A 114,484-nucleotide genomic window follows, 5' to 3' on the forward strand; every position below is an offset into this window, starting at 1 on the left:
TTTTTTCCGTTACTATTGGTTGAGTGGGACTGAATATTTCTTGGATATACAGTCAAACCTTTGTTAGCGGCCACTTTTCTATAGCGGACACCTGCTTATAGTGGCCACTGGAAAATCCCCCGCATGAAATTGCTGTTTTATAGACCCTTATACAGCCGTCACCTGCCTAACGGCAACTCATTTTGTATCCCGTGGTGAATATCTACCTGCGTTGTTGTTTTTGTTTTAAAGGTTAACATGCGGTATTTTCTGCTATTATAAAATGCAAGTATTGACATTCAAAATGGCCACCAACCTGTCATAGCGACCACCTGTCTATAGCAGTCACTTTGTTGTTTGCCTTGGGTGGCCGCTATAGATAGGTTTGACTGTAATTACTGATATAGTTGAGGGCTGAGCTGAGGAAAGTAGCCAGCATGGCCAGTCCGTGGTGTCAACAACGAGAATGATCGACAATGTCAAAATGGAAATATGTATCGAAATGACTCAAGTCTGTGTACAGATTGCGGTATCATTATGCATGACTCAATAGCGCTCTCATGTATAACAAACGCTTGTTGTGTGATCAGGAGACAGAATGATAGTCCATATAGTTAAAATGTTAAAATGATTCTAGTTGCTCTATGTCAGAGACAATATTGTTAGATGTATATTCACAGGTGGTTAAAGTATCAACTGCAGTTCAAGGTAGGAACTCTCCCGCTTCCTGCTCGTGTGGATTCATTATCCTCTGCCTACTTGAATAGTGTGGGCAGGATGTATGTCACAACCAGCCCTATTTGACACCAAGGCTTGTGGACAGGATCCAAAAAGACATGTACCACTGATGGAGAAAAACAAATCTTGCCCGAAAGAGAGCTTGCTTTACCTCTTTTTTTTTTCATCAGCTTACATGGACAGACATTAGTTCCTTTCCTAGACACAAGACTCACAGAAATGTAATGGGTTGTGATTACTTGTCTGTTTGTTTGTTTGTTAGTTTGTTTGTTAGTTTTGTCCAAAAAATTCTCCCAAAATGAAATTTCCCTTGATAACGCAGTAAAATGTACTGAAAATACAAATCCGAACAAGATATTCAATTTCAGGTAATTCACTTTACAACCTTTACATTCTTTGTTTAGTTAAGTTTGTTCCTTTCAGTTCACTTCCGGGGGGGGGGGGACGGATTGTGTGTTACTTTATTAGTCTATGCTGCTTTAATTCGTTTAAAGGGACTGTACAGTACTGGTTGAGATGAGGATTTACCTTTTAACGTTTTGCGAGATATTGAGAAACCACTCTATATGTCTGTTAATATATAAAGTTTGGAGGACCATCATAAAGTCTGTTATCAAAATGTATAACGTTTTAGGGATCATTAACCCGAGCGTCTGGTACCGGACGTACACAACGTTTTGGGAACCATTAACATGAGTGTCTGGTATCGAATGTACAATATTCTGTTGGACTGGTAATTGAGGAGAGCACTTTCTGTTCATGACCGAAACGCCGTAGGTAATCTCAATTTTAACATTCGGTAGAGGGTTCAACTGAGAATAATTTGTCGATGAGGGTAAAATGTCAGCAAAGCCCTTTTTCCTTTCTGAGTGTGGAGGCATTTTATTCATAGAAAGTACTCCATGTTTTAGGACCTACTTGGTGTTTTATGATTTTTTGATACATATTTTTAAACAGGTGTCTTTGATGAAAATAAGACAGGTGTCTTTGGACTTGCATGACACATTTCATCTATTCGATAAAAATGCATTGTGAGTGGAATTAGAAAATAGGAAATGCTCATTTTGTAGTTATTACTAGTAGCTTCCTGAGAGTCACTTGAAATTTGTGTGAAAAAAAGAATAACCAAGAAGACGATTCAAACCCAAAACGATTAATCAGAAAAGAAGAAAGACAAAATTTCTAAGTGAATTAGATTTGTGTTCTAGATGTGTCACATTCAGTGTGGAGTACAAAGTTGAAGACGGAGTATGACATGTCGTGATGTCATGGGTGGTGAATATCTTGACGGGTGTATGTATTAACCGAAAAACCATATATATATATTATATATATATATATATATATACATATATTATATGAATATACCTGTATCGATCTGTCTACGGCAATCCTGTAAATAACTACACAATATATTGTACATAGGTTTAAATATAGCTAAAGCTGTGAAAATAAAAATGATTATTAAAGTGCGTGTAGTTTCGCTCTACAAAGAGGCTTGGGTAGACATATTCATATATTTTGTTTGTGTGCCCTTCCGATTGCTTTATGCTAGGTAAAGGGAAGGAAAAGATTTGAGTTTCGATGGATGTCACCACATATAACAGTATAAATGCAGGCAAGCGAACGTCATTATTCCATTATTTTCATCTCTGCTCTGCATGTTTTTTTTTCTTTCATTCTTCATTCCTTCATCGAACAATATCCCGGTGCAATGCAAGACCCCAATAAAAAAAAAAGCACATACAGACACACACACACACACACACACACACAACGACATCAACGTTAACCTTTAAGAAGCCTCCTGGCCGCATCCTTGTTGCTTCGTCTTGGGTTTTGGTTGTTGTTGTTCTTTTTCTTTTGGTTTTATTCAGTGTTATTTTATGTGCAGTATTTGTTTTATGGAATACAGCACCTGATACAGTGTAAGCCCTGGACAGGCTTCGATCGTTTGACGTCCGTCAAAACATCGGCAACTATGCTGACTAATTCGTACATGGTACTTTAACATAGGGGTAATTAGAGGATCTATTGATAGTATGCGCTTAAAGCATACAATAGGATATCAAACTCGAGGATCCAGCTGTACAATGTTCATCTAACCGCGGTTTGTATGTTTGCCAAATAACCGATAAAAACTGACGTTGGGAAACTGAAGCCTTGGGTATTTGCCCAAAGTGTATTTTCTGAAGGTTCTTGTTGTAACCAATGGTGACCATGTCCTTTTTGTATGGCTTACATTGTTAGCTGATTTGTTGGTTCAGTGGAATGATCGAGCGCGTGTAGGCCTATTTGTTTTCAGTCTGCATACTTGCAGGGTAAATTGGTCCGTTATTATTATTATCATCATTTTTATTATTATTATCATAATTATCATCAGCATTATCATTATTATTATCATCATCTTCATTACCGACTGTTTGGCATATTTGCAAGACAACAGTCAATTCAATCAAATACGGTGTAGAGTCAGTTCCATCGTCTTTTTTGCAGTCCATTCGATTGTTTGCTCTGTTTTGTCTTTTTACTCCTGTTTTTATTTGTTATTGCGAAGAAATCTTCGACATATCCACCCAGCAGAGTGAAAATGAAACATTCAAGCGTAGGCCGGCGAATCCCAGATTAGTGGCAGCGACTGTATTTCCCCCAATATTCGCACGTGCTCCTTTATGATCTTTTCCCCGTACCAACAACGTACTACCTATCACATTGTTAACCCGGTTAAGGAAGGGAGGGATTAAGGTAAATTTGTCAGTATTAGGTCGCCATCGCTCCGGGTAGTTCAGGTCGAGATTGATAATTTCCGCACCATTATCTACTCGTCGTTATTGCTGGTGTTTTTAGTTTCTCTGATTTTTGCTCTGCTACTGAGTGGGTGATGGGTGAAGTATAGCACATATAGTAAGGAAATGCAGTAAATTAGACCATAGATTACTTGTGTTTGGCATTTTCCCCTATTGTATACATTTCAAGACGTATCTGAGAGCCCATAGACATTCTTATGATACACTAGCGGTTGCCCGCTGGCCAGGGACCACTAAAATTATTGTCAGGCCACCTAATTTCTAAAAAAAAGGCTATCTTTTGGGTTGCCCGGCACTTGAATTCTGAAAATTAATGGGTTGTTATGTTTCCGTTTATTTCTGGCTATTCCATTTCTTGTTCAGCCACCAAAATTTTAGATTTAAAGATTTTAGTAGCCCGCGAACTGGGCACTATACAAAAGAGCCCTGATACACACACACACACACACACACACACACACACACACATTTATATATATATATATATATATATATATATATATATATATATGAATGATTAATTTCGTAATGTACAGTAATGCATTTTTTTTGCATTTCATTTGTTCTGATAAGTTATCGTATTTAAATATTGCATGGTTTTATTATGTACTGTTCATGCTGGTTATGGAAGAGCGCCATGAGCATCATTCTTGATAGACTTCAGCGCATTATAAGAGGCCACTATTATTATTATTATTATTATTATTATTATTATTATTATTATTATTGTTATCATTATTGTATAAATTCACAAACATACACACACATATATATTCATATATAAGAGGGCAATAGTGATATACATGTATGTACAATTGACCTTTGTCGTCTTTGGAGTGTATCGCAGGCGTGATATCCCCATGCACTTCAATCTATTTTTATGTCTTTCTTAGGTCCTGTCCCATAATAGAGCAGGTGTTTGAAAATACTAACTGCGCTACAGAGAATATAGCCACCAATAAAGTCATTTCGTTACATTGAAAAAGAAAGTTTAAAGAACGCATTAATCTTTGATTCGTCTGATTGTGCTTAAATAAATATAAACAATGATGGTTATACGGCAATATCTTAGGCTATATTGCAATTACGGCAATATCTCAGGCTATATTTTAGGCTATCAACTATACGGCAATATCTCTCAAGCGAACGCTGAATCTTTTGACAGTAACGAATCTATTAGGTTTAATAATTGTCAAAGAGTGTTACATTATATGGTTCGAAGATTTCTTTGTATTGTTATCTATTTTTCTCATTCATTCATTCATTTTTCACGCATTCTTTCATGCATTTTCCATTTCCAACAAAAACATAAAGATATATAAATCTTCACAGAAACAACTAACGAAGTTTGTAGGTTTGCAAATCATTGCAATTTTGAAATACTAATATGGGTAAAATGCTTTAAAAAAAGCAACACTTGTCGGTACATTTCCCAAGAACTAATGATACAAATTGCATGATTGATATAGGCCTACATGATTGATATATTTGGTATCTAAACCACTTTCAGCCACACAATCTTTCGAACTCCAAGTTTTAGTATTGAAATTATCTAACCAGATAATGCCATGATTGCACAGACAAAATAACCCTGAGGGAATCTCCACAAACTCTTGTCTCCTGCGATATCATTTGTCATCATTTATCACACCTGATTATGTATGTTTCCGTTTATTTCTGGCCATTCCGTTTCTTGTTCGGTCACAGAAAATTTAGATTTAAAGATTTTAGTGGCCTGCGCACTGGGCACCTGAGAATAAATATAAATATATAAATAAATAAATATATATATATATATATATATATATATATATATATATATATATATGTATATATAATCCAGGGAATGTGAATCACAGCTTCCATGTGAAAAGTCCTACGTTAGACAAGAGTATACATTGTGTTTCCAACATCAACCTGTGAAACACGGGACAAAGTTCTTTCCCCTTTCTCTCCTTTTATACTGATTCTCAAACTGATTCAGAAAAGTTTTAAAGACGCGAAGAAAGAGACACCAAAAATCATGCATACCACGATTTGTATCGTTTCATTGTCATTTAAATGAGGTATTACTTTCGTCAAAATTCTGCACTTTATACTTTGTAACTTACTTTGCTATACAACAATGCTGATGTGAGCAGGGTAATTTCTCTTTCAAAAATGTACGGCCAAAGGTTTACTCGGATCTATGGAAAAGGTTATGAAAAGATTATAACGGAAGCAAGGAACGTATGACCGGACTCTCCCTGGTTGTTAAATATGGACTTTAATGCAAGCACTACACACCTGCAAGGAGGGGTGATAGAACCAGCTCTGGATAGATCACATTAGGATGTTAAAAGGAGACCTTCGGAGGATTTTCAGACTTTTACATTTGAACAACTTTAAATTAGTATATATATATATATATATATATATATATATATATATATATTCATATATAAGAGGGCAATGGTGATATACATGTATGTACAATTGACCTTTGTCGTCTTTGGAGTGTATCGCAGGCGTGATATCCCCATGCACTTCAATTTATTTTTATGTCTTTCTTACTCCATCTGATTGCACAGACAAAATAACCCTGAGGGAATCTCCACAAACTCTTGTCTCCTGCGATATCATTTGTCATCATTAGATCACACCTGATTATATATGTTTCCGTTTATTTCTGGCCATTCAGTTTCTTGTTCGGTCACAGAAAATTTAGATTTAAAGATTTTAGTGGCCTGCGCACTGGGCACCTGAGAATATATATATATATATATATATATATATATATATATATATAATCCAGGGAATGTGAATCACAGCTTCCATGTGAAAAGTCCTACGTTAGACAAGAGTATACATTGTGTTTCCAACATCAACCTGTGAAACACGGGACAAAGTTCTTTCCCCTTTCTCTCCTTTTATACTGATTCTCAAACTGATTCAGAAAAGTTTTAAAGACGCGAAGAAAGAGACACCAAAAATCATGCATACCACGATTTGTATCGTTTCATTGTCATTTAAATGAGAAATTACTTTCGTCAAAATTCTGCACTTTATACTTTGTAACTTACTTTGCTATACAACAATGCTGATGTGAGCAGGGTAATTACTCTTTCAAAAATATACGGCCAAAGGTTTACTCGGATCTATGGAAAAGGTTATGAAAAGATTATAACGGAAGCAAGGAACGTATGACCGGACTCTCCCTGGTTGTTAAATATGGACTTCAATGCAAGCACTACACACCTGCAAGAAAGGGTGATAGAACCAGCTTTGGATAGATCACATTAGGATGTTAAAGGAGACCTTCGGAGGATTTTCAGACTTTTACATTTGAACAACTTTAAATTAGTAATACCGAGTACAGAGTTTCAAAATTTATAGTGATTGGGATGAGGAATAAGAATGTTTTCAAAATTTAAACAAATTGCAATGAACAAGGATGATGACATGGCAGCCTCATCATAAGAATGCATGGGTAGGGGCTCAAGGAAGTAGAACAAATGAAGAAGGCATGCATAGATTCTAACACAGGTGAACTTGTTAAGGAAGCAGTATATTGTAATGGAATTACACAGCTACATTTCTGAAATAATAAAATGTGAGGCTCCTATGTCATCAACACTGTTCAGTGTAATTTGCTTAAGATTTTTCGGAGTATTGGTTTCTCTGCTCAAGAATCACAATAAATTCCACAAATCTACACATGATGGAGCTGTCGATTTATGTACTATATACATGATGTGAGATTATGAAAATCGTCTGGAATGCCCCTTTAATTGTCGAGCTGTGATTGATAGATAGATGTCTTTTAGATGGTTAATCGCAGTTGTTGGATGAACAAATTCAAAAGTGCGTGAAGGCATATACAGACCAAATATAAGAACTAATATATCATTGAGCTTTACTAGCAAAAATCTGTAATTAGATTATAACAAATGAACTAATGAGTAACAAACTAAGATAAGAGAGCAAAGAGCACGAGAGAAATATTAAGAAAAAAAAGGTTATGGTTGAATATTTTGAGTTGTATCATGTTGATATATAGATAATAATATAGTCCATGGAGGGCTAAAAAGTTTGGAAAAGAAAGAGAGAGTATATCCAAATGAATTAACCGCAAGGAGTTGATAATAATCCTGCATAAACAAATTAGTTGCCTGTTCAGTTGAAAAGAATATTGATTACACGAAAAGAATTATACGCTGTGATTATACGGAGAATTGTGCAAGGAAGTAACAAAATATTACTGTTTAAGTAATAAATGAACAGTACGTAAATGTATTAATAAAGAACTGATAAATAAATAGATAAAATGCACAATAAATCAACATAGGGAATGGGTGGCCAATGGCAGGCTAGTACATTCGCAGGGTGACTGGATGCATGAAAGATGAAAAAGGAGAAAGGTATAAGAAATGTTGATGAGAAAACGAATAATTTATATAGAAACTAGTTTGAAAAAGTAGGGCCTACTAAGATTTATAAGACGAAGCATCTTTCCCCTATACAACGCATACGACAGATACAACACAGATTTGATTGTCGAAAGAATAGACAAACTTTACATGATAAGGTAGCTTGTCATTTGTCCCGTATAAATGGCCACTCGCTACTTCAAAGCTTGGATATTTTTTTTCATGAATATGCCCATGGATGCTTGTCACTTCAATCGTACTGTGCTATTGTTAGCTGAAGATAATGAGATTGGCCGACATAATTGAATCATTTCAACATCTGTTGTGCAGGAAAGTTTACATGATATAGGCCCAATGCTACGTTATCCATGCAGCTTATAGAATACAACGATTGAATACGTTCGGGCAACAGGTGGGAGAAAACAGAAGTCAGTGCGAATATGGGTATTTTCTCTCGTATTCACAAATAAGGCAGCACAAAATGTAAATAACAGTATGATCATTATTATATTAAAGGAACAAAATAAACGAACAAAAATGAATATGAGACCTCATAATGCAAGCAAAATGTATCACTTATTTACAATATTAAAATGAGAGTTTATACTAAATATGTATCTTACGAAATCCACGCACTGTTAGTAATCGTCATTGAGCACCTGAACAAATAAAAGAAAAGAAAAGAAAAGAAAGCAGAGTACTGCAAACAGGTGTACTGTGCTTTATTTTAAAGCAAATTGTATGATATTCAAATTTGAATTATTCATGTCGTTGGTTCTTACACCGTCTTAAACTGATTTGATCTGAATTATCAGTTATGAATTATTCAATAACATCTAATTATCAATCAATCTATTTATAATACACTAATAACCATTAAACTCAAATCAAGTCATAAAACTAAAATGATTTTTTAAAAGTCATCTTCGTTTTGGTTTGGGTTTTTTCCACTTCTTCTTGTTCTTCCCCTCTCGGTGAGACTTCTCTATAACATTCACCCATTTTGACGCGATGGCTGGCATGTTATAGAAATGTGCTGGCATAAAAGGGCAGTAACTAATGATTAGAGGGGGAAAAACAAATATCACGCACACCACAGAGTGAAACCATAGCAATCACGCACGTCGACTGCGCGAAGTTATGGCTTTGTTCATTCTAATATCACAACTATATCTGAACGTCACCATGTAAACGCAGTTGCTATTTTTTTTTTCATATGTCCGTCAAGTTAATTACGGTATTCGTCCATGAATTTTATTGGAGAATTCTCTCTTTTACATCCGTTGGAAACTTGGCAGTTCCTCAAAAAGACACACTAATACTTTTTTAAACTATGCCAGGAATGTATCCCTTCAAAGGATATAAAACATGGGAATGTAAGTATTGATGAAATTGATGATACTTTGCATTTATCTTATCCGAGACTATTTTTCAATGAGTTTATTGACAACAAAAATATATTTACATGAGTACATGAATACATAACGTGCATATTTTCATTGCATGAGTATATATATATATATATATATATATATATACTAAAAGAGAATAAAAAAGAATCAGAACATAGTATAAAACTGCAAATTTAGTTTATAATAAACTTATACGCTATCATCTACCTTTGATAAAGGTCCTGTTTACCTTTGGGAGAAGTGATTTAAAATTTTTTGAAGATATGACATTTAATGCATATGTGTAGGTCTGTTGTACCACAAAACATCCTATCATTTACAATTTTCGCGATAAAGCCTAAAATATAAGGAGATATCGGTATTTTTCTCAAGAAACCGTCACTGTAGACGGTTTAGTCTGGAAAAATTTTCATTATAACTATTGTTCACATTTTGTATATTTATCAATACTTAACATCGATTTTACCGATTCAAATTTTTACAGTGGTTGTCTCTATCCCTAACTCACATTTGGGAACTATTTTAAAGCACTAATGCCGGGTTTTTGTTTCATCTGCAAATGGTAAATTATGCCTTTAATAAATGAAATTTTAGATTTTCACGAAACAAAAACCTTATTCTTTCCTCTCGAGTACTCCAGGCCAAACAACTGCAAAACTTCGGCCCTGCAAAGGAAATAGCATGGATTGTTTTATATTTAGTAAGTCTTAGCATGGAATGCTCTTTACCACTGTTTCTTAAGTTACTACTGTTATCATATTATGTTATGTTATGTTATTATGTTGTAAACTTACTACCGTAATTATATACCGTATACCATTGTGTTTATTCTGTCCCTTTCATACGCCCGCTCTTCTGCATTCATGGCGGTATATGTACCCAGTTCTTCGCAATATCAATCCAGGGTGTGTCTTATCATTACTCTTACATCATGGAATCCAGTCTGCTTGTGTCCACGATGGCGCGTGTTGTAGTTTCATTTTTTTTCTTTCCTTCCTGATTTGATTTCATGTCAGTTGACATTGGTTTCTTTGATTTTGTTTCATATATCTGTTTGTAGTTTCATTAAGTCATTATTAGTTCTCTTATATATTTTCTGAGGGTCCCATATCGTACAAGCTTTGCTTTTAGTGGAACCCTCCATTTCCATTCCCATCCTTATTCAATCTGTACTATGCATATCTATTTACCTTAAAAAAAATGTATGTTGGTACTCATGATCACATGTATTTTGTTAATTTACGTTTTCTGAAATCATTACAAATATTTCAGCGATGTTCTGCTAATGCATTGTATATAATTTTCTCTGTTTATTTAACGGAAATGAAAATAAAGTTGAATTGAATTGAATTGAACTGAATAAAGCAATGATTCATCATACTGTATAATATTGCATTAAAGAATGTGGTAAATGCCCTTTTTGTTGATAGTATACGAATGTTTATGCTGCAAGTTTATGCAGATTATACCCGATATATCCATACAATACTCCTAGCCTGGTGAATAGACTAAAAGTGGCTTAGAACTTGTTCGAAGTGGAGAAAATGTATCTGGCATTATGTGGAGTTCACAAAATTATATATCGAGAACTTATACTTCTCCCAACGGGAGGCAACATACCCTGTCATAGAATGATGAATAAGATGGAAGGGGGTTGCACGTGTCGTTGTGGGGGAGGGGGCGGGGCTAAGCCTTGAAACAATAGACATGGCATTCGCGGTATGCGGTAAAGCGAACCTGGCGGGGTTCTCATCAAGTCTCATGAAACAGGGAGGCGTGCTCTTCACAAGACAGTACCGCGTGGCGTACACCTCATACGTTCCCGACACGCAATGTTGAGTTCTGAAATAAGCGGTATTTTTGCATTTCTTTCTGTTTGTTTTGTTTTGTTTTGTTGTTTTTTTTTTGGTGTGTGTTCATGTACTCATTTAATCCAGCAGTAAACATTTAATCCAATTCAATTTAATTCAATCTAATTCAATTCAATTCAATTTATTTCATACTTCTCATATCAGGTTACATTGAAAATAATGTGAGCATATAAATTTCCGTACTTTGTCAATAGTAAACAAACCAAGGAATACACACACAAACACATACAATATTAGATATGTGTTATGCACAGTAATTTCGATGATAACATGGTCATTATCGAAATTACAAAACAAATGTGCAAATATAAAAGGAGAACGCAGAATGGATGAGAAAATTCAGACCAGATCAAATAATGATACCAAAGAAAGGCAATGAGATATATCTACCAGGGATCTGGTGTAAACTAAAGATGAACCACGATTGTGAGTTAGTTTTTACTTGTTTTCAGAATAAAACGTGAGTATTTCATATTATTTACTTTGGCATGCACAAGACTGCTATTGCATGGGACCTATTACTTACTTACTTACTTACTTATCCCTCGACCTCTGCGATCGTTGGGGAGGCACGAGGAATAGTAAGAGGTCGACCGTTTCCATCCGGCTCTATCTTGGGCTGCTATGAGGAGGTCTGACAAGGGTAGAGCTGTCCATTCCTTCACATTGTCCAACCAGCTCTTTCTCTGTCGGCCGCGGCAGCGTCCACCGTCTACAGTGCCCTGCATCACAGTCTTGGGACCTATTGCAAGTATTCAAATTAAGTACACAGTAAAAAAAAAAGTCATACTGCTCTATCATCAATATATATAGAGAGAGCTTGCTTCCAAAAGGCGCTACATCCATCATTTTTCAATGGATTTAGCTCCTTTTTGGAATCAAGCTCTTCATATATATTATACTATATCTTTTTATCATAATTATGTGTGATGATGTGGATGTACGTGAATGTGTGAATAATCACTTAAGTAGCTATCCGCAACATCACGGGCTGTCCACTCTGTCACTGTCTGTGCGCAATTTTATTCATCAAAATCCATTTCTTGTAGGCTATATCAAAGGCTCAATTAAAGTATGACGACGCAGAAAGAACGACTATTTAGGAATTATAGTAGCCAAGAATAAGATTTACAGGGCAATTACCAGCTATATTCATATTTCGTGGGCACCTTAAAGGTCCTGTTTACCTTTGGGAGCAGAGATTTAAAAAATTTTCAAGATATCACTTTTTATGCATATGGGTAGGTCAGTTGTATCACAAAACATCCTACCATATAAATTTTTTGCAATAAAGCCCAAAATATAAGGATATATCACTACTTTTCTCATTAAACCATAACTGTCGACTATTTAGTCTGGAAACATTTTTATATCTACTGTTCACATTTTGTATATTAAAAAAAAAATGAACATTGATTATACAGGTCCAAATTTTTACATTGGTTGTTTCTATCCCTAACTCACATTTTAGAAATATTTTGAAGCACTAATGCTGGGTTTTTGTTTCATCTGCAAATGGTAAATTATGCCTTTAATAACCGGGGCTGTTCGCGACAGCCAGAAAGTTTGCGCCAAACTATCTCCGAAAAGGCAACATTGATTTATGCAAAATAAACTCCAGGTATCCAGGTAAGCAAGTACATTTGAAAGGAGCAAGTGAATAGAATACCTCGTCAGAAGGTCATTCAAGGAAAAACAGCTTCAATGATTCCAGCATATAGATTGGATAATACATGTATGTTAAAATGAAACGGAAGAACTGACTTCATAAAGAGAAGGAAAAATCAAGATTGTATTCTAGTTTAAGAACAGGTGTGAAGAAAAAAATTGATCCTGGTGGTGCGCACGCCGGTGGCTGTCAGTACGCACGCCTTTGGCCTCCTCGTCAAGCAGCGCGCTCGAAAATTAGATTTGCAACATCGAGCCATAACTTCCGCGGGAGAGCTAAAATTGCAAACACGGCCCAGGGGCGTTTGTTTTCTTTGGAAAGTAACTTTGAAAGGGAGAAAAGAGAGGGTAGCAGAGAGGGGGAAAAAGGGAAGACCAAGAGTTTGGCTTTGGCTTTCGCGTTGATATTCCAGCAAGCTGCCTGAATCGCTCGAGATTTTACTATCTGGGCTAAGGGATCTGGATTAAGAAGCCGAGGTTCTCGATTAACTCGCAACCTCACGAAGTTCTATACTCTATGACGGCATGCCCTCATTTTTGTGATTCCTATAGGTCTTATGACTTGCATTTATTTAATAAAGTGAAAAAGCCCCTTTTCACTGACGAAAATAACAGTGTCGGACACGGTCTTCTCAGGGCTACTGCAACATTTGCACATTTAAATCAGGGGATTCCACAAAGCAACCCGGAGTATTTCACGGGTAAAAAATAATCCCATATCAGGGAGATTTTGACTCTCTCTTATCAAGACATGAAGACATATTTTCATTTTCCTACATTCTACACATGATAATAATATTCTGCCAGTGAGATTGGACAGCGCGTGGAGACGCTAAGGCTCTTTGCATGAGGGGCTGCAGTTTATGTGTTTCAGAAAATATTCACTCACATAATCGTTTTGAAGATAATATTGTCTGTGCCAAAAAATATGTCAATTGAGGAAAGGTAGTCATAGTTTTCGTATTACTTACTTTGTTCTTTCGCTCAACCTTACGTTATTATTGTTGTTTTCGCTTCGAATTTTTCTCATAGCACAATATTCCTTTAAAGTCAACATGAGTTCCGGAATAGGAAGGAACGGTTGTTTTGTAACCATAATAGAGATTAGATTAGATCTGTTAGTTGACCTGTCGAAGATCTTACTTCAGATATGCGCGAAATAAGAAGGAAAAAGCATTAAAACACGTTTTGGTGACACAGTGTCATTTGGGAGTATATATCTAAAGCACACACACACAAATAAACAAAACCACCCTTCATCCCCCCCCCCCCAAAAAAAAAAAGAGAAAAAATGATAATAATGAATAAAAATCAAAAAATGTGCCGGACTAGTGACCTTTCTCACCAAGTGATCATCTCCTCTTTTCGCTAAGGTCTGTAAAGCCTATCGCCCAGTCAGGAGACCATATTTAGCATTCCCATGTGAGGTGCAGGAATATTAAAGCGCCAAGAATGGTATTATACGCTGATGGCAATCTTTGTTCAAAACAAACGGCTAATACAGAGTTGTGCTCTCTTGAATATACAAAGTTAAAATGGGTCTTCCTTTGTCCGTGGCATAGCTATGTTTTAGCTTAGCCACATATCATAACAGTTACCGATGACTGTCAATTAGCACCTTTCAAAATCCAAACAGTCAAGCAAGATGGCAAGAGATAAATGGTCATGGATACACACACGCCAGACGTGTTAATGCTCGGGAGACACGGTGGTTCCATTGGTGTAGACATCCATATCACGTGACCCGGAGTGTGTGTGTTACTTGCTGCTACTCCTGCCGCCGCTGCATAAATACCCTCGCACGCGCGAGCTCGGCGAGCAGTTGCGGGCGAGAATTGATTGTTGGCACGACGTCTTGGTTTTCATGCTACGCTATGAATCAGATGGGTGTGGACTTAACCTCGTCCTCAGTATAGATAGAATCATGCATCATGTTCCTTAGAATACTACCGTCATAACCTTTGGTGTCACTGTGGGATCTTGTTGTTTGGAAGTGCCCGCGATAAAACTGAAACATGGCGGCGGAGAGAGCAAGACAACTTTGCACTGTCGTCTGCTTCCTACAGCTCTGGATGTTTTTGAAGGTGGACGCTGTGAGAAACTCTGGAGACAAACATTATACAGCGGGAATATTCGGCCACACTGTGACTCTGATATGCGATATGAGAGGCCGTCTAAACAGAAATCCCGTGATGTGGTTTTCTGTAGATACACAGGCCTACATCAGCAGGAACGAACGATTGTTCCCAACTCTGGATGAGGATCGAATTAATCGATACTCAGCTGTGGTCGAGCCTGATCTTCATCAATACATGCTACGCATTGATGGGATTTCGATAAAAGATGGCGGAAAGTTTGTTTGTGGTTATAGCGACCATCAGAGTAAACAGTTCATACCACTTTGGCAAACTACTCTTGCCGTCTTCCATCCACCTGAAGATGCGACATTATCGTGTGAGTTATCCTACCTATCTATTAGTGGAACTAGTGATCGTGAAGTTGAAGTCGCTTGCAGTTGGAATATCGAATTGGTAAATGTTATGGTGGAGATTTTCCAGGGACGATCTCAACTCGCGACAGACCTTGAACTAGAGGGTCGTAAGATACACCGCATGAAGATGGATCGCTTTACGAGAAATAATAACTTTCGCTGCGTTATGATACACCCTGATCAGAGCCGCCAGATGACTTCATGCCGGGTTCCTCAGAGAGACCCAGCACCCTTAGTCCACATCACACCCCTTGTGAAGACCACATTTTCGGGCTCGGAAGCACACTTCTCATGTGCCACACATGGTCCGCAGAGGGGGCCCAACCTCATATGGACGCCAAACTGTGTAAGTGCACAAGGTCTGGATGTGTGTAAACGAATGAGTCTCGTCAATGGCGGATCTCATCTGAAAATATCTAATCCTAGACTGGAGGATGACGGGATGTTGATACAGTGCTCGGTTTTAACCAATAATGGGTTGATGTCGGCGGGAGTGGCTCAGCTGCGCGTTGAGGCTACGTCCACGACGGTTGGTGACGAGCGAGTTAGAGGAGGTACGCCAAAGAGCGAAACGAACAAAGGTGACACGGCGAAGGGTGACACGGCTAAGGGTGCGTCGGGTAACGGGGAGACGGCAGGGGGTAGCAACCCCACGGGAGGAGCAGCCGGAGGTGGAAGACCTAGAGGTGGAACGGGCAGGGGTGAACCTGGGAGAGGTGGGCAAGGTAGAGGTAGAGACAATAATAGGCCTTCTTGGGGTAGGAATAACCGTGGGAAAAGTGCAGTCGTTCCAACGGCCACACTTGAAGCGGAACCAATATATCCCTCAGCCACCAGTCATCCCGAGACAAGTTTTTCCAATCAGACAATGTACGCCACTATCATACCCGTTCTTGTAGTGGTCGTTCTCCTAATCCTGTTAGCCTACATGTGCATGTCGAGAATACGAGCCCTGATTGGAAGGAGTAAACAGCCCGAAGAGGCAGGGCGCAATCGCCTGTACGACCACGATAGTTCGAGCTCTTATCTGACAAAGAGAAAGATGATCGACGTCGTTCGCGCCATTCCTCGGTTCTTACAGAATGCTGGGAAGCCGCACTCCACAAGACGAAAGACCGCGGCCCAGACCCCTCCACTCCCTGTCGCGACGGCCTGGACTTCTCAGGGCTCCTTGTTCCATTCGATGTCACCCGACTCCATCTCCTCAGACTTCTTGCGAACTACGGCGCTCACGTCAGCATCCACTGCCTCTGTGCCGCTCTCCCCTCCACCGAAACCTCCTCCGAAACACTTTGCCAAGGGGAGAGAGGAAGTACAGTACCAGAATACCACTCACACACTCCAGGGCGAGGTGCCTCTTCTTGATCCTAAACTGATGCTGATCAGCCCCAGCAAGAGATACGACTTCGTACGTATCTCGAATGACATAACACGGGGATACACCAACCTCAGACCGGATGCAGTGCTGCCCATGAGGTCCTCCTATTCCGAAGACGACTATGGATACCTTGTGCGAGGCGCGAAAAAGAATAGAAGGTACTGAAGGGTCATGTTCTCTCGAATATAACACTTGGATCTATTCTTTGTAACGTTATCTTGGAGGTACGAATCATACGTTTGCGTCGTTTTGAATTCTACACCCCATAACTATTGTGTATTATTCATAAAAGCGACTTTTTCGGCACGGATTTCCGTTCACCTTGTTCGGCAGTGAAATGTGCACACTTACAGTTCTTACTTCTGAATTGATTGTTTGCATTTTTGATGGACATTTTCACCTTAATGAACAAAGGATGACGTTCTACTTTCACATATCTAAGTTCATGTGATTAATTCGAAATGCCTTGAAGCCTGGTAAACGTATGTATTCAGTGACGGAAAACAGTATCCCTGTTGAAAACGTTTCTGCATTGGCTACCTTTCATTGGAAAGAAATCGACGTAGACCATTTTTCAAGTGTAAGAGGATGTCTCCCAATTCGATGTATTATTTTCGCGGCGTACACCGACTCGTGTTGTTTGTTGTTCTCATCTTTAGCTTCCCCCATCGAGAAGATTATTCACATGCCATTCTAGTCATCTGAGAATATCAGCCCTTTATTCGTGTCTTCCTTTTCTGTATGCCCAATCTCTTTCTAATATTGCTGTTTAGCCAGAGCCTACGTTTAAAGACACCACAAAACCCTTAAGATGCATGCTTGGTCCATGAAAGCGTTTTGAAATTGACAATTACCTTCAATATATGCTTGAAATACCCCCACTGAATGACTTTTATTATCATCAATATGGACGCCGCGGCAATTATATTTAGCTAGTCACACACACTCGTTGACTTAGAGGGGATTAGAGAGGTACAATGCGCGGCTCGTCGGTAACCAGGCACACTCACGCGGGGTAATCTTGATGACAGCAGTGGTGGTGTACCAAGGAAATCTTGGCTTAGATTCTAATTCATCTTGCTGCCTGAGGGCGAGGTGGTAGGGAAATGCCTCAGGACAAAGAGCTGAAATGAAAAAAAAAAATTAAAACATCCATTTTCTCCCCCTCCCCCTCTCTCTAACGCTTTCTCTCCCTTTCTTTTTCTTTCGCTTGAATATATAAACATCTTCCCATTTCTCTTTTTTTTCTCGCTCTATCTTTCTCTTTCTTTTGTGCACATACCATCGCACATACATTTCCAAGGTCGGAATGATTATTTATTGTGATTTTGTATGTTCTCCGAAAGGAATTTCAAAAACACAATTATACCACTCTGTTTTGTCATGTGTAATTGCTGTTGGTATGTGAGTGTGGGTCCTTATATTGATAGCTTTGTGAACATTCCATGCAAGCCGTGTCACTCTAGTTGATTATATCCCGTATTGAATTAATGTTTGTGAAACCGGATCCATACCACAACCTTCTTGTTTCACACCTTAAAGTATATGATAAAAGCGTGACATCTTTGCCAATACCTTTGAAGAAGTGACTGAATTAAGTTACCATCCTACTTTTATTATTCGTTATTGGTCGGTATTATTTGTAGGTATTGACTAAGATAGCCTTGCTGAGGATATCAAGACCTAGGTGTTTACAACCTGTTGCTTTGTCACAAATTTTGCCCTGTGATTCAATTTCGACCAAAACAAAACGTCTAAAAAAAGGATTTTTAAAGATCACGAGAACTCTCCGAATCAATGTGCTGGTATGTCACCACGCCAAGTTGGCTACTCTCGTAATCCTTACAAATTGTACGGGTGACCTTCCCCGCCCCTCCCGGTCCAGCTAGGACCACTTGGTAGCAGTTCAGGTACGTACGGTGTTAACTCACTCCGGTGCCATGAAACATCAATGTATGAGGTGGCCACTAATCCTGGATTCAGGGTAGTCCGTCATGTGGTCTGTCGAGAAACATGAGGAAAGCGACTAATTAGTAAAGGCTGTTGACCGCTGGTGGATAGTTTCTGCACCGTTGCCAACGTTGACTTGCTGCGACTTAAAAAAGAAAGAAAAGGAAAGAAAGACAGGTCCGTGCTAATTTGAACAGTATATTTGAAACTGACCTACCACCGGCATCACACCATGGCTAGAAAATTGATGGAAAAATATAAATCTAGTCGGATTGTACACTCAAAGAAAATTTGGAAAGACTAAGACGTTCCTATTTCGAGAGTTGTTAATTTTGTTTTGTTTTGTTTGTTTTATTTTATTTTGTTCAGTTGTTTGCTCAACGTTGCTGGATACTCCATTTGTTTCTGTACCATTTGCCTGCTTTATGTTGTTTAAGTGTTGCTCTGCTCTCTTGCCTTGTGGCTAACAAATTTAAGAGTTTAAGGAGAACCGCCGCAGAATCACAGATGTTTTCAAATTTGAATAATCATGTTCTCACGAATATTGACTTTCTGTCTGCCAAGTCAAGTTAAATAAAGGGACTGAAATACAAGAAGCCACAGTATCTGAAGTATCTGTTTGCGTCTCGGCCAGAAACCAAACTTGATACTGCTTCAAGATTGTATTTTACGTAAATTGCTTATCTTATTTAATTTTCATCTAATTATTTTCTTTCGACTTTTATTACTGCTCTATGATATTTTCAACGTAAAACGTTAATACTTTGAGCTAAAAGGAGAACAACGAATAACAAAAAAAAAACAACAATAACAAATCCTGTTCTGACACTAAGTATTATTCTGAGATGCATGCGATGTAAATTCTCAGTACAATCTTAATTGAGTGCGTAATGACGAAATACAACTTTAATCATACTACTTTGATGCAGGAAACAGTATTGGTTGTCGAAAAAGAAAGTTTCAGAAGTCAATGAAGTTCCAGATTGTCAAGGGTTCATGAATCGTTATGATGTCGCAGAGAATTTTTTCCTGGCAACATTTTACGCTAGATTTTAGCCAAAGTACTAATTTTGTAAAAACAAAAATGATAACGTTGCTGTGATTAACTTGTATCAAAGCGAACTTCGACTGTTTCAACGTGTGCTATGGTATGATGAAAATATTATTGCTGCGTATAATGGAGAGCATCCGGCATGAGACTGCTCTCTATTTGAAGAGGAACGGATGTAATTACGTAACATGGTCTGCCTATTTGAACTTTGCTTTAACTTGTCTCATTTTCAGAAAGGTAAGTGTATTGCTGTCGTCTCTTGATTGATATCTTGTAATATGTCTAGAACAGAATTACACCTTTTTTTTTTGGAGTGAAGAATTATTATTGTGTGTTATACTTCAATGTTTGTGGTATAGTTGTAAGATGACATGGCCGAAATGAGACCGAGAGCTTCGTTTATAAAGATGTGTCGTGGTAATTTATGCAATTCTTGGTTTCTATAATGGGAAAATGATTTGATAGTGGCTTAAGGCAATATACTTTCCAAAATATCACGAGATAGTTAAATATTGTTCGATTCTCCATTTGTGCAGTTCAGGCTTAATACCACAAGAGAAATGAAGGTCGCAAATAGTCGCCATATATAAGAAAAAATGTTGAAGAAGGAAAGAAGGTTAAACAACTAAGATTAAACAAGAAATCCAGTGTTTGGTTTATTTTCCGATCTTTCTGATTCAAGTCAATCCACTTGTAACTCTCTCGTAACTTTGATCAAGTTATGTTTTGAGTGTGTTACCTTGAAATTCATCCAAATAATATTAAAATGTAAATAATGTACAAACAATAAAACTGGTCATTATAATATACATAGACACCCACGTGTCTTTGTCATCATTTATGTCTGTGGTTATACCTCCGGTAGATTAATAACCAACAAGTATTTCACCATGGGAGGAGAGGAAAACATTCAAAGTTCACGTGTGTTTCCGGAAATGCACCTCAGGCGACAGGCTGCGTGATCCCACCATAATGACCACATACTCACATTCGACTGCATGTGAAAACTAAAGACCAAGTCTTTCTAAATTATACACAACACATGCGCACGCACACACACACACACACACACACCCACACCACACACGCATACACGTGCACATACATATAACTATCTATATATACATCTATATACGAGAGAGAAAAAAACCCGATTTATTTTAAAGGCATAATTGTTTACCATTTGCAGATGAAACAAAAACCCAGCATTAGTGCTTTGAAATAGCTGTAAAATGTGAGTTAGGGATAGAAACAACCACTGTAAAAATTTGTATCCGTATAATCAATGTTAAGTATTGTTAAATATACAAAATGTGAACAATAGTTATAATAAACATGTTTCCAGACTAAACCGCCTACAGCTATGGTTCATTGAGAAAAATAATGATATCTCCTTATATTAAGGGCTTTATTGCAAACATTTTATATGGTAGGATGTTTTGTGACACAACAGACCTACACGTGTGCATCAAATGTGATATCTTGAACATTTTTTAAATCACTGTGCCAAACGGTAAATAATACCTTTAAGAGATTAATGTGTTTATCATACATGCCTGTATTTGCAGAGATAATTATGATAGGTGAAGCGGACATTGGTGATTATAGGAGAGTATGTGTGTCACTGGCCAACAAAATTTAGTTTTATCTGTTGGTGATTATCTGTCAAAAAATAGAAAATAGGGGTTGGTTTAAGGCTATCCCATCGTGCATCTGACATTTCCAGATCAGCATTGCTGAGACACAAATCGACCTTTTATATTTTCCGAAGTCGATTCGATATAAGCACCAAAATATAGGCAGAAGCAGAGAAGTCGTACGTTAAGTCGCCCTTGCCAGCTAGCTCTCAATGCAAAGATGTCCATTAATTTTCGGTAAGCAAAACTTCATGAACTTCACATTCAATGAAAACTTTGAAGGCTTTCGGCGGGTGGTAGAAGGCTTAACGGTGCACCATGTATTCTTTCTTGGGTCTGATATATGTGGCCCTGAAAAGGGAAGTCCCTAGAAAAGGTCGGCCCTTTTAGGCCCTTTTAAGGGCCACGTACATACCCAAGAAAGAATACGTGGTGCGCCGTTAAGCTTTCTGCCAACCAAATTCATATTCCATATCAAATTTATGTAGGTCCTACGCCCACGCTTTCCCAAGTTTTTACTTCAAGATAACATAATGGTAGTTGTGTAATGTGTCGACACTCTTCATTATATGTATACTATTAGAAAGATTCACTTTTCACCCTCTCCATTGTTGTATCAAATCATCAACTTTTTATTATTCGTTGATATTGAACTCGCTTGGAAAGACACGTCCTAAATCAGATAAATAACAAAAGATAAAAAGGTTCAATGATTGAACGTCGAGAAAAATCTACAGACGAAAATTGACCATCCTTCCCTCAAAAAAAAAAAAAAAGATAAAAATTGATGACGGGACTGCATGGATTGCGGTTGGCTAATTAGGCGTTTCACGGTCTGCGCATTTCTAAAGATACCCTTCTTCTACAAATCCTAACAGAGAAAATCTCAACATGTTAAACAAACATAACATTAACGGAAACCGAGTACTATAGTATTTGCCTGTGCAGCTCCCAAACTATTGTATGCACTAACTTACTATTATAAATCAAGAAATCCACAAACTCTGTACGGCATTTTTTTTTTCAAAATAAGCCTTTAAAAAGAACTCATATAACTGTTTACTTGTTAAACTCATTAGGAACTCCTGCAGTGCCGAGTATACGCACTTAGGTTTTACGTTTTTATTGATAGATTATTGTGATCATTTTCGCTGATCTCGCGCAGCGGTAGAAAATGTAAGTTGTATGCTGTCAGCTGATCATGTCTGGGTTCATCCAAAACATGCAAAATGACTGACACAAGTCAACAGTTATAATTGGTTAAAAGGCTAAATGAGGCTAGTGTAATCTATTTTTTCCGAAAGAATGAAAATTATTACAATTTCGAAAGGTTGATTAATTTTCTTGTGAACATTCATAAGCTAATCGTTCGACACACCACAGAGACAACATTCACAGATATTTGCGAAGCAAAACTGCTTGTGATGTCTTTGAAACTTTTACAACTGTCTATCAAGCTCGAAATGGGTTTCAGCCAGCGTTTTCGGTGTACTATGCATCACCCACATGTCCTTATTTTGATAATTATCATGAATGCCACACAGTTATGAATGACTAATGACACTGTGATATGACGTAGATGGTGGGATGTAGGACTCTTTAAAGGCTGCAAGCATGTGAAACTTTACTTAATCAAACCGTAGCCTTAATTACTATAGTTTATTTAGTGTCATGGATGGTAACAGTAATTAGTAAATCCAATCCATTTCGATCAAATCATTTACTTCCAACAGGGAACCCGCTTTTTAAGTGGAAATGGCTATTGCATCGCTCATAGGCACACAAAAAAAATCAAATATCTCACAAACAGACATGTTATCCATGTAATCGTAGTTCTATCAATAACTACCTTTTGTCACAATCGTGGAGAAGCAGTGTCATTAGGAGATATCTGATGGTCGATTCAGTTGATTTCCATCATACATGAGCCTGGAGAGAAGACTACGGGCTGATGACTTTGCAGGTCTAGGTGTGATCCAGGAGGATGCCCCCGGAAGGAATTGAGAATGTCAACGATGAAGGTAAAACGCCCGCTGCCGAATCAAGATAATCCAAAACAGAAATAACGGGGGACTCCTCGTGCCATCAAAACATTTCTGGCCTTCAGAAAACACGAAAGACGATGTCATAATCTTACCAGCCCAGAGAAAAGAGGGAAAAGAGGAATGTAGGAATATCTAGGTCAAGCTGGCATTAATATTAGATGACTTAGGTTTAGTACACAGCTGTGCCTCCTAAGGTGTTGAAAATCCAACCTGGATGGCCTTATTATATATTTTGGAATCCCACTTCTCCTTTAAGTCTTTTACCCTTATGTTTTATTTTCTCACAGCAAATTTCTATACAGTCATACTTCATGTAAGTGATACGCCAAATTAGCCTCACTCCCTTTCACTTTCTTTATTTTTTTACGTTGCTTTCTATTCTCTTTTCTTCGATATGATGAATTAATTTGTATCTTTATCTTAAAATGACTCAGCCCCTGTAATTTCAGCCATTGAATGCCACTGTTCCTCTATTTCGTATTTTCAGTGACATTCCATTATCATGTTGATATTGTCTATGAGTTTATATCTCTTTTTTTTTTCAGGATACTTTTAAAACAAATCCATTCGATTCCATACAAATGAAAGATATCCGCAGATTACAGTGACTATGCATCCAATTATTTGGCTACCACAGATCCCATCGCATTTGAATCCAACGTCCAATTTTGCCCGCTGCTTGGTCATTATGACTGTAGTCGCATGGACCGTCGAATCGAAATTGCATCGCGAGGTGTCGGATTGACTCAGACATACAGGGTCATTGGGTCAACATAATTCAAAATGGTAAGTCATCAACAACAGGCAAAATTTGGTCCGTGGTCAGACGTGACGAGTCATAGAAAAATGAATAAAAATTAGATAAAATAAAATGTTGGTGTGGGGGAAATTAGTGACTGGCAATCGTATGACGCACGACATGTCAGGAGGTTCAATTGTTGAATAAAAACAAATTTAAACACAGGAACCTACAGTGATGCTCCTGGAGATATCATGAAAATTATCTAGTCATCGTTGGCGTGACTGATTCGGGGTGTATACGACAATGTGGCTAACTGAATATAGTTATGAGGAGTCTTTTTTCCCTATTCTTCTCACTTCTTTCTCTCTTGTATTTATCTATTTATCTATTTGTTGATTAATAGTTGACTCAATTTAGGTTAACTTGACGTGATCTAAACCGAAATATTCACTTGATCTATGAGGACAAAATTAATGAATACATGTATAGCCACATTTACTACTGTTACTAGTAATTATACAGAGGATTTGTCAGAGAGATTTTGTGATTTATCATTTCTTACGCTGCTTATGAAAACGTGCACATTGTTGTATTCGAATAGACCCATAAATCAAAGGATAACGCAAAACTGCAAACATCTAACTGAAGATCATACTAGATAAGGTCGAGACAGTGATTTTGTTGAAAATGAAAATATATACATGTATATGTAAATGACTGCACAAATGAATACATGAATGAATGAATAAATAAGTAAAGTACTTAATCAATTAATTTAATGAACTAAGTAATGAAATACTGAATGAATGAATAAATATATTAATTAATTGAGTACGTGAATGAATTAATGAATGAGTAAATAAATGAATAAGTAAATAGATAAGTAATTGAATAAACAAATAAATAAATAAATAAATAAATAAATAAATAAATAAATAAATGGATGAACGATAATGACAACAAAGCCTTCTCTTCAAAGGGTAGCCTCTTGCATGTACCTGCCATTGTTACCACCTCTCCCCTCCTGACATTGCCACGAACCCACTCTCACACCCAGATCGAAAGTGACTAAGTGCATGGGTAAAGCATCTACTCCATAGAACGATGTGCGAGGACAGTATTTGATTCGAACTCTTGCTCTTTTGTGTTAACTAATTTTACTTAATTCATAAAGTTCCATAAACCACAAATCTGTGGTTTGGTACTGTATTTGTTTTCTTTTCTTTTTTGTTTTTGCTTTTTGTTTTTGTTTTTTGGTATGTGTGTGTGTTGTTTTGTAATAATTATCATTTTCACTTATCAGAAGCCACTAGATCACTAAATTTATGACTGATCTTTAATTGGCAACACTAGAAAGTTATAGTTGATATAATAATAGGAGCATATCTGTAGCATTTTAAACGGTTTCTATCTATCATTTTGTGCACATCAAATTGATTTAAACACTTCCATTTAGCCTTATGGCTTTCTCCAACATTTTATGAAGTGAAATTTGCGGTCGCCAGTTTGATGAGGTAAAGATGATAAAATTACCCCCTCGGACTCGATGGATTATGAACCATGAGCATCATCTTCTAAACCATAATGGTGCACTACAGAAGAAGATGAGGATAACATAAAACCCTGCCCTGCCCGAACTCCCCCCTGCATGATGAAGGTTGTGCCAAATATCTGTGAATAGCAACCATTTTCTTTGGTCCCGCGAGCGTTATCAGTGCCAAGAAGCGTCTTCATTGCCGATGTCCTCCTAACGTGACTAATCTACAACGCATCTCTCGGCAAAGGGTTCCACCCGCTGATTCCGGCCTCATCCTGGCAGCCATGCCCCCTTTTCTACCTATGAGGGAGGGAACGACGATATCCTTATCATCCTACTATCAGGTGGCTAGTGAGGCAAGAAATATTTATAGGAGACTTGGCTGACTTGAGAAAGCCATGCTCAGAATAGCATCGTTGTTACATCATTGATTCACATGAAATATAGCTTTCGTTGTATTCCCTCACAATGTGCGTCATAATACAAGATATACCTTTGATTTGTGTTGTGCACTCTATTGTATGTATCACGTCCCTGCTCATTTTCACCATAATCATTTATTGTTTCGAAACCTTTGAGGAAGTGGGTCGAGAAACTCTTCGAATAATTTTCTTTCTGCACCCAAAAGTAATCATAAGTTATGCTACAGGAGATTATTCGAGGAGACTAAAAATGTGACACATAGGCCCTAACAAATGAAATAAACCTACCTTGATATCAAAATATTCATCATCATCTCATTGTATGAGATTTCGCAGTTTTCTTGTAATGTCACTGTGAAAATTCACATTGCTACTGTAAAATCCCATAGATTGCATTGCTTTGTGTCCGAGCTTGCATTGTGTGAAATCAATTTTAAAGGGATAGCTTAGTTTTGGTTAAGACCTAATTTCGGGTTTCTAACATTTTTTGGTGAGATAATGAGAAACCTCCTATGAAGTATGAAAGAGCATGCTGTTATTCCATGAGGAATGCAACGTTTATTTCAAGATGAAAATTGGTTTTGAAATGGCTGAGATATCCAAAACAGAGCGATTCTCAAAAGTGTGGGGGCCACACTTTATTACGATCGCTTTGTTTTACTTTGTTTCTGGATGTTTCAGTCATTTCAAACCCGATTTTCATCAAATAAACTTTGAATTCCTCTTAAAATGGAATGCTCTGTACTATTTCATAAGTGTTTTCTTGGTATCTAGCAAAAAGTTACAAGCCGAATTCTCATCTCCACCAATACTGTACCATCCCTTTAAAGAAATCGCTATACATTCCGTGTATATTGTGGTGTTCTTTTAAGTTGGGAATTAAGAACAATTCGGAAAAAAAAAGTCATCAGTGATTCGGATCACATTCATCATGATGACGTGATTCACATGCAATACAATCTATACGTGTCCATTAATATGCTAAGCATTTTGCTGTTCCAATCGAAAACGAATGTTATCACCCCTGAGGAATTATCCTCGACAAAATACTTTTCATTTCATCAAGTAAGAAGCAGTCGTCATTCGAAGATAATTCACAGACACTTAGATCATTCTCTTCCATCTGCTTAATATACAGACAAAAAGATAAGTAATAATCTTTTTAATCTGACTTGGTCTACACATCTTAACTTACATCGGGTTCACCTTTCCTTTGTCCATCTTAGGTAAGAAGTCACCCACTTGCTCCCTGTATGGTTATGTAATGGCAGCATCACCAAGTGCTAAGACCGCTGTGATCACAGCGCACTGCAGAATCTAACCTTAACCCATTAAGAGCTGAACCGCCCGAAACCGCCCGTCAAATTTCTCCCCAAACTCCAGAAATTTGAAAGAGGTCAAAGGTCAACAAAAGTATGTCAGAATTATTTCTGTGACACACAAGTCTCTTGGTAAAATCTCAATAGGCTTTAAAAAAAAAAAACTTATAATAGACATGAATAAACATGCAGTGATCTATTTTGCATACTTAAGAATGTTGTCGAAATGAGAGTAATATTGCTGTACCTTCCAGGAAACAATAGGCCATTATGTACGGAATCTTTAATTTCTAAAGGGTTAAGTTTTTGTTTGTTTGTTTGTTTTTTGTTTGTTTTCGTAGGACCTAGGTAGTGGATGTCATGATTTACTGCTGTGATTCAATTGGTTGCGAGTATCATTTACTGCCTTGCTCAGGCGCCGACCGCAATTACAGACTCAAAATGACTAAATGTGAGAGTGGATTAACCTTACGAGAATAATGCGTAATGAAGGTGAAAGAGGTTTGTTATCCGGCGTGTGACCCAGAAGAGTCCATTATTTTAGTCCGCACGCACGGGGGTGGTTTGGGGCTGCCCGCTCAGGTCACCACGAATACATACGGTCCGGATATCCGCTTTTGTCACCAAAAACCCGATTTGTGTGCAAGAGTGCGGCAAAATAAACACTGCCACGGGTTTCCGACAGATGTTGATGATCTCGTCGAAAAGAGAGAGGGTTTTACTGTTGGTCAAACAGAGAAGAAATATGAAACGCTTCTGCAATTAGAACATCCTCAAGGAGAAGTTAATTACCATTATCCTGTCCACCCAGTGCCTAGCGGAGATCGCCTGGAACGCTAAAGAAACTCGTCGGATTTCCCCAGGTGAGTAAATACAGCGTGAGAAGTTTACACTTGTTGCAGGTGTAAATGGGTATGAAGGACGAAGAAGAAACGATACGTCGTGAAGAACTAGGTGAACTATCTACAATGCGTTATATTTGATAATTTATTCCTCGTGGAGGGATGTGATGAATAATAATGATGCAATTTTATGTGAGCAACAGTGACATATTTTGTAACAGAGAGAGAAAAAACACGAAATTACTAACAGTTAAAAATGCTGACGTTGCGTGACATCACTGATGTGATGAAGGCTGAAAGTCCTGCATAATATGTAAAACACGAGCCTTGTTCTCTTCGTATACAACGACACCTTCACCTTTCCTATTTTCAGCCACATCGTCAGATTTTGCCAGATCTTCATTTATGATCTATATTGCTTTCAATTCATGTTCACATTCTATTTATGAAATTCTCTTGGTGATTCCAGTGTCCCCCTTTTTATACTTGCGCCCTTTTCTTTTCTTTTCTTTTTTTTTTGGGGGGGGGGGCAAATTATTTCGACTCTCCTCTGCTCTCCTGATGAGATTCTGAAAGAGATAGCGGTAAGAACATGTCAACGATGACTTGTCTATCAAGTTGATGGCACCGAGCCACATATGTGTCATCATGTCTACAGGAAGCATGGCGAGTCTCCCAAAACTATAATGGAAGACATTAAGAAGCCATCCGCTAATGAAACTGCGAAAATCATAGCGCGCGTGTGAAGACACCGGGACAACAACGAAGAAGAGTCGCCGAGGGACCCGGTTGGTGAGAGTTGACGGGGAGACTCTCATTTCCCGGGCACGAAACTAGACAAAAAATTCGCACGAACTTGACCTAAGAAACTATCGAAGTTTATTTTTTGTCACATTCATTTCCTTCGAGTAAATTCCCACACGTAACATTGCCAGGTGTTTTTTCTGGTCTGTTCTTTTCTTTAATACTCTTCCCCCCCCCCATTTTCTTAACTTTCTCTCTTCTTCTTTTTTTACCCCCTACTCTTCTCCTTTTTTATAAAATGGTTCTTTTATTTCTTGTTTTATCTTGCCTTACTTTTTGTTTCCGGCCACAACGTTAACTACAATGACTACGAAGGTCAATCGTAAGAGAATTGTTTGATAGAAAAACAGAGACGGAGAAATTGCTCAAGTTCTTTGTTTTGTTGTGGTATAAGATGATATGATATCGCAGCTATTAATCTGTACTAATATTTTGCAAACGGCTAGACATGGCTTAAGTTACAAATGGTGATCAGCTTTTACTCTCCTGGCAGTGTCGCATGACCACTCGTGACTACTAACAGCTTTTATATTTCTTCCCTTTCAGAGCTCCTGAAACACTTTTACTTCAAGTTGTTGACATCATTATGTGATTTACTGGGTTTTGATTGGGTATTATAAGAAGAGTTTGATGGCAAAACGAGTTAAATCCATTCTGGTCATTTTGCGACTTTTGCGATTAAACCTGCTTAAAAATAAAGAAAGTAAGGACAAAAGTGGAATATTTTGTTAAAGTTCAAGCATAAGCCCTATTTTGTTATTGATGTATCATAGAAGAGGTTTTATTTTGCACTATCTGATGATGGACTTACTTTTAGAATGTAATGTTTAAAAATGGCACTTAGCACGTTATGCGACTAAACTCCTCACATTATATAACCCTCTGTGTGCCATATTCATTCCCTGTCCATAGCTGTGTGTGTGAAATCTGTGCACATATTGACTCACTGGCACATAATGGGTGAAGGAGCTGAGGTGTGGCTCAGTGGAAAAGACCACGGGCTCTCAATCTTCGGGTCCCGGGTACGGAGCGAGTTCGCTGGCAGCAGCGGTTATATTGCCTATACGAAAGCTTGTTGCCTTGTGTTGTTATATCCTGATCATCACCTATGCAGTGAAAAGAACATAATAAATGTGTCCCATATATTGCATATTATTATAATTATTCTGCGATTTTGCCTCATATTACTTAGAACTGCCCCACACACCTTGTGGAAGAACAGTCGTATTTTGCAAATACGGCTGAATGGACAATATCACCCGTTTCTTCGTACTATGTATTTAGAGATTTTTCATGTAGACTGTAATAGTAATATATTTCATCTGAATATATGAATATAAAAACAACAAAACAACAACAACAACACACACAAAATAAAAGATATCTTGCTCAGCAAGATTCTGTCGATTACATCATTGATCAATCACTGTCATACATTGATAAATTTGATTAACAAAATACATTGGAATGCACCCTCCCCTGAAATGAACATAACTTTCCTGTTTCCACGATACACGTATATACTGCTCAACAATGTAAACCTGCAAGTTATGCTCACTTAAGGGAAAGGTACATTCCAATGTCTTTTATTAATCAAATTAGTGACGTCGCAATGGTTGATAGATGATGTCATAGACAATATTGGTTAGGATATTCTGTCTGTGTGTGTGTGGGTGGGTCAGTTACTATCCAAATAATCTGAAGGGAAAGAAGCAGGAAAATATAAAAATCAATGTCTGGCACTTATTTAGACATTATCGGTGTTATTTTGGATGCATAAGCGTCCAACGTTCGGTGTGGGTTAGAAATGAAAACTTCGAGCCCACGGACAAAAGGTCACGGATTAACGAATTACGTTTCTCAAATTTGCGAGTTTCCCCCTCGAGGAACGGGTGTCAGATAACTGTCCGTGACAAGCGTCTCCTTGTAGAAGACGGCCCCATTATCTCACCTATCGCCCTGGCACTTGAACTACTTATCCGCGTACGCGTTAATGAATGATGACGCACCAGCAAAAGAACAGTGTGTGAAAGGCCACACCGGCTCATTCACACAATGTATTTTGTTTTCGACTCAGTGTTCCCTGTCTGTACAGTAGCTTTCAAAATGAAGGACCCGACTCATCTTCTGCCCGGTTTTCATGTCCCTTGACATCTTATCAGTTGAGACTGCATTGAACTCGGGGGAAGTACGAGAGAACGCGAAGTGAATTGCTCGTAATTGGGTAACTATGTCGTCATTTCATCAAGGATTTACATATTATTATATCTCCCCTGCTCGGAACTGATAGACGCTTTCCAACCCACCCTTCCTCTCATTATATAACACACATTATATACCCCTATACCCCTTCACAACTGTCAATCTATCAGCGCGCTCATGAATATTTGTTGATTACCTACCGTGCATAAAAGCATTATGACTGTTAGTGGAACTATTGTGGCCTGAGGTTTGAGGCTCCTGACTCAAGTCCTCTAACAAGCTGTCAGCATTACACTCTCCACTTTATATGCATGGAAAGCTGTCCTCACTGTCTTTCCTTTCGAATTGCCTTAATTCAAAATCATCGGTACTATTTGGTTGGTTTTTTTTTTTCTGATTCAAGCTTTCAACTGTTCCTACTCATATCCACGTGAAACCTCCATATTCAAATCAGATTCATCATTACCTTATAGTCATCAAACATTGTCCAAATTCTACTGACCCTCTGGGTCACTTGGATCAAACGAATCAACGTCAATGTCTGTGTATAGCAGGTGTTTACTTAATCAATTCTACCGCTTCTTCCAACCACACCCGATATGATGGTCAAAGCAAGGTCCAATTGCCAGTGAGTACAAGACGAGTCAGCACACTACGATAAAAACAGTCATGCCATGACGTGTCAACGGAGGGCGCTTTTTAATTTGGTCAAGAGAAGGACATTACAATCATCATGACGAAGCTGTTGCTCCACCGCCGCGTCAGTAGCATCGGACAAGATGAAATTTTTTTTATAGTGTCAAGGACTCCGATGTATGTGTCATCAGTCTTAGATGGTGACTTATTGTTGCAATATTCTCTCTGTATTTGGCTGTTTCTTTTGTTGCTGTTATTGTCTAGTTGATTTGGTTATTTGTCTTAGGCAAGCTTGAATACAACTCGGATTTATCTGGCCATCACACGATGGGAAACGTTCAATGAAAAAAATTGCTCATGTCGTATTTTTGTCACATGACCTTCGGTAACATTACGCTATGAGTAACGCACTGCAATACAGAGGGGGCAAACATCCATTCGTTTGTTTGTTTGTTTGTTTTTGTTTGTTCGTTTTTTGTAGTAGATCCTTCCTCTTCTCATCTGTCATCCAGACATGTTGATGATAACAAGGGCATGTCGCAATTCATTCTGACATTCTGACTATTTCTTCTTGATCACTGAGCGATTCAAGTAGACAATATACTCAATATATTCAAGTAGATAATGATATCTAAAATAGGTCGAATACTTACTGCATCGCGCACATAAAATAAAACAATAAACACACACGAGGAGTACAAACGGGTCACATATATGAATATAAGGTAGATAATGATACAATTATGTCGAATTCATGAAAAGAGCGGTCGTCATGAATAGCTCACACTACCAAGTACCAACCCTACCCCATCCCTCACCAAAATAATGATAATAATAATAACATTAATGATAATGATAATACTACTACTACTACTACTACTACTACTACTACTACTAATAATAATAATAATAATAATAATAATAATAATAATAATATAATAATAATAATTAATTAATCAATTAATTATAATAATAATGATAATAATAATAATAATAATGATGATAATAATGATAATGATAATAATAACAAAAGTACTAGAACTTTCGTCGGATCATTATTGTGCAAATATTAATACACACATAAGTAAATCTTTGGTGTACTAGTATAAGCAGCATAGACAAATCGTGAATTCTGTCATACGTTGAATTTAGATACTGCGATACCACACATCGATCTGTTTTGTTGTTGTTTTTTGTGCCCGACAGTTGTTTATCTGTCATTTCACCGCGAACCTGAAAATCACGTCATTCGAGGCCATCCGCTTCTGAAACAACAGTAAAAACAACAACAACAACAACAAAATTGATATTATGATATTTACAAGGATGTAGACTTTGTAACTTTAAGAAGTCCCCCCCCCCCCAAAAAAAAAAAAAAAAAACGTCTAGGAGGATGCGAGGCGCGTCAAGTGATTCGGTACACGGGAAATTGTAATCATAGTGTACCCCGTTATTCAAGGGCAAGCTTGTTGGAATGCTTATAGCACCATGTTCGCTAATCCCGAATAGGCGTGACGCTTAATTCCCAGCAATGACTCCACTGATTAAGACGGGGTAGCGCGTGGCACTCAGATAATCCGTGAAAGTTGCTGGAGCAAGCATCGATTGGGGTGATCTGTCCTTCAAAGAAATACCAGCTCTTAAAGGTGCATAGGCCTATGGTGTGTATGTGTGTGCGGGGGGGGGGGGGGGGGGGAGGGTGGCTCTGACTGACTCTATACAACTGTGATTCTTGAAACATGTTTCTGGTGTGTCTTAACCTAAATAGCGAACGAAACTATTATGGAGTTACATAAAACTGTACATAATAAGTATTTTCTTTTTTGATTTGGGGTGATTTTTTATTGTTTTTATAATATTTTGTTTTGTTTTGTTTTGTTTCTCTCTCTCTCTCTCTCTCTCTCTCTCTCTTTCGTAACATCATCATAGTTCATTCCCATTCCTGTTCTTGGTATGTCGAGTGATTGGGATTGTGTACAAGCGTGTATAATCTGTACATGAACTATAGCAACCAACGCAATCATACACTTTATACATTAATTCAAATATCATCCCCTGGTATAAGTCATATGATTGTGTGAATGGCTGGATGTTAGGAGTACCCTTACTCTCTGCAGCCATATACAAGGTAAGAAACAACCTTTTATATTCTACAGATAAATAAATTAACAACTAACTGATTAGTACAACTATGGTTTACGAACTAGACAATAACAATATCCCTTTTATCCTACTACATCTACTCGGTGCATGGGTATGAGATTTATATTTTTTTAAATAAAATCGATATCATGAATTGGATGACGCGATAGTTGAAGGATTGTTCACGATCAAAGCCAACACATAGTTCTCAGAAGGGCTCAAAATTCATCTTTCACAATTGAATGGAATTTGCTTGCAATTGCATTGAAGGGTTTACCAAGAAACTTGTTTTGCTGACGCGATTTGCCAGGATAATAAATTGTCTTCGAGTGTTTTTTATATGAAAAGTGGGAAATAAATTCGATCGTATGCGTAAGTATGACTTTTGTTCCTGAGGCGTCCTCCCCATTTAATGGGTATAGGTAGGTAGGTGAGACCAAGGAGGTACTAGGCAAGCTTGCCTAGTACCTCCTTGGTGAGACGAAACGTCCCACCTCCCTGGTAGAGCGTTACTTCCTGACCGATCGTGCCCCAGCAATCATATTTTCTCCACTAGCTGCGTGCGATTCAATCTATCGCGGAAGATAGGCGGATACTGCTGTGGCCCGATTTGTCGATTATCGGTAATCGATTATTTGACCCCCCCCCCCCCCCAAAAAAAAAAAAAAAAAACAATAAAAAAAAAAAAAAGAAACGTAGGCAACCACGATCGGGTATGCTCTGAGACTGTAGGCCTATCAAGTACTTCCGGTGAGTTTTGGCTTTTCGCATTTTCGTCTTCACTCAACTGAATTGTGTAATTATAGCGTTTGTTCTTATATTTCTTATATGCATGTCATGTGGCATGTACATTAAATTAGAGCAAAAATCGACAGTTCTGCGGGCATTAGAAAACAACACGCGAGAATTGCGTTATGAGACTAATTGTGTGTGTGTGTGTGTGTGTGTGCGTGTATGTGTGTGTGCGTGTGTGCGTGTGCGTGTGCGTGTGTTTTCTTTAATATAGAACCCATCGATGCGACTGAATATCAGTGAAATCCCTCACGACACACATCTAAACCATACAACAGAAAAGGGTTTGTACTTTGTTGAAAAAAAAAGTATAAAAATGGTATACTTGGCAACGATTCTTCGGAAATAACCACAAAGAGGATGTAATAAACACTAATACACCAACCATTTTAGTTATACAGAACAGATGAATTGAAGGATCACATTTTGTTTCACAATACGTGAGGACATTCACAGGTTAGCCAAACTTTGATACCACTTTTTTTTTAATACTTTTATTGGCACAGAAATTATCTACGACAAATCAGGATCTTCACCACTAACCACGCAAACAATGTGCCCCCTCGAGTTTTTCACATTGAATAGACGGTGGTACGTCCTTGTCATACACATAGAGATGTATACTAATAATATACTAGAGCGCGGACTGCGTGTGGCGCGTACGCAGTGCTCGTGTGCCGAGATGAAGAGGCCGCGCGCCATCTTTGTCCGGGCAAAAACAAGCATCGGTCCGGGCAGCGCAGTAGTGATGGACACGTGAACACGTATACAACAAGCGCTCAAACACGTATTGCCTTTCAGCAAAAAGATGAGGCGGTCGGAGATGAGAGAAGGAAAAAACTCAAAAATTTTAAGTTGCTAGCAATCTCTTATTATGAGTGGTAAAGAAAATGAAAATTAAAAAAAATATTACTTTATTCTCAACGAGGTAATACTTTCAAGCCGACCAACACGACCATGGTCCATGCAATACAAAGGGTTCTCTTGGTCTCTAGACTGCCGGATGCCCCTTGTGATACAGTATACTGCGTCAATTTTTGTATTTTTTTTTTTTTTTGCAGTTATATTTTTTTTCCTGTATGAGGGGACTGCATTCTATAGTCCTAACTGTGTTTACGAGTGTTTCATTGTATTTCTTTTTTTTTTTCTGGTGGTGGTGGAAATGAAATAAATCATTTTTATAAGTACGTGTAGGCATATTGGTTCCATGACATATTGATGTTCAAGCTCGAAATGCTAATGTTGAAGCTTACATAAACCCTAACCCAAATCATAACACCCACGGTGACCCTAATCCTAATCCTCACCCTGCCTTTCTTACAAGAACCAAAAGCCCAATCAGACCCATGATGGTAATTCTACTTTCAGAAAGATATCAATGCCGGAGCATATGTCCTGTCATCGGGCATATATTACGTATTCTGAGCTTTTCTCACACTATCTTAGTGAAATTAACTGCTGGTATAGCAAAGGGTGGAGGAACGTTTTTTTTTTTTTTTGTTTTTTGTTTTTTTTTTTTGGGGGGGGGGGCTCAAGGGCCAAATAGGGCACTTAGAAATGAGCACTTTTTTAACTTAAAAAGGGGAGTTTTTGTTTTTGTTTTTGTTTTTTGAAATGGGGCAAATGCCCCCTCCCCCGTTCCGCCGACCTTGCATATAGTTATGTACTGTATTAGCTATCTATATTATAGTAGCAATAGATCGAGAATAGCTGAGGGAGGGTGGAGTGCCCCTGACGAATTTTGCAAGACCTTTTCTTTTCTTTTTCCTTCTTTTTTTTGTTGCCTTGAATCAATCTGTTTAACACACACTATAAATGTAATTTTAGTTACTTGTGAAAGGAATCTCCGCTCCCCTTCTTTTCTCCTGTTTCTACATCCAAAAGCAGCACATGAACCAGGCATTTTGCAACATAGATCTATGCTACTTTAAGTAGAATTTGCGAATTTAAGAACATTTTTCGATTTCCAAACTCCGATGGAGACCTTGGCATAGATGCCAGCCTACTGCCGTTGCATCCCGTCGTCGATCTCCCTGCATGCTCCGTAGCGCTACACGTTATCGGTACGGTCGCTAGTCGAAATTTGCCCGGACCAAAATGGCGAACGCCACCTTCTATCGGTCACAGGGATTTTACGGAGTCCGCCCTCTAGTGTTCTTAGTATACATCTCTATGGTCATACATGATTGTCATTGCACGTACGCATGTGCGTTCAGGATTGTCATTGCACGTACGCATGTGCGTTCAGGAAATGAAATCTGAAAGGGATGTTGAAGTTTTGATTGAGATGGGGATTCAGATTTACGCTTTTTGCAAGATAATTAGAAACCACTTTTATGAAATATCAAAGAGCATACAATTCTTAGAGGAACCAAAAAAAAAGTTTATTTGATCAAAATTGGTTTTGAAATTGCTGAAATATCCACACAAAAAAAGAAGAAAAAAAGAAAAGAAAAACCACGTGGTTTTACAAACACTGTAATGTGACACTTTTGTGAGTCCGGGTAACGTACATGTACGTTCACCACTAAGTTTAGAAATGGTACAAAACACATTGTTCAATAGAATATAAGGGCCAATATTTTCTTTTCAAATCAATATCAGGCGTGTATACATTAAAGTAAATATCGGTTTACATTTATATACTATACAATCTATTTCTATACATATATGTGTGCGTGTGTGTTTGTGCGTGCATGTGTTTGTAAATATACGATTTGCAGGCCCACAGGATGTGTGGTTATAATTCGTTATTCCGAAGGTTCGCTCATCCGCTCCGTCTTTACATTTTTGGATTAACTTTACTAATCTTTGGAATAGCGAACCTTATTTCATTTCTGGATTAGTGAATCTTCGGAATAAAGAACTTTCGGAAATGAAAAGTAGTTCGTTAAACAGAACATTAAACTTGTGGCGTTATTCCGAATCACAATAACGCTACAAGTTTAATGTTCAGGTTAACAAACCATTTTCATTTTCGGATTAAGAAACCTCTAGATAAATGGAATTTGTGTGTGTCCGGAATAACGAATCGTTGGAATAGCGAACATCATCCTGATCTTTGTGGGGTTTACAATTGGAAATAGCAGATCTTTCTGAGTGAGAGTTGCCATAGAGTGGAGCAGGTATATGAGAGGGGCATGGCTGCAAGCAGGATTTTTTATTTATTTTTATTTAATTTTACTTATTTTATTTATTTTATTTCATTTTATATACATATTTTTTTATTCTTTTATTTTTTATTTTTATTTATTTATTTATTTATTTATTTATTTATTTATTTATTCATCTTTATTTTTTATTTTATTTTTACTTTCATTTTTATTTATTTATTTATTTTTTTTGGGGGGGGGGGGGGGGATGCGCAAGCGAGCGATCGAAGCGACCGAAAAGAGGGGGGGGGGGGGGGTCATGAGGAGACAATTCTCCTCCCTCAAGAGATGTATATTTCAGTGACCGGGTATATACTCTAGGTGACATAGTTTCATAATTTTCAATTAACAAGTAAGACAATATGTTGGTTATTTCTTTTAATTGCCAAAAAATCATAAGCAAACTAATTTCTTTATTATTTTGTTGGGTTTTTTGTTTTCGCTTACTGATCGCATTATCTTGGAAATGTAAAATGTAAGACCGAGCAAGGGGGGGGGGGGGGGGTTGGGAGGGTGCAATCCCTTCCCATGCACACGAGGGAGGTTCTGGTCAATGTTTTGTTTTAGAATTTTTCAAATTCATCGAACTGGTACACACTTTGGGCAGAATATTTGGAAAGTTTTCGATCAAGAAATTGCGACGATACGTTGGTTATTGAAAAAACAAACAAACAAACAAGCAAACAAATCAAACAAAACCACACTAAATCATTTCAATGTTACGTGATGTGAGAAAAAAAAAATATTCAAGCCTGCTCATCAGAGGGTGACTGAGTCTTTCGAACTCCCGACCCTCATCAAATCTGAAAAGGAATAACGAACAAATCAAAAAAAAAGAATACATATAAGATATGAAACGGACAAATGAATAATAATAAGGCTATGAAACGAACAAAAAACTTTAAGACATAGCTTCAAAATAGACACATGATTGACATAAATAATATGCAATCTTCGACGGCCTTCTTCACCTAATGGGCGTGGATGGCAAGATTTACACAAACGATGAACAGCAACCACGAACAGGTGCAGAGGGTCACACTCACATCCACGATCCGCAAGCCTCGACCACAGTTCGGAGGCAGGGACCCTCCTCTCATTTACTCCCCGTATTCAAGTATCAGACCCTGATACAACGTCAGGAAAATTAAAAAGGGTTAAAAACTAAATTTAGAAACTTTCAGATAATAGAGGAATACGTCATGGTGTGGGGAGCTACAGCGTACTTACAGCTGTTTAAAAATAGAACAAAGACTAGTAGCACGAGAGAAGAAAAAAAAATCATCATGCGTATAGAGTAAATGTAAATAATATGTCGAAGAAAAATATGGCAAAATCGTGTTACTTGCGAGGCATGTTATTTGATCTTTATACAAACTGTAATAAATGCCCAACAACCTCCGTACTGGGGACGGCTAAAGACTCAAATAATCTGCAGGAAATTGATGAGCGTTGGGGATGATAAGGATGTTTGTTAAGGAGAAATATTCAAACCGAAATATATGATTATATGGATTGATGAGCAAATGTAGCAATATTAGCAGAACAAATCAATGAAGTGTGAAGAAAATCGGACGTTCTGTTTAATACTTATGAGTTTTTAGAGTTTCAGCGCCACCATTGCTGGATGAGAGTACAAAATTTTGTGACGTCACGCGTAGCCGATGTAAAGAAAATAAGAAGAAAATTCAGCATAGGCCCATTTTTCATTTTCTAGCATAATGAAACATTGTAATGCACTTACCTCTTTCAGAAAAAAAGGAGGAATTATGTATCATGAACATCGATGCCCCTATCGAGAAGAGGGAAAGTGTATTTTTCTCTTCTTTTTTTTTAATGAAATTGTGTGGAATCCTCCTTATCATATCTACATTATCTCTATATTATTGTGTATGTGTGAAGTCACGAAATGTTGTAGTCTTCTCATCCAGCGATGGTGGCACCGAAAAAAAAGAATTCATAAGTTTTGAACGGATTGTCCTATTTTTCTCCGACTTGCCTGATAGGGTCTTCTAAAATTGCCGCATTCGTTCTAGCCATTGTGTATACATGTAAATGTATATCATTTGAGTTTCGTTTACCTTTAATGGTGTCCTTTAACACACCTTTCTTTGCCAAGGCTACCGACATTCAAGTATAAAATTCAGGCAGGTTCTAAGGAGCAATCAGAAAGATACTTTCGTGTTTATGCATCACAATGGACAAAATAATACAAAACCAGCGAGACTTTCATAATAAGCCAGTTCATAATTAGCTCACGCACACATTGGTACAAAAGGTGACCTTTCTTTCTTCTCAGTTGGTTAGGCACTTCACTCGTTTTTAAAGCGGCATAATGCATAAGCTTGCCCGACGTAGCAATTTATGAAATTCATGTTCAAAGAATGGACTTGCGTTTAGATCAGGTGATCAGAATACTCCATCAGTTGACAATTTAGGAGGCATCCATTTCATTGTTTTGTGTTGAATGCAATAACAGCCTATTTCCTTATATATTGCGAAATGCCATTCTTGCTGTCAGGTGGATGTGCTGGCAAGCACCATTAGGCGTTTTCACATCAGCCCGATGTTTCGAAATAGCGCGCTATTTTCTGACTTGGGAAATTATCCCGATAGCGAAATAGCGCGCTACTTGATAATATGAAGACAAATTAGCGCGCTAATTGTATCGCTCTGATCGAGAAAATTTCTCGTGTCCAACTCGAGAAATTTCTGAAATAGCGAGATAGTAGCGCGCTTTTTGATAATGTGAAAACGACTCGAGAAATTAGCGCTATGCATCCCATCATGCCTAGCGTGTGTGACCCGATCGATCGAGGCAAACTGCACACAAATCATGAGGAATTTTTTAGAGGGCACACAAATTACTGATGTTGTTTGCACATACTCAGCTGTCGAAGTAGCTCGAAAAAAATTCGCGCTAATTCTCAGGCGTTTTCACATCAGCCCGATAAAAATCAAAGCTCGAGATATTTTCCTATTTCCCAAGTCAGAAAATAGCGCGCTATTTCCAAACATCGGGCTGATGTGAAAACGCCTTTCGGGCTGATGTAAATAAGAAATGAAATAGCGCGCTAATTCGCAATCGCGAAAAATATCTCGAGCTTGGATTTTTATCGGGCTGATGTGAAAACGCCTATTTAGATAAAGGATCACATGAAAAATCATTGCATCACAGATGCTTGAATTTACAAACCAAAATGCCTGTTGGTATAAATGACCCTTTTCTGCTCATGCGCAAAGTGGAATTATGAACTGGTCTATTCCCTGGTCAAGATAAGAAACGACCAGGTTTTCAAGGAGCCTCCTGCATAAAAGCACAGCTCTGCTTCTTTCTTTTTATGTCCCTACATCTACATCATGGAGGAATACCAAGCATTATTAAGCAGCGGTATTGTAATTGAAAATACTTTGCTACATTTCTGAAATACTGTATGTGAGCCTCCCATGTCATCCTTGTTCAGTGTAATTTGTTTTGGTGTTTTTTGTTTGTTTGTTTGTTTGTTTGTTTGTTTGTTTTTTTGGTGTAAAGTCCACAGCTCTATGTCCAAAGTACATAGAGCTGTCGATTGTGTACTACATGATGTGAAACTATGAAAACTGCCTGGACTTTCCCTTTAACCCTATTCCAAGGGGGGGTGGGGTCAAATTGACCCCCCCCCCCTCGATATTTCGCGCCACGATTCCGCAGCGCGCAAAGATTTTGCCGCGTCGTTTCATGACTTTTTTCATTGAAGTCTCCCGCATATTTAGAGACCAAATTTCCGACGTCCAGGTACACCGTTCTGAAGTTACGTAATGTTGTGTATATGCATGTCAACCCGAAAACAGCTCAAATTCATGATATCATGTGCAAATCCAATGCAAATTGTCTTTTTTGTGTGTTAAATTGATATAAATTAGATTATTTCAACTTTTAACCATTGAAATTAATCACTTCTTATATAGATAAGCTTGAAAAAGTGCCTGCAACAAATTTTGGCAAAAAACAATAGAAAACAAAAGGTCGAAAAAACAATAAAATACACAAGAAATTAACAAAACAATTAAAAAATAGTGATTTTGATTGTGCGATTTTTTTACAAGAAAATTGTTCGATGTGTCTTGAGGAAATCTGACACAAGAATTTAGCAATCCTTCTGTCTTTTTAATTGAGTTTTCGATGAAAATATGATTTCATGCGTTAACTTGCATAATCAATTTACTAAAAATAGAAAACCAATATTTTTTTATTGTATGACCATTATAATCTTGTAGTTGACATCCGGCTCTATCTTCAGGCAAAATTTTGCGGCAATCACGCGATCGGCGGCCGAGATCTGAAGGGGGGGGGGGGGGGGGGTCAAATTGACCCCCCCAGTAAAAACTTGGTGTTAAATAGCCCAATTAGAATAGGGTTAATATGGATTCGTTTTAATGTTAAACTTTTGATTTCAAGAGAGACCTCATAAAACTTCAGTTTTCATTTCCCAGACTTCTCGTCTTCATTTTCTCTTCTCTGTACAAAATGTCAAAACTGCTGTAAATGTTTGGAGGGAAAGAAAAAGAAAGGAATTGAAATTGAGTAGAAATACGCGAGACCAGTAGTACTCTGTATAGTGTGTTGATCATCAAGAAGCCTGTATTTATCTCATCTTGTTTACATATGAAGAGTTTTATTGCAAAATGAGCTAAGCGCCATTTTTAAACACTTCAAAGCAAGTCCATCATCAGATAGAGCAAAATTAACCCTTTCCAGTTATACCTCACTTGTGACATAAGGATAATTCTAGAAGGTATGATTACAAATATCTTGTATTTTCTTGTTTTCTTTGTTTTTTGCAGCTTTAATCACAAATATCTAAAATTATAAAGAAAGGAGTTACAAGTAGCTCGTTTTGTGATAAAACTCTTCATATAAAATTGTACCAACAGGTTGCTGCTGTACTAACGATGATGTTCCATTCAAACATGCCCAACATAAAACTTACCATAAAATTCTGTACATGAACATCGTACACAGAGTCCAAGATTTTGATGAAACCTCCACTTCTCTCCTTGTTCTATACTCTATTGAAAGTTTCCCATCATAAATTAAGAAAATGCAATGTATTTTCCACTTTTGTTTTCCAATATTCCCTCTCCTCAATACTCCATTCCCAGGCCACCAGCATTTAAAGTGATGGCTTACAAAATATGGTCTGCTGTATTTTTCCTTTCACTGATATTCTTCTATTTGACATTGATTAGTCTTTGACGATAAAAAAACTTGCATGTTTTTTTTTCTATCTTGTGTTCTGTTGTCAGTTTTGAAATAAGTATCCCTAATGTTATTTTGTCATTAAATGTTGAAAAATACAGGTACAGGGGAATCCCGTTATAATGAGATCGTTGGACAACTGGATTCCCCTGTATAAAGCCAACTTAAAGGTGCATGGTCCCGGTGTTTTAGTCAAATGCGTACGCGGGCGCACGGCGCAAGTTTCCTATAGAGACCTACGCTATCGACTCCTCTTTAGCGTTTACGCTTTGGCCCACTTCCCCGAGTCCGAAGAAGTCCAATTCACTGTAGTCAGTGGTCCGATTACAGTTCGGCTCATGATTCGGCTGAGGGGGATGACAGCTTTAGCAAACTTCTTTTGTGATGTCATAATAACAAGGAAAAGTAGAAATTACGCGGTGCGTAATATATGTCCCCGCCGGAAGTAGCATTTTCTAACAAAATGTGCAATATAGGTAAAAAATCAAGGTCAAAGGTCAAAGAAGTCAAAGGTCGAAATTCTGTGTAGAAGTTTTGAAGCCCTCACCTAGTGCCATCACATAAAGCAAATGGAATCGAAATTGGGTTAGAAATGGCGAAGGAGTAGCATTTTGTAGCCAATGTACAATATAGGTAGTAAAAAAATCAAGGTCAAAGGTCAAAGAAGACAAAGGTCAAAATTCTGTGTAGAAATTTTGAAGCCCTCACCTAGTGCTATCACATAAAGCAAACGGAATCGAAATCAGGTTAGAAATGGCGAAGGAGTAGTATTTTGTAGCAAAATGCACAATATAGGTTAAAAATCAAGGTCAAAGGTCAAAGAAGTCAAAGGTCAAAATTCTGTGTAGAAGTTTTGAAGCCCTCAACTAGTGCCATCACATAAAGCAAACGGAATCGAAATCGGGTTAGAAATGGCGAAGGAGTAGCATTTTGTAGCAAAATGTACAATATAGGTCAAAAATCAAGGTCAAAGGTCAAAATTCTGTGTAGAAGTTTTGAAGCCCTCACCTAGTGCCATCACATAAAGCAAACGGAATCGAAATCGGGTTAGAAATGGCGAAGGAGTAGCATTTTGTAGCAAAATGTACAATATAGGTCAAAGGTCAAGGTCAAAGGTCACAACTGAAATTCTGTGTAGAAGTTTTAAAGCTCCCATGTAGTGCTATCATATAAAGCAAAGAGAGTCAAAATTGGCTCATAAATGACAGAGAAGTAGCAAATTGAACATTTTGATCACACACGGACGCACACACGGACGGACGCACGGACGGACGGACGCACGCACGGACGCACGGACGCACACGTACGGAGCCCGTTTCATAGTCCCCTGCTCGAACTCGTTCGGCGGGGACAACAAGCACATATGCACGCACCCTAGCATTACTACAGACTGCGCTATGCGCAGAGAAGACAACGAAGGCAACGTTACTTAGCAACACCTATGCACTTTACTCTTGATGACAGCTCAACTTCGGTAATCTTCGTATCAATGCTAACGGTGATCGGCAATATCATCAACAGCGCCCTCTACACTACCGGGACTATGCCCCTTGAACACATATCGTACTGTAAACCAGACAATGCAATGGACAATCACATGCTCTCATACAGCAAGAGTCGTCAGAATAAAAGACAAACAAACAAACAATCAAACAAAGCAACGATCACACCCAGCGCTTAGCAGTAGATATCTTGATGTTTATTCTCTCTCAGCATCGGAGGTACACTGACCTGGAGGAATTTCCCTTTACATGTATGCTTCCGTCTGGGGCACAGAAAATAAAATAACATCTACATTCACCCTGATGGTCAGATGAAGATCTATTAAAGGCGACAGCAAACCGGTTTTACGTACACAAATGTGCTGTAATGGATTCCACATGAGGAAAACTGCAGGGGGGAGCATTTGGACATGAGATCTGTAAGTTCACGACAAGTTCATTAAAGCAATAATCTTTAGAGCATTACTACGGCCTTCGGAGAAGGTTCTTGCAATTTGTGCATCTTCTAAGATGCTTACTCCACACACATTATAATTTTTTTTTTCTCTAGACCTCGAAGTAAGACATGGAAATGAAAGGACAGTCCAACACTACTTTATATCCTACAATAAGTATTTTCATAACATACATTTCAAATCAGGCCAATGTAATGAAGACAGTTTAATGCTCACTTAAGTTGAAACTGTAAAAATAAATTAATATACTGTGTTGGATAACTGTAGGTACGTACTTCTGACATATTTGATAACAATTTATGTATCCAAGGGTACCTTTTACGTTGCAAAGCCTCAAGCCTTGTTTTCTTTCTCTCTTCTCATTGATTCAATAACTTCCAAATGATTGCATTTGTTGTGCTCATTAGAGCTTACCATTTATTTTTCTCATATGATGTGTAATATATGCTTCAACAATGCAACTATCAATCACAAAGTGATGTTGCATTCTTGGAGACGGAAAAAAAACAAGGAATCTAGGTGTCATGTGACCTGGAAATTAGTATTCCTGTCTTTGGCGCCAGGCTGCATTTCTGCACGAAACAAGTCCCAAATAAACATTTAAACAGCTTCATCATAAGATGTCAATAATACCCTGACCTTACATACAGTTTTAGCGATTGTCATGCTGCATAGTGATTTTTTAATGCAAACATAACAGCGATATACAAGATCATGTAACATAGATAATTGATTGTTGAAGATTACAGACAAACAAGACATAGGTTTTCAGATGAAAAAAAAAATCTGAAAATAAACTCAATTGGGATTTACTTGAAAATTATTCATATACAGTCACTAAAATTTTCCAATGAGGGTTTGTCGAAGATTTTTGTTGCTGATGAAGGGGAAAGGATATAACATCTACAATGAAGGTTTGATATCTGTTAATTTTGTTTGGGGGAGGGGGGAGATTTTGCACTTGCTCTCTAGTTTGTAGCTCTACATCTTGTCGAGGAACTTGTCCAGGGGAGGAATGCCTTCACTGAGGCCCTTGCGCTTTCTCGTGGCCGCAATAATGGCTCCCGACTTGGTGGAGGTGTCAGTGGGGTCGTCCGTGATGAGCTGCCAGTGGTCAAAGACGCACTGTGGGAAGGCCTGGCCACCGGTGTTGGAGCGGAGGTCAGCCGTGAAGCCTACATGCAAGGAGAAACAGAGTGACATGCACAGTGAGTACAAACTGCCAGCGGGAAGACACTAACAGAAGCTAACCCTTAGTGAGCCCATGTCCACAGCAAAGACATCCCTACATATTGGCAATCTCTATAAACATCTCCCCCAAAAAAATACAGCAAGAAGGTCACAACAATGTAACAAGCATGACCTAAATGTAACATTGACTAAACTATGAGTCTACTGAAAAAGTGGATATTTTCGCGCGACTGATAATCGCACAATCCTTGACATTCCATGTGGTGTGTCGCCATTGCAAAAAAGCCATGGCCACATTTCATGACTTTTTTCCCTTACACTCTCACGCATCTTTTGACATCAAATTTGTGACCCCTGGGCACGCAGTTCTGAAGTTACGCATAAATATGTACATGCATGTCGGACCAAAAACTGCTCAAAAACCTAAATTCTACAATTTCGATGCAAATTGTTGCTACAGTCAAATTTTAATATCAAATTTTACAGTCAAATCGACCATGGACTGAAGACGGACAGAGGGACAACCCTAAAATACAAACACAAAATACAAAATGCCTTTGGTTATACTTCATGGCCGAGGCATAAAAACCTATTGGATACTGTATACACCGAATATTTCGCGAGGTTTTTAGTATCACAAATTTCGCGAATGGGATGCTTTTCGCGAATTAAAAAATGTGTGAAAATATCAACTCTCATTCCAACATAAATGTGATGGGCATGCATACATTTCTTCTCTTGGAAATGTACTCCACCATTACAAATTTAACCACTCGCGAAATTGTCAGGGTGACCAGATTCGTGAAAAATTTGACTCAAGAAATATATAATGGCGTATACAGTATCTTGTTCCAGGAGAGGAAGAGTACTTACCAAATGATTCGTTGACAGGGAGGTATGCCTTCACGATGAACATGGGTGTGCCTGCTACCTGACCCTCCTCAAAGACATGGCCACGACGTCTGTTGAGTACGCCATAGATTCCTCCAATGGCAGCCTCTGGGCACTGCAAACGAAATGATCAAAAGATGATTCACATTCGTGAAATTCTTCCATCCAGATGTTATTTCATTGCAAGTGATTGACAAATTGCCCTTCATCGACTGAATAGATCAGTTTGTTGTTTTTTTTCTTTTATCGAGGCTATTAATAGAAAAATTATCAATTCAGTGCTTATTTACGCCAATGTAGGGCAATTCTTCAATTAGTTGCGATCAAAGATGAAGGGAATAGACCCGTTGGTTTGGCTACTGCTTTAGTTTTTAAATCTATTTCTTTCAGCCATAACTGGGGGGCTTCAGTATGCCTATCAATGGCTGATTTATGCACTGACATAGCAATGCACCTCACTCCTTACATAACCCACCAAAACATATTTTGCTATTTTGGCACCCCCAGTTATGCTGACGTAAATCAGTGTTCTAAAACAGAATAGGTGTAGTTACTGCTCAACCTGACCACAGTACAAGTGACATTTATATGATGTAATTTCCCTTTTCCTGGAATCGACAGGTTTGTGTAGTAATATGATTTGGGGGGAAAACAGTATTTTCCATTTTATTTTCCGTTTTTCAAACAAGAAACCGTAATTGACAGCGCCCAGATGTATTCATAACACGTGTGTATTCCCCAAAGTCAGGTATTTAGGTGGCATGGCTCGACTCAAGCCCCGATTGACCCCACACCTCAGGGACAGTCGAGATAGTAGTGTGGACAGTGAGTCATAAACAAAGATATTGACAGGTTTCTCGTGACTGTCTACGCAATGCAGGGCAAATGATACTGAATAATCGGGGAGGCTTTTGCACTTGTTACAAAATAAAAGAAATTTAAGTTTTCAGAGGGTTTCCAGTAAGATGAGGGAGAGACTCCAAACTCATACCTGAATCTCCACCAGGTAGACTGGCTCCATGATGCGGGGCTGCGCCGTGAGGAGGCAGGCCAGGAGGCAACGACGCGACGTCGGGATGATCTGGCCACCGCCGCGGTGGATGGCGTCGGCGTGGAGCGTCACATCGTGGATGTTGAATCGCACGCCTCTCACGTTCTCCTCTGCCAGGATACCCTAGAGTAAGAATGATGACAGTAACAGGACATGAAGAGCAGGGACAAATGCAGGCAGAGAAGAAATTGTTAAAACACACAAGAAACAACCAAACAAACAAACAGTGCAGTGATAGAGACCATCTCCACGTAGCTCAGTAGGCATGCCAATTCAATGTGATTCCAACCGTATCTGGGCACTTAATACCCCCTGGGCAACTACCATCTGGACAACTACCTTCCTTGCGCAATTACCCTCCACGGCAACTACCCCCCGGACACCGGATAACTACCCACTGGTTAACTAACCCCCCCCCCCCCCCCACCCCCCCCCCCCCCCCATAACTACCATCCAGATAATTACCCCCCCAGAAAATTACCCCCTAGATAACTACCTCCCGGATAACTACCACCCAGATAACTAACTACCGGAGAACTACCCCCTGGATAACTACCCCCTGGATAAACTGCCCCCCCCCCTCAAAAGAAAAAATGCAGTATCTGACATTTTTGTCGATTTTCACTTTTTTGCATAAATAGTCAGTGGGCAATCCTTGTTCATATGACATATTCATTTTGTTGAAAAAATGTTTGGAAAGCTACTTTTTACTTAGTAATCCAGGAGGTAGATATCTGGGGGTAGTTATCTGGGGGGTGGTTATCCTAGGGGTAGTTATCCCGGGGTAGTCATCCTGGGGGTGGTTATCCGTGGGGTAGTTGTCCTAAGGGGGAATTGCCCAGAAGGGTGATTGCCCTAGGAGGGTAGTTTGTAGTTGTCCAGCAGGTAGTTGCCCTAGGGGGGAATTGTCCTGGGGGGGTAATCATCCCAGTGGTAGTTATCCGGAGGGTGGTTTTCCAGGGGGTAGTGTTCCTAGACCCGATTCCAACAGCAATTTAAATCATCTACAGATAAATGTAGTGTGCATAATTCTGATGTCTTTATGCAAAAGTCTTGCATTTGCAATAATGTAGCTACTGCGGTTCCGGTTATCAAAAAGAAAAACAATCGTAAAATTTCTCGTACAATTTACATCAAAGCAAAGCTTGACATTTTGTCTACAACTTTGGTAATTACATGATTAAGGTAACAAAAATCTTCCCATCCCCCCCCCCCCCCCCAAAAAAAAAAACACAAGAGACCTGCGGGTCTAGCGCTCACCTGAGTATCGCAAGTTCACCTTTCACGCAGTCACTAATCTAAATTATTCACAGCTCTACTAGAATTTGACCAGGCATTCTCAAGTAGAAGATGAAAATGTACAATAAGAGTCCAATTCTTTTAAGATTCCATAAGTTGGGGGGATTGGGGCCCCCTGGGGCCCTCTGGGTGTGGCATGGTGCCCATTTTGATAAACTGAGATCCTGACCCCCTAAGGATGCTACCTGCCAAGTTCGACGAAAATCCATCATGAGGTTTTCAGGAAGAAGATGAAAATGTACAATTCAGGCCCCCATTTGGACCTTCCCACCCCCCGCCCCCTGCCCCCAAGAGGGGCACCCCTGGATCTGCTATGAACAAATTTGAAACTACAGTCATTAATGTACTCACTCATAGTATTATCTTAGCTCTATAACTTTTGATTCTAGAGAAGATTTTTAAAGATTCCTTCATTTTGGGGGGTTTGGGCCGCCCTGAGGGCCCCCTGGGTGGGGCATGGTGCCCATTTTAACAAATTGAGATCCTAACCCCCTAGGGATGCTACCTGCCAAGTTTGGTGAAAATGGGTCAAGGGGTTCTCAAGAAGAAGATGGAAATGTACAATTTAGGCCCAATTAGGACCCCTCCCCACCCCCCTCCCCTGGGTCCCAAGGGGGGCACCCCAGATTCTGCCATGAACATACTTGAAACTACAGTCATCAATGTACTAACTCATAGTATTAACTTAGCTCTATCACTTCTGGTTCTAGAGAAGAAGATTTTTACAGATTCCTTCATTTTGGGGGGTTTGGGCCCCCAGGGCCCCCTGGGTGGGGCATGGTGCCCATTTTAACAAATTGAGATCCTAACCCCCTAGGGATGCTACCTGCCAAGTTTGGTGAAAATGGGTCAAGGGGTTCTCAAGAAGAAGATGGAAATGTACAATTTAGGCCCCATTAGGACCCCTCCCCACCCCCCTCCCCTGGGTCCCAAGGGGGGCACCCCTGATTCTGCCATGAACAAACTTGAAACTACAGTCATCAATGTACTAACTCATAGTATTAACTTAGCTCTATCACTTCTGGTTCTAGAGAAGAAGATTTTTACAGATTCCTTAATTTTGGGGGGTTTGGGCCAACCTGGGGGCCCCCTGGGTGGGGCATGGTGCCCATTTTAACAAATTGAGATCCTAACCCCCTAGGGATGCTACCTGCCACGTCTGATGAAAATCGGTCTTGGGGTTTTCAAGAAAAAAAAGACGCCGGACGAAGGGCGATCGCAATAGCTCACTTGAGCCTTTGGCTCAGGTGAGCTTAAAAGTTACATAGATCTAAAGAACACAATGTTTTACAAAAGCATGGCAATGTCTCTGTCTCAGAATAATGTAGAACACACAAGGTTTACATCATGGCACATAAAGAGTAAGTAGCAGAGGCATGGAAGTATGTGAACATGTACATTTCCTGCGTTCAATCAAAATTCAACGTTTTCTATTTTTAGAGGAACAAAGGGGAGAAGGGAAGAAGTAAAAGTGACTATCATGAGAAATGCTTCTGATCTGTCACAGCAGGAGGGGCACTCACCTCTTTCGTGGCCCACTGAAAGCCGGCCACCACGCTGTCCTTGATCTCATTCAGGTACTGGACTCCCTTGGTGCAGTCTATGAGGAGGTTGGGGCCTGTGCCCTCTGGCCCAAAGCACCAGATCTTGCGAGCCTCGGTGGCATCATACTCGTACTTCTCCGTCAGATAGCGTGCACGGGCCTTGAACTCCTGCTTGGTACTTACTTTTCCCTGAAGGAAAAAGGGTAGAATTCTATTCAACAATAACATACCTACACAACAAACTCTGCATGTAACAATAACTGCACCATTCTGGCTTAGTTCTGTAGTGCCGAACACTTCTTTTATACAGTGCATATGTTAAGAAAGGTAATCCAACTTAGGAGGAATACTATGTCATAATTGTCAGCTATGGAGAGTGGAATGTTGGTTGTATGGAAAGGGGAACTCTTCCTCTATCCATTGACACCTAATTATGTTGATATATGCGATGCATGACTGAGCACATGAACTTTAAAGACAACAAAATATTGCACTTTTTCCAAGTTTGAGTGTTATTGTGAAGGAACAATGGATGCCTTACTATATGGATGAGATATGTCAACGAAAGTGGTCAAATTAACATGCCCATCCTGCAGGACTGCAGAAATGTGTTTTGGCTTTTTCCCACCTTTTACGGTCCATAACCTTCAACATGGTCACGTTGTAGATAACTTGGTCACTACCACAAAGGCTAACCTATTATCCATTTTTTCGCTTCACATTCAAGACATGGTTTGTTGCTGGGAGCTATGTGTTGAATATGAACAGAGGAAAATGGACTGTGTACAGAGGAAGAAGGAGCATTTCATTACAGATAGCACCCCTTACGTCGTCAATGTCTTCGGCTAAGCCGTCAGGGAATGGCGCTGCCGTCATGAAGAGACGGTTGTGCTTGTTGGGCGACTTGGACAGGCAGGTCTGGCTGGAGGGTTCACTCACAGACTCTCTGTACGACACCACCGGATCCGATTTCTGGAAGAATGAAATGGAAGCAAGATTCATTACTTCCATTTTCTTGTTATTCAACTAGTCAATTCATAACATTATGAATCGACCCATGGATAAGCGGCATGTGCTTCCTCCACACTCAGAAGCCTGTTTCAGTTTTACTGCCAGGTTTGGATTGCTTTGGTTTGCGGGGCAAGACAAGAGAAACTACTAATGGGCAAATTTCTGCAGCAATTTTATGTTCAAATCTGTCTCCCCCAACAGACTCTTGCAAAAGTCTACATTCTTTGTGAGAGGCAAACCTTCAGAAGCTACATTCCCCACGAGACCGTCGGCCGAGTCTAGCCATGACAATGCTGATGGCCTCCTGCTTTCTCATTGAATCAAACTGCCTTTTATGATTTATAGAACCATAAATTATGCTGCCATATTACATCAGATTGCTCTTTTGTTGTGCCCCTTTGCAATTTTAGTTGTTTTATGTAATTCGCTACAATGTAATTTTATTTTGGTTTGACTTGAAAAGCAGAATAAATCCAAAAACACATTTGCCTCATTATCCTGCAAATTGCCTATTTTGATATTTACTTTTTAGTTATTTTTGGCAAAGCTCAAGTCAATCTTTTCCATTTGGTGAACAATGAAATTTGGTGGCCCAAGGGGGCTACCAAAACATATCCTACAACATATCCTAAAATGTGGTGGCCAAACATCTATTTCAGGTAGCCCTGGGATACAAGGCCACTGCTAATGTTGATCCTTGCTTTCGGCATATGGTGAGGTAACAGTGACAAGAATAAAAGAAAACAAACAAACAAGAAAACACACACACACACACACACACACACACACACACACAAGGAGAGCAACAAGGTACCTTGAGAGGAATGCAGGCATGGTCCTCCTCCAGATCCTTGAGGCAGATTTCCAGGTGGAGCTCTCCTGCTCCTGCCACAATGTGCTCTCCAGACTCCTCGGTGGTGCACTGCACCATGGGGTCCGACTTGGCCAGTCGCTTGAGGCCCTCCACCAGCTTGGGTAGCTGGGAGGGGTCCTTCGCCTCCACAGCCACACGCACCACGGGGCTGACGGAGAACTTCATGACCTGCAGCAAAACATAAATCCGTAAAACACATATCACAAATTTCTGCAAAAGAGAAAAAGAAATGTGTTAAAAAAAAAACAACTAGAAATGTCGCTATGGCGACTGGTATGCCTCCGCCATAATGCATGATTCTCCTAATAGGTCTAGATAGTACATGTGGACAATGTGTGATTACATTTTCACAAAATTGGCAAAATATTAAAATGACAAGTTTGTCACAAATGTGTTGAATGTTCACCTTCCTTGACCTAGGTTTAATTGGATGAATAGGAGAGCATGTATTTGGATTTGAGGACTTTAACTTGACTTTGACCAATTCATACGTTTATGCATTGAGTAATTTTCAAGGTATGGAGAAAAAGTTTTGTCATCCATCTGAACATAATTAGACTGATCAGGAAGCTCAGTTTTAGAATCTTTTAAATCGATCAAACACAATGTTAATCAGTGGCTTTAAACTGAAGTTTATGGGTCTAACATCTGTAATATTATATAAATATTTTATTTTTGTTACATCATAAGGACCTTTGTGACCTTTGACCTTTACCCCAAAATACCAGTGAATATTTGTCTTGTCATACTCTACCCTCACACCAAGTTAAACATTCATGTCTCATAGTATATAAAATACTGTACCAAACATTTTTTTTTCACAAAATAACTTGTGACCTTTGACCCCGTGACCCTAAAATCCAAACAAAGTATTATCCCCCAGGATATACCCTCATACCATGTTTGATGTAAAACCACCACACGGTTCTTGAGATATCGACAAAAACAAAACGGGACGTACGGACGTACGACCCGAAAACATAATGCCTCCGGCCACTTCGTTGGCGGAGGCATAAAAATGTCAAGGGGGGTAATAAAACCGTCACCATTTCAGGCAAATCAACTAATGGCTTACCTCAATCCACCTACCATTAGATATTCCTTGCAAAATATAAATCTACTATATAACCACCAATGTTTGTGTGTATTTTCATTTTGCGATTTTTGCAAAAGCCATGATTTGCAAAATTAAATGTACACCAAAGTTCTTGTCTACATAATATGCAATGAATGCCAGCGGCAACTCGCAAAAATTTCATAACGCGAAAAATGCCTTTGGCCGCAATTCGCAAAAATGTCATGCCGAGAAAATATCTTGCATTTGCAGTACGGAAATTCACCATGTGTTTTACTGTGGGCATGCTCCAGAGGCAATTTAGAAAATCTGATTATTTCACAAGAGCTGACATTCTTATCTCAGAACCATCACACCCTTACCCTGAGGTTGTGCGCATTCTCATATGTTGTGATGGTTCCAGTCTTGACGAGGTACTGATCCACACCGACCAGCCCAACGATGTTTCCACAGGGAACGTCTTCAATGGCCTCAGTGTAGCGACCCATCATCAGGATGGTTCTATGCGAAAAGTAGGTGAACATGCGTATCTGTTACTGCAAGCACTCACGCTTACTTAAGTATGGATTCTAGAGCACTACACTGGCCTTACACATGACATTTGCAGCTAGAAACAACCAAAATAGTTTCTTGGCCCCTGAGAGCCGTTAGTAGTAAAGGGCCACACTAATTGACACATTTGAGAGACTTTTATTTTGTTGTTTTTTTTGCTTGTCAGCTAAAAAAAACATTGAAGTGGCACAGAAGTTACGCTGAAGGCCTTTATCTTTGATTTTACAATTTTTTGCTTGTTAGCTGATGAAACCTGAAAGTGCCCCCCCCCCCCCCCCATCTTGAAAATGTGGCGCCGGCCATGATATGGATGAGACGAGTCAAATCAAGAGTGAAGACTCCAGATTTACCAGGAGCAATGGCATACCTCTGGATGTTCTTCACATACAAGTCTTCCTTCTTGCCAGGGACGTAGTTTGGTCCCATGATGCGGCACTTCTGGCCGGTGGCGATGGTACCGGAGAAGACGCGACCGAAGGCGTAGAAGCGCCCTTTGTCACTGGTAGGCACCATCTTTGACACATACATGCAGAGAGGAGCCTTGGGGTCACAGGTCTTGATTCCTTAGGGAGTAACAACAGGAAAAACACACGATTTAACCCATCTGGACTTACAATGTTGATTTCTTCTCACTGAAAGAAGCCATTAATGTTTTATGGGGGCTGGAGTTACTGTAATACAATGTAAAGATAAAATTGATATAGTAGGGTAACACACAGATGATACACGGCAAACACCAAGCAATGTCTTGCATGCACATTTCAGTTTGTGTTTTTCAATGTTAACTCTTTGACTTAAGATTTCAGTAAAAAAAGACAAATATTCCAGTGGATTAGGGTATGGAATATTATACCAAGGGCTGCACACTAACCCATTTTTTTTTTTCTTCTACTAGACTAACCTGTCTTTAAGACCAGTAGGTAGCCATTTTTCCCCCCATTTTTTACCGGTCCATTCCTGAAAAATATACTGGTCTGATATATAGTGATATTTACTGGTCCTGGACCGTCTGTACAATTCCAGTGTGCAGCATTGCCATACCCTTAGACTCTGGGAAGCACCCAAGGGTTTGCAAATAAGTCTTTAATGATTTCTATGAAATCTGAAGGAAAAAAAAAAAAAGGAGGGGCCTATAAACACCCAGTGGGTCGTTTATACCAAGGCCTCACTCACTCCCCTCCCTCAACTCTTCCAGAACTTATCCTGCTGCATTGAAACATGTATGTCTTTTTACTGCCATCTCCTGCACAGACGACACCACATGTCGGGGTTGCCAGTAACAACATTGGAATTCCTGTTCTTCAAAAAGTGCATGTTAGGCATACACGTCTGTGCTACCCCCATGGCAGAGCAACACTCGTACGATCTACAAATCAATAACATTACGTAAATTATCATTTATATTGTCATGTGTTTAGTCTGTACGACAAAATTAAAGAACAAATATTGGAAATAGAGAAATACAGGAGGAAAAGAACAAAATGGCAAAGGAATTTTACAGGATTTTAAAAAAATCATTATTATCAAAAAGTTCCAATTTTCTTCCTGCAAGACATCCAGGTAATGGCAGTTTGGGACCGAGTGCCTTACCAAGAGCAACTGGGTCATCATGGGGTCCTTCGTAGAGCATTTCCATACGGTACTTCTGGGCTGTTTGGGGCGACGGCAGGTGGATGGTGATCATCTGAAGCATGGTTTCTCCGGCAGGAATCCATGAACGCATCACAGTCTACAGCAAGAGCAACGGAAAAACATGCCAAGTGGAAGTAACCCACAAAATGGACAAGATAATGCAAGAGACCGACTTTTGAAGGCATCACACATGGGACTTGAGAATGATTGTAGACTGGACAGGCTCTCACATAAGAAAAATTCTACTAAAACCTCAAGCAACATACCCGCCAAGCACAATCCCACAGGACTGCTACACATGGGTTAAAGTATAGCCCTTCATGTGCACGCTAATAAAGGTTAATTGGCCTTGATCTGTACGATATATCCTTCTTTAACCTCATCCCTATCCCTCTATCTCACTCCCACCCAAGTGTGACTCTGATTCACAATGCAAACTTTGAGCATGATAGGGGTGTGTTTGTGAAAATGGCATCTTGTGTATTCTTAATGTGCTGGCGTATGTTTTGTCTGTGTATGTATGTGTGTGTATGTGTGAGTGTGTGTATGTGTGAGTGTGTGTGTGTGCACAAACGTTTTTATCAGTTGTAGTTTATAGAAAGAAGAGACATAACGCTGTATTTACTTTTCCGGGGTTAGTTTTAAATAAGGCCCATTGCCTTCTCACTAACCCCTTCACTTAATATCTTTGCAGGCTGTCAAGCGGGATAATGTAAAAAAGTAGGAATAAAGTAGGAACAAAATCTCTAAAAAAGTAGGGAAAAAGTAGGACATAAGAGGGAAAAAGTAGGGCATTAAAGAAAAAAAAGTAGGAATAAGTCAGGACATGTGCAGGCTTTTTGGAGTAGTTTTCGTCGATACTCACCAGAACTCTTGATGTCACATGTAAATCTTAATTTGTACTCACAACCCTGCTGCCTCAGCCTCACTTTTGCTCCTGGGAGAGCCTGGTAATTTTGAGCGATGATGAGAGCTGGTTGAGCACTGCTCCAAGTCCTAGGCTGCAATATCAGTGGGATCAATCACATCTGCACAGGAGCAAAAGCTGAGGCTGGCAGCAGTCTTGTGGTTGATTGGTCTGTGTTATCCCTCTTTCATGCTGAAGAGGCTCTCCCCACCAGTAAGAATCTGCAACTAGAGTCTACTCATCATTTCTGAATATAAATTATTCAAGTAGCCTTGCACATTTTTTTTTTTGCGGGGTTTTTCACCAAAAAAGCAGGAAAAAGTAGGAAAAGCAGGATTTTGAGCAAAAAAGTAGGAAAAGTAGGGACAGCAGCAAAAAAGTAGGAAAAAGTAAGAAAAGTAGGGCCACTTGAAAGCCTGTCTTTGGTTGTCTGTTTGCTTTGTTTGTTTGTTTGTCACATTGTCATGTTATACTTGTCATACCATTGTCACATTTTATGTATGCATGTTTTATAAAGTGAAAATAAATGAAATGAATTAGAAAATTAATATTTATATTCCGTGGAAAAGCAGTACTTTCCATGAAACCTGAAGTATGTTTGGCAAAAAATAAGAAATAAAATAAAATAAAAAATAGCACAGAATACTGGTAACAAGCACCAGTTGGCGTCTCAGGACAGACACGAAATACATATTGACACAGAGCCTGTCATCACATGATAACCCCAAAACTTACCTTGACAAGTGGTTTGCCTTCCAGTTCTTTCTGCTCTTTGGTGAGTTTGATCTCAAGCTTCTCTAGAAGCTTTGCGGTCTCTTCCTTCTTGAAGTTCATGATGGCGTCGAAGACCTAAATAAAATGACAATTATATAAGTGCTTGGTTATGAATTTCAATTTCATCTGATTTATGTAGCAAGAAGAAGCAAATATACGCTTTTTTTAACACTGCCTATCATTCCTTAATATTTGTTGCAAGCTGTGCCTCTGACGATTCATTTTTTTTTTCAAATGAAGCACTAGGAGAGATGGTCTCAAATACAAAAACAGCAACTGCTATATTGTGTCTCCTCCATCCAGGATGCTTTTGAATGCACACCTTTAAAATACAAAAGAGAATGAATGGAATGAGACGGCAGGGAATAATTTTCCTGGTATCGCATCGCAATTTGCTATGCGTTTTTAGACCACTGCTGCGCAAACTATCTTTTGCGTAGCAGTTTTCTTCCAAAGAAGTGTTCAGGATATCATTTGAAATATTGTTCACCGGCTGAAATTGCTAATCAAATTTGAGTTGGAAAATTATTCCCTGAAAGGTACAAAGAATATGGAAAAAGTGTGAAAGGAATCAATCAGTGCTGTAGTGAATATCTGATCGAAGGCAAGGTGCCAATCATCATGCCAGTAGAAGATGTAGAGTAGCAATTTTTGCTACTTGTAATATCAGTGGGACGAAGACTTCCACCACAGAATAAAAAGTCGTCATGAACGTTCTGCCTAACCTTGTAGATGGGGTCCAGGACAAACTGGTTGAAGCCACGGACGTAGCCGTCGCCTCCCGTCTTGTTCCACTTCTTGGCTTTGGGGTTGAAGAACTGATCCCCCCACAGCCTCTTCATGAGCTTAGCAGGCTCGATCTTGAACTTGGAGGCGTAGACTTCAGCAAACTGCTTCAGGGTGAAAGCCCAGCCATGGAGGCCAGATCCAAATCCCACAGTCCCCTTGCATGGGTCGACCTGTGATCAGAACAGCCATATTTTTTTCCCCTCATTACATGGAGATAATGTCATACATTGACAATACTTGAAAGGGAGAAAAAGAAAGGCTGCAGAACGGGGGAAAATTTGGGGGTATTTGGCACGACGTGAGACAAGCATGAGAATAAAAGTATACAATTTTTTTCTTTTTTTTTTTAGCTTGATACATGTAAAACTACTTCACATTTCTATTCCACAGTATTAAACAAACACAAATTTTATCTTTATCAAGCTGGGTTCTACTACTACTTGTGAGAATATTTCTAGTTCTACAGCATAGGAGCCGAAAAAAGAAAAACAGAAAAATCCCCAAATTATGTTGATGGTACTTGATTTTATTTAAACCAAAAAATAGACTAGAAATGTCGCCATAATGCATGATTCTCCCAATAGGTGTATAGTATAACGTCTTCACAATGTGTGATGACAGTTTCACATAACAGTTGCAGCGGACGACTATAATTAACTCCCTCGAAACCCACGAAAACATTTTGAATTTTGAACCGTAATCGAGGCAGTGCGAATCGGGCATTCTCATTTTCACCAAAATTTCACCTTCTCATATCTCCACTATACATTGACCAAAATCGCTTTAACTTTCAGTATCAATGCAAAATGATGATTTCTATCCTCAGATGAATAATCACGAGAAGCAATTGAGTACTTTTTAAATTATTCAACATTTCATGTTTCGCTGTCTCGGAAAACTACCCTCTAATTATTTCCAGACACATGAGGTCGCACCACTAAATATTCATGAAACTTAACATACATATTCATAAGACATGGGCGGAGGTTAGCAGGGTGCTGTTCGCTTTGCCGAAGACCTAGTTGCACATACTAGAATATGAGGGAAATAATGAAATTCTGATGAGTTGGCCTTGACCTTTGATCCCGACTATTGACCATGACCCCTAAATTCCCTAGATAATCCCTCCCAGTCAGTACATGCGTATGTACCAAGTTCCACGCAGATACATTGAACCATTTGCAAGAAAAGTGAAATTGTAACAGTTTCACCTGACTTTTGACCTTTGACCTTATGACATTAAACTCACTCTGGAGAATCTTTATGGAGTAGTACATGTCTACACTGAGTTTCAAGAAATTACCTTCGGGCATTGCATAGATATGGGGGAAATAGCAATATTTAATACCATTTGACCTTAACCTTTTGACATTTGACCTCTTGCTAATTTCACTAAAAAAACTACTCAACTAATGGCCCCATCATGTCATCCTTGGACCAAGTTTGGTGAAAGTTGCTTCATCCAGTTATGAGTTATAACGTAAACAGATAAATTTTAGGATTTGTCCTAGATCCTTGACCTTTGACCTCTGTCTGATTTCACTCAAAAACTAATCAAGTAATTGTCCGATCCCCATCATACATCATCCTCAGACAAAGTTTAGTGAAATTTGCTTGATCCATTCTTGAGTTATCGCGTAAATAGATACAATTTCCAGATATGACCTTGACCTTTAGCTGATTTCACCCAAAATCTAATTATGTAATTGCCCCATCATACTTAATACTTGGACCAAGTTTGGTAAAATTCCAGTCAATATTACTCAAGTTATCGCGTAAACAAAAGCGGACGGACATGCCAACGGACGTACGTACGGATGCACGTACAGACGGACAACCCGAAAACATAATGCCTACTGCACCACTTTGTGGCGGAGGCATAAAAATTCATAAATCCCGGGATCCAGAAAATCTCATGCAATTATATCAAAATGAGCACTCAGTAACAAAGACAATCATAAAAGTCTCCAAATAAGACAATGTATTTTGTACAGCTGAAGCAAGTCAACCTCATTTGCATTCTCTTCTCGGACTAGCTGTTTGAATGTGAGGAGAAAAAACAACAACTTTCCATTAAAATTGTTAAAGGATTAATTTCAGTTCAACAACCCTATTGAGAATTCTAATCCATCCACCCAATAGATAATTCTTATCATATCAACCTACTTATCATCCTGCTGTAAGAAATTGTAAACCAAAACTCACAACTAAATAGGCCCCTACCCTCAACTTACCTGGATGTTTCCCATGGGTCCTTCATCGTCGGCGTATGTGGCGACAATAACGTTGACGCTCTCCACGATACGCTGGAAGGTCTGGTAGAGGTCTTCCTGTTCCAGCTGCAGCTCGAGCAGAGCACGGTCCATCTTGTTCATGAAGAGGACTGGCTTGATGCGCTCTGCAATGGCCTGCCTCAGCACGGTTTCCGTCTGAACGCACACACCTAGTTTGGTGAAAGACAATGACACACAGTAGGTAGAATTTTTCTGGCTTGTAAATCTGTCAGCCCCCTCTCCCCCCCCCCCCCCCCCTTTCCAAAAAAGAAGAACAAGGAAAAAAAATGAATGCTCCCTATTTTCCCAATGCCAAAGAATGTGGGTAGGCTTCCCCCAAGTTGAAGTAAAGTAATCCAGCACACCTAAGAATACATTGAGTTGAATAACAAAATCATAGAGGAATTCTGTCAAATTACACTGTTAACCATCTTTTATTTCTAATCTTGTTACATCTACATGTATCCAAGTAATTTCTATTTTCCTCCATGCAGCCACCTCCTCCTTTTTGAACAGATACAGCACTCACGCACTATTTGCAGATGAAACAAAAACCCGTGCAACTGCTTTAAAAGAGTTCTAAAATGTGAGTTTGGGATAGAAACAACCAATGTAAAAATATGAATCACCAAAACTAAAGTTACGTACCATGTACTGTTAAACATACAAAATGTGAGAAACAGACATTTCCAGACTAAACCGTCTATAGTTATGGTTTATTGGGGGAAAAATGTTATAACCCATACATTTTAGGCTTGACAGCAAAATCCTTATAGGGTAGGATGTTTTGTGATACAACTGACACTACATGTATATATTATACAATGTACATCAAGTGACATCTCGAACATTTTTTAAATCACTGCTCCCAATGGCAAACAGTACCTTTACTCAAATGCCTTCAGTAGGTACAAAACATTATACAGCTCACTCCTCGTAGATTCCACTTACCACTGACACAGTCAACCACCACGAGGGCGCCGTCCGTCACACGCAGGGCAGCTGTCACTTCTGAGGAGAAGTCAACGTGGCCCGGTGAGTCAATCAGATTGATCAAGAAGCCTCTGGTTTCATCCTTCTCCTGAGTAATGTACTGCATGTCATTTTCACTCAGCTCGTAAAAGAGAGAGATGGCCCTAAAATATAAAAAAATGATAATTAAAAAAAAATATTAAATACATAACAAGTGAGAGTTTACTCATCACCAATATTTTGTGTGTTTTTGTTTTTGTTTGTTGTTTGTTTTGTGAGGTTTTTTTTTGTTTCTTTTTTGGGGGGTTAAGGTTCTTTATTCTATTTTATTCAATTTCTATTCTATTTCATTTTATTTCACTTTATTTGCAAAGAGCAATCCATAATACCCTTAGATATCAGCTGGCATCTCTGCATAGCTTTCACAGATAAAAGTTGTAAAACTGATGACATTAGACTACTTAAGAGAGACCAAAGGCGTGTCTTCATCAGCCCGAAGTTTCAAAATAGCGCGCTATCTTGCGGTTACCAAACTAGTCCGATGTCAAAATAGCGCGCTATCTGTGTAGTGAAGACGCAAATAGCGCGCTATTTGATCGGGAAAATTTCCCCCAAAATCTTGGTCTAGTTCGTCAACTACAGCGCTAATTCATGAAATAGCGCGCTATTTTGGGTGCGTCTCCATCAGTCCGAAATTTTCTCGATCCCTCACCGCTTCTTGTTAGCCAGCTGGCAATGGAAAGCGCATGTACAAGCTAGTAATTGTGTATAGTACATTACATGCACGGTGTATTCAAAGATCACATGTGTGTACTATAGGCCTATACTGTTGTTGTCATCTTTAAAACCAGGGAGGTGATTTCTCTCACCTCCCTATTAAAACTCAGTGCTGTGCATGCTAGCTGTTTTTTTTTTTTTTGTTTTTTTTTTTTGGTAAACTTCTTCTTCTGGTCCACTCTACCTTAGCTGAAGATTCTTGCAGATTGTGTGCATTTTGGATTTGTTTAAACATTGCAATTCGTTAATTTCATATATAGATGCCTCACTGGACAGAAGAAAGAGTAGCGTTATCAATATCCCTTTGGAGAGGATTTGCTGTACTGTTCACCTCCCTGGTTGACGGTGATACAAATTGTATATAGGAGGTTTTGAGCGGGGAAATCCACTTTCGAACCGCGAGCCAGGCAGAGTAATATTGCAAAGTGCGCATGCATCAATTTTCAGACTAATTTCCCGAAGCAGGCTGTTCGAGCTGATGAAGATGCACATTCGCTGTATCGGGCTATTTTCTAAGACCGCAAAATGTCCCGCTAGTTTGAACTTCGGGCTGATGAAGACACGCCTCAAGAGACAGAAAGAAATGGAGTAGACAAATAAAGGAGGGAACATACATACAGTGCTTGTAGATGTAGAGATGGGGGGGGGGGGGGGGGAGAGGGGCACCCAACAACACAATTCCCTACTATCAATGATTTCAGATAATCTATGCAGCACCTAGATAAAACGCCCAAACTGTAATCCCTATGTCCTTGCAACATCGCTGCATAAATACAATAATCTGCTGACCTTTGATAGTTCAACATGTGTATGGAGGAAAATATTTAGTTTACACAACCCTTACGTCATTCCTTGCCAGTGTTTAACAGTATATCATGAGATGTCAGCAAAGTTAAATAAAGCACCACATTGAATGAATTCAACTTGGCACAAAGGAATGCAGCTTTCATGAATAATGCACAGATCCCATTTTGTTTCCATCATATAGCTTGGAAGAAAAAAAGAAAGAGTCAACACTCATCAGAGTTACGAGTACATATCACTACCTGCCCTTCAATCACACTTTAAAGTGGAAATTTTCGCGCAAGTTCTTTTTCATGCTCACTTGGGTGAAATGACTTTGGCATGTTTTTAATTCCACACAATCAAAGAGAGAAACTATTTGTACATATTACAAGCAAAAATATTAATGTGCTTTTATTTGTACACAGTTATATCAACAAAATGTGGGAAAATTTCTACTTTTACAGTACTTCAATGTTAAAATGCTATTATTCAGCAAAGTATTTCAACTTCAAGTGAGTCCTATTATTACTTGAAGTGGTCCACAGTTCACAATCACATATTCTATATAAAACATGCAAATGGCTATCAAAATAACACATCTACACACAACATAAAAAAACCTAAATGATTTTTTAAAAAAAAGGTCGTCCCTGCTAGATGTTGCTAGGGATAGGATGAGGGAAACTGGAACATATTTGTTACCTTCCATTCTTTCTATTGTTTGATACGACAGGACATAAGAGGGAATTCTTACGTAGACTTGATGGTAATGCATCGTTCCTGCTCGTCCTTGCGGGTGTCGGTGAAGCGCATCTCACCAGCTTTTGCCTGTGCGATGATCCCAGCTTTGCTCACCAGGGAATCGGTCAATGTTGACTTGCCGTGGTCCACATGGGCTATCACGGACATGTTCCTGATGTTCTTCTTTTTGTCCATGATCTCACGGATCTGCTCTATGGTAAAGTTCACCTGTTCAAAGAATAAAGCATCATCCCTTCCATATTAAATCAGGGTGCTATACACTGTATAAGCACTTGCCTAATTGCCCCGGGCAAGTAAAAAATCAAATTCGGGCAAGTGTTTTTGAACAATGAGAACAAATACTTGCCCGAATTGGGCAAGCAAAAAAGTTTTGAAGCCACCCTTTTTTCACTTATTCTCCTCAACAAACCCACAAACTCATCCAAACAGAAGCTCACAAATAATGGCTGTTTAGTGATGCAACATACTTGATAATATAATTTCAGCAACTTTCCAACACTTATACAGTATGTGAAGAAGCCCCACTGCAATTCAACAGCAACACTTGATCAGACCAAGTTTGTTACTCCATTGTGTTTAAGTGTGCGAATCAATGTGTGCTGTGTATTCAAATGAGAGTGTTTTTAATATTAAGCCCTTGACTTACACATGATTTTCTATATTATTTCCATATATTCTAGAGTTTCTTTTTGGGAAAGTAAAATTGGGCAAGTGTTAGGCAGCAAATTTGAAAATTTGCTTACCCAATCAGGCAAGTGGTAAAATAAAGTTATGTAGCACCCTGCTAAATGTGCAAGGAGGCCATGAATAGGCTATCGCAACATATTTGTTGTTGTTTTTCTTTATGTGAATACACTGCTCAGGGAAAGAGAACCACCAGCAGAATAGGAGCAAGGCAGGAAATCTATCTAGCAGTCTAACGGTTACAGCTTCTATTAGTTTCCTTTGGGGCACCGATTTTCCAGAGCATTGCAATGTTTAACCTTTACAAGGTCAAGATCTTAGGGTGCGTTCGAGCGCTCATAAGAGAACCAATGCGAACTGAACCAAAGCGTACCGTACCAAACTGTGCCAGTTTTGGAGCGTTCGAGTGCTCTGTTGAGAAAGCCTACCTCAAGAGTTATTTCTAGAAAAGGTCACACATTTTTGAAGCAAGAATGTCATCCACCTGGCGCTTGAGCGATTTACAGCTGTCCCGAACAATGAGAATGATGTTTTCGAATTGTGACCCAGGCCTCGAATTAACCGACAGCCACCGACGGCCATGGCCGTCGGTGCCCCTCTCGTTGGCCGCAATGCCTTTTTTTTCCTTGATCAAAGAAAAAAAAATATGCCCTTTTTCTTGTGGCCGTGGTGTCCTTTTAGAATGAAAGTTATTATTTATGACGTATAATATGCCCTTTCTCAAAGTCTACACTCCAATAAACTTGAACAACTTTCCTGATCTCAAATATCATACCTGCAGTTCACTCGCGTCCCAATATATCTGATTCAAACTCAAAGTATCTTTCCGAGATACGAGACGACGTGTATGTACCATGTACGCCCGACCGGCTTTTACCGTCCCAACTGCCTCCGCAGCGCAGCGGCCATAGAGTTACTAGCTAGGCAGCGGCGGGCCGGAGCAAGTGGTCGCAAGCCATGCCAAATAAATGCCAGGCCTGTCGGACGGCTGCGAGCATTGCCATCTCTCTCGCTCTGCATTATGCTCAAGCAAAATGGCGCCGGAAGTGCTCCAAAGCGAGCGCGGCGTATGCGTTGAGAACGTACTGTATTACAGTACCTACATCGTATTGTGTATGGCCTACTGCCTAACGTCGTCTGCTGCGGAGAATATGCGTGCGTGCGCTGCTGGAGTGTAGCAGCACGGTCGATAGCATACAGCTAGCTCTATGGGGCATTGACATCACGTATAAACACCCAACATGCCCTTTCCAATGTGGCCTTGGTGCCCCTCTGACTGACCCACGTGCCCTTTAATGGCGGGCCTCTTGGAAAAAGTGCCCTTTTCTAAATGGCCTTGCCCCTCCAAAATCCTATTTCGAGGCCTGGTGACGTATGCGCATGATACGCGCATGCTTTACAGCAAACTTTTGGTACCCTGGTACGCTTTTGGAGCACATCGGGAAGTGGTCCACTTTTGGCTCGGTACACTACGGTATGGTACACTTAAGGAGCGTTGGAGCGCTCCTCTGGCGCGGGTACAGTACGGTACGCTTTAGGAGAGCACTCGAACGCACCCTTTGAATGAGCATGACAAATATAAGCATGCATGTAAACTTCAAGGCCTGAATTCCCAAAGGCGGTACAATCTTTGTCCATGGTTTAAACTATGGACAAAGACCGCAGTTTTGTATGGGGCACTAAGTGTTGCATGGCCTTACATGTTTTCGTTACAAAATGTTCGTATTCATTACGAAATGGCTGATTTTGTAACGAAATAGGCCATGCAACACTTGGCGCCCCATAAAAAAACTACGGTCTTGTCCATGGTTTAAACCATGGACAAAGATTGTACCACCTCCATGAATTCAGGCCATAATGTTCTTTACCATACCTATTCCTCTCTACAAACTGTTATATTGCATCCAATACCGGCTATCGGTGAGACTAATTTCTCAACTTGGAAGTGAGAATCGCTACATCCATTAGAAACGATCACTTAAAGTCAGTAAAGTTTTGTCACACACATCCAGAGCACACAAATTTTCAATTGTACGTTTGTACCTGCATCACTGAGTGGTGTAGCATATTATCTCCCACTGCATAATCACCCTATCTTGCATTCTGGTCGTATAGCAAAACCCACAAATTGCACTGATCAGCTGTTAACTAGTTAGTGACTTGGCTTGATAAATGCCGAAAAATTATTCATCAAAGCAAATCTGCATGTGCATTGGCTTTCTATGCCCCTTGTGAACAAATGTTAGTTACTAGTCAGAAGAGGTTGAAGAACTTACTGAAGATGGCAGGTACATGTATAGTAGAGTAAAAGGTGGCCTTTTTTTTTTTCAATTTCTCTTTGCTTTTACAGAACTGTGTGACTTGAAGAGCAGAATCGTTAGGATGATAAAATGCAAGTCCTTATGCATACATGTGTGTGTATGTATGCGTGTGCATATATCTGCCTACATGTCTGTGTGCATGAAAGTGTGTGTGTCGTATAACAAAGAGAATATTTGACAGTAAAGGACAAACATTGTTTTTAAGGCCAACAATATTTAAAAGAAATTACATAAATGCTCAAGTTCCTCAACTGTTTGAAAGTTTTCAGCATGTAAGTTAATTGTTTACTGAAATGCTATGGTCTCAGATAGAAAAGCAATGAAATGGGGGAAAATTAGCGACAATTTCATCTTTTGACTCTGATAAAATTACTGAAAATTTATCAAAGAAGCAATATCATTAGACAAGACTTGAATGGGTTCACTAAAAACTGGCAAAAGTAAGTAGATCTAGACATGTCTAGACATGTCTACTGTAGTTGTGAATAAACAGGAGACAGAGAATCTGAAAAGTAGAGGTCTAAAGGGTAGGCCTATTCTATTTGTTCATTTACAGTAGATGTATGATCATCGAAGACAAAGGCCACATTACCCAGCCGCGATGATAATGCTGAATAAAAGTTTTAACGTCAATTACCGTATAGTCGCCACTTGTGTGTATTTCCTACGCACTCCCGGGTTGGCGAACTAACGATAGGCACTGAATTAATTCGCCGCCCATAGCACGCCATGTATTAGCGCGTGTGTTATACACACACTTCAATGTAGGATGCATTGTGTATCATCGCGTTTGAAAAACTTTGTTTATCTGCCACCTGAAATTCATTCGAAATAAAAAACATTCTCGAATTAAAAATGGTTTTGTCAACTGTTACACATGGTAATTGGATTACAATTACAGTGTATTTGGGCAAGTCCAAGATAAGGTCCCCTCAGAAGGCAAAATTTCATCTTGGCTCAATATTGACATGTTTGGTATCATTTTGAAGCTTATGAGTTAAAGTTTTGATTTCCGTGAAGGAAAAAATGATATTATGTAAATTTATGCAAATTTCAAGGGCTTCATTTGCATAAATGTGAAACACAGCGTTACGTATGGGACATGTATAAAAATTCATATTAATTCAAAGGAAAGCAAATGATATTTGATTAATATGTGGACATAAGAAGTTCATCACATAGTTTAACTTAGTATGAAAATTTAGGGATTATGCAAATTATTATGCAAATTAGCTCGTGTCCTATCATGAGATGTCCCATACGTAACAAAATTAGGTCATTTTTTAAGGTATTTTCTGAAATTGCTAAGGTTATTTTAATGCCCTTTTGGAAAGTTCTAATTTATTGTTTAGACAAATTAAATACCAGAGAAAAAAGAAAAAAAAGTAAAAGAAATATTTTTTATTAGGCATTGAAATAATGTTACGTATGGGACAAATGCGTTACGTATGGGACATCCTCATACATATTGCATGTGAATGCATGTAGCTAGCTGGGAAGGTCTCTCAGTACACAAATGGTCAATCATCCTGAAGAAAGCATCCCAGCATTGTAGCTACTTTTTGAGTTATAGACACTTGAAACAATACATGAACTTGACTGAACAATTTTCAGAAAGGGGGAGGGGAAAATGGCAAAATACACAATGAAAAATCAGCATTAAAGGGATGGTATAGTTTTTTGTAGAAATGGGGATTCAGTTTTCAACATTTAAAGAGATGATTGGAAACCAATTATATGAATTACTTAAGAGCATAAAATCCTAAGACTAGAGGAATTCAAAGTTTATGTGATGGAGATCCAATTTGAAATTGTTGTGATATATGTATAGAAGAAAAAAAAAGTAAAATGATTTTTTTTATTGCAAGTGATACATAAATTGTCCTTATTCAGTTTTCAGTAGTAGCCACAACAAAATTCATGGGTATACATACTGAGTTGTGACTCGAATCAATGACCTGTTCTACTCGATCACTGGGGTTCCACGCAGCAGGTATTGCTTATTTATTAAACTTAATATTTCTTGTGTCAAGTTGTTTTTTAATTGAAACTAAATGGCAAACTGCCCTTCATCAATGCAAGGTAACACTTTAAACTATTCAATTTTTCAGTAATAACTATCCTGATAAAAATAGGGCATACATACTCAGGTTGGTCATAAAAAATATAGAATATGATTGAATGTGATTATGATGGTAAATATCTGGGGAATATTGTTCCCTTGTCAATCTCGATCAGTATTTGAGTAATTAATTTCAACTGATTCCACCTCAATAATTATGCAAAAATTTGTTTAAATGGGTATTTTGCAAAATTATTTTGCAAAATACCCATAAACATGGTTCTCCACACACTAAACGAATGGGGGACTAAGGGCATGCATACCTAGGTTGGTCATAAAAATATAAAAATATGATTGAATATGATTATGATGGTGAATATTTGGGGAATATTGTTTCCTTGACAATCTGGATCAGTATTTGAGTAGTTTCAACTGATTTTACTTCAATAATTATGCAAAATACCCATAAACATGGTTCTTCACACACTAAATGAATGGGGGACAAACTGTCCCATACGTAACTGTCCCATACGTAACACGTCATGTCTGTCTTTATTTAGAACCTGTAATTAGAGCTTTTTGCCTAATGACATGAAACTTACCTGTGATAATCTTGAGTGTTGTGACTTTCATCACAGTGAGTTACAAGTTGTAGAATGATATACTTTCAGAGAGTTTTGAGGTTGAAAAAAATGTTCAAAAAAACAAAATTTTTCTGGTCCCATACGTAACAGCACATATTTTCTCTTCTAGAATATAATTGTCACGGTCATTTTTCTCAATTTTTTACATGATTATACTTCTTCTAGATATCAATCACCATGATGAAGTTCAATATGATCAAAGGCCATTAACACTATTTTTCAGGTCATAAAAGTCTCTGAATGTCCCATACGTAACGTGCGCGTTATCTTGGACTTGCCCATTTGTGTTTTCATGGAGGAAAAAGGTGAATTTGGAATGTCTTTTGAGAGCGATGAAAATCTGTCACCCCAGCTCATCTGCGATCACGGCGCGCGTTACATGCAATGTCGATGTCTGGCGACTTTAGGTAGTGGCGACTTAATGGTAATCGACGTTAAACAGAGACACTACCAGGCTCCATACCATGGTGATTCTTTTATTCTTCACGCTTCGTAATTCTGGCAAACTTGATTGTTCTCAGGTAGAGCTCTACAACTTACAAGGCAGGGGATGATATCTGATTATAACTAATATTTATAAGACCCACACGTCACAGTAAAGTTTAAAGCAAGCTGCCCATATTTTAACCATAACGCTGTTCAAAATTTGACAGCCGGTTTCATGTAACGGTTAGAAACCCACGCTTTTGGATAAGTCAAGTTTTGGCACAGGTAGTCAAAATCTTGGTGCACGTTTTTTAAAGTACAGCCATATTTTACCACTGTATACAAGTCAACAGACTTGTTGGTAGGGTGTCTGATCGCGCACTGCCAACCTTCGGACAAAACGCGCCCCTATCTTACAACACGCAAGCCCCATAGAACACAATGGAGTCACGCGCCTACGCTGTCTTGACCCCGCGTTTTGTGCTAAAAAATCGCATTTATTGCAAAATCCCCGGTCCATGCCGCTATCGAATCCTAACAAATTTGGTATCGTATGAAAGAGGAAGTTTTGCTCCATAATCTATCAAAGCGCTGGTACATGACTCCGACGATAAATTGGTGTAAATGTCGTTAGAATCACACCTATCTCGATATCTCGGCGTCTGCTTCGCTACTTGTACCAGCGTGTGGCATGCGAGTAGTTTAGGATGTGCTGAATCCGATGGTGAGGTCGGTTTTTCGCTAGCTCCACGTCTTGGACCGGGGATATTGCCTAGAAGATACCCCTTGCAATAACTTTTTGATCTCAGCGAACGTGTTAGGCGTGGCTTCGTATGCAACAACCATAGTAACGTCTGAGCAAATACGCTCATACATATGTAAATCTACACGCATTCGCCGCCACATGGCGCGCATGCTCAGCTAGCTCGCGCGCTGTGTCTGTGTGTGTAAGTGTGTGTGTGTGTGTGTGTGTGTATCTCACGGACCTACACGTGTAGGTCAGCAGTGTGTCTACCGTCGCAAGGTAGCTACGTAGCTACATACAATGTAGTTCGCTAGATCGCTGTGTGTGTGTCTACTTACAAGTACGTGCGCGCGCGCACACCCGTGCCACTGAAAACAGACTGAGCTAACTAGCTAGCTGTCACGTCGCTTCGCTTGCGATAGTTCTACAGCACTGAGTTCTATGGGGTTACGATTGCCCAGCATTCACAATGTGCATGTATGTAACACGCTCGTAAACCACCTGGCGCATCAGTTTTAACGTAGTCAAAGTACATGTACTATTACTGGATTGATAATGATCATAACAGGCCTACAATGTATGAGTTAGCAATCCAAACGAATGACCATGTAGAGTCATATTTATTTTTTTTAATACTTCAATAGAAAAGTGCACTAACGATGCACGAGCAACAGTCTTTCTCGCGATCTTATGCAGCACAACAGATAGGCCTAGGCTACACAACGCACCATATCAGGCAAGTCAATCGTGAAGCGGTACCGCGGTGGAAGGTAGGTACAAATACCGATTTTTACGACTGACCTTCCAATCGACAAAAAAGGGCAAGCAACGATTTTGGAAGCTATACTCTTCAGCCACGAATGGTGGTAAAGTGGCATTCATGGCTAAATAGCCATATAACATTTTCACATGAACTGCCATAGATCGCGACAGCATCGACGTGTTATGTAGTCATCGCATTCAGTAGCCAGCTGTGTACGTGTGTACACACGTACGTAGTGTAGCGCATATAGCGTGTGTGTACAGTGTGTAGGTAGTACAATAATACACTCAAATGCACGCTCGCTAGCTCGTCCGCCGATGTTGGCTGGGCCGGAATGCATGCGCTACGTATTCATTGATCACAACGCTGAGCGCTGTATATGTACGCACAACATGTATTATGACGACACGAGGGGGAGTGGCTTCTGCGCTGGTTACGCGTTTTAGCAATCCGCTGTACGCTCATTAACCGGTCGCTGGCGATCTGCACGCGAATGCTACTTACCGGCCTTGTTTGCAAACATGATTTGGACACATTTTCGTGCGTGCTCGTCAAAAAAAAGTTGTAATATTGCAGTGATTTGAAAGTTGAATTTCTCGAGATAGAATAATTATTTTGCCATGAAATTTGAAATATATGCTAATGACATATTCTTCTTTCATATGAAATAGTTTATAATCCACCTTTTATAGAATTTCAAAAGTTGCAAAAATGCTACAGACACCCTATTGTTGGGGCGTTGGGCTTGACTTGGTAAGTTGGAAATGGGGGTCTTCACTCACAACCACGTCTTCTCAACATGCCAAACTGTGTATTGGACAAAAGAGGACGCTAATAAATTGCTAGAAAACTACATCAAACCGGTCTCTTTCTTCGGAACTACCGGTACCAAAATAGACGTTTATAGAATTTGGCTCATATTGTCCATTATTTCTACAATTCCACAAGACAGAAATGTGTCATCTGAATTGAAAAGAACGATGATTCTCAACTAAATTTACAGTACCACGGCCACGTACACCTACAGTACAGTACAAAACTATTGCGCAAACTGCGAAGTCCCCATACGTTTGCACTTACACACACACACACATCCCCGTTATCCAACTCCGTTCATTCATTCTCCGAGGATGATACACATCTCAAATAACCCTCGTATTTAACTCAAATTCTCAAATTTTCAGAGAATTTACAGAAACAACTTTTAAACAAATATTTCAAATACATAGATTTTCTCTGATTACGTTTAGATGATGCTTACCATCTTGGCTAGATGTTATTTTTACTCCCTCCAGCTGTCAGAAACCCTTACACGGATAACACCGGTAATCGAAAAGGTCCTACGTCAGACGTACACGTAGCACGTGAACATCACATAGTGGCACACACAATGATTATGCATGAACCGTGCAGTCGCCCGCAGTTTATGCAGTTTCGTTAGGCTCTTATATTTTCAATATAAGCGCTCTGCGTAACCGTATTAAACTCCCATGTCAACGAGAGTAGACACAAGAAACAACCTTAGGTCCACATGCCAATTGCGCAATATCCGTGCCATTCATTCCGTTGCGCGACATGTCGCAAGGAATGTTAATTAGGTGATCCGAGTATCCTTCGGATCACCTTCTGTATCTGTACGGATTCTTTCTTCTTCTTTCTTTCTTTATTTCTCCGCAAAAGTTGTGCAGAGGTTAGCTCAGAAAGTCCGCTGCCTATCAATTTCAAAATTATACCATGTATGCATCATGTCCCAAAGACGACAAATCTAATGTATCATTGTGATCAGTGGACCGTGACGTCACTATGACGTCATTATATGAAAACACATTCTCAATCATATCTCATTAATGGAATGAAATTTTTCAATGAAATTTACGTCACATATATTTCAAATTATGCGCATTCTACTCATGTTCTCAAAATTCATATTTTCTCTTAAAACGTGCGCGTACGCGCGCGTTGAAATATTTGTATGCTCCAATCGAGCTCAAAATTTTTTTGCACACGTTTCAGACCATTTGGAGCATTTTTTGAAAAATTGAAAAAATCGGACGGACGCGTACGCGCGCGCGCATATACGCACGCACAGCTCATGTGCAATTGAAATTTCCAGTTTTTTCACTTTGATCGGATGTCTGAAATGTTAAGGAATATTTATACCAAGTTTCAAGTCAATCCGACTCAATATGACGTCATACGGGCCCGTCAAAGTTGAAATTCCGCGCGCGCGTCAATGGCGATATACAGTGCAACTATGCCAAAAAACTGCCAATTTTAAATCCGATTTTACTCGTCAGGATGGACGGTGACCCCCCATTTTCTGTACATATTTTGAAAGCTGATGAGTTGTACATGTCATTTCATGGGGTGGCAATGCTGACAAAATGATTAAAAGATATCAAATTTCTTAATAAAGTAAAAAAAGTAAATTTTCAAAATGACGTCATCAAATTTTAAGTTCATTCGAGCATATCTCACTAGTCCTTTGTCAATTTTCACCCAGATTTCAGTATGATGTAGCTTATTTCATGTTCTTTCAAACATAAAATTACAATATTTTGATTGGATAACGGTATCACCTCGTAAAAATGGATTGAAAGTAATCTTGTCAAATTTGACCAGTTTACGTGTTATCTCTATGGGAGTGCAGTTTTTCTGGAAATGAAAATTGACATGACTATCTTTATCGAGCACTAGCTCACTTAAGCTTCGGTAAATTTCTCCCAGATTTTAATATGTTGTAGCTGAGACTTTACGCTACCGTAAGTGTGCCCTTTGTTTTTTCATACGATGTCAGAATCACGTCAAAAAATTGGGTTGAAATTCAGGCTTATCTTCGATGTATTGAGATATTTCTTTCTTTCTGCAACTTTCTTTGCAATAACTCAAGAAAAACGGCCTCTATCACTTCTATATTTTGCACATGTTTAGTTCATGTCACGTGAATTATTTCATAAAAAAACAATTACTTGATCGGACACCATCTTGGGTATGTAAATTAGGGTCAAAGGTCATAAGTGTTTCACCCTGTATCTTAGTGAATACATGTCCTATCTTTCCCATATTTTGCATACGCAAAGACCATGTTACAAGAATCATTTCACAAAATAACCACTTTTTACTCAGATGCCATCTTGTCTGTACAAATTGAGGTCAAAGGTCATATGTACTTCTTTTTGTATCTTCGTTATGACGTGTTATCTCTATGGGAGGGAATTTTCTTTAATGTGAAAATTGACATGATTGTCTTTATCGAGCACTAGCTCACTTACCCTTCGGTGAATTTCTCCCAGATTTTAATATGTTGTAGCTGAGACTTTGCGCTATCGTTTAGTTTCCTTTGTTTTTTCATACGATGTCGGGATGACGATAAAAAATTGGTTGAAATTAAAGCTTATCTTCTATGTATTGAGATATTTCTTTCTTTCTGCAACTTTCTTTGCAATAACTCAAGAAAAACACGCCCTATCACCCCCATATTTTGCACATGTTTAGTTCATGTCTCGTACATTATTTCATAAAATAACAACTACTAGATCGGACATCTTGGGAATGTAAATTAGGGTCAAAGGTCATAAATGTTTCATCTTGTATCTTAGTGAATACCTGTCCTATCTTTCCCATATTTTTCACACGTATAGACGATGTCGCGAGAATCATTTCACAAAATAACCACTATTTCATCAGATGCAATCTTGGGAGTGCAAAGGTGGGTCAAAGGTCATATGTATTCATTGCTGTATCTTCGTTATTCAGTGTATACAGAATTTGGTACCAAAGATGGCAGATATGACTCCCTTTTCTAAATGAGAATGCAAACATCACACGGCCAATGTCTCTAAACAGAGATGGAACTTGTATGGTCATGCCTATTGCGATCAGGACTCGAATCATTGATAAAAAAAATCGGATCACCTTAATTTGTCAGTGATGACAAATTACAATCTCTAGTTTTTGTAACTTTTTTAGGTGATCCGAGAATCCTCTCGGATCACCTTCTGTATCTGTACTGATTCTTTGTTAGGTGATCCGAGTATCCTCTCGGATCACCTTCTGTATCTGTACGGATTCTTTGTTTTTAGGTGATCCGAGTATCCTCTCGGATCACCTTCTGTATCTGTACGGATTCTTTCTTCTTTTTTAGGTGATCCGAGTATCCTCTCGGATCACCTTCTGTATCTGTACTGATTCTTTATTAGGTGATCCGAGTATCCTCTCGGATCACCTTCTGTATCTGTACGGATTCTTTCTTCTTCTTTTTAGGTGATCCGAGTATCCTCTCGGATCACCTTCTGTATCTGTACGGATTCTTTTTAGGTGATCCGAGTATCCTCTCGGATCACCTTCTGTATCTGTACGGATTCTTTAGGTGATCCGAGTATCCTCTCGGATCACCTTCTGTATCTGTACGGATTCTTTCTTCTTCTTTTTCTTTATTTCTCCCCAAAAGTTGTGCAGAGGTTAGCTCAGAAAGTGCATTGCCTATCAATGTCAAACTTATACCATATATGTATGGTGACCCAAAGACGACAAATCTTGTAAAATCATTGTGATCAGTCGACCGTGACGTCACTATGACGTCATTATATGAAAACACATTTTCATTCATATCTCATTAATGGAATGGAATTTTTTAATCAAATTTACGTCACATATAGTTCAAGTCAAGCGCATTCTACTCACATTCTCAAAATTCATCTATATCTTAAAACGTGCGCGTACGCGCGCGTTGAAATATTTGTATGCTCAAATCGAGCTCAAAATTTTTTTGCACATGTTTCAGACCATTTGGAGCATTTTTTGAAAAATTGAAAAAATTGGACGGACGCGTACGCGCGCGGTCATATACGCACGCACAGCTCATATGCAATAGAAATTTCCCGTTTTTTCACACTTATCGGCTGCCTGAAATGTCAAGGAATATTTCTACCAAGTTTCAAGTCAATCCGACTCAATATGAGGTCATACGGGCCCGTCAAAGTTGAAATTCCGCGCGCGCGTCAATGGCGATATACAGTACAACTATGCCAAAAAACTGCCAATTTTAAATCCGATTTTACTCGTCAGGATGGACGGTGACCCTCCATTTTCTGTACATATTTTGAAAGCTGATGAGTTGTACATGTCATTTCATGGGGTGGCAATGCTGACAAAATGATTAAAAGATATCAAATTTCTTAATAAAGTAAAAAAAGTAAATTTTCAAAATGACGTCATCAAATTTCAAGTTCATTCGAACGTATCTCACTAGTCCTTTGTCAATTTTCACCCAGATTTCAGTATGATGTAGCTTATTTAATGTTCTTTCAAACATAAAATTACAATATTTTGATTGGATAACGGTATCACCTCGTAAAAATGGATTAAATGTGATATTGTCAAATTTGACCAGTTTACGTGTTATCTCTATGGGAGTGCAGTTTTTCTGGAAATGAAAATTGACATGACTATCTTTATCGAGCACTAGCTCACTTAAGCTTGGGTAAATTTCTCCCAGATTTTAATATGTTGTAGCTGAGACTTTACCCTACCGTAAGTGTGCCCTTTGTTTTTTCATACGATGTCGGAATCACGTCAAAAAATTGGGTTGAAATTCAGGCTTATCTTCGATGTATTGAGATATTTCTTTCTTTCTGCAACTTTCTTTGCAATAACTCAAGAAAAACGGCCTCTATCACTTCTATATTTTGCACATGTTTAGTTCATGTCACGTACATTATTTCATAAAATAACAACTACTTGATCGGACACCATCTTGGGTATGTAAAGTAGGGTCAAAGGTCATAAGTGTTTCACCCTGTATCTTAGTGAATACATGTCCTATCTTTCCCATATTTTGCACACGCAAAGACCATGTTACAAGGATCATTTCACAAAATAACCACTTTTTACTCAGATGCCATCTTGTCGTTGCAAATTGAGGTCAAAGGTCATATGTACTTCTTTTTGTATCTTCGTTATGACGTGTTATCTCTATGGGAGGGAATTTTCTTTAATGTGAAAATTGACATGATTGTCTTTATCGAGCACTAGCTCACTTACCCTTCGGTGAATTTCTCCCAGATTTTAATATGTTGTAGCTGAGACTGTGCGCTATCGTTTCATTTCCTTTGTTTTTTCATACGATGTCGGGGTTACGATAAAAAATTGGTTGAAATTAAAGCTTATCTTCTATGTATTGAGATATTTCTTTCTTTCTGCAACTCTCTTTGCAATAACTCAAGAAAAACACGCCCTATCACCCCCATATTTTGCACATGTTTAGTTCATGTCTCGTACATTATTTCATAAAATAACAACTACTAGATCAGACAACATCTTGGGTATGTAAATTAGGGTCAAAGGTCATAAATGTTTCATCTTGTATCTTAGTGAATACCTGTCCTATCTTTCCCATATTTTGCTCACGTATAGACGATGTCGCAAAAATCATTTCACAAAATAACCACTATTTCATCAGATGCAATCTTGGGAGTGCAAAGGTGGGTCAAAGGTCATATGTATTCATTGCTGTATCTTCGTTATTCAGTGTATACAGAATTTGGTACCAAAGATGGCAGATATGACTCCCTTTTCTAAATGAGAATGCAAACATCACACGGCCAATGTCTCTAAACACAGATGAAACTTGTATGGTCATGCCTATTGTGATCAGGACTCGAATCATTGATTAAAAAAAAAAATCGGATCACCTTAATTTGTCAGTGATGACAAATTACAATCTCTAGTTAGGTGATCCGAGTATCCTTCGGATCACCTTCTGTATCTGTACGGATTCTTTCTTCTTCTTTCTTTCTTTATTTCTCCGCAAAAGTTGTGCAGAGGTTAGCTCAGAAAGTCCGCTGCCTATCAATTTCAAAATTATACCATGTATGCATCATGTCCCAAAGACGACAAATCTAATGTATCATTGTGATCAGTGGACCGTGACGTCACTATGACGTCATTATATGAAAACACATTCTCAATCATATCTCATTAATGGAATGAAATTTTTCAATGAAATTTACGTCACATATATTTCAAATTATGCGCATTCTACTCATGTTCTCAAAATTCATATATTCTCTTAAAACGTGCGCGTACGCGCGCGTTGAAATATTTGTATGCTCCAATCGAGCTCAAAATTTTTTTGCACACGTTTCAGACCATTTGGAGCATTTTTTGAAAAATTGAAAAAATCGGACGGACGCGTACGCGCGCGCGCATATACGCACGCACAGCTCATGTGCAATTGAAATTTCCAGTTTTTTCACTTTGATCGGATGTCTGAAATGTTAAGGAATATTTATACCAAGTTTCAAATCAATCCGACTCAATATGACGTCATACGGGCCCGTCAAAGTTGAAATTCCGCGCGCGCGTCAATGGCGATATACAGTGCAACTATGCCAAAAAACTGCCAATTTTAAATCCGATTTTACTCGTCAGGATGGACGGTGACCCCCCATTTTCTGTACATATTTTGAAAGCTGATGAGTTGTACATGTCATTTCATGGGGTGGCAATGCTGACAAAATGATTAAAAGATATCAAATTTCTTAATAAAGTAAAAAAAGTAAATTTTCAAAATGACGTCATCAAATTTCAAGTTCATTCGAGCATATCTCACTAGTCCTTTGTCAATTTTCACCCAGATTTCAGTATGATGTAGCTTATTTAATGTTCTTTCAAACATAAAATTACAATATTTTGATTGGATAACGGTATCACCTCGTAAAAATGGATTAAAAGTAATCTTGTCAAATTTGACCAGTTTACGTGTTATCTCTATGGGAGTGCAGTTTTTCTGGAAATGAAAATTGACATGACTATCTTTATCGAGCACTAGCTCACTTAAGCTTCGGTAAATTTCTCCCAGATTTTAATATGTTGTAGCTGAGACTTTACGCTACCGTAAGTGTGCCCTTTGTTTTTTCATACGATGTCAGAATCACGTCAAAAAATTGGGTTGAAATTCAGGCTTATCTTCGATGTATTGAGATATTTCTTTCTTTCTGCAACTTTCTTTGCAATAACTCAAGAAAAACGGCCTCTATCCTTCTATATTTTGCACATGTTTAGTTCATGTCACGTGAATTATTTCATAAAATAACAACTACTTGATCGGACACCATCTTGGGTATGTAAATTAGGGTCAAAGGTCATAAGTGTTTCACCCTGTATCTTAGTGAATACATGTCCTATCTTTCCCATATTTTGCATACGCAAAGACCATGTTACAAGGATCATTTCACAAAATAACCACTTTTTACTCAGATGCCATCTTGTCTGTACAATTTGAGGTCAAAGGTCATATGTACTTCTTTTTGTATCTTCGTTATGACGTGTTATCTCTATGGGAGGGAATTTTCTTTAATGTGAAAATTGACATGATTGTCTTTATCGAGCACTAGCTCACTTACCCTTCGGTGAATTTCTCCCAGATTTTAATATGTTGTAGCTGAGACTTTGCGCTATCGTTTTATTTCCTTTGTTTTTTCATACGATGTCGGGATGACGATAAAAAATTGGTTGAAATTAAAGCTTATCTTCTATGTATTGAGATATTTCTTTCTTTCTGCAACTTTCTTTGCAATAACTCAAGAAAAACACGCCCTATCACCCCCATATTTTGCACATGTTTAGTTCATGTCTCGTACATTATTTCATAAAATAACAACTACTAGATCGGACAACATCTTGGGTATGTAAATTAGGGTCAAAGGTCATAAATGTTTCATCTTGTATCTTAGTGAATACCTGTCCTATCTTTCCCATATTTTTCACACGTATCGACGATGTCGCGAGAATCATTTCACAAAATAACCACTATTTCATCAGATGCAATCTTGGGAGTGCAAAGGTGGGTCAAAGGTCATATGTATTCATTGCTGTATCTTCGTTATTCAGTGTATACAGAATTTGGTACCAAAGATGGCAGATATGACTCCCTTTTCTAAATGAGAATGCAAACATCACACGGACAATGTCTCTAAACAGAGATGAAACTTGTATGGTCATGCCTATTGCGATCAGGACTCGAATCATTGATAAAAAAAATCGGATCACCTTAATTTGTCAGTGATGACAAATTACAATCTCTAGTTAGGTGATCCGAGTATCCTTCGGATCACCTTCTGTATCTGTACGGATTCTTTCTTCTTCTTTCTTTCTTTATTTCTCCGCAAAAGTTGTGCAGAGGTTAGCTCAGAAAGTCCGCTGCCTATCAATTTCAAAATCATACCATGTATGCATCATGTCCCAAAGACGACAAATCTAATGTATCAATGTGATCAGTTGACCGTGACGTCACTATGACGTCATTATATGAAAACACATTCTCAATCATATCTCATTAATGGAATAAAAATTTTCAATGAAATTTACGTCACATATATTTGAAGTTATGCGCATTTTACTCATGTTCTCAAAATTCATATTTTCTCTTAAAACGTGCGCGTACGCGCGCGTTAAAATATTTGTATGCTCCAATCGAGCTCAAATTTTTTTTGCACACGTTTCAGACCATTTGGAGCATTTTTTGAAAAATTGAAAAAATCGGACGGACGCGTACGTGCGCGCGCATATACGCACGCACAGCTCATATGCAATTGAAATTTCCCGTTTTTTTCACTTTGATCGGATGTCTGAAATGTCAAGGAATATTTCTACCAAGTTTCAACTCAATCCAACTCAATATGACGTCATACGGGCCCGTCAAAGTTGAAATTCCGCGCGCACGTCAATGGCGATGTACAGTGCAACTATGCCAAAAAACCATCAATTTTAAATCCGATTTTACTCGTCAGGATGGACGGTGACCCCCCATTTTCTTTACATATTTTGAAAGCTGATGAGTTGTACGTGTCATTTCATAGGGTGGCAATGTTGACAAAATGATTAAAAGATATCAAATTTCTTAATAAAGTAAAAAAAGTAAATTTTCAAAATGACGTCATCAAATTTCAAGTTTATTCGAGCGTATCTCACTAGTCCTTTGTCAATTTTCACCCATATTTCAGTATGTTGTAGCTTATTTAATGTTCTTTCAAACATAAAATTACAAAATTTTGACTGGATAACGGTATCACCTCGTAAAAATGGGTTGAAAGTAATCTTGTCAAATTTGACCAGTTTACGTGTTATCTCTATGGGAGTGCAGTTTTTTTGGAAATGAAAATTGACATGACTATCTTTATCGAGCACTAGCTCACTTACCCTTCGGTAAATTTCTCCCAGATTTAAATATGTTGTAGCTGAGACTTTACGCTACCGTAAGTGTGCCCTTCGTTTTTTCATACGTTGTCGGGATCACGTCAACAATTTTGGTTGAAATTCAGGCTTATCTTCTATGTATTGAGATATTTCTTTCTTTCTGCAACTTTCTTTGCAATAACTCAAGAAAAACGGCCTCTATCACTTCCATATTTTGCACATGTTTAGTTCATGTCACGTAAATTATTTCATAAAATAACGACTACTTGATCGGACACCATTTTGGGTATGTAAATGAGGGTCAAAGGTCATAAGTGTTTCATCCTGTATCTTAGTGAATGCATGTCCTATCTTTGCCATATTTTGCACACGCAAAGACCATGTTACAAGGATCATTTCACAAAATAACTACTTTTTACTCAGATGCCATCTTGTCTGTGCAAATTTTGGTCAAAGGTCATATGTACTTCTTTTTGTGTCTTGGTTATGACGTGTTATCTCTATGGGAGGGATTTTTTTTAATGTGAAAATTGACATGGTTGTCTTTATCCAGCACTAGCTCACTTACCCTTCGGTGAATTTCTCCCAGATTTTAATATGTTGTAGCTGAGACTTTGCGTTATCGTCAAGTTGCCCTTCGTTTTTTCATACGATGTCGGAATCACGATGAAAAAACTTGGTTGAAATTAAAGCTTATCTTCTATGTATTGAGATATTTCTTTTTTCTGCAACTTTCTTTGCAATAACTCAAGAAAAACACGCCCTATCACCCCCATATTTTGCACATGTTTAGTTCATGTCACGTACATTATTTCATAAAATAACAACTAGTAGATCGGACAACATCTTGGGTATGCAAATTAGGGTCAAAGGTCATTTATGTTTCATCCTGTATCTTGGTGAATACATGTCCTATCTTTCTCATATTTTGCACACGTAAAGACCATGTTACAAGGATCACTTCATAAAATAATCACTTTTTGCTCAGATGCCATCTTGTCTGTGCAAAGTGGGGTCAAAGGTCATATGTACTTGTTTCTGTATCTTCGTTATGACGTGTTATCTCTATGGGAGAGAATTTTTCTAGATGTGAAAATTGACATGATTGTCTTTATCGAACACTAGCTCACTTACCCTTCAGTGAATTTCCCCCAGATTTGAATATGTTGTAGCTGAGACTTTGGGCTATCGATAATGTTCGCTCTGTTTTTTCATACGACGTCGTCATCACGTCAAAAAACTTGGTTGAAATTAATGCTTATCTTCGATGTATTGAGATATTTCTTTCTTTCTGCAACTTTCTTTGCAATAACTCAAGAAAAACAGCCCCAGGTGTCAAAGGTCACATGTACTTCTTTGTGTGTCTTCGTTATGACGTGTTATCTCATGGGAGGGAATATTTCTAGATGTGAAAATTGACATGATTGTCTTTATCGAGCACTAGCTCACTTATGCTTCCGTGAATTTCTCCCAGATTTTAATATGTTATAGCTGAGACTTTGGGCTATCGTAATGTGCCCTTTGTTTTTTTATGCGATGTCAGGATCACGTCAAAATACTTGGTTGAAAATAAAGCTTATCTTAGACGTTTTGAGATATTTCTTTTTTTCTGCAACTTTCTTTGCAATAACTCAAGAAAAACAGCTCCTATCATCCCCATATTTTGCACATATTTAGTTCATGTCACGTACATTATTTCATAAAATAACAACTACTTGATCAGACACCATCTTGGGCATGTAAATTGGGTCAAAGGTCATCAATGTTTCATCCTGTGTCTTGGTGAATACTAGACAGAAAGATCCGTCTGTCCGGAGGACTCTTTTATGTTTTGCCATTAACGCTGTCGGAGGGGATCCGTGAAGCCAGACGCAGTCTCCGCGGAACATTCCCCGACGGACAGATACAGACCGATCTTTCGGTCAAGGTGAATACATGTCCTACCTCTTCCATATTTTGCACACGCAAAGACCATGTTACAGGGATCACTTCACAAAATAATCACTTTTTGCTTAGATGCCATCTTGTCTGTGCGAAGTGGGGTCAAAGGTCATATGTACTTCTTTGTGTATCTTCGTTGTGCCGTGTTATTTCTGTGGGAGGGAATTTTTCTAGATGTGAAAATTGACATGATTGTCTTAAATATCGAGCACTAGCTCACTTACCATTCGGAGATTTTCTCCTTGATTTTAATATGTTGTAATCGTATGTGTTCCCTTTGGTTTGTCATACGATGTCGGGATCACGTTAAAAAATTTGGCTGAAATTAAAGCTTATCTTCGATGTTTTGAGTTATTTCTTTCTTTCTGCAACTTTCTTTGCAATGACTCAAAACACCCTCATATTTTGCACATGTTTAATTCATGTCACGTACATCATTTCATAAAATAACAGCTATTTGATCGGACATCATCTTGGATATGCAAATTAGGGTCAAAGGTCATAAATGTTTCATCCTGTATCTTGGTGAATACCGGTCCTATCTTTCCCATATTTTGCACACGTATAGACGATGTCGCAAGAATCATTTCACAAAACAACCACTTTTTGCTCAGATGCCATCTAGGGAGTATGAAGGTGGGTCAAAGGTCATATGTGCTTGTTGCTGTATCTTCGTTATAGTGTATGCAGAATTTGGCACCAAAGATGACAGATATGACTCCATTTTTCTAAATGAGAATCCAAACATCACACGGCCAATGTCTCTAAACACAGATGAAGTCTGTATGGTCATGCCTATTACGATCAAGACTCGAATCACTTATTTGTATTTAAAAAAAAAAAATGTTTTAATACTGTAGAAGAATTTTGCTCCACAAGCTAAGGTTCTGGACAATTGTGATTACCAAAGCAACATCTTTTGTGACAAACACACATACACACAGACACAGACACACACACAGACACACACACACACAGACACACACGTTTGAAAAAACCCCAAAAGCAACTTGCCTTGCATATCTACGCCTCTGAATAGCTTAGGAAGAAAGTAGATTCTTATCATATTTTGATTGTTGTGATATGTTTCTTTATTGCATTCTTAAAAGATTCACCAAGGGTCAGCTACTCTGGTTACTCTCATGGTCATGGTCATGGTTAATTCCATCTGCGTACACATAGGTGAACAACAGAAATATTCATATTCCATAAATAATGTTGCTTTCGTGTTACACAGTTTCTGTTGTGTGCATATTCTTTTAACACTTGCCTGTTAAACAATGTATAGCTCATACAACTGTACTTTGCTATTGCATATACAGTGTATTCCTTTTTATCCACCCACATACCTGTAGTTAGCACAATCACCATTGTGTGCTTAATGCATGCTCTTATGAATGATATTGAACCGGCTACTCTTATCATCTGAAAATTATCTTACTATTCCTATTTGATACACCAGATATTTGTTGTCACATGAAAAAAGCATAGTTTACTTTGTAAGCACACATTCAACCTCTTATGTGCATACGTGTGTAAGCTTTTTTGCTCTTACTCTTGATGAATGCATGCTCTGACTCATTAAAATGATTGTGCAATAAAGTTTTATTCGAGACCTAATTTCAGGCTTTCTAACATTTTTTTTTTGGTAAGATAATGAGAAACCTTTTATGAAATATGAAAGAACATGTAAATCCATGAAAAATTCAAGTTTCAGTCATTCCAAACCTGATTTTCTTCAATTAAACTTTGAATTCCTCTTCAAATGGTATGCTACATACTACTTCATAAGTTACTAGGTATCCTGCGAAAAGTTAAAAGCACGATCCTCATCTCCACCAATACTGTGCCATCCCTTTACACTGTCACATACAATGGTTGGGGATTAACAGCCAATGCACTTTTTGTATGTATTGCTGTATCTCTACGTCAAAGTGGCACATGTACAGGTATATTTTACTCCGCTGTTATATCACTACCTGCCTTGCATGCAATGAACAAAATGAACTAATCAAGTATTTGATCTCAAGACTTAAAATATTGGTTACAGCTCGTTATTGTGTAGGTTCGTTATTTCGAAGGCTCTTTAGTCAAAAGATTTGGTATTTCGAAGGTTCATTGTTCCGAATTTCATTTCGGATTAATGAATCTTTGGAATAACAAACCTTAGGAATAACGCCACAAATGTTCGGATAATGAACCCTTTTTCATTTTCGGATTAACGAACCTTTCGGTGCAGGAAATTTCTGTGTTTCGGATTAACGACCCTTCAGAATAGCGAACCTTGGGAATAATTTTAACAAACAAGCACCCAAAATATCAACACTAAATACATAATTTATGCACTGTGTCTGTTCTCAAATCATGAAACTAATCCAATTTTTATTGAAATAAGGCTGCAAGTACACAATTACACTGTATGGTAGCTGCAACTTTTGCATACATGTGCCGGTATTAATAATTTTACCACATTCTGAAGTGCATGTCAGCTTCAAACTGATTCATAGTTTGTGTGTTACAGTTCCGTTGACATAACACCTTCAGTCTTGCTCCAAGGGAAATATCTATCCATAATTTTCACCACTGTATGAATAAGCGTAGAACTCTGAAATCTGAACTAAACTGACACAATACAGCTGCATCAACTACAACAGAGCTTTAAATTGATTTCTGCAATTATTCTCAACTCTCATCAACTCATTCATTATTTATGGCTGCATCACAGGAAGTCTCATTTTTTCCATTTCCATGTCTACAAAACATGCAATGTTCATGCCCTAATTTCTGTGCCATGTGACTTAACTTTCTTTCATGTCAGTTGCAAACTTGGTCAATTTGCTTCAACCCAACTTTGACATTTATGTTTACATGTGCAATTTCCAGCAATTATGGGTTTATACATGAGTCTTTATACCCTGTATGTAACATGAAATTGTACTTTAAATTGCAATTGCATGGCCAAATAAATAAATGAATAAATAAATAAGTAAATGAATGAAACAAATAAATATAACAAAAATAGTAACAATAACAATAATAATACCTGTGCAATTACAGTCTAAGCACATTCACTGACAGACATTTTTAGAATGGCATGTTTTGCTCACACAACATTCCATTGTTGCATACCTCATAATTCGCATCTGTGCAATTCTACATGTAACATTTACATACCAATATCAAACAAAAGACCCTTGATTTATCACTTCCATTTGCATATTTGGGGGATTTCCTTCTGTGACATGAACTTTCAACTGACACACATCCATCATACTCATCTGTTGAGAATGAGAAGGGCATTAAGTTGTCTTGAACATTATAGATTCAGTGGCACCTTAAAGCCCTTATCATTCTCAACTGACAATATGTGGCAGATTCCTGTAAAAAAAGGCTGAAAAAAAAAAATCAGCTTTCCCAGACAACAACACTCGATGTTTTCCAATGAGGTATACAATTTTGCCCAATTAACATTAACCTCTGTTGTATCTTTCAATATAAAGTGAAAAACACAGCAAATAGTAACAAGAAAATTATGACACCCTTCCAGTTTTGCTCAGCCAAGAAGCCTCAATTTCATGATGTATCCCTATTTCCATAAAGATTGCTTCAAAACTGTAAGAATTCTCTACGCAACATTTGCAACAGACAGTCCAACTGGTCACACACTGATTTCTACTGTATAATACCCTGTTAATACACTTCATGTGATCTTCTCATTACCAAAATAACTGTACGTGAAAATACTAGCTTAAATACGGATGTAGAGCTAGGCAAATTTGACTTTGACAAAAATGGTGACCATTATGAAAATGGCTATATATCTTTATTAGCAAGTTTTTGATATTAGAGATTAAATACATTGTTGGGTGCAAATGTTTTCCTGTGGTATTTTCAGTCAAACATCAGTAATTTTACTGTGTGCATAACATCTCAGATTTGACCTGTGACAAAAATAGCTACCTTTCAAGATGCTTGCCAGCACCCTTTTTTTTTTTGTGGGTTTGAAACTCAGGCCAATTCCCCCTGCACAAAAAAAAAAAAAAAAAAAAAATCAAAACAAAACAAAACAAAACAAAACAAACAACAAAACACAACAACAACAACAACAACAACAAATAAGGAGCTGCACACTGCAAAGTCACATTCTGGCATTGTCAACTTTAACACTCTGCATCTATTCTTTTCTTTCAGCGACACTCCAACAAACTACAAATTGCTCCATTGAGCTGCATCTACTCCTCAATAGTATGTAAGTCTGCATAGCATAGAAGGCGCTGAATACGGTTGTGATTTGTTCATAGGTAGTCCAGGTACCCACGCAATCTTTCTGCCTTGTTACAAAAACAAGACGCTAAGCCACAGCCACTAAAAACATGAAACATTGGCATGGCAACACATCAGCCAAGTTTTGGTGATCCCATAAAGAAGCTATGAACCTGAAGTTCTTCCCAGCTCCAAAGGCAATCCACTGTTCATGGATATTCCGGTGATGGCTGCTGCTAGGACAAGCTCAAAGGGTGCAACACTTGTATGAACAGTGCATATTGGCACGTTGCTAATCTGCGAATGTACGGCATCCTATAGGTGCACAAGTATATGATGTACCAGTGTCTGCCTCCTCACACGTGCACGGTGCTATCATCTGACATGTCCGGACAATCGCAGCAAAGAATGTCACTACCTTGTGTGGTGATGAGATCTTTGTTGGTGCTAATGTCTCTTCCATTAGAGACCAAGAAGTACAGCAGAGTCGTCTGGTTTTAATTATGTTATGCAAAAAATGTTGCCATTTTAGTAACCACAGTTGATAGCTCAAATTGTCTCCTGCTCAGTTTGCTCTCATGCTGCAAGAATCTGTCTGCAACCTATCTGCTTCTTCTTCTTCTTCTTCTCGAGTCACCACACAAGTCCTGCCCAGTGCAGAGTGCAGGATCCGGCTTTGGTGTTGAAAGTCTCCAGATCATTGACAGTGCATGGCTCTGGTAGGAGGGGGCAGACCAAAAGATGTTGCATTGTCTGATCCTGCCCACAGTTGCAAGCAGTTTCTCCATCCCTATTGTAGTCCCATTTCTGCATGAGGACTTTGCATCGTCCTGTTCTTGTCCGTAGGCGATTCAGGCATGACCAGGTGGGCCATGCCTCACTTGAACCCGGAGGGAGTGATTCACTTGGTCCATAGGAGAGCTTATTCGTCACAGACTGGAGGTGGTTGGACCATAGGGTAATCCTTCGACCGTGGGCGGTGCCATCAAGGGATTCGGTTGAATGGAGAAAACTGCGTCTGGATTTGAGTCTCTTTTTAGCAAGTTCGCGATTGTAGAGTGGGTGGCGAGGGTTAACTTCTTGCTTGGTTTTCTCCATCTGTGCTGAGACCTCTCGCCTGATGTGTGGTGGGGCAATACCACACAGTTAATAAAGGTCATCTACTCTTGTTGGTCGCAGACATCCAGAGATAGCTCTGCAAACTGCATTCAGGACTGGGTTGATCCTATCTGCTGCAATGTGTGTTTAGATCTGACACAATGTGATATGAGTCAGGATATCCTCAAAACGCATCGTCAACCAAAAATCACTATGGAATAATCCCTGGAATATAACTTCTAGGGCTGCTCCATTGGACCCCCTTTGCCATAGTGTAGAGTGCTTGATTACATGTAAGGACTGGAATCTGACCGGGGTTCAGGACATCAACTACAGTCTTCATGATGTCCATTACTTGGCGCATCATGGCTTTAAAAATTGACTTGTCACAATATTGACTCAATTATTTGCCACTTTAACTAAAACATGGACAATGAAATTCCTGATTTATACACACACACACACACACACACACACACACTCACACATACAAATAGTTCCAATCCTTAAATTGATTTGACAATGTCAAAGAATTTCAAATAAACAATGGCAATCATTATGACAATGGCAGCCTTTTTTGACACTAACCAATGCTCAGCTGAATATAAAAACAGTAGAAACTGCTGATCTGTGATTTATAATACAAAAGAGAAACATTTCTTCCCTTCAACTTTAAACCTTTATAAACAATATCAAAAAACATCAATTAACAATGGCAGCTTTCTTGAAGAAAGCAAGCAGCTACAAAAATGGCACCACTTTTGTCACAGGTCATATCTGATATGTAGGCAATAAATATCTATTAAAACATATAACTAAAACATCAATACTGCTGGAATTGATTACACTTACAATGAAACAAAATATTGAATAAGCAATGAGAGCTACTTTCAACATGGCCATCATTTTCTTTCAAGTCACATTGACAATATGTTATATGGACACTAAATTTCCTAATGCACAATTTATAACACAAAAGATTTTTCCATCATTTGATTCAATTCAAATGACAATATTCAACAATTCTAAATATGACAAAGCAACCTCTTCAAATATATTTTTCCCCAGAAAAATGCAGCATCTAGAATTACCACTGAAACATATTCTACACACAAATTCCATTCTTGTTTCATGAAAACCCTCAAATGGTTTAAAATTTTACTTTATCTGCACTTGGTGAATGTAAGGTATTATGGGTCAATTTTTGTTTTTCGCATGATGCATCAGAAATAACTGAGTGTCTTGCAGAAATTTGTGTCATGCCATTGCAATTAATCCTCTGGAAAAATTCGAGGTAGCTACATGTAGTGCTTACTTGCTACTCCCACACAGAGAAGCAGTGTAAGTTTTGAAACTCTCTTTAAAAAACATGTTTTTGTTTTTTGTTTTGTTTTTTACTATCCAACATAAATCAAATGGACTTCTTTTTTTTAGTTTCATATCTCAGAAGTATTTAAAAGTATGAAGTGATTACACGCATTATATTTAGTAAAATGTGCTAGACTTTATGGCATAAATTTATGAAGATGGTAAAATTGAAATCATGGACTATTTGAATAGAGCCTTAAATATTGCATGGCCTATTTCATTACAAAATCAGTCACTTTGTAATGTTTCAAAATGTTGAATGAAATGAACATTTTTTAAAGAAATGGTCATTACGTTGACAAATGACTAATTTCCTAACAAAATAGGCCACACCACGCCTAGTGCTCCATACAAATTGTCCATGGTCTCAACTATGTTTTCAATTGTACCATGGACATGAATGCAGGTCTTTAGGGCAAGTTGAGCCATAGCTCAATTTGCCACATAGACCCTGTTTACGATGCGAGGCTTGGCCGCAGTTCAACGATAGCCCAGCCAACCTCCATTTCAGTGTAAACGTGCAAAAGGCCAAATGCAAGGCCAAAGTTGGCCTTGCATTTGGCCTCGCTCTGGAGGTGGCTAAGCCGCGGCTGAGCCTGGCCTTTTTCTCTGTGTAAACGCAAATGGGGCCAAATGCGCTGCCAATTTTATTCTGGTTTCCAAACCCCGTACTTGTACTATTTCACTATTCAGGATATTAACCCCCTCAACATCGAAAACTAGCATAGTTTAATGTGATCTTGTCCTGCAAAGGATCTTTCCCTTCAGAAAAGGCCTTTGCCCGAACGGTGATTTCGTTGCCATGAAATTCAGTTGGCAAAGGGTCTGAAAACCAGACAACACCGAATTGTGTTTGTTTACAAGTAGAGCGCCACTATGACAAAATATTAAAAGGTTTGAAATAAAAGCGCGGCCGAGCCCAGTAGTGTAAAGGAACAAAATTGCGGGGCTTGGCCTCGCAATTGAGGTTATGCTCAACCACGGCTTGGCCGCAGCATGGTGCAGCCCCACACTGTAAACAGGGTCATAGAGTCTTCCTCAACTAACCCCACACCTAGAGCATTACTGAAGGTTTACATATATGTGCATACACAAAATATATGCATCAATTACAGACCAAGTCTCTCATTATGGTGAGACTCATGCATTTAGGGTCTGTCTCACGATTTCACACATAGTACCCATTTTTCTCAGACATCAAGTGAAATTGCAACTTGAACCAAAAATGAGGAGTGTAGCTAAAAGGATTGAAGTGATGCTTGCAATTGAAGGTGTATTTCCCTTCATCATGCCAAATTAGCAAACAATAGTCACTTAATTATGCACCAGATCCTTTATTAACAGCTACAAATTTAAAAAAGGCTCCTTACTGTGGGAGGGGGAATACCCTTCTCGTTTGCGCGAGCGCAAAGACACTAAGTCATGAAAATCTTGTTGTTAATTTTTTTTAAACTTTGCATCTTTGCAATTATTCAAAGGATAAAACAGAAAAAAAGACCCACACTTGCTTCTCACAATCATCATCTAATATCTAAGTCATAGCTTTGATCCATAATGGAAAAATGTAAAAATACTGCACATTTGCATTTCACATACTTCTACTTTTATGGTCTACATTTTGGTTTTGCCCTTAATCAAAGACGTTTCTGTGTCAATCACGAAAACAATATGGTGGTGTAAATGATTATGCTATGGGTCATTAACACGTTACCACTTGAGTGTCTCCAGGGACGGTGGCTTAACATGCCACTATGGCTAACTTACCGTACCTTCCAATACTACACATGATCTGATTACCACCACATAAACATAAAATTAATAATTATTGAGGTATTTTATGTTGCGTAAATCATTCCACAATACTTCAATTACATTTATACCCTTTGCTTTTGCATTTATCATGCATACTGTTCACTGTGCTTAGAATTATTGTAGATGGAAGAGAGTGGAAGTCCTGAGAAACTATTACGTTGCTCATCTGTTATCATCTGATATGAAGTGCTTGCATGTCAACCAAGTTTGATCCAAGATTGACAGCTGTCCACACAGTTGAAATAGATGCGATCCACACCTGGTCCAATTGACTGGTTTTGAGCCTTTAACCAGTAGAGTTCTACTCCCTGTGCTACACCAACGCTGCAAAGCAAAGCTGGTGTGTTCTCTCTGTTGGTCAAGACCCTGCTTTAAAATACATAAACAACATACTGTTACAAATGAAGTACACTGCTTATCTTTTAACATCGATAAAATGAAAGAACTGAAATATGTGTTGTTAGAATGGGAGAACATAAATATCATTATCACAAATGTTACGAAGAAAGTTACATTATGTTTTACATATTTTAGACAGATACAACCAATTTCTTGTAGTCATAACTTGCGAACACAACTGTACTGAAACATTCACAACTTCACATAACATCACATCACCTTTTATGTTAACCTTTCTTTTCATGAATACATACACCTATTTCTCTTACAGGAGTACAGCATATACATCATAGTTCTCTGGATGTATATCATGTTTAGCTACGATGTAAATTGGACAGAACAAAACTACACTTGTACAGTCACATTTATAAGAATAAGGAATATGTGAATAACATTTCATAAATGTAATATGGAATTAACAAACTGTTTCAGATCACAGACTTTAGATGATAGAACATATATTACAAACATTTCAGGGGAAAAAAAAATAATTCTGAAGAAACACCTGTGTATGCATAATTCTACAGGTTATGCTAATACAGCTTAAAAACACACCTGGAGAGATTATTGTGAGAATTTAATTTGAACACTGAGTATGATTGAGCCTGATTTTGTCAAAAAGTTGTGTGAAAAGTTAAATGCATACAAATCTGACAAAAAGTAGGGGGAAAAAAAAGCAAAAAAGAAATAAAACTCACCGGTGGAAACACTTGGGTACAAGGCTGGACATGATTGCGGCACAAGCACAGACCAGTTCATCATTCACCAGGCAAATGTAAAGACATAAAGATGTTAGCCATAAACACCTAGATGAAATACACCTAATTGATGCTTTTTTCATTTTGGCCAGTGCTTTATTCTCACTACCATGGGTGCTAAAGAGAAACAATGACATCAATCAATGAAAGCAAATGTTTGAGAAACAGGGGTTTGAAAACTCAAAACATTTTTCATAAATTTGCATGAAATCAATCAAAACTTGTGCTATGTAGCTCATAATGTTTACGTAATAAATACAATTCTTGCACCACATACATGATCACTCATGGATTTCACTCTATCTTCTCTGGTGAAATATTCATTTCTATCAATTACAACATATGCCTATTGATCAGGTTTTGCACATATAAATGCAACTCCTACTTTTTCCATTTATTTCAAAGCACTTTCATCAGCATTTACAATTTGATTTTCCTCAGCTCTAAACGCTCATCAAATAGTAACACAAACTTATCATTATCAGCATTTAATTCTCTGAAAAAAAATATTTTTCAAAATGATTATTATGCCAAAATCTACCTTTCTGCACTGTCATTTTCTGGGCTATGTTTTATTTCTGTTGTGCCTGTTCTATTTTTATTCTTTGTCTATTCTATTTCAATTCCATTTTCTGTCTTTTGTTTTATTTCTGTTCCATACTGAACTTGTATCTTCCTTTTATAGTTACATTTCCAACAATGATATTTAGAGAAGAGCAACTACCAGCTCAGCTACTGCTTTGTGAAAAGGGTTGATAATTCTCACCTAGATTCAGCATTACCACTTCATAAATTTTTAATATCACCACTATTGCTGACATACATGTAACATTATAATTACAGTCCTTTAAATCATTTTTGCAATTACACAATTTATGTGTTTTTCCTTCTTCTTGACATGCAAGCCCACATTTCTTTCAACAAGCAATCAAAGATCATTGTTTCTGTTGCATGCTCTTGTCGTTGTCTATTTATTTTTTCTTTATAATGTCAATGTGTTATGTAGTACTTTTATTGTTGCCCAAGTTTTGTTTCCTGTGCACAATCAAGGTCGCTTCAGTGGATCTCTCCACCCTTTGCACACTTTGCTCATGGCACACTGTTTTCCTCACTTCAATCACTTCAGTATTCATTACAATTTAATATTATCATAAGGTTTCACTACTGTTGAACATTCTGTTCATTTCATTCATCATATTTCATCTATTCTCCATAACATCATAAAAATATGTATGATGAAAGATGAAAATATATTTCATTTGATTTCAGCATTGTGAAAAAAACCTTGAATAAACATCTAATGTTATTAGTAAAAACAAGTTCAGTGAAACAGTATTCAAATAGCTTCATGGTAACTGTAGTAAAGGCGAATAACTTCAATGGTGAGATCATTAATACCTATACTACATACATGACCGATAAATGTGCCACCTTCTGTTGTAGCATCAACTTCATGTTGTTGATATTCATAAGAACACATCAAATTATGCCAAGCAAATCACTTGAACCTTGTCTGAGAATTTCATTAAATTCACCAATAACTATGCTTTTTGTGCTTATTTGGTGCAATTCAACAACTAATTTCCATAATTTCTCACATTATTTTTGGGTCATATTTAGGAAGTCTATAATCACTGAATTGTCACTTTCTGTCTCATAATGTCGCTGTTTTCTGTAGTACTAGTAGTCATACTTTTGTTGAAGTCTTGTTTCATATTCACAAGCATAATCTTCCCAGTGGAACCCTCCATACTTCACATGTTTTACTCATTGCAATTTTTTTTTTTAACTTCAAACACCTCAGTATTGATCATAAGTATCACTTCTACTCATTTGTTTTTGAATTGCTGTATGCTCTGTCCTATTCACACTTTTTTATTTTCCTCATTCTGTATTACAAAAGGAAATATGATGACAAAAGAAAATAAATATCAATTGATTTGAATATATGTGCCACATTACTTTGCGTAAACTCAAGACATCACTCATCAGAACTGTATTCTGATAGCCTCATGGTAACTGTAGTAAAGTGGAATAACTTCAACATGAAGTGAGTCTATACCTGTGCTATATACATGATCAATCAATGTATTACCTTCTGTTGTAGCATCAAGTACATGTTGTTGATATCCGTAAGAATACATCAATTTATGCACACATGAATCACTTGAACCTTGTCTGAGATTTTCATTGAAGTCACCAATAACTATGCGTTTCGTACTTCTCTGCTGCAATTCTACGAGTAGTCTCTTCAGTTTCTCACAAAATTGTTTCTTATCATATCTGGGAGGTCTATATATCACAGAAATGAGACATGAAGGACAAGTTACTGCAAATGTAATATATTCTAGATTATTGACATGTAAATCCAGCCTACTAATAGATTTGATTTTACTGTACACTGCAACTCCACCATGTGCTTGATTTTTCAGTGCCGAAAATAAGGGACTTTCATCTGAATAAGATTTTGACCGAGGTTGATTGTACATTTTAAAATGATCTAAATTCACATCAAAAATGTCATCATTAAGCCAAGTTTCAGTTAAACAAATAATATCAGAATTTCTACATAGGAGGTTTGATTGGATATCTTTGAAATGTGCTTTAAGACCTTGAATGTTATGTAGCATTATATTCAGAGTCGCAACAGAAACATCATTATCAAAGCTCTTTTCATCAACAAATGTTGGCATGTTTTCTAAACTTTCTTTAACAGTTGGATTGCAATATATAACTTTGGGATCAAAATCTTCAATAGTTAGTCCACGTATTGATGTGACACGGCTCAGAGCAACATATGCTTGTCCGGGCAAAAATATATTTTTCAGAGAAACAACAGCTTTTTCCATTGTCATGCCCTGTACTTTATGTATTGTGCATGCATATGCTAATTTCAAGGGAAATTGTTTCCTCGTATATTTTTTCCCAATTGATTCCTGTTGCATTTCTATTGACTGTGTTCCTACTTTTTCATTGTCAAATTTCACAAGCACACTTGAGGGTCTGGCATTTTCATTTACTCTTACTAAGTCAGTTACAGTGCCAATGCAGCCATTTGATAAACCTTTGGTCACATTCACATTTTTGATCAGCATCACTCTAGAATTTTCAGCAACCCAAAGATATGCTGGCAAAGAAGCTTTAGTACATCTCCGTGGCTTGTCACATGCTTTGTTTTTACCCTTATCGCCAAGTTCAAAATCTTCTGCATCAAGACAGATGATATTTGTGCATTTCTTGTGAAGCATTATTTTATTCCAGTCATTTACTTGTTTGTTTGAAGAATATATATGCAGTGCATCCTCACATTGCTCTCCAGTTTGGCATGATTGAAGAACTGCAAAATCATCACTTGATAATTCATCTTTCTTTTCTTTTACCCTTAATTTGTTCAAAAGAACAGCAAAGTCTGCATCATCCTTTTGTCTCATTATTTCATCCAAGTTAATCATAGAGAAGTTGTCTGTCCATAAAGAACTTTGCAATGTATCTTTATACAAAGGAGTACCTTTTACTGGGGGTAACTGATAAAAATCTCCAACTGCAATAACTGAAACCTTTCCAAATGGAGCATCATCACGCGTCTGCTTTATTTGCCTTAAACGTCCATGTACATACCACAGTAGCTTCTGATCAACCATGGATATTTCATCAATTATTAGTATCTGTAATTGGCCCAGCTGAGTACGTAAATGACTTATCTTTTCTTCTCCAAGGGGTTGATAAGGTAATGAAGCAGAAATGGGTATGGACAGTGCATTATGAATAGTACTACCATCAATATTGTAGGCTGCAATTCCAGTTGGAGCTACTTTCATAATTGAAAGATCATCTGGATTATGCATCATTTTACCTAGAATTCTTGTCCCTTCATTACATATGCATTTCACCAGATGACTTTTTCCTGTTCCAGCACCACCTGTCACAAATATCTGAAACGGTGTGGCTTCTTTTCCATTAACTCTGTCAAGACACCATTGTCGTATTTTGTAGAACACTTTTTGCTGCTTGCTGTTTAAAGTTCTTAATAAGACATTACTGTCTTCTCTCGAAATGCTACATGATCGAAATTCTATGCCATATGACTCTTTCTCCTGAGATTTAGATTCAAGATCTGGGATTCTAAACTCATTGTCAGCATCTTCAACTTCTACATGGATTTTAGCTGTTTCATGTCTTTCAACTTCTGTTTCTGGACAGAGTAATCCCCATGCATCTTCTTGTGCACCAAATTTCTCAAGATATTCTTGTGCCTGATCAATTGTATCAGCGTTTTTTTCATACTGCCTGAGATTTTCATTGGCAATACTTTTGACACTTTCCAAATTCTTATTAAACATTCGAACAGATCCATTTTGATAAAATTCCTCATATGTCAAAAATTGGTCAGGTTTTAACTGTTTATCAGTACGATATGGCAAAAATAGTTGCAATATACTCTGATAATATTTTTCTGGGGTTACAGTCGGTGAAAAACGAGGGTATCTCACTACAGCATCATTGGTTCTTGTTCTTTTTTGTATATAGCCCAGCTGATCTCTCAATTTAAACACACTCTGTTTCTGTTTCTTACCCTTTATATCAGATTCACTGAGTAGTCTATACTTTGAACAAAATGTGGCTAAACACATATTTTCAAATTCAAAACCATCAGGTCGGGCTTTATATTTATCAATTCTGCTTGGCATCCATGGGCTCCTATCATCATCGTCTCGTCTGCTTTGAATAACACTCAGTGGTAGACTCATTCTCACAGGGTTTGGTCCAACAGGTATAAACTCTACTTTTCTTGAGCACTCTTTCAATCTCAGGCCACAAACACGATACACACTTTCTTGTGCTGAAACTTCACGGTTTTGCATATACACATGTCCTATTTCTTTCATACTCTTTCGAGCATCTTCATTGCCCTCTCTCATTTCACTTTCAGCATTTTTCAAGAGCAAACTCATTTCTCTTTCTGCTTTTGACATGTATGACACAACATAAACAATGCAGGCATACTCATTTGTTATATACTGCAAATCCATATTGGCATTCCAAGCTCTGAGTAAGAATGAATTATATTGATTAACCCATATATCTTTTGGATCTCTTTTCATGACTACATCTTCTTTTGTAGCTACAGCATTATAGGCATCTTCAAATTCCTTTTGAGACATCCCAAGAGCTTCAAAGAGCTGCCTAGCATTATCATATTTGCCTTCCACACATGATGAATTCTTTACTGCAGACAGAACATCTTGAGCCTCATCTGTAACTTCTGGATTATCATCAGGCTTCACAACAAATGTTTTCTCAGAAGGTGGTCTTGGAAAATTAAATCTACAGGAGGTTCCCTTTTTCTTGCATGATTTTGAATGTTTCTTTGAGTGAAGCTGAACATTCTTCACTATTTCATACAGTTCTTCATCTTCATCCTCACATGGAATGTTGCATGAAATATACTTATCAATAAAATCTATGACAGTTTCATCTTTCTCAACACCCAAATTAGGTGCATTTTCAACCCAGAATAAACAGTGTGTATGTGGAGATCCTCTCTGTTGAAATTCAATCCTGTAAAAATAGTCAATTATCTTGCCAATAGGTTCTGCCTCAGAAAGAATCACTCTGTTCAAAAATGCATGAAAGCGTTTATCAAACATACGAGCTACTGTCACTGGATTTGATTTTAATAAATTACACTTATCTGTCCAATCCAGATCACTTGCTTTTCTCCCATCACCTTGTTGATTTAGCAATGTGTTAATAACTTCAGGCCATCTCATTTCAGCTGATGAAAATGACGCAAACCATGTAGGCTTTCCAAGTTGTCTAACCATTGCTAATACATCTTTCTGTGTAGATTGCCAGTATGGAGGTGTTCCTCGTATTTGTTTCAGAAATTTATATCCTTTATTCGAATCCAGTATCTCATGAAGTTTTCTTGCATCCTTTAGATCTGAACATCGCATCAATGTGGAATTATCTATTTTCTCTGAGCTTTTTCTGACAGCTATAGAAACACTAGAAAGTATTTGTTGCAGTTCATAAATACACTGAGCATAGAAAATATATTCTGTATTTTTTGCAAATCTGTTGTCTACATGCATCAAACGATTATGCAAATAACGACCAAGTGTTACTTTAATGTACCTGGTATCATGAAATGTTGGCTGGCCTGTTGGAAACAGAGCAGGAAAACATTTTGCCTCATTACTCTCATCCATCAATAGTGACACAGGACTATTCTTTTCACAAGGAGCACAGCATATAATATCATCAAAAAACTGATCAAGCACTTCTTGTCTCATATCGACCTTCTGCAAACATGTGCCCAACTGAATGCCTTGTAATCGTCCATCTTGATCATCCTCTATATCATCATCATCATCATTAGTTTCACTTAAATCAAATAGTTTACCACAAGCTGTTTTACTATTTTTGTCTGATAAATCAGAGTCCCATTCGCTATCAATAGCAATATCAGAATACCACTTATTATTCTTTTTCAAATATTCCAATGCAGCTAGGACATTGTTTTTCTTGACAAACTGATATTCATAATGTCCTTTATATGACAGTTTCCTCTTTAGCTTTACGCGAATTAATTGATCATCAGTCTCCGGTCGAGGTAATATCTTTACAGTTTCATTTGTGCGTGAAGGTACACAAACTGTTGGGCCATGCACTCCATATTGTCCTCCTTTAGGCAAATTCAAAACTTTCATAAATGGAATGTTTAGTGCAATCAAATGTGTTTCCAACTGATTCAGATTTCCAAGTTCCGCAGGAATAGCACGTAATTCTAAATTATTTCTGCTAGCTTCAGCAGGCATATTACCAGCTAATAATTTCCTGTGGCAAGTGTAACAAACCCATAAAAAATTTCTTGATGACTTTACTATTTGACAGTCAATATCACAGTCATCGCTGCATGTATGTAAATACTCCTCCTTTAAGCACCTCAAATCGTTATATTTTGCTTTTGTACACTTCAATACTTGATTCTTGAATAATAATTTCAAACATACGCAACATACATATTCAGGGCCGTGTGAAACAATTTCCCTAAATTTTTTCAAAACATGGTCACAATTTCTCATATTCATTTTTTCTTGTTTTTTTCGTTTCATGTTTCTCATTGCAACCTGCTGTCTGTACAAAAAATTTGTCTTGTACTTAATGTTTGAAACTTTCCTCATAATTTTCTTACGCCTCTCTCTGAATAAAGCATTGTTTTGATATCTAGCTTTCCTCATTTTCTTAAGCCTTTCTCTATGTAGAACATTGCACCCATAGTTTACTTTCCTCATTGTCTTCAGCCTTTTTCTGAATGAAGCACTGTTTTGATATTTGGCTTTCATCTTTGTTCTCATCCTTTTCTTAATTTTTTCTCGAAATGAAGCATCATTTTGGTATCTAGCTTTCATCTTTGTCCTCATCATTTTCTTGATTTTTTCTCTTAATAAAGCATTGCGTTGATATCTAGCTCTCATCTTTCTGCTCATTGCTCTCTTGACATTTTCTCTGTAAGTAGGATCGAACAAGTACCTGTTTCTTTGTCTCTCCTTAATTTCTCTTCTCTTTTCGAACCGGTAAGGTTCATCTGTTTGATATTTTACTTTCTTTGCAGCTGCATTTTTTAGTTTGCGGAATAGAAAAGGCTGAACATCTGATAAACATTCTATTTCTAACTGTCTTTGCTCATTTTTTTTCTTTTCTCTCTGTGCTCTCATTCGATCTCTATTTTTTCGTCTGGTAATATTTGCATTACTTTTTTTTCTTTGTTTTTTCCTTTTTGTAGTTTGCCTTGTAGTTTCAACTTCTTCAGATTCTTCAGTATCCCTACTCATTTTAACAGCACGTTCAATGTCATCCTCTAAAACTTCATTGTTCAATACATTTATTTGACAATCACCGACTTGTTTCGTAACTTTTCTCTCAGTTGTGAGTCTTCTCTTTCTTGTCACAGGCGTTTCCATAGCGGTAATGTTTTGTGGTCTTGACAAGTTTTGGCATGAACTTAATGTTTGGATCCTTGGACATACAGACTCTACAACATCGTAATGATTGCCATTTGTGTGTTGCAAGTAAACACCTCTTTGTGATGTAACAATTCCAAACTGAAGTTTGCTTGCACCAAATAATTTCCATTTTGAACAGTTTTCTTCATATGTATAAATATCAGTATCTAGTAGATTTGATAAGGCCATTATTTCCAATTCTGTAGCCCATGTGCCATTGTTGAATACTCTTTCCTTTGCAATGTATTTTACAACATCTGTGTATCCTGATTTTAAAAGGCTTACATAATCTTGCTTGTTTTGTAAAATATGCATAACTGTTGCTTTTCGAACATCACGGTGTGAATCTTCCTTGCCACATGTGACATATGACATAGCTCTGTAAAAGCAATTTCCATCACCACTAATTTTATAGATAGTTAATGGTTGTGACAGGACAGTAATATTACCATTTTCCACCATATCTTTTGGCACATCATTACTGCTACATTTGTCATTAACCTTTATGCCTAATTTGCAACAAAACTTCTCTCTGTCAAATTTATTCACAGGTGTGTACATGAGATTAATCTTTTTAATTTCTCCCACTTGCTTCACCTCGGATGCATCAACATCGACTACTGTCTGTTGACATGTGTTTTGTAATGGAATTTGTGTCTCTTGCAAGTTTGACACCATTATTTGTTTGGACATCATTTTCTTCACTCTAACACTGCCTTTCTTTAATGTCAAGTTTTCGGTAGCCTTAGATGATTCATGATGACTTTCTTTTTTACTTTCCACATTTGCATCTGAATTCACATGAAACACACTTAATTTTTCATCCAAAGTACTAGACTGAACAGCAGTTACACTTTCAACTACATCAAAATGATTGCTTCCAGTGAACACAATATATATGCCTCTTTCAGTTGTTACCTTGTTATAGTACCCCGGTTTCCTTGCAGACAAAATTTGCCAATTTTTTGTACGATCATCATACACATATATATCACAATCTAGCATATGTGCCATTGAACTAATATCAGTGTGACCAGCCCATGTTCCTAAATCCATCAATTTCTCTTGAAGTACAAAGTCCCTGACATTCTGATATTTCACTGTGTTAATTAAATTTTTAAATAAATCACCCGTTTCCAGTAAATGTGCCACATTGGATTTCCTGAGCATGAAATGGTTTCCTTCACTGCCAGTAACTACATGAGAAATACTTCTGTAAAAGCAGTTGCCATCACCCATAACTCTCTTGATATTTACAGGTTTCCTCATACACAAATTTTCATTTGTATCTTCCACTGGTTCACTGGCTGCGCCACAGTAATTGACATTTAATCTATTGCACAAACACTGCTTGTCTACATATGTAATTGGTGCAAATTTGAAGTTTCTATCTCTTCTTTGTGTTGTCTTTTCAAGTGAAACAAATTCAACTTCATTCTCACTTCCATAGTCATCACTGCTTACATTAACTCTGGTTTCCTTTATTGTTACATTTTGAGTCTCATCACTATAACTCAGATTTCTTTCAATATGATGACAATGTTGCGAATAGTCGCTGTTTTGATCATTTATATTCCCACACGCAGTATTTAGGGTCTTTGATCTCTTAGAGCCACTAGTTGTCAATACATTTTTCTTAGAATTGAATTCTACTGCCAGACCGGTTAATTCAAACTGAGTAGTACGTAAATCACATGCCATAGATTTTGCCAAATTCAAACAGTGTACCTGTATACCTTGCCATGATGAAATGCTAAGCAAGACACTGCATCCATCTTGTACCAAGTATCCATCATGACTTCTGGAATGAGAATCAAACACATAATAACCACTGTGATGCCTAATGATTGCAAATGTACTCTCAGCAAAATTCATAAGACATGCATCATATCGGCACAGTTCTTGTTCTAATGCTTGACTCAATGGCAAAGCACCAAAATTTGACAAATTGTTTTGATCTCCTTCCAACACTCCATATTTCGATTCACCATAGGTTATTTGAAATTTTTCATCCAGAATATGAAGTTCCTTCGGTAATTCATCTATCATTACAAGCTCTTCATTCAGTTGTGAATCCTTCTTTATGTAATAATACAACTCATTCCCAAGTGTCAGAATCTGATCAAGATCACGAGGTCTCATTTCGATTCCATTCTTTGTTTGAATGTAGAGAACTGCCACAATAGAATTACATGCACATTGTTTGCCAGCAGTATAACCAAATCGTTGATCACCTTGATTAAAATTTCCTTGTGCGATTGTTTTAGTCAGAGGATATGATTGCCTTCTATCATATTCTGAATCTGAAAGAGAAACAGGCTTACAGACACGTTCTTCAGTCTCTAAATCATTTGCAGCTGGTTCACCATCTAATATAAGTACAGACGATTCTTGAACATCATATGAATTATGGTGGTCAACACTATTTGCAGAACCAGCATTCATTACTATGCAATCAGATGGATTAATAGTTTTTTCACGTTCAGGCAGGAATATTGATTCATTACAAACTTGAACACACATGTTTTGCATACCTGAAACAGGTTTGTGACACGGAGAGTGAACATTTACATTTGTAGTAGAATTCACAGAGAACAATTCATTCACTGATATTTGACTGTCACCTTCAACATCTTTTGTTTCGCTGTAACATGGGTTTAGTTCATGCATATCGTGGATTCTGTCACACTTCACTTTGGACATATCATTCGAGCCTGTGTTGTCTCTATTTGTGGAATTACTGTCCTCACGGTCAGATATTTCATTCTTACACAACTTTTCATTCTTTGCTGCATGTTCTCCTTCAAAAATGTCATGTTTCACCTTTTCATTGTTACGCACCTGTGAGTCAGCATTTTTAACCACTGGCACACTTTGTTTGTTGCGGATCTTCGTGAAACGACCTTTCTTTCTTGGTTGCCGTGCATTTCCACCTCCATAGAGCCTGTTTACATTCCAAACTTCTTTTTCAATGTCTGTGGAAAGGACAGAGACACATGTAGCCTGATCACCACTCAGTACGAAACATCCATTAGTCATATTCGGAGTGCTTTTAGCCACATCAGCCCAACTTCTCTGTGTTTTTGCATAGATTTGCTCAGAGTATTTTGCCATAACATGAGGTGACTGAACACACTTTGAATATACATTCAATACAGATTCAGTATACACCTGCAGACTATCATTTCGTTCTGTGTCCAAGTTTCGATTCATATTTCGCTTCACGAGTTCACCATGTTCTTCTTGCCTTGTTTCTACTTTTGATTTTTTGCCTTTGCTGGTCTTGGCTCTTCTCTGTTTTTCAAGATAGTAGCCTTTCATTGCTTTGCCAATGTAGGTCACGCCAGGTTGGAGAATCACACCATTTACTGATCTCACTGTGCTCTTGTTATTGGTCTTGGTCTTAGGATTGTTAGTCATTGTTTGGGATGTTGTCAGTTTGGCCTTCTCAATCACTTTTGTCTTCCTTGATTTCACAGTTGTCCAACCATCATCAACTGCAGTTTCTAATGGTTCAAATTGCCTCCTAGTGAGATTTGAGATGAATGTCGGATCTGATTCATCTCTGTCACAATTTGCTCTTTCCTCCACACACACATTTGTCATTTCTAGAACACCACGTTTGTTCTTTCTTCTCACATACCTCTTTTTCAGTCTCATCTTCGTTGGTTTCTTTCTCTGGTTGCTCTTGCGTGATGTAAGTGAAACATCAACATGAAAATCTTCATCACCAAGGTCTTCGAGAAGTTCGTATCTATTGAAATGACAAGGAATGCCAATTTTGTCAAAGATGCGATGGGCAATATTATTGCTTCCACATGCTGAACATATCCAAATCAACCTTGCATCACACATTCTAGCCTCATGAGAAATAGTTCCTGTACACATCACATGAAACTGCTTGCCACAATCCTCACATGGTACTCTGCTTTCATTTTCATTGATCACACTGCAACATGCATCACATTCACTGACCTCTACATTTCTCATCAAGTCACAACTATGGAGGATATCTAGGATATCACCAATAACAATCTTGAATTCACTTGCTTCCATTGTCAAACTACAGGGCTTTTGAATCTTTGAAAGTATAATGGTACCTATTACTAAATAAATGTATATCAATCAACTGTCAATCAACACAGTTATATTCCTTGAATCACTATACTTTTATGAATCACACCTACTCCACTAGTACTGCGATTGGTAACAAAATTGTCGGATTGAATAGCTTTGAAAGTTGCACTAATACATGTGTACAGTACATGTACTATATTTCACTGCAATACAAATTCCAGCAGTAAGCTGCAACACCGATCCATATAATGTTTCTACCAACAGGTGGGGATATTTCTACAATGTTTGCTTGTTTCTAGCAACAGGTGGCACTCTTTGTCTGTTACGTGCTTCAATTCCTACTTTATAGAAAAGCTATGCCAATTTCCTTTTACGATATCTGCCAACAGAAATTTCAGCTTCAATTCTCTAACATTTGATTTGACTAAATTATGCCTTTATCTCGAGATTATGCTCTTTGTAAAAAAGGTTACAATTTTACCAATTATGCTTTTGCCTTAACTGCACAATAATCGGTCTCCCTTATATGTTTTTCTCTTAGGGTAGGGTCTTTCGCAACAAAAATTTCAATTTCACCAATTATTCTTTGTCTTCACTGACAATTAAAGAAACAGTAATGTTTCTGTTTTGAGATGACTCCTTTTGCAATAAAGGTATGTCTTTTACTAATTGTGCTTTTGTTTTCACAGCCCAATATTTATAAATAGCCCTTTAAGGTGCAATATTAACGTCTCTCCCTTCATTTACTATGACTAAAATGCTTTTATCTGAAGATGGCGCTCTTCAATTATTCTTTTATCCTATTAACAATTAACGAAAATTCAAGACTCAAGATACCAAAAAATATTTTTACATAAAATTTTTAGTATACTTCTCGCCTCACCTCATAAATTGTTTCTCACACTTTTAACAATTCCTTCAAAATTTCAACTCCTAGCTATTAGCTCTTGCCAACTGTAGTTGATTTATTTGCAGCAACTTTCAATGCAGAATATATCAAATATCAAATAATCCTTGAAGGTGCAAATTTTGTCTACCCCAATTAGTTTACAACACTATAATGCTTTCGTCTTATGACGGCACTCTTTAATAATCTTTCAGTGTAATCTGGACTCTTAAACACCTTTTCTCAAATTAACTGTTTCTATTTTCAAGTTTCCAGCAAACTTCTCGCCTTCTCTAGGACAATTCTCTTTCCAGTTTTTAACTATCCTTTTAAAGAATGCACTCTTTCATTCAAACACTCTTTAAAACTCTGTTATTCTGCTTAATTTTTACTCCTTTTTCGTCAACTCTCACTCTTCCTCTCTTTGATTTCACTCTTTTTCTCTTTGACTCTAACCCTTTCTGCCTCTGATTCTGAAACTTTCTCTCCTTCTGATACTGTCTTATTCTCATGCACTCAGAAGTTCTCTGTTCTCAGCTTTCTTCAAGTTCAAGTTAAGGTATTTCAGGTAAAGTTCAAGTTAAGGTATTTCAGGTAAAGTTCAGGTATTTCAGGTATATTTCAGATATTTCAGGGATGAGTTCGTGAATTCCAGGATGAATTTCCAGATGTAATCTCAGTGAATATTCACTGAATATTCAAGGATGAAGGTGAAATGGTATGAGATGAAATGTAGGATGAAGATGATTCAACAAATAACAAACACAAACACAAACGTACTTTCAACAAAGACCAACATAAATCTCCTTCCAAAGCAACCAGTACCTGCAGAAAGAAAAGAAAGGAAAAATACAAACGTTACAACAATACCTGTATAGGCTATACAGTGAACTCTCTACAATTATCACTGATACGACGAAGTTCACTATAACAAGGTAATTTTTTTGTGGTCCTAGATTGTAATTTCAATTTGTATTGTATTATTTTTGTAACCCTGATATAACAAGGTTTCATTATAACAAGCACATTTTTCTGGTCCTGAGGACCTTGTGTTAAGGACAGACCACTAATAATGTGAGGTACACACATTCTGAAAATACATACCGGTACTTGAGAGGAATATGAGGCACAACACCCAAATTTTTTATACAAATCTTTGTAAAATTATTTTACTGTTCCTGCAATCTAAACAATTCTTATAACAAAGGAAAACCATCTTTTAAACTTATAATCTTGCTTAAAAACACATTTTTCACTGTGCACACATCTGCACAGGGAAACCCTATTGTTATAACACGGTCAGCATAACTCAGTGAAATTAGGTCAAAGTCAAGCTTGTGATGTGTAATTGTGGGACTACATATTGGAAAATAAATGACTTCTCTTCAGTTACATTTCATGATTAAACAGGAATGATACTTCTGTATGACAAAACAAGGTCCAGGCTAAGTAACGTTATATTTCTTCCCCTGCATGCCCCCTATAAAAAAAGGTGAAATGAAAGGGTTGTTGTTGTTGGTGGTACTTAAAGGCGCATCATTCAATATTGAATATTTACGGGACAGGAAAGGGGGACAGGGAATATTTACGGGACAGGAAAGGGGGACAGGAATCACCGCTATATAGCACTGTAAAATACGCCCTCTACTGGTCGTGGTGTTAGCTACGCATTAAAGTATGGCGCCCGCATCTCGCCCAGATTTGGCAGAAGCAAATCACCAGAGTAACGCTAAGCCCTCTTAGTCAACGTCAACTCTTAAAGTAGGTTCTTTGGAACTTAGCCTTCCTAGTAATTACATAGCAAATCATGATATGGCTCACACCTTGTCCATTCAGGAAACGCGGTCTAACGTTAAAAACTTCGCAACTTCCTTCCTGATACTCCTGACATTTAAACGTACGGTCTACGCACTACAACAGCTTCGTACACGTATAGGGCCTGAGCTGTGGTGATACGATGGGCATGTCCCCAGACACTACTGAACACATAAGAGTGATACTACTGATAGACCCTAACGTTTATTATAGTCACTAACACTAACAGCACCACGACTACACACATGAAATTTTGTTCTAAAAACCCAAACATCTGTGTTTAGGCATGCCTGCGTTTACAGACTAATACCCACCTGGTACTCGAACTCCAAACTAATCAAACCGTCAGTCTCACGCAAAGGTCTTCAGAAGTCGTATTTGTGAGCCTGTCGCTGCGCTGCCACGCCAATGCAGTAGGTTACGAATTGACAAACACGTACACCACCTCCGTATTGTATATGTGGGTAAGGTACTACGCATAAAGCATGGAGCTACTAACAGAGTAGAGCCATGGTATAAGCGTACGAGCACGCGTGCGCTTCTATACTCTTTGGTACGTACGTACACTCCACGCAGGCATGCACTGTGTGGATCACGGAGGGAGCACTGCGAGAGACGCGATACTACCATGGAAAGCCCGTCGCACACGCCCGAGAATTCGTGGGTGTTTCATAAAGCTGTTCGTAAAGTCACCAACAACTTTCGACCGACTGGTGATCAGTTCTTGTGCTGAATTATTGAAATTCTAATAACTATAGCAATCGAAAAGTGATCACCAGTCGCTCGTAAGTTGTTCGTAACTTGATATACGAACAGCTTTATGAAACAATTTACGCACAACTTTGTCTTCACATACTACAGTAATATTCTCAAAGCTGCGGCGATGAATGGTACATTTCCCCCTTTCATGGGTAGCCGTTGGCCGAAAAATCGGTCTGCATAATTATTTCTTTCTGCAAATTTCTTTGCAGAAACGCATGAAAAACAGCCCCATCACCCCAATATTTTGCATATGTTTAGTTCATGTCACGCACATTATTTCACAAAATAACTACAACTACTTGATCGGACACCATCTTGGGTATGTAAATTAGGGACAAAGGTCACAATTTTCTCATCCTGTATCTTGGTGAATACATGTCCTATCTCTCCCATATTTCGCACACGCAAAAACCATTTCACAAGAATCATCTCACAAAATAACTGCTTTTTGCACAGATGCCATCTAGCCTGTGCAAAGTGGAGTCAAAGTTCGACATACGTACTACACCAGGTACTTCTTTCTGTATCTTCATGATCGTACGTGTTATCTCTATGGGAAGGAATTTTTCCAGATATGAAAACTGACATGATTGTCTTTATCGAGTACTAGCTCACTTACCCTTAACTGAATTTCTCCCACATTTTAATATGTTGTAGCTGACACTTTGAGATGTAGTGTGAGCGTCCTCCGTGTTTTCACCCGATGTCGGGATTAGAAGTGAAAATTGACATGATCCCCTTTATCAAGCACTTGCTCATTCACCCTTCAGTGAATTTCTCCCAGATTTTAATATGTTGTAGCTGACACTTTGCGCTATCGCATGTGTGCCCTTCGTTTTTTCAAGCAATGTTGTGATCACGTTAGAAAACCTGGTTGAAATTAAAGCCTATCTTCGATGTACTGAGATATTTCTTTCTTTCTGCAACTTTCTTTGCAATAACTATTAAAAAACGGCCCCTACCACAACCATATTTTGAACATGTTTACTTCATATCATATACATTATTTTATAACGTAACAACTTCTTGATCGGACACATCTTGGGTATGTAAAGTATAGACACAAAGGTCATAAATGTTTCACCCTGCATCTTGGTGAACACCTGTCCTATCTTTCACATATTTTGCACACGTATAGACAATGCCCAAGAATCGTTTCACAAAACCATAGAGATTGTAATTTGTCATGACTGACAAATTAAGGTGTTCCGATTTTTTTTTTATCAATGATTCGTTTCCTGATCGCAAAAGGATGACCATACAGGTTTCAAATGTGTCTAGAGACATTGGCCGTGTGATGTTTGCATTCTCATGTAGAAAAAGGAGTCATATCTGCCATTTTTCGGTATGTATAAATTAGGGTCAAAGGTGATAGATGTTTCATCCTCTATTTTGGTGAATACATGACCTACCTTTCTCATATTTTACACACGCAAAGACCATGTTACAAGAATCATTTCATAAAACAACCACTTTTTGCTTAGATGGCATCTTGTCTGTGCAAAGTGCGTTCAAAGGTGGTGTACTTCTTTCTACAGGTATCTTCGTTATGACGTACATACGGGAGGGAATTTTTCTGGATGTGAAAATTGACATGATTGTCTTTATCGAGCACTGGCTAACTTCAAAACCCTCGGTGAATTTCTCTCAGATATTGATATGTTGTAGCTGAGGCTTTGCGCTATCGTATGAGTCTCCTTCGTTTTTTCACACGATGTCGGAATCGCGTTAAAAACTTGGTTAAACTGAAGGTTAACTTCGATGTATTGAGATATTCTTTCTGCAACTTTCTTTGCAGTAACTCAAGAAAAACAGCCCTTAACATCCCCATATTTTGCACATGTTTAGTTCATGTCACGTACTTTATTTTATAAAACACCACTACTTGATCGGACACCATCTTGGGTATGTAAATTAGGGTCAAAAGTCATAAATGTTTCATCTTGTATCTTGGTGAACACCTGTCCTATTTTCCCCATATTTTGCACACGTATAGACGATGTAGGAAGAATCATTTCACAAAATAACGACTTCTTCCTCAGATGCCAACTTAGGAGTGTAAAGTCGAGTCAAAGGTCATATGTATTTGTTGTTGTATCTTCGTTATTTAGTGTATACAGAATTTGGCACCAAAGATGGCAGATGTGACTCCCTTTTCTAAATGAGAATCCAAACAACACACGGCCAATGTCTCTAAACACATATGAAACCTGTATGGTCATGCGTATTGCGACCAGGACTCGAATCATTGATAAAAAAAAATCGGATCACCTTAATTTGTCAGTGATGACAAATTACAATCTCTAGTTATTATTATTATTGTCTTCTTCATTTCTTCTTCTTTTTTCGGGGGGGGGGGGGGGGGGTGGGGCTGGGGGAGGCCCGTCAGGAGGGTGAATCTTACCAAAGATAAAGAATGATATAAGGGTCTGCAGGGATGGACTTGTAAATAACACTACCGGGTAATTAACTATACACAGCCCAGTCGCTGTACATCAACGTACCATGTACAGCGACTGGGCTGTGTATAGTTACCGGGTAATACATGTATAATGCTGTAAGACATTTATGCTGGTTCCTTTTCATCTCGTCAGTTATCAATGCAGCGACTCTCAAATCATACCATTCTCTAACCATTTATTTGTCCTTTTCCAGTGCATTTTAATTTCCCAATTTCATCTACTTTCATTTTTGTCTATATGCAAACTTGATAAGGTTCATATTTTGTTCTTGGTATTGCTGTTTATAATAAACTCAAACTCAAACGCAACATTCATGATGACACTGAGTTTGATATTCCATTATACCGTTACATCTCCAAAAAAAAAAAAAAAAAAAAAGAATGTAATGGGACCCTCCGCAATGATTACTTTAAAAATAGTGATTCAATCCAAATACAATTTATGAAACTATAACTTATTACCCACGTCTTGCAGAAAACCTCATCCGATTTGATTCAGTGGTCAAATTAAGAGAAATGAGGGTTTTTGTATATAGAGCATGTCAAAGCATCCAAATGCTGAACTTGGAAGAATCACATCCACCACATGCTTTACGACGATTCACAATCTCTGTGGCTACTTAAGCAAATTTCTGAAAAATATAGGTAAGATGTTATATTTTTAGACCCTAAGATAGCATTCAGACAGTTTAATCATAATAATTGGAAGTTATCAATGCAAAAATCCGATCGCGATTTATTTTTTGGGGGGCATACTGTATATGTCGGATGGAGCAGATGATTATTACCCTCTTGGGAGTCTGTATTACAACAAAGAAAATTCAACTCCATTGTATATTCACCTTCGAAAAGACTAATGTCAAAACTGAACACAAACAACCCTCTCAGTAAAGGGAAATATTACATCATTAATGCATATTTATTGAATGCAGGAATATCAGTGTTATCAACACATCAATGATGTTGGAGGAAATCAGACAATCAATTCAAAAGATAAGAATTGTTAAAGTTTTACTTGGCTAAATCATTGTCTATATCATCATCGCTTATGCCACAGTGGGCGAAAAGTGTTTCATTTCAGTAAGCATACACAGATCATTAATAGTTGAGCAGCACTATCACCTCTTTTTATAGCAGAAGGTATAGGCCTAAAGGGGATTATTGAATATTATCATTAAGACATCATGTCAGTTACAAATCAAGGTATGGTTTTCAATACAAAAATGACATTTTGGAATTCTCCTTCAGTTTTGTATATTTCATTTGACATCATGTTATAATGCCTCTTTCAAAGCAGAAGGTATATCTATAGGGGGATCATCCCTTAAGCACAACATGCCAGTTACAAGTCAAAGGAATTTCTATTTTTCGATACAAAAATGACATTTTCTGGAATTCTCTTTCATTTTTTTTTTTAATTGTTGCCATTATCATATAGACATTCCGAATACAGTCGTGTAGTCTTTAATCCAGCGAAGACGGCACTTATGGGTGGGTTAAAGGCATAATTTACCATTTGCAGATGAAACAAAAACCCAGCATTATAGTGCTTTGAAACTCTATAGTTCTAAGATATGAAATAGGGAAAGAAACAACCAATGTAAAAATGAATCTGTAGATGTTAAGTATTGTTAAATACACAACATGTGAACAATAAAAAATGTTTCCAGACTAAACCGTCTACAGTTACGGGTTAATGAGAAAAATACCGGTATCTCCTTATATTTTAGGCTTTATTGCGAAAAATGTATATGGTAGGATGTTTTGTGATATACAACATACCCATATACGTGTACATATGCATCAAATGTGATATCTTTATTTTTTTAATCACTATACTTCCAAAGGTAAACAGGACCTTTAAGCAAAACATTAAAAATTTAGAAAGTTTGAATTTATTGTCCAATTTTCGCAAACTTCAGATATGTTGTATACCTATTTATACTTACTACTATTAAATTTCGATGTATGTAAAATATGTATATTGATTTTTTTTTCTTGCTAGGTTTTGTACACGGACACTCTTTGTTGAAATTCAAAATAAATGAAATCATATCAAATAGTACAGCGTTTACTGAATTCACATGTCTATATGGGTCGTTATTTAAAATAAATATCCCCTTAATGAAACCGTAAAATGGTGAGATTTGGGAAGGCATTAGCAACCGGCCTTCAATTTGTATGGCCTTCCCTTTTAAACATTCGCAATCCCTTTGAGAAGTTACACTGACCAAAATGTTCAAGAAACATATGCAAAAAGAAGGCCTACCGGAACCTATAACCTGATAACGATATACATCGTGTACATAGTCTTCTCTATAAAAAGGAAACTATCAGTGTAGATTCTGTTTGAACGTGATTGTCAAACTGGCATAACTTACAATGACAACATTCATTATCTAAATAAAGTTAGTCTGTCCAGCTTGTGAATACACTCATCTACGTCCATATCGGTCAGGTTCATTTCATTCAATTTTGAAGACCACGTTTATGAGTCAAATAAACAGGACTGCTTGAATTAACATTCTATCGAAATTGGACCCGAAGTATTGGATTTTGAAGTTTAATCTGTGTCGGTGTTTGTAAAAGGATGTCACACAGGGGCGGGTCC

The 114,484-nt window shown here is 38.1% G+C and overlaps 1 protein-coding gene and 1 long non-coding RNA gene across 5 annotated transcripts; both read right to left on the reverse strand.

Moving 5' to 3' along the window:
- Positions 1 to 46,174: 46,174 nt before the first annotated feature.
- LOC139713454 (translation elongation factor 2-like) lies at positions 46,175 to 73,425 on the reverse strand. Its single transcript, XM_071625504.1, has 15 exons — positions 73,289 to 73,425; positions 64,375 to 64,589; positions 62,037 to 62,221; positions 61,047 to 61,255; positions 58,749 to 58,982; positions 57,985 to 58,098; positions 56,301 to 56,439; positions 55,078 to 55,273; positions 54,521 to 54,659; positions 53,024 to 53,251; positions 52,027 to 52,170; positions 51,178 to 51,387; positions 48,296 to 48,478; positions 47,287 to 47,419; positions 46,175 to 46,397 (listed from the first exon to the last, which is right to left on the reverse strand). Exons 1-15 carry the CDS (start codon positions 73,289 to 73,291, stop codon positions 46,204 to 46,206), a joined length of 2,526 nt encoding a protein of 841 aa, XP_071481605.1. The 5' UTR covers positions 73,292 to 73,425; the 3' UTR covers positions 46,175 to 46,203.
- Positions 73,426 to 86,593: 13,168 nt separating this feature from the next.
- On the reverse strand, positions 86,594 to 109,214 carry LOC139714463 (uncharacterized). 4 transcript variants are annotated; one of them, XR_011709820.1, is made up of 7 exons: positions 108,965 to 109,214; positions 107,616 to 107,660; positions 105,516 to 105,626; positions 104,714 to 104,847; positions 103,601 to 103,673; positions 93,804 to 93,827; positions 86,594 to 93,075 (listed from the first exon to the last, which is right to left on the reverse strand). It is a non-coding gene; the product is annotated as an uncharacterized lncRNA (long non-coding RNA). The 4 variants fall into 4 exon arrangements; XR_011709816.1 differs by having other exon boundaries at positions 86,594 to 93,072; positions 108,965 to 109,213; XR_011709800.1 differs by having other exon boundaries at positions 86,594 to 93,072; positions 103,609 to 103,673; positions 108,965 to 109,212.
- Positions 109,215 to 114,484: the final 5,270 nt, after the last annotated feature.

This window comes from Diadema antillarum, unplaced genomic scaffold (assembly GCF_040938485.1).
Source record: "Diadema antillarum isolate AM-2024a unplaced genomic scaffold, OU_Dant_1.0 scf00000000, whole genome shotgun sequence".
Classification (NCBI taxonomy): domain Eukaryota; kingdom Metazoa; phylum Echinodermata; class Echinoidea; order Diadematoida; family Diadematidae; genus Diadema; species Diadema antillarum.

What these genes read in the sequence shown, in the direction of transcription:
- LOC139713454 (XM_071625504.1), bottom strand. An exon ending in TCCTGGACCCCATCTACAAG is followed by an intron (nt 58,099 to 58,748) that starts GTTAGGCAGAAC and finishes CATTTTATTTAG; the next exon opens with GTCTTCGACGCCATCATGAA. An exon ending in AAGGCAAACCACTTGTCAAG is followed by an intron (nt 56,440 to 57,984) that starts GTAAGTTTTGGG and finishes CTCTTGCTGTAG; the next exon opens with ACTGTGATGCGTTCATGGAT.